The 144,179-nt window shown below is 38.6% G+C and overlaps 1 protein-coding gene across 1 annotated transcript; it reads left to right on the top strand.

Annotated features, from left to right (window-relative positions):
* The first annotated feature begins 39,695 nt into the window (after positions 1-39,695).
* On the top strand, positions 39,696-125,260 carry ELL2 (elongation factor for RNA polymerase II 2). Its single transcript, XM_036280484.1, has 12 exons — positions 39,696-39,942; positions 60,122-60,169; positions 90,853-90,974; positions 95,866-96,029; positions 102,456-102,715; positions 104,159-104,283; positions 104,448-104,535; positions 111,833-112,403; positions 115,405-115,471; positions 118,920-119,091; positions 121,276-121,320; positions 121,417-125,260. The coding sequence occupies exons 1-12, from the start codon at positions 39,796-39,798 to the stop codon at positions 121,531-121,533; spliced, it is 1,926 nt and encodes a 641-aa protein (XP_036136377.1). The 5' UTR covers positions 39,696-39,795; the 3' UTR covers positions 121,534-125,260.
* Positions 125,261-144,179: the final 18,919 nt, after the last annotated feature.

Genomic DNA, 144,179 nt, shown 5'->3' with positions numbered 1-144,179 from the left:
TCTATCTCTCTCTCCCTTTCTTTTCCTCTCTCTCTAAAATCAATTAAAAAAAATTTTTTTTTAATTATTCTTATCTTTGACCTAGTAATTCCACTTCTGAGACTCTATCCAATGAAAATAATGCTAAATAGGGTCTGAGAAAAGAGTGACCCTTATACACAAATATGTTCACTAAAGTATTATTTATAATATTAAAAAGTGATGCTATTTAAATATCTAATAGAAAAAGAAATGTTTATATTCACACAGCCATTTAAAAATGCTGTTTATGAGAAGCATTTAATGTTACAGTATTACAACTCTAATATTTTTTTTAATGTAGAAGAAAAAACTAGAAGTTAATGTACCAAAATCTTAGTGGTGGCTAGTGGGACTGTAGATTTTTTTTGTCTTCTTCCTACTTGCTATTTTTCAATAGTGAGCAGAGAAAATAAGATTTTTTTAAATCTTATAAAATTTTACCTTATTATTGAATTTCTGAGCAAGAAAAAAAATTTTTTTTTTTTTTATTTATCTTCAGACAGAAGGAGAGGGAGGAAGCGAGAGAGAGAAACATCAATGTGACACACACATTGACTGGTTGCCACCCACACGATCCCAACCAGGGCCAGGAACAAACTGCAACCAAAATACGTGCCCTTAGTGGGAACTGAACCCAGGACTCTCTGGTCCACGGGCCAATGCTTTAACTGCTGAGTCAAACCAACCAGGGCAGCAAAAAACTTTTGAAAGCTATTTTACTCCCTGTACTTTATTGATAAGAAATTAATAGGAAGTACAGCCCTGGCTGGTTTGGCTCAGCATTTAGAGTGTTGGCCTGCGGTCCAGAGAGACCCAGGTTCGGTTCCCACTAAGGGCACGTACCTCGGTTGCAGTTTGTCCCCAGCCCTGGTTGGGTCGTGCGGGAGGCAGCCACTCAATGTGTCCCTTTCATGTCGATGTTTCTCTCTCTCTGTCTCTTCCTCTCTTTCCGTCCCACTCTATCTGAACAAAATATGGAAAAATGTCCTCAGGTGAGGATAAAAAAAAGGGGGGGGAGGTACAAAGAGTTAAAAATATTTGTATAAGTCCACAAAGTGAGTTGGTAGCACTCTAAAACTGGTATCTTTGGACATTACCACATTTTGGTTATTTTTGCTATGTTCCAGCCTCTATTTCCAGGGTTAAGGGAATGGTCATGGTTCACATGAGCAATGTTTAATTAAAACAATTTAAAATGTATTAAATAATACACATCAAACAAACTTAATTTTAATATGAATACTCTAGAACCTAGAATAGAGAAAAAATTTTACTTATGTTTCCTATGGACATTTCAAATGCTGAAAAAAATGAAGTTTTATTCTAGAATACTTTCCAGTTTTGAGATTTAAGATGCTTAATAAAGAATCTATATAACACTTTATTTATTAAAAGCGCACTGTCTACTTTTTAGAGTTACTACTGTTTGTTTGAAGTTGCCCAAACAGAAATGACAGCATACAATGTGATCTTATAAATCAAGACTTTCTGACCCCAGTAAATTTTTTAAAAAAAAGAAAGACTTTCTGTTATGAACTTTACTGTTCAGTTCCAATGAGCTACTGATATAGTACTAGCTTTGCCGATAACTACTAAATCATACATTGGCCATAATTACCTTTAACTTGGTTTCGAATATCTCAAACAATTTTTTCTGAAGTCTAAATAGAAAAAAAATTCTTTTAGTGTAACATTTCATACCACCAAAAAATAATCCAAAGAGAATGTTTAAGGTTAGTACAGTGTTTATCTTATCACAAGTGGTTTGGTTTCTTTGGGTTACTGTTTGGATTCCAGTTAATCAGACCTATTTACCAGTTTAAAAACTTTCAGCAATTAACAGTGTTCAAACAGCACCAATCTGCTATGTTATTTCAGCTGGAAAAGCAGCTATATGAACCAATACAGCCTCCCACTAAAAATAAATGAGAGCAGTTTTCACTCACTGGGGAGCTAGTTTTTAGGTAGGTCACACTGTCACACGGAATAACAAAACAAAAGAGTGTGAAAAATCTAAATAATAATAATAAAAAAAAGAAACATGCCATGTTTTTGAATTAAAAAAAATAATAAAGTAACTTTGCCAATAAAAACATCATTGCAGGAAGACAAAACAAATAAAAGTGAATTTAAGAGGTAGGTTGCGGTCCCTTTTCCATCAAGAATGCTCCTTGTTTTTAAGACTATTTGGTTATATTGCAATTTTTAGCACATGGTAGCTCAAATCAACAATACATTTGCTCTTCAGACTTTGACACTTCCCCAGCTGCTAGGCTTGTACTTAACTAAACAAGTACAGTAGTGCTAGTGGAACATTTATGTAACATGGAAACTGTAAACCTTTTCTAAGAAACAAAGAGGCCTTCTCATTCTAGAAGATATAACAAAAGGATAAGAGCATCACACTTTAAAACATTTAAAACTTCTGTGGGAAATTTGTTTACTAACAAAATACCCTTTCTTTTCTCTAAATAATTTTTAAAAATTCTTTGAGCATCTATCTAGTGTTAGACACTATATAAAGAACTTTACATGTATTCTCTCATTTAATCCTTGCAACAATCCTATGAGGCATAGCTACTAGCATTTATCTTCATTTTGTAGATGAAGAAACTGAGACCTTAAAAGGTTAACAATCTGTCCAAGGTCACTCCACTAGTAAATACTGAAGCATGGTTTGAACTCAGAAGGCCTGACTTCAGAGCCTGTGCTCTTACCTGCTCTTGGCTGATCAAAAAGACACTAAAGAATTTTTAGACTAGAAGAGATATCAAAACACCTGAAATAAACATTACCGATAATAAAATCATAACACATATCTTATCTATGGCCTTTCTTTTCCCACTGACTTCCCTTCCCAGTGTTTGCTCTTGCTTCCCCTTTCGGCCCTTCCTCTTCCACTTTCCAGCACACACACACACACATACACACACCCCAACAGCTGCACTGATAGTGCATATGGTGCTAAAAAAAATAGGGTAGGAAAAAGTTAATGTTTTACTTCAAAAATGGACTAAATAGTGACTGTGGCCTCAGAACTTGTGGGGTGAGGAGGGGAGGAGAGATCATTATTTGAACAATTGATTGGATGTTCCCACTTGTTTGTTTACTACTAGGTAAAGTCATTTACAGGTATATAGTAACAAGGGGAGAAAATCTCCATTGAAGAGCTGGTTACTGAATTTCCTTCAGTTCTCTGCTCAAGCCAAAAGGCCTGCTGCTATTTACCTGACAAAAATAAATGCAGTGAGTTTTCCAGAACAGAGTTAAAAATGCATTTTCCCTGAATACACTTAGCTCTTAGTGAAGCAGATCTATAGACTAGTATTTTCCAGTCTATGGAACTTTCTGTGATGAAAGAAATGGTTAACATCTCCAATATGCAATATGGTAGCTACTAGCCACATGTGGCTACTGAGCACTTGAAATGTGGCTAGGTGGTATTTAGAACAAACTTCTTAACTTCATCTCATTTTAATTTAAACAGTCACATATGGCTAATGGCTATCATTTGGACAGAACAGTCATAGACTCATCTCAATAACTACTATCCACTAAGTATCTATTGCATGCTACATAGCTACCTTTGAGAAAGTACGGATTTGTCCCCATTTTATAGATGAGCAACTGAGGCTCAAAGATTAAGTGACTTCCTCATGGATTTCTAACTAATAAGTGGTAAATTCTGGATTTTACACCACGTCTGTCTCTTTCAAGGTCTAATGTTTTTAACTACAAGTGGTTTACAACACTGGCTGCATATTAGGTGGTGTGCTTTCCAAAAACACATGCCCCCAGGTCCCACTCCTCAGAAATTTGTATTTAATTAGTCTGGGGCAGGGCCCAGGCATATGCATATCTCTGAAACCTCTACTGTGCAACACCACCAGTGTGACCTAGGCCCCCTAGTAGTGAATAACCATTTGCAAAGGGAGCAGTGATAAAATCCCACATCTGCTTTTTTTCTTAGGCATGGTTAACAGTTTAATGCTAAAAAAAAAAGTCCCACTCCTTCCTTTTGCAGATGCGAGTAAATGACCAAAGAGCAGCTACTCCGAGCAAGGGTGAGGTCACATAGCTAGCTGGTGTCTTGATACAGCCAAGACCAGTGTTATATGTAAATGCTTCCATTTCTGGAGTTGTAGGGACAGCAAAGGAGCAAAGGCCAGGAAAGCTCAGGGATTTAAAGCCCTATGAAGCAACTCAAAAGCCTGAGGGGGTTGCCCAGCTGGTGTGACTCAGTGGTTGAGCATTGACCCATGCACCAGGCGGTCACCAGCTGGATTCCTAGTCAGGGCACATGCCCAGGTTATGGGCCAGATCCCCAATGTGGGACATGCAGAAGGCGGCCAATCGATGTTTCCATCTCTCTCCCTCTCCCTCTCTCTCTCTCTAAAACAAACAAACAAAAAAATTTGTTTAAAGCCTGAAGGTAGACAAAGGCTGAGAGTATATAGTATTTGACTATTTCTAGAAATGGAAATGTTCAGCTCTCCCAGGCTTGTCAGCTTCATCCTCTCCATCCATTCTTTCTGCCTTTGGAGTAGTTGAAGAGCTTCTGTGTTACATTTTTCACTCTGCCAAGATCTCTTCTTTTTTTTAATTGAGACATAATTGCCATATAACATTATTATTAATTTCAGGTATACAACATAATGATTCAATATTTGTATATATTGCAAAATGATCACCAAAACAAAATAAGTGTAGTTAGCATCCATCACCATACATGGTTAATTTTTTTTCTTGTGACGAGTTGCCAAGATTACCTATAATGGATGTAACTCTATCCTTGCATATAGTCACAATTTAGTATTATTACTGTGAAATGAATAAAAGCAGATTTTGGAATCAAGAGACTGAGGTTACTCAACTTCTAAATAGAGTCAGACATCTGAATATGCATTTGGTAAATAACTCTTAAAAATCAAATTAAAATTCCCTTTAGAAGCTTTGCACTTGCCTCACAAAAGTAGAGAAGGTGGTATCAGTCTCCAGGACTGGATTATTTTTTGTTTGTTTCAGGGATTGAAAGTGATAAAATAAGAAAAAATGAAAATATCGACAGAAATTTAAACAGAAGAAATTATACCATACCTATACAACTCCAAGTGTTCTGTTAAGCAGTTAATAACCTGCAGTTATTGTTGTCTTGGGTCAGGAGACCATTTCTGGAAATGAGAAAATCAACAACACAAGGGCTTTAAGAAAACTGCCACAAAAAATAGAAAATGCTGCTATAAACCTTAGCCCTCAGACTAGCCAAGTATGTCTTTCTCTCCTACAATAAATGAGTGAAAATAAAAATAATTTATGTTTTAGATTATCCTCAGGAATGGTGTGTGTCTATAAAATGCACTGTGGAAATCATCTCTTCATTCAGGAACTTAGCACAGCTGCTCCAGTAAGGAGGATGTGTACATTCTTAAGCAAAATGAACTTATGTTCTAAGAAGTAACAGCTCTCAAAGTCATGAGCAAAAAATCTCAAGGATGATTGTAGCAATAGCTTCAAATAGAAACATCTAGTCTGTTGGCAAGCAGGACTTGAATTCTCTTTAAACAAAATTCCCAATCGTTCTTACACCCTGCTACTTACAAAAGTAGGAAAAACACACAAGTTTTTTGAGCTACAGCTACAGATTCAAAAATTAGTTTGTAGCAGTAGATTTTTCTTTACTAATATAAAAATTTAAGCACCCCAAAGAGAGCACAAAGAATTAACTATGAGTGTTCAGAGATGTGAAAGAAGATAATGGTAGAAAAAGCCATTTCAAATATCTCCAGACTTGAATTTCAAGCCATGATTTATTTTGAACCTTACCTGGCTGCTTTTCATCCCCACCCTGCCCCAGAAACAACCCTCCCTCCCTCCCTCCCTCCCTCTCTCCCCTTCCTTCCTCCTTCCTTCCTTCCTTCCTTCCTTCCTTCCTTCCTTCCTTCCTTCCTTCCTTCCTTCCTTCCTTCCTTCCTTCGTAGTAATACATGCCCAAGGTTTAAAATGTAAAATAGAACCTTAAAGTCTTATAACCCCTGTCTACTGTCACTTCTATTCCAAATCCCAGAAATTTCTTTTTAAAATCATTGTCTAGTACTTAAAATGTTAAAGAAACGGTGTCTGATGTATAAATGTGCTAAGGAAGTCTTATCTCTGGCCTTGAATTTTCCATTAGGGGCCAGTTGTGTAAGCTAGAAAATAGAAAACAAAAAATCAAAGGATAGAAGCTGTGCTCCCATTTCCTCCCAATCATGTTTGTGCCTTTGAGCAAAGCACTTCCCTCCCTGGAAATCTTTTCCCTGTAAGAAAGAAAGATAACGCTCATTCTTGGTTCACTTCAAATTCAAGCCTTCTATATAGCAGCATTGTCTAACAGAATCATAAGTTAACTATAAATGTGAGCCACAGCCCTGACCAGTTTGGCTCAGCTGTTAGAGCACCAACCCGTGGACCAGAGAGACCTGGGTTCGGTTCCCGCTAAGCACACATACCTAGGTTGCAGTTTGGCCCCGGCCCCAGTTGAGGTCATGTGGGTGGCAGTCAGTTGGTATGTCTCTCTCACATCGATGTTTCTCTCTCTCTCTTCCTCCCTCTCTCCCTTCTACTCTATCTGAAGATAAATGCAAAAATGTCCTCGGATGAGAAAATAAATAAATAAATAAATAAATACATAAATACATAAATACATAAATAAATAAATAAATAAATAAATAAATAAATGTGAGCCACATTTGTAATTTAAAAATTGTTAATAACCACACAAAACACAGGTGAAATTAATTTTAATAATTTTTTTTTTTTTGGTATGTGCCCCTAGTGAGAACTGAACCGAGGACTCTCTGGTCCGCAGGCCAATGCTCCAACCGCTGAGCCAAACCGGCCAGGGCATAATTTTAATAATTTTTTCAACCCAAGATAATCCACAATATTACCACTTTAACATATAATCAATATTAAACATCATTAATATTTTAGTACTATTATGAACAGTTTAGATTTCATTTTTTAAACTACATCTTCAAAATCTAGTGTGTATTTGGCACAAGATATCTCAATTCAGATTAGCCACAGTTTAGTGCTCAGTAGCCTCATGTAGATAGATAATTGCTACTGTTTTCAGCAACACAGTTTTATACCAGTGCTGGACATTATTCCTAAAAAGCTCTATTTCTGTGAGTACCTCCCTTCTCCATCTCTATACAACAAAACATTATTACTGATTATAATTTGTTGGCAATATCTAATTATCAGCAACAAAACATTGGATCTACCTAGATTACTCATAGAGTTTCCGTATCAGAGCTTTGATTAAACCAGTACTGTTTCCTTATAATACATTTAGTCTCCAAGTGAATTTTTCTTGTCTGCTCAGTCATTCCTATTGAATTTTAGGTAATTTACTCTAACCTTCCTAGAACAACTAGAATATAGTATCCCTGTTCATTAACAATTTGAAAAAATATCCTATGCTTTTAAAAAGCTGCCTAAATCACCCACTTGCATCCTATCAATCATGTTCTGCACCTCTCAACCTTCTAATAAAACACCTAACATATTGCAAAGCATAAAGCTTTGACAAGACATGAAAGTTTAGTATGTGAAATATCATTTAAACACTGTGTGTTTCCAATAAACTCAACAAGTAATTCATGAACTCCTTCCACAGACCAGGACCTGTGCTTGGTTTTAATGATACCTGCCTTGGTGGTTTAATTTCAAAGATTTCAGCCCAGCTGGTGTGGCTCAGTGGTTGAGCATCAACCCATGTACCAAATGGTCACTGGTTCATTCCCAATTAGGGCACATGCCCATGTTGTGGGCCAAAACCCCAGTGGGGGGCATGCAGGAGGTGGCCAATTGATGTTTTCTCTCATTGATGTTTCTATCTCTCTCTCCCTCTCCCTTCCTCTCTTTCTAAAAATCAATAAAGAAAAGTTATTTAAAAAACTAAAGATTCCATCACAGTAGCCCATTTTCAGAGGCTCAGGCATGTGTGGGTTGGGGCAGGGGTAGTAGGTTTGTATTCAAGGGCTTATTTTCCTATAGACGAGCCTTCCCCACAACTCAGACTCATTTTAAATAGACCCCTTCCTCTCCCTCCAAGTTTATTCAGCCTGTAAAACTAGTTATGTTGAAAAATACTATATAGCACTTTTAGAGAGTACTATAAATTTAAAAGTAGTAAAAAACAAAACAAACAAAAAAAACGGAGATGGCAGCAGAGTGAATGGAAGCTACACAGACCATTTCCTAGTACCGAACTGGAATTACAACTAAAATAAAGACAAAACATCAGGAAAAAACAACTGAAGAGCAGCTCGAAGAGAGCCAATACAACCAGGGACAGAGAGATGACACCAAATCGAGCCTGGCAGGAGCTATGAAGGTGTATAAGGGCAGGCTGGGAGCCCAAGGACAGCAACAAGGGCTGTATTAGTGGTGTACCCTTCTAGCTAAGAAAGCGGGGGTTTTAAAAAGCACCAAATCATCTGTAGGCACTCACCTTGAGCTCCAGCAGAGGGAGGGCAGACTGGACTAGAACTCTGTGGAGAGAATCCAGGGCCCCTGGCTCAAGAGTGAGCTGAGACCTGGATGGGAGGACACCAGGACTCTTGTACTGAATCACCCCTCACAGGACAGTAGCCATCTTATTCAAAGAGCCCCTTCCCAGAGCCCCAGGGAGAAGCAACAGCTGCTCCCTCAGGAATTCAACACCAGGCCAGGCCAAAGAAATGCATACTGAAGCCCATTAACATCTAAAGTCTGATAGAAAGCAAGTGACCCATCCACTGGAAATCCTCTTACAGCTGAGGGATTTTTAATTCAGCTGCAGGCTACAAATCAAGTAACTGAGACTAATAGCCTCCAGACAATAAGCTAGAGGATAACTGAACCATTCCTTGGCTTGAAAATATACCAAGGAAAGTAAGAGTTGACAGTGGTGTTTAATATGAGTCTTCCCACTCTCATCCAAACCCAGTAAAGGGAGCCACAACCAGCGGAACACCAACACCCACAGGAAAAATTTGGCAGACTCCAAATCCCACCGAGACAACAAAAATGGTGAAACAAAGAAACAAATCTCAAATGAAAGTACACAATAATTCTTCAGGGAAAGAAATAAATGACATAGATTTAAGCAAGAGGGAGAGTTCAGAGTAATAATCATGAGGAAGCTCAACAGCATGAGTAAGGATAAAGAAACACTGAAAACCAATCAATTGGAAATAAAGAATAACATAGCAGAAATAAAGACCACATTGGAAGGAATAATCAGCAGAGTAGAGGAAGCTGAAGATTGGATCACTGAATTAGAAGACAGGATAAAAAAAATAAAATAAAAATCACCCAATCAGAAAATCAAAAAGAAAAAAACAATTAAAAAACAGGAAGACAGCCTAAGAGAACTGTGGGAAAACATAAAACATAACAACATCTCCAACATAGGTGTGCCAGAAGAAGAAGAAAATGAGTAAGGATTAGAGAACTTATTTGAAGAACTAGTGACAGAAAACTTCCCTAGCTTGGTGAAGGAAAAAGGCATAGAAGTCCAAGAAGCAAAGAGGGCCCCAAGTAAGAAGAAACCAAAGAGGCCTGCACCAAGATACATGATAATTAAAATGCCAAAAATTAAAGGCAAAGAGAATCCTAATGGCAGCAAGGGATAAGCAACAGGTTACCTACAATGAACCCCCATAAGGCTATTAGATGGTTTATCAACAGAAACACTACAGGCCTGAAGGGAATGGCATGAAGTAATCAATAGAATGAAAAATAAGGATCTGAACCCAAAACTACTCTACCCAGCAAGGCTATCATTCCAAACAGAAGGTGAAATAAAGAGCCTCCCAGATTTAAAAAAAAAAAAAAAAGGCAAAGGGAATATATTAGCACCAAACCAGCACTGCGAGAAATGTTAAAGGGACTGCTGTAATAAGCAGAAGAAATAGGAAGATAAACATAATCATAATAAACAAAAATGACAATAAATAAGTTCATACCAATAACAACATTAAATGTAAATGGATTAAACACTCCAATCAAAAGACAAAGAGCACCTGAATAGATAAGAAAACATTACTCATATACATATTGTTTACAAGAGACCCACCTCACAAAAAAAGACTCACATAGGTTGAAAGTGAAGGAATGAAAAAAATTTTCCAAGTAAACAGAAAGAAAAAAAAGCTGGGGTAGCAATATTCATATCCAATAAAATCGACTTCAAAATGAAGGCTATAACTAGAGACAAAGAAGGCCATAACATAATATTAAAAGGATCTATCCAACCGGAGGATATAACCTTGGTAAACATATATGCACTGAAAATAGGAGCATAAAAATACATTTAAAAACTTCAGGAGGCCCTGGCCAGTTTGGCTCAGCAGTTAGAATGTTGGCCTGCGGTCCAGAGAGACTCAGGTTTGGTTCCTGCTAAGGGCATGTACCTTTGTTGCAGTTTGTCCCCAGCCCTGGTTGGGTTGTGTGGGTGGCAGCCACTCGATGTGTCCCTTTCATGTCAATGTCTCTCTCTCTCTCTCTCTCTCTCTCTCTCTCTCCCCCTCTCACTCCCTCCCGCCTTGTCTGAACAAAAAAATGGAAAAATGTCCTCAGGTGAGGATTAAAAAAAATTTTTCAAAAAAATAAATAAAACTTCTGGAGGACTTCAAAGGAGAAATCAACAGCAATACAATCATAACAGGGGATTTCAACACCCCACTAACATCACTGGATAGATTCTCTATGTAAAAAATTAACAAGGAAACACAGACTCCAAATGATGCACTAGATCAAATGAATTGAATAGATAGCTACAGAGAATTAAACATCAAAATTGCAGAATTCATATTCTTCTCTAGTGTATATGGGACATTCTCAAAGACAGACCACATGTTAGGATGCAAACTAAGTCTCTACAAGTTCAAGAAGACTGAAATCATATCAAACATCTCAGATCACAATGGCATGAAACTAGAAATCAATTACAACAAAAACATTTAAACACATAGAGGCTAAATAGCATGTTATTAAACAATCAAGGAGTTACCAAGGAGATCAATGAAGAAATTTTAAAATTCCTGGAAACCAATGAAAATGAACACACAACAACACAAAATCTATGGGAAAGCAGTCCTGAGAGGAAAGTTCATAGCACTACTGGCCTACCTCAAGACATAAGAAATATTTTTAATTGATTTTCTAACCCTACAACTTAAAGATCTAGAAAATACACAAAAAGAAAAACCCAGAGTTAGTAGAAGGAAAAAAATAGTAAAGATCAGAGCAGAAATAAATGACATAGAAACTAAAAAAAAGAAAACAATTCAAAAGATCAATGAAACAAAGAGCTGATTCTTTGAAAAGATAAACAAGATTGATCAACTCTTAGCCAGACTCACCAAGAAACAAAAAGAGAGGACCCGCATAAACAAAATCAAAAACAAAAGAGGAGAAGTAACAATTGACACCACAGAAATTCAAAGGATTGTTAAAAAAATACTATGAATAATTATACGCCAACATATTGGACAATCTAGGTGAAATGGACAAACTTCTAGAAACACACACTCTCCCAAAACTGAACCAGGAAGAGATAGAAAACTTGAACAGACCAATAACAACTAAGGAAATTGAAGATATAATCAAGAAACCCAGCAAACAAAAGCCCAGGCCCCAGAGGCTTCATGGGGTAGTTTTACCAAATATTCCAAGAAGATCTAACACCCATTCTCCTCAAACTATTCCAAAAAAAAAAAAAAAAAAAAAAAAACAAGCAGAAGGAAGACTTCCAAACTCATTTTATGTGGCCAGCTTAAATCTAATTCCAAAACCAGATAAAGAAAACAACATGCCAATAACCCTGATGAACAAATATGCCAAAATCCTTAACAAAATACTAGCAAATCGAATCCAGCAATACATCAAAAAATTATTCACCATGACCAAGTGGGATTCATCCCAGGGATGCAAGGCTAGTACAATATCTGCAAATCAATAAATGTGATACATGATACACCTTATAAACAAAATGAAAGATGAAAAACCATATGATCATATCAATAGATGCTAAAAAAGCATTCAACAAAATCCAGCACCCATTTCTGATAAAAACACTCAGCAATGTGGTAATAGAAGGATCATATCTCGACATAATAAAAACCATATAGGAAAAAACTACAGCCAACATCATACTCAATGGGCATAAACTAAAAACATTTCCCTTAAGAACAGGAACAAGACAGGGAAGCCCACTTTCACCACTCTTATTTAACACAGTAATGGAAGTCTTAGCCACAGCAATTAGACAAGACAGAAAAATAAAAGGGATCCAAATTGGAAAGGAAGAAGTGAAACTCATTATTTGCAGATGACATGATATTGTACATAGAAAACCCTAAAGACTCCATCAAAAATCTACTAGATTTAATAAATGAATTTGGCAAAGTAGCAGGATACAAAATTAACGTCAAGAAATAGCATTTTTATACACCAACAATGAACTCACAGAAAGAGAAACTAAAAAAACAATCCCATATACCATTGTGGCAAAAAAATTAAGATACCTAGGAATAAACTTAACTAAAGAAGTAAAGGGCCTATTTGCAGAAAACTACAGGACATTACAAAAAGAAATAGAGGAAGATATAAAGAAGTGGAAGCACATACCTTGTTCATGGATTGGGAGAACTAACATTATTTAAAATGTCCATATTACCCAAAGCAATATATAGATTCAATGCAATCCCCATTAAAATACTAACATAATATTTCACAGAACTAGAACAAATACTTCAAAAGTTTATATGGAACCAAAAAAAGACCCCAAATAGCCACAGCAATCTTGAAAATGAAGAACAAAGTAGGAGAGATCACAACTGGATATCAGGTTATACTACAAAGCCACTGTAATCAAAACAGCCTGGTACTGTATAGTCATCCCTTGCCACTTCGCACTTGGACTTTCGCGGCTTCAATCTATCGCAGTTTTTTCAAATATATTCATTAAAATGTTGATTAAGACAGTGAAAATAATACAGTGTACGCTTGGTTGTCTGAGTCAATTATACATCCCTGTATTACAATTAAAATGAAAATTGCTGTATGTATAGACTGTCGGCCTATGTATTCGAGCACCCCAGGAATCCTTCACCACCAGGTGCAACTGCTACAGTCTGGAACGAATGAACCACGATAAACGAGAGACAACTGTACTGGCATAAGAACAGGCATATAGACCAATGAGAGAGAACAGAGAACCCGAAAATAGACCCAAGATGATATGCTCAATTAATATTTGACAAAGGTGGCAAGATCATACAGTGGAGTAAAGACAGGCTATTTAATAAATGGTGTTGGAAAAATTGGACAGCTACATGCAAAAAAAAAAAAGAAGCTAGACCACCAACTTACACTATACACAAGAATAGACTCAAAATGGACAAAAGACTTAAAAATGACTCGTGAATCCATAACAATCCTAGAAGAAAATGTAAGCAACAAAATTCTAGACATCACAGGCAGCAAAATTTTCATTGATACAACACCTAAGGCAACAGAAACAAAGGAAAAAAGAAATACATGGTACTACATCAAACTAAAAGTTCTGCACAGCAAAATAAACAAGCATCAAAATGGAAAGGGAACTCACTATATGGGAGAGTATAATTGCCAAGGATATATCAGATAAGGGGCTAACTTCCAAAATAGAAAACTCATACAACTCAACAAAAGGAAGACAAAGAAGCCAATTAAAAAAATGGGCAGAGCCCTGGCCAGTTTGGCTCAGCGGTTAGAGCGTCGGCCTGCCGTCTGGAGAGACCCGGGTTTGGTTCCCGCTAAGGGCACGTACTTCGGTTGCAGTTTGTCCCCAGCCCTGGTTGGTCGTGCGGGTGGCAGCCACTCGATGTGTCCCTTTAACGTCGATGTTTCTCTCTCTCTCTCTCTTCCTCTCTCTCCCTCCCACTCTATCTGTACAAAAGATGGAAAAATGTCCTCGGGTGAGGATTAAAAAAAAAAAAAAGGGGCAGAGCTGGCCAGTTTGGCTCAGCAGTTAGAGCATTAGCCTCCGGTCTGGAGAAACCTAGGTTCGGTTCCGCTAAGGGCATGTATGTACCGTGGTTGCAGTTTGTCTCTGGCCCTGGTTGGGTCGTGTGGGTGGCAACCAATCGATGTTTCCCTTTCACATCGATGTTTCTCTCTCTCTCTCTCTCTCCCTCTCTCTCTCTACCTCCCACTCTATCTGAACAAAATATCAAAAAATAAAAAAATATAAAATGGGCAGAGGACCTAAATAGACACCTCTCCAAAAACGATATACAAATGGTCAAGAGACATAGGAAAAAAATGCTCAGCATCACTAATCATCGGAGAGGTGCAAAATAAAACAACTATGAGGTATCACTTCACACCTGCCTGAATGGCTGCTATCAACAAATCATCAAATAAGTGCTGGTGAGGGTGTGGAGAAAGGGGAACTCTAGTACACTGCTGGTGGGAATGCTGCAGCCACTTTGGAAAACAATATGGTGTTTCCTCAAAAAATTAAAAATTGATCTGCCATTTGAGCCAGTGATCGCACTTCTAGGAATATATCCTAAGAAGCCTGAAATGCCAATCAGAAAGAATATATGTACCCCTATGTTCACAGCAGCACTATTTACAATTTCTAAAATCTGGAAACAGCCCAAGTGTCCATCAGTAGATGAGCGGATAAAAAAGCTGTGGGGTACATATATACAATGGAATACTATGCAGCTATAAGAAAGAAAGATCTCTTATCCTTTGAGACAACTTGGAGGGTCCTAGAGAGTATTATGCTAAGTGAAATAAGCCAATCAGAGAAAGACAAATAGCATATAATCTCACTTATTTGTGGAATATAATGAACAACTGTGGTGTCAGAAAAATAAAATATATTGTTTCTTACAAAAGAAAAAAAAGAATGTAATGAACAATACAAGCTGATGAACAAAATAGACCCAGACACATAAAAGTAGGGTACAGACTGACAAACCTCAGAAGACAGGGACAGGGATGGGGGTGGAGGGAAGAGATAAACCACAGCACTTATATACCAATGGACATAGACAACAATGCTGGGGGAGGGGCACGGGATTGGGCGGAGCCTTTCAATGGGGGGGAGAACATCTGTAACAAAAATAAATTAATAAAAATTGCAAAACAAAAATAAAAGTAGTGCATGCTTACTGTAAAAGAAAATATTCAAACAAACCAGAAATATATAAAGTAAAAAGTGAAAGTTTGGCCCTCTCTTAATGCATTATCCCTCTAGTGCACTCCTTAGAGGTGACCACTGTTAAAGGTGTGAAAATTAATACAGAGAAATCTCATTTAAAATGGAGTGAGTAGGCTAGAAGAGAGAACTGTCATGCAAGTGTCATTCAAGGCAAACTACTGACTCCAAAATGAAGAGAGGGATCTTGCATCTCTGATGGGAAATGATACTACTATATTCTCTCAGCAGGAGGAAGAAAAGATTCCTCCTTACCCAGTAACAGCTCAGCCAATGGAAAGTTAATATACTTTGAACTTTCTGTTCCTCCAATGGACTCTATGTTTACAACAACCCCTCCCAAGTTCATAAAAAAGTTCTTTGGCTTTTGTTTCTCTGGACTTGCAAGTGGTTCACCATTATATTGCATGTCCTGAATTGCAATTCCCTGTTGTTCCTAAAAAAAAAAACCCATTTTGCTGGAGAATTATCTGGCTGTATATTTGTCTAAACTCAACAAAAGTTTTATGGGTATCATCCCAGAATTCTCCAAGCATATGTAAATATGTATACATAATTATCACATATGTATACCATGTATGCATATGCAAATTTTGAAAAAGTATTTTAAAGGTAACACATGATTATGAAGATAATTAAAATAATACAGAAGCATGTAAAAATGGAATGATCTATATTCACATACAATCTTTGAAGGGGGTATTTGAACATAAAGTAACACATCATTATAGAGAAAATATATATTTTGGTAAAATACAAATTGCAAAATGTAAAGTGAAATCTTCCGTACCCCTCATTCCCACCGTGTAAAGGTGATAACAAATGCCCAAAGATCTGTGTGTGTGTGTGTGTGTGTGTCCTTTGCAAAACTGTCAATGAATACACACATATATATGAATACGTAGAGATTATATATACGCTTAATGTAGTTATAAAATAATTTTTATTTTGAAATCTAATATAAACATAGATAAGTGTCCAAAACAACAAAGTGAACTCCCTTGCAATCACCAGACTGAAAAGTAAAACTGTGAGTCCCTTAGAAGCCTTCCAGTGATTCTTCCTAATCACTATCCCCACCCACCCCACCTTTTAAGGCTTTTCACCATCCTGACTTTTAATCAGTTCCTTGTTTGTTTTTTAATTTTACTGCCCAAGCATACTTCATTAAGCACTATAACTTTTCCTGTTTTTAAGTTTTTCAATAAATGGAGTCATATCATATGTATTTTTCTGTGTCTGGCTTCTTTAATTTGCAATATTTTTTGTTTATTTTTAGCTTAATATATCTTGGGCATCTTACTCAATATAAATGGAATTACTTCATTGTTTTGATTCCATGGTATAAAACTAAAAAAAGACCTGATAAATAACAATTATTTTCACTCCTTTTGGTCATCATGAATAATGTTGTAAAGAACATCTTAGGCATTCATCTTTATAAGTCAATTTTTTTATCTTAAAAAGTAATCCTAAGGCTAAGGTAAAATGAAGTGGCATGTTAATTATTTCAGAAGTTTTGAGCAAATTTCAGTTTTAATACAATAAAATGTTTTTCATCTTGTTTTGTTTTTTTATTTTATTTTTTATTATTAATTTTTTCCTTTATTGATTTTAGAGAGAGAGGAAGGGAGAGGGAGAGAGAGATAGAAACATCGATGAGAGAGAACATCAATTGGCCGCCTCCTGCATGCCCCCACTGGGGATCAAGACCACAACCTGGGCATGTGTCCTGACCAGGAATCGAACCAGTGACCTCTTGGTGCATGGGTTGACACTCAATCACTGAGCCACACCAGCCTCAATATAATAAGATTTTAATAAGGGATGTTCCTATCTTCCAAATTCTAGACCACTTTTCAAAATTTTTATTTTGCTTAGAGGCAAGGAGACAACTTCAGAGTACATTAATTGTGTCACTTTAGGGGCTGAAGGGTACATGGGAGTCTATATACTATTTTTACAGCTTCTTATAAGTCTATATAATGATTTCCAAATAAAATGGTTTTTTTTTGAGGGGGGAGAAGGAGCAGGGATATGAAAAGGTGATTCCCAGACCACTTTTGGCATCAGCTGGGAGCTTGATAGAAATGTAGAATCTCAGCCCTGGCCGGTTTGGCTCAGTGATTGGAGCATTAGCCTGCAGTCCAGGGAGACCCGGGTTCGGTTCCCGCTAGGGGCTAGGGGCACGTGCCTCGGTTGCAGTTTGTCCCTGGCCCTGGTTGTCGTCAAAGTGGCAGCCACTCAATGTGTCCCTTTCATGTCGATGTTTCTATCTCTCTGTGTTCCTCTCTCTCCCTCCCACTCTACCTGAACAAAAAAAAAAAAAGGAAAAATGTCCTGGGGTGAGGATAAAAAAAAAAAAAAGAAAAAAAGAAAGAAACGTAGAATCTCGGATTCCCATCCAGATCAAAATTAGAATATGCATTTTAACAAGAAACTCAGATGATTCATATGCACATTAAAGTTTAGAAGCATTGCTATACAAGAAGTCAAAGTGATATTCAAGTACTTCTTATTCTTTCAAAAAACAGTTTCTTCATTTTCATATCAGAGAGTTTATTCCAGAGGCCCAGGGCCTAATTCATTAGTATGCATCCAGTTCAGCCACACTGGGTACTGGCCCAAAAGACTCCCCCCGCCCCCACCCACCATGAGCTTTAATAGTCTGTCTCAAAATTCTTAATTTTATCTTTGCCTTTGTGTTTTGTAAGCAAAGTCCAATGAGACCACAGAGCATGCACTAGGAGCTTAGAGCCTCAGCTTACCTAACAGCCCACTCCCCTGCCTGATTGGGATGGGGTCCTCAGTTACCCCAGCACTTTGGGACCCCTTGGCCTTCACTCTCCTGGTCTTCATCTGGCGATTGCTGCTGACCTCCAGCTCCAGCATGTCTGTGCATAGACAGAAGTGTTGCTCCTGCTCCCTGAGACATCTCAGGGCAAGGACGTGACAGCAGCCATCCTCATACCAGACTAGAAGCACTACGGGGTGTTCACGTGTGACTGGTGGGTGAAGGAGAGCTTCTTACCCACCTCCTATCCAAGTACCTAGGACATTCTGGCATGGAGGTTGCACTACCCTCAGAGGTCCCCCTTCCACTGTGGGTTCCCTGGGCACTGGGCTCAGGGAAAGGAGAGATGCCTGGCATGACTTCTCCATCTCCTGCCAGGACATGGGTTTGTCTAGAGGCTGGTGGAAGTAGAATGAAGCAGCTGGTGGGTGGCATGTGTGCTTAGTCACAGGATGGGGCCCTGTGATAATCTGCATTTGCCAGGCAAGTGTCCCCATGCCTGAGGACACAAAACATTAAATAGCTAATGAAAACATCATTACAGAATGAGAGAAAGACTGTGGAAGAAAAGAAACATTTACACTTTATATTTTCATTTTCTTGTTCTTTGAATAAGGAGCACTACATTTTCATTTTGTGCTTGGCCTAGCAAATTATGTAGTCAGTGTTGCAGAGGCCACTGGGAATCAAAAGATGAACTTCTAACACCTACATGGCTATTACATGGGCCCAATGGTGAACTCAAAGGGTACCTAAAGCAGCCTTCATTACAAGACAGCTGCAGAAATCCTTCAGCAACATAAGGTTTGCTTATCCCTCGCTTTAAAGAGGACTTTTCCCCATGGAAAATATAAGCCTGCACCAAGCATTATAAGCACAAATCTCCCAGTTCTGTGTGTTTATACCTAGTACTCAGTTACACTTCCATATTTTCTAAAATTTATAAAAGATATAATCAGCAATAACTCTTCTTCCACTTTTAAAACTTAAAATTCCTGAGTTGCTGAACATAAAAAAAAAAAAGTTGAACTTTGGAATAAGTCTGGGAAAAAAGAAAGAGAAAAGATTTAAAGTTTTAGGGACTATATATCCTATATATTTAGTTCTTCCTTAATCCATTACTAAAATAATTCTTCATTGAGCCACTCCCTAAAAAATCACGAGTAAACTTTACCATTTTCTCAGAAGCAATTTTGAGATCCCACACTTTTTCCATAAATAATTTTATATTCCTGCCGTTTTCAATGTTTTCCCATAAATAATTATTGAATAAAAAAGTGATATTCAAAAATAACACAGATCATTTATTCTTCATTGCCTTGTTTCTCTACCCTAGGTAGTGTCAATTATCCTTTTACTTACATCCTTTATCTTGAACTTATTAATATTTAGCATACTGCATATATAACTGAGGAGAAAGCAAAGGTTAAAAGTTATTTTGTCTTGCAAGGTGAGCTCAGTGAGTTTGCTTAATGGGATAAATGCAAAGTTTTATCTGTACAATGACTCCATTTCCATCTCATTAATATATATGATATGGCGAGGAGGAGCTGATTACATAAAGTTCTTAGTAATGGTTGTCTTAGGGAATGGGATTATAGGTGATTTTAGTTTTCTTCCATTTCTCTGTACTTTCCCAGTTTGTCTGCAAGTGCGTATTACAGGGACATTAGCAACATTACATAATAGAGCCTTAATGCCTCTTATATTCGTTATTCTTTAATATGAACAAGGATTTTTTTCAGAAATGTTACTTGACTTTTTGGATATTGCCATTAGTTCATTGACAGGACTGATGAAGCTAGGTGTGAACCTCCCACATTTAAGGGGTGCTAATTCATTCAATAGCCCAATTAAGTCATCACCTGATAACCCAATTCATTACAACATATCAGACTCCAAACACACAATTAATTTACTCTTCTGCTCTACATAAGCATACATATCCTGTTTTTGTTAGCTGAATCATGAAGTTTGCTTTATAAAAAAACAGTTATTTTCCATATTATGTTGTAGGACAGTGAACTGAAGAAGCCTAAAAACTGCTATTATATTTTCAATTGAAAAATTGCTTGATTTAGAATCAGAGAGAATCTACCATAATAAAGTATATCCAGCATGTACATATTAAATAATTGTAACTGTTAACTTTTCATACTTTCAACAGTTTTCAAATAACTTCTATCTTCCCAGAGTATTTTCTAGACAGAACTTAAATTATAAAAGGACAGAAGCAGAAGCATGTAAGCCTGCACCAATACTAATTTAGGCTAGATTTTGAGAATCATCTAGTCCAGCAATTTTCACCCTTTTTCATCTCACGGCACATATAAACTAATCACTAAAATTCTACAGCACACCAAAATATATATATTTTTGCTGATCTGACAAAAAATATAGGTGTCATTTTGATTCATTTTCACTGGGCAACTATTGTTGTGTTGACTGTTGTCATTTTTTTTATTTGACAATCTAAGGAAAAAAGTCACTATTCCTGACTAAATAGTCAAGTATTGTATGTTTTAAAAATTCTTGTGGCATGCTGGTTGAAAATTGCTAATCTAATCTAGCGGTTTTCAATCCTTACTGCACATGAGAATTGCCTAAAGAGTTTCTGTTTGTTTTTTTTCAAGTTACAAGAGAAAGTTTATTTAGAAAGTTACAGAGGTAGTAGAAATGAGCTAGCTGGGGCTGCATAAGCTCAGGAAACAAGTTACAGAAGTAAAAGAAGGGCCCTTGGAGCTTAGGAAAGGCAAAGGTAAGGAGCCTGAGGGGCAGAAGAGGGGGAGGGAAAGGTAAGGGCGTGCTCTGAAGAGGGAAGGCAGCTAGAGGTTTTTTAAATATACAGAAACTTGAGCCCCACCCCAGATTAATTTAATCAGAATGTTAGAGTGGGGCTTAGGTATGGTATCTACTGTATGTACTAGTCACCACTCTGAGTGCTTTTACGTATGTTAAATCATTTAATATTACATTTCATGACACAGGTACTATTATTATCTCCGTTTCACCTGTAAGGAATGGAAGCTTATTGAAGAAAACTGAAGCATGTGGCAGATCTAGGATCACTCTAGGCTGCATCACAGCCTGTGTCATGCTATACAATGTCACAACCATTTAAACCATCATTCCAGAGCCTGGAGCACTGCCATACAAGTCTTCGTACTACAGAATTCAACTGGACAAGACATAGCCAGAAATAAATGAATGCAGAAGTTGCAGGATGATTTTAGGGAGAGCGAAAGGCACCAATGTAAATAGAAGAGATGACAGAAATCTCGTAAAGGCACCCTGAAATGATTAAAATTAAGATAGCATGGTCAGGCTGGTGGTGATCAGGATCATGCTATCATTTGTTGAGTGCCATTTTATAGAAAAAAAACGTTAAGGCACAGAGAGGTTAAGTAACTTGCCCAGGACCACACAACTAGTAAGTGACAGGGCCAAGATCCAAATGAAGGACATGTGAGAGCCAAACCCATGAAACTGGAAAATAGGAAATGAGAAAAGACATCTGCCAACTTGTCAATCAAATTCACCAATCTTTATTAAGGTCATGTCTATGTAAGAAATGGCCAAACCTGTAGAGAATTTTTATTAGTTTATTTGAGCCAAACTGATGATATATGGACAAAAACAGTTTTGCAGTTCCTTTTATGCATTTGAAATTAGGAAGGAACGTAAGGAAGATTACATGAGGGTAGGAGAAATATAGGGGGGGATTGGATTACAGGATAGTTAAGGTTATGGGCTCTATTGCACTTATTTGGTCATTCTTTGAAAGGAGGGTCTGAAAGAGGGCATTTCAAAAGTGTGTAACCCAGAAACAATAGACAGGGCTTGCTTAAGGCAAAGATAAACCTTTTATAATAAGTTATATGCCTGAGGCATGACTACCCACCATAACCTGTCCAGTTAGGAATTTATGATCAAATTACTATGTGAGTTTACCTTCATAGGACCCCTTTTGTTGTCCACAATGAATTGTACAAAATGAAGCCTTCTTCCTAAAAAAGCTGAACTTGATTATTAGTACAATCTCATGGTAATTAAAAATATATATTAGTAAAATAGAAATAGCTGACAATTAAGTGAGAGAGTTAAAGTAGAAGCAAGATGAGATTTAAAAATTAGATAAATGGCCCTGGCCGGGTGGCTCAGTTGGTTGGAGCATCGTTCCATACACAAAAAGTTGTGGGTTCAATTCCTGGCCAGGGCACATACAATTATCAAACAATGCATAAGTAAGTGGAACAACAAATCTATGTCTCTCTCTCTCTCTCTCCCCCTCTTCCTCTCTCTCTAAAATCAATAAACATATCCTCAGGTGAGAATAAGAAAAAAATTGGATAAGTGATGGGATTAGATGTTCTTTAAAGTACCTTCCAATTTTGGAGATTCTATGAATGTCTTTGCCTTGTCGAAGTTTTGCCTTTAAAATTTAGAAAAGTTTCATAAGGTATATACATGAACCACAAGCACAAGGCTTCCAAGGAAGGAAAAATAACCTGTCTTGGGTATTCTAATTCTGCAAGCTGCAGAACTTTGTCTGAATTTGAACACCAGGTCACTTACTCTGATTTCCCTTGTTACATACAGGAAAAGCCATTTATATCCTATCATATTCATCTGTGCAGCTGCTTCTGAGTCCAGAAACTAGAAATGCTCCATCTTACCTAAATATCAACAAAAGAGAGGGGAATACTCTGTTCAAAATATATTTAAACTACTGGTATGGGCAGATGGAAATATGCAATGCTAGGTCTCTGGTAGAGAATGTGGGTTTGATTATTTGCATTAGGTAGGATTTTCAAATTACTTTTAAAAGTAGGTCATAAGTCCCTGCCTGAATTAGAGGAGGACCCTCTAGGAATTTCTGCTGTGTTTTAAGAAATCTTTGGAGCACAGATGTCTTGCCCTCAAAAAGGAAAATGCCTTTTGAAGATTACAGGCAACAATTTCTATCTTGTCTTCACTATGATCAGAATGGGGTGGAGCCACAGGATTAGACACCCCCTGGCTATTGTCAAGGGACCAATTACAGCTAACTTAATGGAATCCTGAGTAAGATCATTAAGGGCACAGCAGGCTATAAATGATTATAAAGAACCTCGTGAAATTCCCCAGGTATCTATGCCTGGTCTACCTCCCTTATCTAATACAATCTGCAGATGCATAGATGTCCTGGAAATGGAAACTGCATAACTAATAACTTCTAATTGAAAGAAATCTAACTTAAGTCTCTGCATACTGTTCATTGAATATGTATCTTAGTTCACACCTTGGGAATCTAAACTATTTATTGCTAACCTCTTAGAACTCTAAAGCTCAATCATCATTAGGTTTCATAACACGTACTTGTGCTAAATGAAATAGTATTTTAAAAGTTCAGTTGAGAGACAACATTTTTTGTTTAGAGAATTCTACAACTTCTTAAGAGATGACTCAGGGTATCAAGCCAAGTGAGGTTCTGTTAAAATGCAGATTCTTGGCCACTCAATAAACCTACTACATCCAAACCTTTGAGAGATGAAGCCCAGGGGCCTAAATTTTAAAGAGGATTCTTATGTACTTTAGAATTTGAGAACTTTTGCCCTAGGACATCACAAACTCAAACCTAAAAATTACTTGTTACTATAAAGTGTTATAATGTTGAACATCTAACACAACCTTAACTGGCTATAGGAAATAAGCACTTCTCAGTATTAGAAAAATTCCAGCCACAACTTGACTTTCTCACACTCGGGGATGTGATTCAGCATGTAGCAAAAATGCTATACAGCATCATTACAGAAATCTGGCCCATCCTGTACAGGCTGCTGGTAACAGTCACCCTTCCTCCCACCATGCATACAACTAGTACCATGATTAATACATCTGGAACTTAATCACTGTCTTTCTCCTTCATCATTGTGCTCTCTTGTCTTCTCTAAAGTAAGGATGATATTAATTTGGGGTAACTCAAAAACCAGTACACTTTTCCTTTACCAATATTTTAAAAAATTTTGTTTTCTTGCCCTAGCAGGTGTGACTCAGTTGGTTTGGCATCTTCCCGTATTTGCTGGTTCTAGTCCCAGTCAGAGCACATGCCTGGGTTGCAGGCTCTATCCCCAGAAGGGGGCATGTAGAAGGCAGCCAATCCATGCTCCTCCCTCACATTGATGTTTTCTCTCTCTCTTCCTCTCTCCCTTCTTCTTTGCCTTAAAAAAAAAAAAATCAATAGAAATATAATTTTAATTTATTTTTTCTTTGTTGATTTTTAGAGAGAGAGGAAGGGAGAGGGGAGAGATAGAGACATCAATGAGAGAGAACATTGATTGGCTGCCTCCTGCACACCCCCTACTGGGAACCAGGTCCACAAACTGGGCATGTGCCCCAACTGAAAATTGAACTGGCAACCTCCTGGGGCATGGGCTGACATCCAACCACTAAGCCACACTGGCTGGGCAATAGAAATTTTTTTTTTAAGTTCTTTCCAGTGTATTTATTGACTGATTGAAACAAAAACTTGTCTTGATGGTTGCAAACTTCTTCCACCTCCTAACAAATATTCTGCTTTTAAATAATGTTCATAGGTCTATCAGAACTAACAAAATTACCAAAAAAAGGTGTGTGTGTGTGTGTGTGTGTGTGTGTTTTGTGCTGGGATGTTTATAACCCCATAATTAATGATTGGTAAATTATTGTGCTGCTCCATAATTGATGATTAGAAAAGTCACTGTATGCCCTCTAGCTGAACGTGTATAGTCAAAATAACCTCAGTAAACTGGAACACTCCCTGAACCAAGAATTGTTGGGAGCTGGCTATGTGTCTGACAGAGTCCACAGAGCCTGAAGGTCTTGAGTCAGAGACTCTCGACCTTCCCCACAATCTCAAGGAATCAGGCTTGCATTGTGTTTGTGCAGCTCGGGGCTAAGTGTGACCCAACGTACCTTGAAATACCTGAAATACCTGGGTATTCCTGGGTGCACCTGGGTGTTTATGGGTGTGCCTGGGTGTTCCTGTTATCCGTAAGGCAAACTAATTCTATACAGCATTGCTGTGGCCCCGGGCATTATTTCAAGAAGATCCTATTTTCTGTGAGGTATAAAAGGCATGTAATAAAGCATATCGGGGCTGATTCTGAAGACTCTGTCACAGGGGTGGTCGGAATCAGACACCGCCTGGCTAATAAACGGCTCTTATTTGGACTTCAATTCTCTAGTGGCCTTTCTTTGACTCTGTCGCTCCACAACATTTGGAGGCCCTAGGGCTGGTCTCTGAGAACTCAGGATCAGTAACCAGCTGGCTTTGCTCTCCATTTGGCTTTAATTTGGCTCTGGTGGTCTCTTGGTTCTCTCGCGCCACAACAGTGTGTGTGTGTGTGTGTGTGTGTGTGTGTGTGTGAAATTGGCTTCAACAGCCCAAGAGAAAGGCCATGTCCTCCAGGTGTGTGAGGTGAGGCCCTCTCCTCAGGCTCTCAGGCGCTGGAGAATGCTTCACTAAATCCAAAATGTAACAAGTCTTATTTTGGGCAGAGAATATTTTAGACTTCTGATCAGATTTTCCCCTTAGGAGAATATTAAAAGTCTGAAAGCTTACAAAACTATTAAAGAATTGGTAATACAAGAACATATTTTTAGAAGTTTCCATGCTTGTTTGTTTTCCAGAAAGAAATAACAGTCAGTGCAAATATTTGATGAAAACAACATTTATCTATCTGAGCTCACACAGACACTGGAAATTGGAACATACCTGTTAAAAATGAAAAGTCCAATTGCTGAAGCACTAAAAATTTTTCATACAGGAAATTCTCCCAATCAGACACCACTCAGCCTGGCACTGTTAGCATCACTTCTCAAAAGGCAGAAATCTTAAGTGGGAGGAATCATAACAGCTGGTTCCCACCATCTGACACTCCACCATCCAGGAAGCTGGTTGTTACTAGATTGGTAGGGTGTCACAACTGTCCAGGCATTTCAGGTTGAGAGGTGGTGGGGCTTGTAAGAGAAGCTGGAAAGTCCCTCAAGGGAACTTCTATAGATAAGATAGTAGCTTAGTAAATGGTGTCTTTTGCGGATTTTTGCATTTTGACTATTATGCTGAGAAAACTCTAGTTAAATGCCATAGTTCAGAGGGATCCTTTTCTATCCAGGGAAAGGATATATGAAGACGGACTGTGGCCCATTTTAAGTTTATAATCAATATATAAACTGAATAAAGATAGAAGACATTAAAATTGTTGAGAATAATACATTTGTTTGGATTAGGAGATTGAAAAGGAAATTGACTAGACTGCTACAGAGAACTAATTTCTTTCTACCAGAGATGTTTTAAGTTAATTCTACTATAAAGCTACAATAATCATGACAATGTGTGGTACTGGTGAAAGGACAGACACATAGATCAAATAAAGAACAGAGAGCTCAGAAACAGACCCACATAAATGCTGTAGCAATTGAATTCTGACACAGGTGCAAAGGAAATTCAATGGAGAAAAGAAAATCTTTTTAAAATAGTAAAAATCTATATATAAAACAATAAACCTAGACACTTTACATAAAAATTAACTCAAAATGGGCCACAGACATAAATGTAAATGTAAATCGCAAAACATTTAGACAAAACATAAGGGGAAATTTTTGTGACTGGCAAAGAATTCTTAGATATAACACCAAACATACTATCCATTAAAAAATTGATAAATTAGACTTCATCAAAATTAAAAACTTCTTTTGCTCTATAAAAAGCCATCTTTTTCTCTGCAAAGGACACTATAAGAGAATTTAAAAGACAAGCCACAGACTGGTGAAAAATACACAAATCACACATCTGAAAAAAACACTTGTATACAGATTATATAAAGAATATTGAAACTTTAACAATATGAAAACAAACAACCCAACTGAAAATAGACAAAAGACCTGAAAGAACACTTCCACAAAGAAAATATAAGGATGGCAAATAAACACATTAAAAGATACGCCACATTATTAGTTATTAGGGAAGTTCAAATTAAAACCACAATGAGATACTAATATATACTCTCTAGAATGACTAAACTCAAAACAAACAAACAAAAAATTGGCAATACAAACTGCTGGTAGGTACACAAAGAAATCAAAATTCTCAAATGCAAAATGGTGCAGCCACTTTGGAAAATAGTTTGACAGTTTATTATAATACTAACTATACACTTACTATAATATAGTTACTCTCACTTTTAGGTAATTGCCCAAGAGTGATAAGACATGTGTTTCTATAAAAACAATTTGTGAATGTTTACAGCAAATTTATTCAGAATCACCAAAAATTGAATAAATAGATATGTCCTTCAACTGGTGACTAAACAAATTGTGGAATGTTCATACAATGAAATACTATTCAGCAATAAAAAAGAAATAGACTACAGATATATTCAACAACATGGATGAGACTTAGATTCATTATGCTAAGGGGAAGAAACCAGACTGAAAGGCTACATATTGTATGATTCCATTTAGAGATATTCTGGAATAGAAACACTGTAAGGGCAGAGAACAGATTCAGTGTTTCCCAAAAGTGAAGAGTGGAGAGAGGAAGGTCTGACAAAGGAACAGCATAAGGGGTTATTTTTTGGGGTCACAGTGCTACAACTGTTCTTTTTATCAAATGTATAAAACAAAAAGTAATTTTTAGTGTATATAAATTAAAGATAAAAATTTTAAAGATTTTTTATTGATTTTTGGAGAGAGAGGAAGGGAGAGGGAAAGAGAGAGAAGCATCAATGTGAGAGAGAAACAACAATCAGCTGCCTCCTGCATGCCCCCTACCAGGGATCGAGCCTACAACCTACACATGTACCCTGTCTGGGAATTGAACAGGCAACCTTTGGGTGCACAGCACAATACTAGACCAACTGAGCCATAAATAAATTTTTAAAGAGTTTATTTTGTGCTAACATTTGGATATTTAACAATATACTTTCTGGAATAATCATCATTGCAAAACAAAAAAAAATCTTTTCAAATTTTTTACTTTTAAAGTAAATTTTTAATGCCATGTTTCTATTTTGGAAAATATTTAAAAATAACATTCAGTTGACCTGTTCAAATCTATATGCTTAGAGTGAGTGTGCAAAAAAAATTGTTAATTTTAAAACTACAAAATAATTTTTTTTTTTTTTTTTTAATCCTTACCAGAGGACATTTTTGCATGTATCTTCAGATAGAGTGGAAGGAAGAGAGGGAGGAAGAGAGAGAGAGAAACATCAATGTGAGAGAGACACTTCAAATGGTTGCCACCCACACGACCCCAACTGGGGCCCGAGACAAACTGCATCCGAGGTACGTGCCCTTAGTGGGAACCGAACCCAGGACTCTGGTCCGTGGGCCGATGCTCTAACAGCTGAGCAAAACTGGCCAGGGCCAAGATAATTTTTTTTTTTGTAATTTCGGGAAACTGAAAGTGAAGCAAAGATACTGACCAACTCAAGATCTACATAGGTTGGCCTTCTTCTTCCATGCAAAATACAAGACTTCTCAATATTCAACAAAGCAAAAGCATGCTGCCTGACTTTCTATACTATTGAAGTTTAATACAATTGACTGACTCCAGTACCATTTTTTCACCAGCGGTTAGAGTCATATTAAATCATTAACACTGTAGACTGCTCTTATTTTTTTTTTAAATGTGAATATCTGTCCTGGCCAGTTTGGCTCAGCAGTTAGAGCATCAGCCAGTGGACTGAAGGGTCTCAGGTTTAATTCCTGGTCAAGGGCGTGTGCCCACATTGCAGGTTCATTCCCTGACCCTGTTTGGGGTCATGCAGGGGACAACCAATTGATATGTCTCTCTCGCACTAATGTCTCCCTCTCTCTCTCTCCGTCCCTCCCTTCTACTTTATCTAAAAATCAATAGAAAAATATTCTCAGGTTAGGATCAAAAATAAAATTAAACAAAAATGTGAATATAAATTAAACAAAAATGTGAATATCCCTGTTAGAGGATAATACCAGGTTTTAAAAATTGAGATATAATTGACATATAACATTGTATAAATTTAAGGAGTACAACATATTGATTTGATACATTCATACTGCAATATGAGGCTAATAATACTCTTTTGCAGGTAAATCAAATCATATGTTATATTTTTTATAATTTTTATGTTGGCTCTGTTGAAGAATATTGAAGAGAAATACCACAATTCAAATAACCAGAGTATTAAATCACCGAAAATCACTTTACACATAAGAGAGTGATTTATTCAAAAGAAGAATTAGAGGGATAAAATCAGAAACACACAGCAGTCCTCAGTTAATGGTCCTGCTTTCAAGATCAGATTCCAGATTATCAAACACGTTGTTAATTAATCACTGTTAAAATTAATTTCCTATAACAATTTGAAGAGGACATTACCACTTTAAGTACTATTCAATAATATCAGCCCCTGGAGATAAATGTATTCCTTTCCTTTCCCAGTTATATAATATTCCTTGGGATTGAACTGAAATTTTAATCTATTTAGGATGGACAATATTCAATGTACACCTAGCAAACTTTATGCAGTATGTGACTACTATCAGTAGCAATGATCTCTTACTCTTAAATGCTTTTTCAAGTAATCACTTATGCATCACACTGTTCATGATTTCCACAGATAGTATCCTACTTCAAACTCCCAAAAGATACTAGTTTTCTTTGCTCATTGGTCTCCCTGCTTACTCTCCCCCCAATAATCTCTTGTTACCTGTACATTTCAGATCAAAGTGTCTTCAGGCTCCCCTTCTACTGCCTATGAAACCTACTTTCTGTCATAACAATGAATGAGGTGTGCAATACATTTCCATGGGTATACACTGAGAGTGAGTGCACTGCTGTTTATTTATCCCCTTTCCTCACACTACAAAACACAGGTGACTTAGCGTGATGTTTCTGTTGGAAAAATCTTGGTAATATATAAAGGGACACACACACACCTCAGACATAAGATACTTCTGTCAGTAGTGTGGCCCACCATAGCCATCATTGTAAATGGGAAACAGGAGTACGTACAGCCCTATGGTGGGCATGGTTTGGGAATTCTCCCCAGTTTTTTTCCCTTCTCCTCCTCTTCCCTCACAACCTCCCTCAGAAAACTTGTTCAATTCCATGATTCCCACTATTATCTCAATGGGATTGACTGAGGCCTAAGGCCATTTTCAAATGCCTGCTAAACATTTTCAGTCATATATTCTACCTCTATCTCTAACCTAAACCAGCTCCTTCCCCTGATTTCCTCATTTCTTTACATGTCAGTGCTATCACTTAGTAAATCAAACTTAAAGCTAGTAATTTTGGGTTATCCATGCTCACTTACTTCTCATATCCAAATAAAGCTGCCAAATCAGTCAACTGTACCTTTGCAGAGCCTTTCATATCTTCCACCTCCTCCATTCCCATTATCAACACCCTAGCATAAACCTTATTCCTTTTGTTTTGTTTTGTTTTTTATCCTCACCTGAGGACATTCTTGCATCTATCTTCAGGTAGAGCAGGAGGGAGAGAAGGAGGGAGAGAGCAAGAGAAACATTGATGTGAGAGAGACACATGGAGTGGCTGCCACCCACACAACCCCAACCGGGCTGGGGAAAACCGCAACGGAGGTACGCAATCCCAGCAGGAACCGAACCCAGGACTCTCCAGTCCGCAGGCCGACATCCCAATCACTGAGCCAAACCGGCCAGGGCCAAACCTTATTACTTTTTGCCTTCTAATTTAGCTTCCTTTTCCCAGTATCCCCCCACTCCATTTCATTACTCATTCTGCTATCACTTGGATAGTCCTAACTTGTGGATTAGAATATGCCACTTCCTGGTCGGAAGCCTCTAAAGGCTCCCCACTGCTCACAAGTAAAAGTCCATACCCCTTAACCCAATATTGAAAACTCTCTTCACAATCTGTCCCCAACCAATTTTTCTGGCTCCATCAGTCACAATCACCTTCATGTGCCCTAAATGCCATTTAAACCAGATTACTGTCTTTCTCCCAAAACATCTTGTGATAGACAACAAACCACTACTTGTAAGATCACTAAACTTAGAATGTTTCAATTCTCTCATTATTACAGCTACAAACCTTTGATGTTTCAGTGCTAACTATTCCATGAAACTTTTCCCAAAGCTCAAAGCTGAATATTTTCTAGCAACCCAGAACTCCTACATCTCTGATTAGTGCCTGTATGCTACTTCTCATCTAATATCCTCTTATCATATACCCCTTATTAGATTATACTTTCATGTTTAGAATTATGTAAATATTCTAACCTATAAGGGTCATGTTGGTTCTTAAATATCCAAAATCCAAAGCAACCCAAATAGTAGGCTATAACATATCAAAAGATCAAAGATATAATACTTGAATAAATGGCTGATTGAAAACAAAATGAAATAAGGGTGACTACAATTTTAATTCTCTAAGTAGAAACAGAAAAGTCTTCTGTGTTCATATGTGTGATATATTTATTCTCTACTTTTTGTCATATTATATTCTAGAAACCATGTTATTTTTTTGTCCCATGGGAACAGGTGGTATTATTGGGGATTGTGCTTTTAACCAAAGGCTCTTTATCAAATAAATCACAAATATAAACAACACCCAATAAAAGCAAAGCTACAACAACTGTAAACTCTTATAATTTAAAATTATATGAATGTTTTCAAATAGGTACCTATGACTGTGTATACTTGTTATATCAAGGGTTCTAATATACTGTATCACAAATTGTCTATGCCAGCCATAAAAATAGAATTAACTTTCATAAATCTCACTAAAGTAAATATGCTAGCTATAATAAACCAATGCCGAATAGATCCTTTTATTTGCCTTCTTATTATTTAATTGTATATCTGATGTTTGTGTAGAGGGAGTGATTCAAATGACTTTAGTCTTGCTTTCAACACCAACAATAAAACCAACTCCCAAGCTGCCCAATAAAGTAGAACCAACCATTTCCTCTTTATTAAGTTTACTGTGACAACCTGACATGTTCAGTATAATTCCTCAGAACTTAGAGACCTGTTCAAAGATACAAGTGTTATATGGGGAAAAGGAAATCTTAGGGTCTGAGTAGGCTCTGTCATTTACCAATTGGGTGATATACAGCCTCTTTGAGCCTCATTTACCTCAAAGGTAAAGTGAGTATAAAGCAATGGCGACCTCACAGAGAGAAGATTTAACGAGATAATGTAATATAATTGCTTTTAAACTTCAAAGCCCCATTAAGAATAAGCTATTATTAATTATCAATATTGTTTTTGATATGATAGCATTTGACCCTCTATTAGCATATTTAAAAGTGAAAAGCTGAAAAGACATTTTGCCCCCTCCAGTCTTGCTACTTCCTCAGTTTATTCAGAAACACATGCTCCTTTTCAGTATAAAATCGCATGGAAACAATAAAAATTGTGAGGTCACTCTTTACCATTCTTCTCAGAATTTATTTGACACTTTTTAAGGCACTTTGCACTATGCTGAAAAGCCATACAAACAAATTATCATATGGGAGAAAGGGACAATTTGGTCATTATATTGTGTAATTCTGTGGGCAGGACATTTTTCAATCAGTACAGAAGGAGGGAATTTTCTTGGTGTTTAGGAGAACTGAGCCTGAGTCTTTTGCTTTCAAAGGACATAAACTTCCTAAAGACCGTGCTTCAAATGGGGAAAGGCAAGAAATAAAAAGGGAAACAAGCTCAGAGAGGTGTTAGTAAAATATGAGTATCTCTGTCTTAGGAACCAGAGTTGTGTTTTCTATACATCTGAAAGAATGAGAGATAGCTCTGCCCACCTAGTCTTCCACTTAGCAAAACAAAAAGTAAAAAAGGAATCTGATCTATGAGTTTGTTTCTATTTTGTTTCCTCATTTATTTATTTTTATTCCACATATAAGTGAAATCATATAATATTTGTCTTTCTCTGTCTGACTTATTTCAATTAACATAATACCCTCTTGATCCATCCATGTTGTCACAAATGGTTGCATTGCATTCTTTTTTATGGCTGACCAATATTCCATTGACTATATGTATCACATCTTCTTTATCCATTGTTCTATTGATGGACACTTAGGTTGCTTCCATATCTTGGCCATCATAAATAATGTTGCAATAAGCATTGGGGTACGTATAACCTTTCAAATTATTGTGTTGGACTCATAGATACAGAGAATAAATTGAGGGTTTCCAGATGGGAGGGAAGTTGGGAGGTTGGGAGGATGGGTGAAAAGGGTGAAAAGGCCCTGGCCGGTTTGGCTCAGCGGTTAGAGTGTCGGCCTGTGGTCCAGAGAGACCTGGGTTCGGTTCCCGCTAGGGGCACATACCTCCGTTGCAGTTTGTCCCCGGCCCTGGTTGGGTCGTGTGGGTGGCAACCACTTGATGTATCCCTTTCACATTGATGTTTCTCTTTCTCTCCCTCCCTCCCACTCTATCTGAACAAAATATCAAAAAATGTCCTCAGGTGAGGATATAAAAAAAAAGGAGTGAAAAGGATAAAAAAATACAGATGACCAATTATAAAAATAGTCACGGGGATGTAAAGTACAGCATAGGGAATATAATCAATAATATAATAATAATCATGTACGATGTCAGATGGGTACTAGACTTACTGGAATGATCACTTCATAAGGCATATATATGTCTAACCACTATGCTATACACTTGAAACTAATGTAATATTGCATGTCAACTGTAATTGAAAAATACATTAAAAAAAAAAAAAAAAAAAAAAGAAGAGATTTGGCCCGGCCAGTGTGGCTCAGTGATTGAGCATTGACCCATGCACCAAGAGGTCACCAGTTTGATTCCTGGTCAGGGCACATGCCCAGGTTGTGGGCCCAATCCCCAGTGGGGGGCATTGAGGAGGCAGCCAATCAATGTTTTCTCTCATCGATATTTCCATCTCTCTCTCCCTTTCTCTTTTCCTCTCTCTTTAAAATCAATTAAAAAAAAAAAGTGATTTAAACTAGAGGTGAGGGAATGTCAAGAGGATGGAGTGTACTTTACTTATTTCCAGATAACAATTTTTGAGATGGACTAGACTGTTCTAGGAGAAGGAAAGAACTTTGGAAAATAAGAGAGTATAGAGGTGGACATTCAAGGGTGGGATAGATTTCTCCAAGACTAGGAAGGGACAGAGTCTACCAATCCCAGGAAGGGTACAGCCCAAGTCCATTGTCCTTTCAGCTCCCCAGGAAAGTACACATCTGAAGATGTTGATTGGACCTGGTACCCCAATGCTGCCAGTCTCAGCAAAATTCTCAGGAAATCATGTAGACCATCGTCATAAATGTTTTGGTGCCAATAGTGGCTAGGGAGAGTTTTAACCTCTCTTCTCATAATCTCTATCAGTGCCACCCTCAATCCCACCACCAAATGAATACACAATCTAAGTAAAACTGATATATTTGCTATATAAACCCAGTCTCAATTCAGATCTAATTTATTCCATCTAGATTGCACCCAATCCTAAACCATTCCTAAAGAGAAATTCTTGAGCTTCTAATGGATTATACCAGCAGTGATGGACATAGACCAGAGAGGCCTCCCCATATATTCAGACCTTTGTGAAACCTCTGGATTTATTGTTTCCAGAGGGGGATGGGTACTCAGAGCCAAATTTATCAATGGTGATCATGATAATGATGATAAATAAAGCAATGTGATATTTCTTACACTTAAATGGAGTGGAGTAAAAAATAATCATACATGACAATAATAGCCCTGCTTAAAATATGTGTTCAGGCAAAAAATATTTATGTCCTTCCTGTAGGTATTTCACTTTTACTCTCTATAAACATTTAGTGAATTTCTTTTAAAACCATCAAGCTCCTACTTCATTTGTGTCCAAGAAAAGGAGGAGATTTTTGCATAGGACTGAGCAAAGTCTTGACAGGAGAGTAGTGTAATGATGCAGAATGAAACACAACAGGGCAGGAGGCATCAGGGAGAATTCCAAGGGAAAACTATTTCCACCTGAAAATTCTTCTTCCAGAGAGCTTCTCTGCTATAACTCTAAGACTCTGTGTTCTCTTATCATAACAGAAGCCATTACCTTGTATTAAGATATTAGTACAAACTTTTTTATATGTTTTTTAAGAAATAACTCACAAAACTATTAAGACAGGTATAAGACTGAATGGCCTTTGCCCGGCCAGTGTGGCTCAGTGGTTGAGTGTTGACCTATGCACCAGGAGGTCCCCAGTTTGATTCCCAGTCAGGGCACATGCCCAGGTTGTGGGCCCGATCCCCAGTGGGGACATGCAGGAGGCAGCCAATTGATGTTCTCTCTCATTGATGCTTCTATCTCTCTTTCCCTCTTGCTTCCTCTCTCTCTAAAATCAATAAAGAGCCCTGGTTGGTTTGGCTCAGCGGTTAGAGCATTGGCCTGGGGTCTGGAGAGACCCGGGTTCAGTTCCCACTAAGGGCACGTACCTCGGTGGCAGTTTGCCCCCGGCCCTGGTTGGGTTGTGTGGGTGGTGACCACTCGATGTGTCCATTTCACGTTGATGTTTCTCTCTCTCTCTCTCCCTCCCACTCTATCTGAACAAAATATCAACAAATGTCCTCGGGTGAGGAAGGAAGGAAGGAAGGAAGGAAGGAAGGAAGGAAGGAAGGAAGGAAGGAAGGAAGGAAGGAAGGGAGGGAGGGAGGGAGGAGGGGGGGAGGGGGGGAGAGGGAGGGAGGGAGGGTTGGAAGGAAGGCTTAAAAAATAAAGTAAAAAAAAAAAAGACAGAATGGCCTTTCATATTGGAAATCACTAAAGCAGAGGTTGAAAACTAGAAAGCTGTGGGCTAATTAGGCCCAAAGACTTTTAATGACCACAGAAAGTTTATTGAAACTTTTAGTTAGCCAACAAATTAAAATAAAATAAATCTGCAATTCCCAGCTTTTCTTGACAAATGAGAAGCTCTGACAACACTGGACCCCCGCATCTTCACCTGGCAACAATCAGCTACACCTGAAATCCAATGAGCCCTTTAAACACCCACAACTTACCACTGTCCAACACCTCCAATTCTTGTGGCATTGTGTCTGGCCTGCTTCACTCATTTTGAGTACCTAATGGTCCCTGAAGGCATCTTAATTGGTGACCTCAGCTCCAAAGGATAAGTGAGAAATGGTCAGTGAGTATGTAGCAACTGGGAATGAGAGGTGGCCTAGCACTGGGAGGCCAGCAAAGGCCTTGATATTCACACGTTCTCCTTCCTGCATTGTATACTAGACATCAGAGATGGAACAGGCTCTGCATGAGGTGACTCGCTTTTTGTCTTTTTCTTGCATTGAGTTACTATGTAAGACATATATATATATGTATATTTTATTTTATTTTTTGTGGTACGTGCCTCTAGCAGGAACCGAACCCGGGACTTTCTGGCCCGGCCGTTGCTCACCCGCTAAGCCAAACTGGCCAGGGCAGACATATTTTTTTCTCAATTATTAAATCCAAATAATAGGCACTCAGTGTATCTAGTTACTAGAAGGACACTTACAGAGCGGATTCAAGTCCTGTCTCTCCTGGTTGTAATAAGTTAGTAGTGTGGAAATGAATGAAAGAAACATTCAAATTGGAGTCAGAAAACTATGAAGGGGGCTCTCATGCATTACCACTCATGGAAGCTTACATAGCAAGCAAGGAGGAAGATTTTTTTCTCTGCTTGCCTTAGCACCAGCAACTGCTCTCCACTTGCTGCCAATAAGAAACTGCCACAACCTTGAACTCTCCTTTTCCATCAATAGGCTCCTGTTCAAAACAACTCTCCCCAATTTCCCTCTAAAACCCAATAAAAGCTGACCTCCCTTGTCTTCATACTTGCCTATGGTTCAACAAATTGCAATTCCTCTGCTATTCTCAAATAAATTCATTTGCTGCTTGAATAACCTTCGCTGTTTAAATTTTGTTTGACAGCTAGTTGCTTTTAAATTAATGGTGTCTCAATTTCCTTATTCATAAAATGAATGGGTTCACTTAGAATGATCATTAAGATCATTTTTAGTTGGCCTTTCCCCATCTATACAACCTCCACTTATCTAGAATCTACTCAGCCCTTGAAAGACATTTAAGTTTTACCACCTCCAAAAACCTCTCCAGACTTTTCCTTTCTTTGAATTTTTGACCTTATCATCATCACCACCCATATTAGCATTTAATAATTCTCTAATTGCTTTGATTTAGTATGTTAGTTCATTTGCCATATCCAACAGAAAATTCCTTTAAATAAAATACCATATCATTTCATTTTTAAAACCCTCTACATCATTTTACACTTAATTGGCATTCACCAATTATTTGTTAATTATTTAAAATGAATAATAATATAGAAAATATCTATAAAATGGCAAGCTTCCCAAAGAGCAACTTTCATCAGCCCTCTTAAAAGGAATCACCCTTGTCAGTATCAAAACTTGCCCATAATATGTACTATGCAATGCTACTAGATTACTATATTACTTTGCATATGGTTGTTTCCTTCCACAGTGGAAAAGCTCAAAAGAGGAAAACTACAAACAATAGCTCACTACAATAATTTATTACCCATTGGAAGATTGTTACCCACTAAATGAGGGCATGGTATAAGAACATTTTTCAACTACAATTAATAAAATCAATTACTAGAAAGTGGCTGCACGTAAGACATTTGAAAACTACAGTGAAAACCACCCTTGATCCTCCCCCACACCGGATGTCATCAGAGGTTCTGAGAAAGAGAAGGCCATAATAAGATACCATGTGGGAGGGGATTTACCCACCTTCACAGGAAAAGCAATGGGATACAGGTTCTACTTGTTCTGGTCAAACTCTTCCCCCTGACAAATAATTAAGGCTTTAGATATGTCAGAGTAAATACTTCCCTATCAAAGTAAACAGACAAGAAAAAAAAATTCAAGTATAAAATTATTTTTTGAATTTTTTGTGTCTGCCTTAATTTCTCTATTCAATTAATTTAAGATCATTAACACCCTAGTAAACTAAATTAACAAGTGTTAATAATGTCTTAACAGCTAGCCAATCCTAGTGGTTTGAAATTAAGTCAATTTTTAAAATGCTCTCCTGTGACGTAACCAACACTTAATACAGGTGCTTCCACTTAACCCATACTCTCTATAAAAGAAGTAGTTCAGTAATTCATATTGTACACAAATAATGCTTGAGAGTCTGCGGACTGAGGAATAGATTTATTCAGGTATGTGAGGGGCGAGGCGGGGAGGAGGGTGTAAATCATGAAAAATTCCCACTTGGACCTTTTTGGAAATTCTAATCTTATCCAATTTAAAAGGACAGGAAATACTGCCTATAAATTTTCCTGGGGAATCCCTGTAAAACGCAACAAGGTTTTACAATCTGAGGGAAACAACAAAAGTTCCAATATTTTTTTAGAAGTAACTTTAAAAAACCGCCTTTCAACATTCTCAAGCACCTTCAGTGGTTTGTTTTTATCTGGTGTCTCTGATCACGCAGTTAATTCACCCTCGGACGGGAAGCCTGTCAGTGTATCCACACACAGCCTCCAGAGGGCTCCTGCTGAGGTCCCTCCTCTAGCCACGCCCCCGCACAGAGCCTCGCGCGGAATGGAAAATATGCCCGGCCTCCGCACGCCCTCACACCCCCATCTTCCCTCGTCAACGTCTGCAGCGTCAACCCCGGCTAGGTTTCCCCACATCTCTGTAAAATAAAATGGACACAATTCAAACAAAACCAGAGAATGAGATTTGTCGATGTTTCTTTTACTTTAGGTGGAGGCTAGTTCTACTCTTCCCGGATCTTTTCAAAGGAGATACCACCCCAGCCAAGAACGCCCCTCCAAGAAAAGGCACACGCAACCCTGACCCCATGGCGAGCTCCAGAGGGAAGGAATACGTTCCTATGGCGTGAGAAAGACCTTGAAGTTCAATTTTCTGTAGCACGATACCCACCACACCAAAGGCATTTAAGCCTTGGGCATGGTATTGTACTTAAGATGTTCCACACACTCTAACACAAACCCAAAGTCTAGGGTAGACTCGCGAATTACAAGTTTAGGGTTAAAAGACTATGAAGGGCGTCCTCCCCAATTCCATCCGCTCAACAGGACTATACTGAGTTTTAAGGAGTAGCTCTCCAGTGACTCCATCTACAGCACCCTCCCTCACACGCACACATCACTCTCCCCGTGACCGTCGGGGGACGACGTCCTTACTCGAACACACATTTGGGGTGAGGGTCCTCCTCTCTCAGGGCCACCAGCTCAGCAAGAGATTCTCCCCTATCTGCCACTACTATCCCGCAAGGGGCAGGGCTCGGACCAGGCTACCTGGACACCCAGTTAGCAGGGGATCCCCCAAGCCCGCCTGGCCAAGCGTGGCGTGTGAGCTAGGACCACCAGACGTGACGTAAGATGTGATTAAGTTAGCGCGTCACTTCGACGTAAACCTCTCTCACCTCATGGACGTCCCGTCCGGAGAGCAAAACTCCGGGGACTTTGGGCTCCGCCCCCGTGAGGGTGGCGGCCAATGAGGGCGTTTCTGCAGGGAACAGGGCCAGTGAGACGAGCTCAGGGCGGGGCCTGGGGCAGGAGGGTGGGGCGGGTGGCGGCGGTGGCTGCCCGAGGTCTGGCTGCGCGCAGTATATGACAGTACGTCAGCAGCGGGATGGCCGTAGCTGTGGCGGCGGCTGCAGAAGCCCGAGCAGCCGCGGCCGCAGTGGAGACTAGAGCCGGAGCGGCGTCGGCGGCGGCACCCCAGGGAGTTTAAGATGGCGGCAGGGGGGGCGGCGGGCCTTCGAGAAGAGCAGCGCTATGGGCTGTCGTGCGGACGGCTGGGGCAGGACAACATCACCGTACTGCATGTGAAGCTCACCGAGACGGCGATCCGGGCGCTCGAGACCTACCAGAGCCACAAGGTGAGCTGGCTGGGCTGGGGGAGGGAGAGGGCGCCCCTCGCTGCCTGGCCGCGCCTGCCCTGCCCCAGGCACCCGTCGCGGGGCTGGCGGGGCCGTGGCTCGCCGCCGCTGCCGTCAGCGCCCGCGGAGGCTGGGCGAGTCAGGGCTGGGCAGGGTCGCAGAAGACGCCGTCCTGGGCCAGCCGGCGCTGGGGCGTTGAGAGGCAGGCGGGCGGGCGGCCCCTGGCGGCGGGGCCGAGGCAACCGCGGCTCTACCTTGGCTGCGCCTCCGCTGCGGGACTTTCCGACGGCGCCTGCGGGTTTCCTGGCTTTTTCTGTCCCAGTGGGGGAGAGAGGTACCAGGGAGACAAGTGAGATAACCACGCTGCTTATGGCTGGGGGTAGGGTGGGGATGGGGGTGGGGGTGGGGGGTGGGCGCAATGTTCCGGTAATGAACCTCTATGGATCCGCCGGCACAAGCCGTCCGCGTTTTGGGGATAACTCATAGGCACAGTGGACTTGCAGAGACCGGGACACAGGCGGTCCGCTTATGGAGGTGGGACACACTTTCTACTCGCAGGGACATAGAGACATAGGCGCTTCGTGTGTGGCAGGGCACACCGTGTACTCACAGAGATGGGGACACAGGCACTTCCCATACGTGGGGGACGCACACCGTGTACTAGCAAAAGCTGGGACACAGGCACTCCGCATACAAGTGGGGAGGGGGGCACACTCGGCCGCTGCGCTCCTAGAGACTTGGGGACACAGGCGATTTGTGTTCCTGAGACCTACCAACACCGCGATCCAGGAAGCTACACACACCCAGATTCGTGGAGGCTTCTCGTACCCGAAAGATGCCCCGCGTCTCGGTACAACCCACAGACATAGACACCTGGAACGAGGGTGAGGGTGGGGGTAGGATATACTGCATCCGGTGTCTCACCCCGCACCGTGTTCGGGAACCAGACCCAGGAATGTACAACTCTAGTACAGAGAAGGCTCATGTAGACAGACGCACATACTCTGCAATTGGAGTACAAACCCAGGAATGGATTATCACGTTAAAACAAAAAAGTGAGGGATAGAGAGCCACAGAAGAGAGACACTGCAACCAGGGCGCGTGGGGAAGCCCTTTATGGACATGTGTGGATGAGGGAGGCTCGAATGGATACATTGCATAAGGGGAGGTATGTACCATATGGGGAGGGGTAACATTTACTCCCAAGAGGAGAGACATATAGAACTCACAGCATCCTGACAAACAGCCCAGTCTATACCAAGGAAACATGCTCTAATTAACTGATCTCATAAAACAGGCACAGAGGGACACTCAGATGCAGACTCGGTTATTCAGATAAAAGTGGAGATTTAACATCTGTTGAGCTCCCACTAGTGCCAGGCACTTTAAATGCATAGAAGGAAGACAAGCAGAGCCACAGAACAGTTGTGAATCCTGGTTCACTGGGAGCATGTGAACCTCTGCCAAGGAAGAGTCAGTCACTGTTCAGAGAGGCCCCCTACATAAACATGCACACATGGGGAGATATTTAGTGGTACACAGCTTGCGAAGAACATGAACTCACACGATAGTGTAGGTGTCAACATCAGGAGAGATAGAGGTGAGCAAGCTCACAGGAGGGCACTCACAGAATTGAGTGGACACATGGATATACACTTCAGGGCACATATGTTACCCTCCAGAGAGGCATATAATGAGACACTCTCAGACTTGGGAGGGGAGGGAAGAGTGCATGCAGAGGGAGAAAGTTACTTTCCTACACACCATGAAATCGCAGGGAAAATGTCTCATGTATGGCTGGGAAGTCATTGTACATCCAGCAGTAGGAATGCAGTGATATATAAGAAATACAATATTGCATGTGTTAGTAGCTACTCCCAGACAGGTGCACCTGCAGGGAAGAGACCAGCACTAGCATAGAACATGGAGGCCCATATGGGGGAAGCCAGATAGGCAGGCTGAGGGACAGAGGCAGACACTAAGAGAAACTCAGCCCTGCAAGATGGAGATAAGATTGCCTGTTCCAAGGAGAGGACATGGGAAGGAATGACAGTGGGAAGAAGGTAGGTCAGGGGATGTAAAGAGAAAAACAGGCTGGAGAGGAAGAAGCCAGCAGGGAGAGGCCAACCTCCAGTCAGAAACAGTCCCAGGGAGCAAAGAAAGACTGACACAGGCATCTCTGGGAACAGTAGATCAACTTTGGGAGAACAACAGGTAAACTGTACAGTTGATTACAGCAAAATTGACAGACACTGTACTCTTGGCAGGGATGAGGTGTTTGAGGAGGCCCATGGGGGAGGGATGGTACCCAGGGAGAGTGAGGTGACAGAGAGGCCCTCGGTGCTCACTGATGTGTATGACCCCTGGGGCCTAGGAAAGGAGTGAGAATGTTAATTCCAGATAGTTAAAAAGTAGGAAGAGACTGGAGAAAAAGAAATGAGAGACTCTTCAGGTGACTGTACATCCTGTTGGTACTACTGCAGGATCCTCTGGCATATTTAGATAAACCTTCCACCAGTGTTTCCTCAGTGCCCTTCCTGGCTCTGGCCAGACCAGGGCTCCTCCATTGGCTTAGTTAACAGTTGCCAGCAGTAGGCTTCATGCTGAGCTTTTATTGTTCAGTAGAAGGATACTTATTTGGTATTTTACACCTTTAACCCTTATCAGAAGTAGGGCTCTTGACTTTAAATTGTAGCTGCTGTTTAGAAATATGTTGCATGTGGTAGGTAGTTGGGAAGAAGTTAGTGGTGGTCAAGCCTATTCTGTCTGGGGGGAAAATGACTCTAATTTCTGACAAAACTGTCCCCATTATTCCTGTGCTAAGATAAGAAAGTACATAATGCTTTACAAGTGGTCTCTAAAGACCACTTTACAAGTGGCCTATGCAAGGTTATGGTTATTACTCCTCCTTTTCTAATGACTTTCGAAGAGCCAGAAATTTCAACAGTTCAATTTCCTAAATCAAGCATCAGAGAGTTATTTTTATCCAGATTATTTTGTCCATTGGATTTTGTATTCTGAAATTATCCACTTGACCTAAAGCTTCAGGGAGGTAAATTCAGGAATTTTAGGAAATTATGATTTAGACAAAACACAAAAGGTCTTTAAGTATAATTGATTAAGTATATGAAATTCTTAGGGTTCATGAAAACAGAATCTTTAATTGGAGACAAGACAAAAAAAACCCTAATTGACCTTCATTATTCAAGTTTTCTATTTTTAGAGAAGAAAAGAATGCTAACTTGGGAACATTTTTAAACAGTGACAAGCCCTGGCCGGTTTGGCTCAGCGGTTAGAGTGTCAGCCTGTGGTCCAGAGAGACCTGGGTTCGGTTCCCGCTAAGGGCATGTACCTCGGTTGCAGTTTGTCCCCGGCCCTGGTTGGATCATGCCATGGCAGCTACTCGATGTGTACCTTTCACATTGATGTTTCTCTTTCTCTCTCTTCCTCCCACTCTATCTGAACAAAAAATGAAAAAATGTCCTCGGGTGAGGATAAAAAGAAAATAAATTTAAAAAATAAACAAACAGTGACGAGTGGGGGAGAGAGACATTGTGAGTGCAGGAATGATAGTTATAGTTGGAATAATTATCTCCTGAAAGTTGTTTTCCAATCAGTTTGAGTACAGAAATAGTTTCAAATTGATTTTATATAAAAAATGTTAACTGGAACATTATTTTTTATAGTTTGCAGAATAAATTTAGACATACTGATATTGATGTTGAGGATATATTGCAAAACTACTTTTTTTAACTATAGATAGATTATTTTGGATGAGGGAACAAATTGCTATAAATAAATAAATAAAATCACAAATTACAACTTGATAGTCATCCTAAATTGATGTCTGTGATTGTGTGGTCTATATAACTTCTACATATTTTAAATGAGCACATATTACTATAATTACATATTTCTCACAAATGTATCCTAAAACTATATTTAAAATTAAAACCTAAAATTCTAACATATATGCTAGCTAAATTTTTCCAATAATGCTGGCTTTATTTTAACATTTGTGTAACTTATTAGTAGTAACAAAAATCTTATCAAAATATTCTGAGGAGATTCTATTCATTGCTGAGCCTGTCAATTTATTTATTTATTTATTTATTTATTTATTTATTTATTTATTTATTTATTTTTGGTACATGCCCCTAGTGGGAACTGAACCTGGAACTCTCTGGTCTGCAACCGCTGAGCCAAACCGGCCAGGGCCTGTCAATTTATTTAAAAAAATGTTTACCTAAAGCTTCAAATGTGGTGGCTCAAATAATATCATGTTTATCTAATTATTACATAAAAAGTTGTGCACAGATGCATTTAGGGTAGGGGCTTGGTTATTCATTCTCTATCTGAAGATCAGAAAGCAGACACCTTTCAGAAGGATTCTGTTAATACATTCTCTTGTCAACTTAAATTATTGGCTTACTTTTCCTGCCTTGATTAGCGTCTTCTAGGAAAATAATAGTGTTTTGAAAGTTTGTACAAATATACTTATATTTAATTTTGCATGAGGAACTCAGTGTCTCTCAGTATTGCTTGATACTGTTATTTTCAATCAAAGCATAAAGTCTTATTTAAACCTCCAATGTAATGTTTTTCATAGTAGCTCACTTTAATGTGTTGGTTGATCTTTTTATTTTATTTTTTTTATTCTCACCCAAGGACATTCTTCCATATTTTGTTAAGATAGAGTGGGAGGGAGGGAGAGAGAGAGAGAGAAACATCGACATGAAAGGGACATATCGAGTGGTTGCCACCAGCACAACCCAGCCAGGGCCGAGGACAAACTGCAACCGAGGTACATGCCCTTAGCGGGAACCGAACCCAGGTCTCTCTGGACCACAGGCCGAAGCTCTAACCGCTGAGCCAAACTGGCCAGGGCATGTTACTTGACCTTTTAAAATCACTGATCTCACAGGTCATGGGGTGATTTCTTTTCCTTAGCCTTTTATTCTGCCAGGAGAACTTTGCATCATTTGATTAATTGTGGTTTAAGGCAGAGAAAAGACTCATACTTTACTTTTTCCTTATCTCTTCCCTTTTTTTGCTGTCCTCAATTGTGTGTGTGTGTGTATGTGTGTGTGTGTGTGTGTTAAATAATCTACCTTATAAATACTACAAAGACCCTGTTCTCCTGAAGGTACCATTCTAGCATCCAGACCTGCCACTGTCATCTGAACATGTTAAGTAAAACAATGAGGTTTGCATTAGCACATTCCTTTTGTTGCACTTTTAAAATATAGCCAGGTTTAATTTAAATAAGTTAATCTTACTGACTTTTAACTAAGACATATATTCTGGACGAACTCTGTCTTAAAATGCTCTTTAATCAAGTAAAGTCAAGTTTGTGCCCATATTGCAGTATGATTGAAAAGTTAATTCAGATGATCAGGTGTTCAGTGCAAAGGTGGGTGCTCCTCCCAGTGAAAAGCAGTAGCCAGACTGACTTAAAAGATAGACAGGGAATCTTGGCACCAGAATTCGAAGGAGAAAGAAAGAATATATGTGAAGGATTAGAACATGTTCAAGAAAAGAATTTTAAAGTAAAGGGGTACAAAATTCCTGGAATGATTTACAGGAAAGCTTACTGAAGGACAAGCACCAGATTTAAGCCTTTCCATTTGTGCTATGGAACTTGTGCTCAAAGCACTTATTAGGTAATTTGTGATAAAGCCAGCAGGGGGAGGAAAATGAGAATTTCAGCTAAACCAATGCTGGGTCATTTTAACAATTCACAGTGACAACAGCAAGGCTCAGGCCTGGCACCAGAGTTTATCACACTTATTTGCCATTTTGAGCCAAACGTATTTGCAGTATTTGAGATGTCCCTAAAATATGACATTTGGGGCATTTCTGCATTTAAGATGAGCTAAGTTAGTTTTAGAGTAAAGAAAACAGCATGTATATAACTCTACATTTGACTCTCCTGCACACCTCTAGCTCCATATGACATTTCCTATGACTTAAACAAAAATCTAGGAAAGCAGGTCTGAAATAGAATACAATAATTTAATGGCCATGTCTCCACAGCCAAATTGAAGCTAAGGAGCACGGCATAACTCAGGTCAAATTTACTAGGAAGAATGGCTCTGCCTTTCTTTTCATTTGCTCTCTCCCTCCCTTCCACTTTATTTACCTATCTATAATTTCTGTTGTGGGATTATGGCTCTTGAGAGCCAGTGTTAAATCTTTAGGAAGAACTGGTTTAAGGTCCACTATTAATACTTTGCCAGCAAAGGCCAAATCTAGCATTTCCTGGCTAGCAGTATAATATAAGATATAAGAGAATCTCATTAATTAGGCTGTATGCTCCTTAAAGATTCATAAATCAAATTAGCACCTTGGACTCTACAGTCAGAGTTTCATAGAGCTAGAGCTAGAGTTTCATAGAGCTTGATTGGTAAACAAATGCCATAGTTTGTTTTCTTTTGGGGGATCCTATGTTATTGGTCTAAAGATCATACTGGGGTCTTAACAGATTTTAGCAAGATTTTAGCAGGCAGAGACTAGATGGAGACCACATTTCCAACAGAGGGAGTGGCACAGGCAAGGAAAGGACAGCAGTAGAAAAGCTAGAGCAGGCTCTGAGAATTGTGTGGTTGACCCTGTTCCTCTTTATCTGGAGGGAAGGAGAAAAATGTAGTTGGATTTAGAGAGGAAAGGCAGATTGGAGCAGGTTGGATATTATTTTGTCAACACTGGGAAGACACTGAGTAGAAATTTAAGGTGATTTGAGCTATGTTTTGGATTATTCTGACCTCAGTGTGCATGATGAATATAAGTTAAATCTGGAAGGATATAGACAAGTTACAAAGAAGTATGTGGTTCAGGCCAGAGATGATTTTGGTCTAAAGTAGATGCTTGTGGGAGGCATTAGAGATGAATAGAATCTATAGAATTTAACAACAGGTTTTAAAGGAATAGGGTTAAATTGAGATTTCTAGCCATCAGCTCTAGGAGGGGTAGGTACCCTTAGTAGTAAAAGGGAAATCAGATGCAGTAGGGAGACTGGGGTGGGGGTGGGGGTGTTCATTTTAATGAACAATCATCTCCTTTGTTTGGTGATTAAGATACTTAGGTTTGATTAGATGTTTTGTATTTGAGAAGTATATTTTGGGTTTAAGGCTAGACTAGAACAATATTATATTGTTTACATGTCTCATATAAACTTATATTTGGATGGAAATATAGGGGATTGGTGATATTTTGGGGGAAATTGGAATTATTATATAGAAGACATTTTGGTTTTGAGCAGGGATTTAAAAAATTTTGTTTGTATATTTATAGACTTCCTTCATTCAATAACCTTCTTTATAAATTGCACTTAAAACCATCATGGAGCACAGATAATATGAAAAGCAAATTTGATTTTAACATGAAGATGAGACCTATGGTTTCTGTCCCTGATGATTATTGAAACGTTAAGTAACTATAATGTACCTGGATGTATTTCAAGCATCATTTTTAAATTATTTCTAAAGGCTTTGAAAGGATCAATGTTTTCACTTTTTCTGTATTACCTGCATTTGTTTTAGCGTGTTTTTTTGTTTTTGTTTTTGTTTTCTTTATTGTTGAATGTATTACAGATGTCCCCCCCTTTTTTCCCCATTGACTCCCTCCTCCCCAATCTCACCCCCCTCCTGCCTTCCCCACACTGTAGTCTGTATCCATTGGTTATGCATACATTCATTGAAGTTCTTTGGTTTATCTCATCCCACCCTCCCACCCCCCTTTCCTTTAAGGTTCATCAGTCTAACAACCAATTTGTACTTCTTAATTCCTTCATCTTTTTCACCCATCTCTTCCAGCTCCTTCCCATCTAGCAAGCAACAAAAAGTTCTCTGTATGAGTCTGTTCCTGTTCTGCTTGCTCATTTGTTTGTAGATTCAGTTGTTGATTGATATGTATTGATTGCCATGTCATTGTTCATATTTTTGTTCTTTTTCAAGAAGACCTTTCAACATTTTATATAATACTGGTTTGGTGGTGATGAACTCCTTTAGCTTTTTCTTGTTTAGGGAACTATATGTCCATCGATTCTAAATGATAGCTTTGCAGGGTAGAGTAATCTTGGTTGTAGGTTGTTACTTTTCATCACCTTAAATATCTCTTGCCATTCCTTTCTGGCCTGCAGAGTTTCTTTAAACAAATCAGTTAACAGTCTTATGGGAGCTCCTTTGTATGTAACGAACTGCTTTTCTCTTGCTGCTTTTAAGATTCTCTCTTTGTCTTTAAACTTTGGCATTTTGATGATGATATGTCTTGGTGTGGACTTCATTGGGTTCATCTTGTTTGGGACTCTCTGTGCTTCCTGGACTTGTATGTCAGTTTCCTTCACCAAGTTAGGGAAGTTTTCTGTCATTATTGTTTCAAATAGGTTTTGAATTTCTTGCTCTCTCTTTTCTTCCGGCACTCCCATGATGCAAATGTTGGCATGCTTGAAGTTGTCCCAGAGGCTCCTTACACTGTCCTCATTTTTTGGATTCTTTTTCTTTTTTGCTGTTCTGATTGGGTGTTTTTTGCTTTCATATATTCTAAATCAATGGTTTGCTTCTTGGCTTTACCTGCTCTACTACTGATTCTCTGTAAGTTATTCTTTATTTCAATTAGTGCATCCTTCATTTCTGACTAGTCCTTTTTTATGTTGATGTTGTCACTAAGTTCCTCGGAGTTCTCTTTAAGTTCCTTGAAGTTCTCACTAAGTTCCTTGAAGTTCTCACTAAGTTCCTTTAGCATCCTTATAACCAGCGTTTGAACTCTGCATCTAATTGATTGCATACCTTCATTTTATTTAGTTCTTTTCCTAGAATTTTGTTCTTTTCTTTCATTTGGTTCATGTTTCTTTGTCCCCTCATTTTGGCTACTTCCCTGTGATTGTTTCTACATATTAGGTGGAGTTGCTATGTCTCCTAGGCTTTGTAGGATCGCCTGTTGTTGTAGGTGTCCTGTAGGAACCAGTGGCACAGCTTTTCTGACCACCCAGCTGGGCCCTCGAGGTGTACCCTTCATGTAGACTATATACCCTTCTATTATAATTGAGTCTTGATTGCTCTTGGCATGTTAATGGGAGGGATATACTCAGGCTGATCAGCTTCAAGGACTGGCTGTGCCCACTGACCGCTGATCTCTGCCTCCCTTGGAGGATCAACTGTGTAGGGGCCCACCACACAGAGCAAGACTTAACTTCAGGAGTGCTCTGGTACCCATTGAGTCGACTCATTGAGTGTGTCACTTATGGAGGTGGTTGGGTGGTAGTGCTTCAATGTGGTCTGAAGCTGTCCACTGGGTGTGCTGGCTCTGGGGCAAGGTCAGCCACTGCCTGTGTTCTACCCGGGGCCTCCTAGCATGGGCTACAAAGTGATCTGCCAGTGGCTGCTTCTTGTGCTGGATTTGGAGGTGCCCAGGAAAAGCCAAGTTGTGAACCAAGGCTGGCTGCTTCTAGTGCCAGGCCTAAGGCCACTTAACAAGAGGTAATGGGCTCACTAAGCCCAGATACTGCTTGTTTGAGAGATTTTAGGAAAATCTGAAATAGGTTCCAAGACAGGCCAATCCTATGGTAAAGCCATTGGAAACAGCTTGGGTGGGCCCAAAGGTTGGGTGGGGCAGGGCCTCAGGGAATCACCAGGGCAAGGCAAACAGTGTGAGCCAGGTTGCTGGAGTCACAGATATGGCAGCTGTTTTCTTCCCCAGGAAAGGGCTCACCAAAGGGTCAAAGGCCTCTGACAGCAAGTCTGTCCTGGATAAAGCTGCCTCTCTAGCTCTGCCCAGATGCCAAACAACTCAGTTCTTCACTGTATGTCTCTGGTGTCTTTCAAACTGCCTCCCCAAGCTGGAGCCTGGAGGGTGCAAGTCTGAGTAAGTCTTTGCTCAGGTCCTTTAAGAGGTACTGCCTGGGGCTCTTGAAGCCTCAGCCTCCCTCAATCTCAATTCCCGCTGGTTTTTACAGCCAGAAGTGATGAGGATTTCTCTTCCTGGCACTGAAACCCTGAGCTGGGTCCCTGGTATGGGACAGGGACCCCTCAGTCCTCAGAGAGGACCTTCCCAGTTGAGGTATCCTCCTGATTTTTATCTGCCACAGGTGGGTGTGGGACCAGCCCCTCCGCCCCTCCTACCAGTCTCCATGTGGCTGCTGCTTTAATTTCGTCATTGTAGGACTTCCATTCAGCTCGATGTCAGGTGGTTCTGAATGATAGTTGTTCTTTAGTTCAGTTTTAATTTTGATATGGTTGTGGGAGGAGGCGAGTACCACATTTACTTATGCTGCCATCTTGACCAGAAGTCCTGTTTTAGTGTTTTTGTTCTTTCTTTTTTGTTTGACAGTTTCATTGTGAAAAATAAAACAAAAGATTATCATGAGTACATAATGCTTTTGTCATACATACACATTGTCATGGACTAGCTATGAATGTGTGGTTCATGGTCCTTGAGATAACCTTAGCTAGAAGACTTCTTCACAGCCATGCTTGAAATTTTTAATAAGATTCACCAAGATACTTTAGGATCTAAATATGTTAGCATATTTTAAAATAACATTTACTTAGTATCATTGCTTTTGGTTTTAATTATTGGAAACCCTGATGCCTCAGAGAACCAGAAAACATATCCTTGTAATAAAAACCCAGGTATCATATCTTGAGGTTTTTTTAAATAAAAGATGAAGTCAGAATCATAACTACCAAATATTCATTTAGCAAATGTTTATTAATCTTCTGACATGTGCCAAATATAGAAATAGACACTGGACATACAAAGATTAATAAGTTATTGATAGTCCCTGCCATCAAGAAAGTGCAGACGTATGGGGGAAAAAGTGCAATAAAGTCTTTTTTCAAGGGGGACATCTAAAAAGAAAATGATTGTGTTTGAGGATGTGCCTGAGAAGCAGTGTCTACTTTTTCACTTCTCATCCTCTGCTCAGCCCACTCCAGTTGGGCTGTCTCTACCACTCTCCTGAGACTGCCTAAAACACTTGTTACCAAGTCCAGGTGTCATCTTTCTGTACCTGTCTTACCTGACCTCAGCAGCATTCCATCCTGTTGACCACTCCTTCCTTTTAGAAATACTATCCTGATTGTCCTCCTGCCTCCCTGCCTATTCACCAGTCTGTTCTGCTGACTAGTCTCTGAATGCTAGAGGTTCCAGGTCCCTTCTCTTTATTCACTCTCCTCAGGTGAGCTTATTTAGTCATATGGATTTAAATGCCACCATTTGTTAATGATTTCCAAATATTATGTCCAACTCTGACCTTCCTCCATCTCCAGGCATTTAACTTCCAACACCTCATCTCCTTATCAAAGTTTAATAGGTATCCCTGATTTAGCAGATCCAAAAACAATTCTTGATTTCACGATTCAAACTTATATTTTTCTGAATGTTTCTCATTTTATTAAGTGGGATTAACTAGTAATCCTTGATTTGTCTCCTCTTTTTTTTTTTTTTTTTTTCTTCACTTCTTTGGTCCATCCAAAAGTCCTATCATTCTTTAATTATCTAATATCTAACTCCATCATCCCCATCACCTAGTAAATGAAGACAAGCTTCTTAGCATAATATATAATCCCTTATATTCAGGCTTCTGCCTTCCTCTCAGACTTTTCTCTCATTAAGTTCCTCATAGCATGTTGTACTCCAATTATAACAATGTTGTTTTGTGTTTCTGCCCATTTTCAATGTGCTGTACACCAGAAATATCTTCCCCCAAACAAGCCTACACAGACATCTGACCCTTGTCTGCTTGACAAATTCCTACTCATCTTTCAAGTCTCACTCACTTCCTCTATAGGGCTGTTCTGATCCTACCTACAGAGATTGGACTGTATCTTTCTTCTCTCATGACACCATATCACTTCATTGTAATTGTTTACATGTGTGTTTCTTCCTTACCCAATTAAATTTTAATTTTTAATTTCACACCATCTGACATTTTGCCTGGCACATAGTATAAGTTCAATAAATGTTTGTAGAATAAAAAATAAAAATAAATATAAAATAAAATCAGACTCCATCAATCATCACCACTCTAGTCCTAGGCATCATTGTCTCTCTTGAGGACCACTGCCATGGACTTCCAGCTGGCCTCCAAGTTCCCACTCTTTCCCCCACAATATATTCTCCATACAGCAACCAGAATGATCTGTTTAAACCAGTCTGATCATGTAGTGTCCTGATTTCAAGCTTTCTGATAGCTCCCTTGTAAAAGTCTTTTTGATGCTTCATTTTAGCAATTTCTAGTATTTTAAAAATAATCTCCATCTTTGAATCCAAGCTTATTTTACTGCTTTCCTTACACTTCTGCTCTAGAGATTATGATCACAGGGAATAAATCTTCATTTATGTTTATAGTCAGATTTGGCATGTAAGCTTGTTTTACAATTATAAAGCCCACATTTTGGAAAGAAATGAGAGGATATTATGATTCAAGTATTGTTGGTTTAAAGGCTTATTCACAGTAACTAACTTTTTAGCTAGTTGTTCAGTTTAGATTTTGGCCTTCTGTGTTCCTTTAAGAGTTATTTGAAATAAAAAGATTTAAGACAACAATAATGTTTTTTAAAATGTGGCCTGCATGAGCTACAGTTTGCCAGAAGCAATCTTTCAAAACAAAGATTGTGTTAAATAGATTGGGTTTGTGACCTCTTCTCATTGGATAGTGTTAAATACATTAAGTTTTTTACCTCTTCTCATTACTGTTTTGGTAATCCCTTTTATATTTTACTCTTTGCTATAATGACCAGAAAGAAATTATTCTTTATTCCATATGCTATTTAATCTGATTCTTCTAAATCTTGAGAAAAGGAGTTTCTCCTACAGGTAAGGTTGGATTGACTCACAAAGCAAAATACTAGATTTTGTGAAGCTTAATGACTTAGGGGGGCATCTAATAAAAGATTGAGTGCACAGAAAGAGACACCTTTTATTAAGACAGCTTTGGATTATCTCTAAATTTTACATTCATGCTGTCATTCTAGCATATTACCAGTTTATGACAAGAGCTGAGTATATTTGATTTCTTCATGATCAACAGCCTGATTGCCTGTGCTGTTTCCTACATTAGCTCTAATTTTCTTTCTTCCTCTTCTCATCTCCTGCCTATATAATTTTTTATTACAATGGTTAAAATATAATGTTTAAATAGTCTGGTTTTTCTATCAGATGTTTTAAAGAACAGAACAAAATGACTTTTTAAATTAAAAAGTCAAAACCACAAGTTATAAAATAGTACCTCTTTTAGGAAAGAAATATAGTCTATCTTATACAAATTGTTTCCCAAATTGTATAAATACTTTTTGCTATTTACTTGCGCAAATTAAAACAAATCCAAGTATCTGATATTTTCCTTAAGCTATAGTGCAAAATCAAAACAAGTGATTTCCCCAAAAGCTCTCAATTCTTATCAGGTTTTAATCTCTAGCTTTCAGATGTTTCACATATAACTATGTTAAGGAGAGGCAAGAGTTCTTAACCCACCCCTTAGCTGTATAAAGGGCGGTTAAGAACACATTCTTCAAGTGAAACAGGCTAGGTAGGATTTGAGTCCCAGGTAACTTGTTAGATATGTAACCTTAGGTAATTCATAGGATGTACCTGAGAAGTGGAAATAATAGTGTCTACCCCACAAGGATGTTCTGAGAATTCTCAGAAGTGATAGTAAAAATGATTATAGTGCCTGACACATTTTAAGCACTTAATAAATAGTGACTAGGTAGCTATAATTGTTTCTTAAAATAATCCCATGTAAAGCAATCACCTTTTGTAGAGAGTCTTCTGGTTTGGGCAAAGTTTCAATATTGTATTTGACTTTGGAATTTGTTTAGAACTGTCTTTATCAAAATTGATAAGGCAGCTTATGTATTCAGATAAATATCAAGTATTTAATAAATACTGGTTGATCGATTTTAAATAATTCAAGAATTCTTAAATTAAGTAATTCAAGAATAATTCAAGAGTCAACTTTGAGTTAAGTCAGAGTTCCACAGTGGGTTCAGAAGGGAATCAGAAGGTGTTTCAAATATATCTCTACCCTTAAGGAATAAAGTTAGAAAAATCTCTATAATGTGTTTCATAGAGAAATCACTTTTTTGGGGGGCCAAAAATGCTATTTCTTATGCTTGTATATTCACAAAAACAATGGTGATTGATAGAGAAAAAATAACCATAGATTTAATTTGTCTGCATGCATAAGTAATATGTAAACAATCAAAAGATGGTTATAACAACTTCTATAGGATGACTTTCTTTTATTTAACTCCAAAGAAACCTGAGCTTTGCTCCTTATCTCTCACTCTACAAGAATTATGTCAGAAATTAGTATTAGTAAATTTAGATTACTTAGTAAATTACATATTACTTTTATAGTCCTGATATATTGCAAGGAATAGTCCCCAAAAATAAATGCACATAGGACAAATTTGTTGTAGTAGAATTGGCTTGTAATGGCGGATGTTAAGAGTATAATCAAACTTTTGAGCATTTTGGTATTGTCTATACTTTTATTTTTGCTTAAGGATGCCCTGTGTTTTCTAAGAGATATAGGAGGTTAATTCTGGGAGCTCTGAAAGCCGTGGAAGGACTTAGATTTTAACAGACCTTTTGAGTGTAAAACATCACCTTTATCAGGTTGTTGAAGCATTTATCCAAAGGAGTTTTCTAGCCAGTTCTAGTCTGCATTGTTTCTTGGCTGGATGAATATGCTAGATCACAATCTTATTTAGATTATAGCTTGACTACTATTCAGTTAAACCCTAGTGTTACTTGATTTTTAAAAGAGCTACTTGAGCCCGGCCAGTGTGGCTCAGTGGTTAAGTGTCTACCCATGCACCAAGAGGTCACTAGTTCAGTTCAGGGCACATGCCCAGGTTGTGGACCAAATCCCCAGTGGGGGGCATGCAGGAGGCAGCCAGTCGATAGTCTCTCTCATCGATGTTTCTCTCTCCCTCTCTCCCCCCCTCCTTTCTTTCTAAAATTAATAGAAAAAAAAATTTTAATAAAAATAATAATAAAAGAGCTACCTGATGTCAATATCTAATTAAAACTGAAAATCAAAAGTTGAAGTCCTATTGAAACTCATCTGTAATAGGAATGTACTTAGTGAGTTAAACATTTTCATAGCATGACATAGCATATTAGGCCACCTGTATTTACATAATCTTTTATTTATTTATTTATTGTTTTAAATGGGATTTTATTGATTTGGGGGGGAGGGGCATCCATTAGCTTCCTCCTGCATGCCCCCTACAGGGGATCAAGCCCACAACCCAGCATGTGCCCTGACTAGGAATCTAACAAATGACCTCTTGATGCATGACACTTAACCTACTCAGCCACACCAGCCAACTGTATTTAAAAAATATACACTAAGTTCAAATTTGTGCAGTTAAACTTAGACTTAAAAACATTTAGATATCCCTGGCCGGTTTGGCTCAGCAGTTAGAGCGTCGGCCTGCAGTCCAGAGAGGCCCGGGTTCGGTTCCTGCTAAGGGCGCGTACCTCGGTTGCAATTTGTCCCTGGCCCTGGTTGGTCGTGCGGGTGGCAGCCACTTGATGTGTCCCTTTCATGTCAATGTTTCTCTCTCTCTCTCTCTCTGTCTCTCTCCTTCTCCCTCTCCCTCCCTCCCACTCTATCTGAACAAAGGGTGGAGGAATGTCCTCGGATGAGGATTAAAAAAAAAAAAAATTAAAAAGAAAACTCATTTAGATAGCAAACTAACATGCTTGAATCATTTGCTTATTTTGACTTTTAGAACTTATTTATAGTAGCTCTCCCATTAACACAGTGGTCAGATGCATGTAAGTGGTATAGAGTTCTAGCTGCCTTTTGCATTTTTAAAAAACATTCAAGAACTATAGCCTAGTTACATCTTATCTAAAATTGGGATTAAGAGCAATAAAGCATTTTAGGTTCTTATATGTATTTTTCTCTTCTAGGTTGTCAGATCTTTTTTTTTTCCCTAGTGCGAACTGAACCCAGGACTCTCTTGTCTGCAGGCCGATGCTCCAACCGCTGAGCCAAAGCGTCCAAGGCTCTTTTTTTTTTCTTTTTAAACTTATCTTTATTGTTGAATAAATTACAGATGTCCCCCCTTGACCCCCCCCACTCCTGTCCCCCTCCTGCCTTCCCCACAGTATTGTCTGTGTCTATTGGTTATGCATATAAGTTCTTTGGTTTTTCTCTTCCCACCCCACCTTCCTCCTTCCCTTTGAGGTTCATCAGTGTTTGTCAGATATCTTAAAGTATTTTTTTAGTAACAGTGATCTTAGTTTGTCCAGTTTGGTTAAGCACCCAAAAACTATTCCATAGATAAGGGTTTTATTATTATTTTCTAAATTTGTTTTATACAATTTTATTTTTAAAAATCTTGTTAATGTACAGGCATTGGTACATTTAAACACAAACTAGGGTTTTATTATTTGTTAATGAAAAATGCTAGCACAAATATTTATATGTGTTCCTTATTATGCATAGTCCTTATATCAGAAAACAAAACCTATTATTTTTTCACCAGGAACTGAACTTTGGAAATTGTAATGATTTTATGAAATTCATTTTCTTTGGAAACAGAATGCCAAAAGAACTGAATGAGCATTTATGAGCTTTGAAATGTTCAGCACTAGGAGGTAACCTTCTAGAGAAGCAAGAAAGTGAAGGGGTTCTGTATTTGAGATTCAGGTGAATTTGTGGTCCAGCTCTGCTAATCACTAGTTTGATGATCCTGAGCAACACACTTTACCTACTGTAGACTCATTTATCTCCTCTTCTGAAATGGGGAATAATGATGTTTTCTTATCACCCAGGGCTGGTTTTAGAAGGCTCATTTAAGACAATGGGTAGAAACATGCTCTGTGCATTACAAAACTATGTGAACAAACATTACCATTTTTGTTGAGGAATCAAGCAGTACAAATAAGACAATAAGCAAATCAGGAGGTTAGGTTCTAAATTCAGTGATAAGGCAAAACGTGGATAAAGTAAAAATTATTCTTAATAGTTCCTAAATTGATATAAAGTATAGTTGTACGGTTTTATCTGTACAACCCTGAATAGTAATCTGTAAGGATATAATATGTATAGTGTGTACCATGTATATAAAGAGAACATAGCCACAAAATTTTATATATGTATATATATTTTAGCTGAGCATAATGTAGATAGATACTTGTAAGTTAAATATGTGCTAGGCTTCTCTTTATCAAAACAGCTAGGAGTAAAACAGCCTGTGAAAAAATACACCCCCAGTATATTAGAATTGTAGACACAGGCTTCTGGAAAAATAGCTAATAGGAGTTAACTCAAAGTGGGCATAGGACAGAATTAGCGAAGTGGTGGCAGCAGTGTTTTGTTTGGCTGAGAAAGATTTAACTTTTAAAAATTTGAATCCTTTCTAGGTTGGGCATTTATTCTTAAGGTGTTCACTATTCCTTGTTGCTCTCACATTTACCTGCCATGTGTTATTAAACATTGAGTTTTTCATTCCTGATATATCCAGAGGAAAGTCTAGCTGACTAAATTAATCTTAAACTTGAAATGTTAAGTGAGTGTAGCATGGATTGGCAAAATGTGTTTGGGAAGGTATGCCAGGTGGAAGAAACAGGAAGGAGGTAGAATAATAGAGAAGAAAACATTCACAGAGCAAACAGACAAAAAGGTTAACATGGCTAAGCCACAGTTTGGAGGAAGTAGAAGATGAAATTGGTTGGTTCTGTACATGGCAGGTCTGTTTTCTATGTGGAAGAGTTTGCTTTCTTTGATGGAACCCACTGCAGGCTGTGTAACATGCTGAGGGTTGTCTGAGAGAGCTTCTGCCAGCTATTTGAATGATGAGCCAGGATTTGGAAGGAGTTGAAGGAAGGAAGGAAGGAAGGCCTTTATCTAGTGGTTGGTGATAGGGGCCTGAAATAGGCAGAGATTGTCAAAGTAGAGACTAAGAGCTTAGTCTGAGGTTTGGGGCTGACTGGGCCATAGATGAAGATGGGGGAGCCCTGCAGCCACCTTTGCCTCATTTTTCTTTGGTGCCTGGTATTCAGACTTTCATCCCGTTTTATCATTCTTTCTTGGGAATGTCAGTCCATTCCACAAACTCGTGTTTGCTACAGATGAAGTCATACTAATTTAGGCCCTTATCACCCGAGTATTTCTAAAGAAAGTATCCCCTGGAGCTGATCTCTGATCTGTCCATCTCCATCTTTCTTACACATGACTGAAAGCTACTTACCCTGAAACACTTCTTTCAGCAACTTGTTCCAAAAATTAGAAGAGCACCCAATTGCTTATCAGGTCAAAGGCCCTGCCTGAGGGGGTAATGGTGGGGATTAGGGTAGGGTTATTTCACAGGGTGATGAGCCTTTTGAAATCCCAGAGGTCTGAAATTGAAATTACTGTTCATCCTATTTACTCTGTAGTGGATAGAAGCTAAAACTGAAGACACATTTTGAGCCCAAGGAAAGATTAGACAGGGATTTCCAGGTCCAATTCTTATCCTTTGTGTAGTGTTTCAAGTATGAAAGAACTCTGTACACACATAGACAATTGCCCTCTGCCCACATTGTACCCATTCCTGTCTCCTTGCTTTTCTGTCCAGGCAGGGCACTTCTCCCTGGATTTTGTCTTTTCTAAATTGCTACCCAAGATCCACCTTTTCACAAGACCTTTGGCTTTCCTAGTATCTCTTCTAACCCATATTCTTCTCTCCTTTTTTGAGAGTTCTTACTATACCTCCTGGTAGTACTTAGCCTAGTATTTAATCATTCTCTAATGATTAAAATGTAGGGTGACCTAACTTCTACAGGAAGAGGGGCTCCCCTGGGCTTTAGCAGACACAATGCCATTAGTTCAGGAAGAAGTTTAGCTATGGAAGGTAGGTTTGGGTATCGTTTTCTGTCTCTAAGGAAATCCTAGCATTAATCTATATGTTATATTTTCATAAAAGACCATGAATTACAATGAATCACTACTAAAAATTATTTTAAAATTTTAATAATTAGCTTTTATTTTCCTTTTTTTAAAAAACCCACTTCTCACACACCGAGAAATGAATTTGTTACAAGCGGTACTTAGAGTCTGCTGATAAGTTCAGAGTTAAATGATCATTTTACGGTGGTAAAATAATGATAACAGTATCTATTAATGTTTTTTCCAAGATGTTTATCCATTTATATAAATAATAATACAACTGTTAATGTTACCATGTGCTTTTATATTCAGATGACCTATACTCATCCTTTCCTTTTTTCTCTTCAGTTAATTGTAATCCTTATTAAAAATTTTTTAAATCTGCAGAGAAGTTTTGGAAAGTAACAGAGTAGTAGGTAATGTGCAGTGGCTGAAGGGAGGGGCACTTGGATGCCTGTCTCTGTATTTTTACTGGAGATCAAGTTGAGACCAGAAACAACTGTTCCTGTTTTTGTGCATTGGCTTTGGATATACGAGTATGAAGAATAGTTTACAGGCTGATGTGTTATTATTAAATGTTACCCATGTCTGATTTCTTTGTGAATTCTGTTAACAATTTGGAAAAGCATTCCCGTAGGAAAACATACTGGTGACTTAAGATACGGGAAATTATGTCTGAGACTATGGAAGATTTTACAATTACAGCTTTCTTAAAATATTAAAACTATCATAATAAAACAAAATATTGTTCTAGAAATTATAATATTCTCCTAGTGAGATTCTTGTGAGAAAATTGGTAACCTGTTTGACCCTTAACTAAGAACTAATCTCTGGTAAAATGTGAGAAAATAGAAACCGTAGTTCAATCTCAAATACTTTAATTTTATATTTCTAGTATCCTATTAGGGTTTTGCAAAGTTCTTCCAGTTATCACTTTACTGTCTCCACCCCTGTTAAAAACATGAAGAAACTAAGCAAGAGTATGTTTTTTTCCCATGTAAAATTGGATTAGTATACTAATCATATTTTTGCCAAATCATTTGGTCATTTTCAAAAACATGATCAGCTGTACTGCCAAAAGATACATGTGTTATTCAGAGAAATGTCAACAGTGCTACTGTTCATCAAGGCATCTTAATAAAATGACATGTAAACCTAAGTATATAATGGAAAGGTATTTTCACAAACTATAGCACTGAGCAAATGCATGATTTAAAGTTTAAAAATTTAATTCTGTGTCACAGTAATCAAGTTTGACCTGTTTATTTCTTATGTTTCTTTTAACAGAATGTAATTCCTTTTCGACCTTCAATTCAGTTCCAAGGGCTCCAAGGGGTGAGTACACATTGATTTAGCAAGAAAATCTATTCTCACGTACTATACTTAACTCTTATAATTGTTTTCACCTGTGCCTGTTAATGTAATTCACTCATATTTTGTGAACTTTGTGACTAAATGTAAATTTCTGACACCTTTAAGACACTTGCATTATCTTCTTTTCTTGATTTATTTAAAAAATAATTCAGATATTCTTATTGACAGTACTTTTTTCCAAATCATGTGTAACTGCATTTTTTAAACCATTTTATTGAAGTATAACATACATCAAAGTATTATGAGAATGTTTTGTTTACCACAATTAAGTCATAAGGAATTATTAATTTCAGGCAAGTTCTGATTATATGATTGTTTTTATGAACAACTATTCTATTTCTTTGATTGTACATATTAGGAAATGAAATGTATAAATAGAAAATTGAATTTTTCCTGTATACAGAATAAACAAAGGATTCTATTTTATTGCTGCATTTAAAAACATAATAAATGATAACTCCTAATAAAATGCACCTATGAATTTTGTATTTATAATAGATGATAAACTTTACAGTAGAGTCAGTATTATTTAATTATTACTATTAATATTTAATAATAAATAGGCTCAGTCATTCCTTCACCTAAATTAATATGCATTTCTGAATTTGTCTTTATATACTGGCTGCAATATGGACATTTGGAATATCTATAAATGATTTTAGTCCTGTAGAGAAAAAGCAAGTTAAAGGGAAGGGGTTATATTTCTGATTACTATAAATCTACATACTTGTGACTTTTTATTATGTTACAAAATGCAAAAATTCAATGTAAGTCAGTCTTTCTAAACTTTATAACTTGAAAACATTTCAAGAGTCAAGAGATTAATTATATTATTCAGCACCAACTCAAAGTACTTTTAAATCTTGGGCAATGCTAACTTGAAAGAGATGTTTGCGTGTGAATGTCAATGCTTTTCTACATGATATCTTTACAAGGACGTCCTTCTTTTTTCTCCCTCAGTTACTGAGTGTTCATGAATGAGATCCTAATTGGAACAAGGTTCTCCTGAATTTTGTTTTATAGCTTTTTAGGTAGTCTTTAGCATGTGCTGATTCTATTTTATTTTTGAGGTGCTCTTTTTGGTTGTTTACTTAAGGCTTTTTGAGTTTTCTAGAAATTTTTAATGGTGTAAATAACATCTGAAGGGATGTTCCAGAGGCAGGCCTGAGTCCATGCACCTTGGAGGGCTCCATAGATTCAGTAAAGGGTTATGTCGACCTAAGAAATGCCCAACCTAAAAGAATTTTTATAAATTTATGTGAGCCAAATTGACGACAATTGCTGAGAAGCAAAATCTCAGTGGGTTGAGAAAATGCTTTAGAAGATGGCAGTTTTTTAATATTTTTAGTTTTGCGTGTATGTTTATTAAAGCTAAAGACAGTGAAACAAGGAAGGGTTTAGGATAGAAGAAGCAACTGTGGAGAGCCTAGGAGGGCTACTTCGGTTCACTGGGAAGTCAGAGAAAAGACAGATCCAGGGGGTTAGCCCTGGATGAGCTGCCACTGCCCATTGTTCCACTGGTTGCTTATTTCCTGGGGACTCTTAGAGTTTTGGAGATGCATGCCTGACAGAGAAGACATGGACATGCTCCTGGGTGAGAGAAAGTGCCTAGTTTTACCACTTATTGTATACATCAGAATTAAAGGGTAGTGTAGGGGGATTACATGAAATCTATTGGTGATAGGTTAGGGAGGCGGAAGAAAGCAAAGAAGGAAATCTCTGGGACTGGATAAAAAGTAAAAGGAATAAACATACTTTTTTTTACATAGGTGGGTATAAGAGTGTTAACAGTTAATAATTAACATGATAACAATAACAATGAGTGGCCTGTGATCTCCTGCTCTGGTGAGAGATTGTGCCCTGAGGGGTCTTGAAAAAGGAAATTAACCCTGATATCCAAAGGTACCTTATCCTAGATGCAAAAAGACAATAGACAGGCTCAGTTAAGGTAGAGATTGACCTTTTCCAAGATACCGGCCTAGGACATGACTACTCTCCATGACTTGCTTTTAGATGGAAAGTTTTTTATTTCAGACCATCCTATGTGGTTACTTTAGGTCTCAGAGTTCATAAGGCCCACCATGCAGGCCTCTCCTGAGCTTGTCAGGTTGAGTATGTGGCCCTTTTTGCCTCCACAATTATCAGGGAGGAGAGGGCAAGACCTAGGAGAGGTCTTGAGCTGCTTTTCCCTCACTACCAGCTGTCACTTTGGGGTCTGCTTCTTCCCTTAATTCTTTCTCCCAGTTGGAACATGAAGGCCAGGGCAATGCAAGTGAAGAACATTTTCTTAGGGAACACCAGGTTAGACTGAATAATGAGGAACCAACATGTGCATGCTTTCAAACTCTTGATTCATGCAGACACTTGCAGTTTCTATCAGTCTTAAGGAATATGGTTTTCTCTGGTATATCAGTTGCCCCCAGGCTGTAGGCACCATTGCAAACAGGCAGTTTATAGTTGAAACCTTGGACATTCTTTTCTGAACTCTCCTACCTACTTACCCCAAGCTCTTCTGTCTCCTGTGTCTCACCTTCCCCTGTTTATTTTTGCAGGCTCCATTCTCTCTTCCTACTCCGTTTTCACCTGAGTATAGTTCACTGATAAAAATAATTTGGATATAAATGATGATAGGTTTAAATCTTAATGGGTGTTTGAAATTTATTGGATTTCATAGAGTATAAAGTGGAGGGATGGGTAAATGGGAGCTGCAGGCTGACGACTGTGGGATACATGGCCCTACCTTGCCTATTCTGGGCTCTGTCTCCTTGACCCCTCCATCCCCACTGATGTCCACTTCTTATTATTCTAACTGGGAACAAAATATATGGACTCAGCATTGTTTCAGAGCCTGCAGCTGCATTCCATCCACCCTTCCCCCCTTCTCTTTGCCTAGCTCTCTTTGGGACTTAGTAAAAACAAAGAGTCATTACAGGAGAGAGAGTGGGTTGGCACAGCCCACAGGGAATACACAGGGCCACAAATGTGAGGGTCTTCTTTACAGTGCGCCTCTGTCTAGAGAAGCATGATAATTTAACATTGCCTGTGCTGATTGCTTTAGAAGCTCTTAACATGTACACGTACAGTTTTCCTCTGTTGAAAATGTTTAGGACTTTAAAATGGAAGGTTTAAATTTAGATTCTCCACAAAAGACACTTTTTCTTAACGTGAAATTTTAGTCATCTTTTAATATAGTGTTTCAGAAACTATGAAAGTTTTTCTAGAAAGGATTTGGCAAATCTAGCTAATTTGCAGTTTTTACATCAAACATGATTGAATATATACAACTATCACGATAATGTCATATGTAAGCATATTTGAGGCATAACTGAAGTATTGTTAAAATATCATTTTTAAAGTGAACATTTAATGTTAAAAATATATCCTATTTTCTTGATGCTGAGCACTGTACAGTTATGCTGTTCCTTTTTACTAATTATAGCAATTTTCCCCCCTCAATAGTGTCTTTCAGAAGGTCAGAATTTGGGTTTTGGCAGGTTAGCTTCTAAGCAAATTTACTTTTGTGCCTGAACATGTTCTCTTAGGTTGAAATTTTCTTCCAAATAAATGCAGACAGAAACATTAAAGTATAGCAGTATACTGTTAAAGAGTAAAAATCCTGAGAATCATTGATTACCTGGATTTTTATCATTACAGTTGGTCAACAGCTTTTATAGCACAAAAATGTAAATTGTGTCTTTCACAGTTCATTTTACCCCTTTCCTAGTTTAGAGGAAGAGGGTGCTCAGGAAATTGAATGGTCATTGAAGGCATTTTATGGATTCAGAAAAGGAGGAAATATCTGTAAGAGCAGTTGATTGTGATTTCTAAACTTGTGAATATCAGGCATTACATGAATCAGCCAAAAATGCCTTTTTGACTTTTTAAAGAGTATAGGTCAACTAATTATTCTCCCAGTTTTAATCTATACTTATGATGCTCACTAACTAAAGGTTTCCTAGAATTATACATTTAGACCATTTTAAAACAGAAAAGGTATCTGGTAAGATTCACGTGGGCTGCAGTATTAAGGTGTTCAAGTTACGACATTCAGAGGGGTATATTGGTATAATGCACCTAGTTTCCAAATACTACATCTTTATTGTCAGGTAAGCTTTGTGCATATCACAATAGTTCTGTCTCTTATATTTTAACTGAAATATACTGAAAATGTGGCAGGTGAAAAATTTCCTAAAAAGTGTGTCCCAGTGTAGTTTTAAAAACTAAAGCCTGTATTTTTATGTTTGTTGAAGGTTTCTTATTTAAAGACACAGATTATGGAGGCAGAGCTGCAGCTACTCTCTAGGACTCTACACTGCCAGCGGTTAAGTTCTTCCCACTATTACTGCACAGGTTTTTTAAAAGGAAAGGCCTGGAAGCAAGTTAACCCAGTTTTTTAAAGTAATGGCAGTTGTAACCGATGAAGTTATTTACAAACATAATTATTTTTCACAATAAGCTGTAATCAATCGATGTGCTAATAGTTTTATTGCTCTGCTTGTTTTTTTATTTAAATGCACATTATTTTAGCTCTTAGCAGTGCCAAGTACTTTACTAGGTTGTTAGTGTGCAAAGATACAGGGATGGTAAGACATGGGCTCTGCCATCAGGGCACTCAGTCTGACAAACAAACAAACATACAGACTAATACTCAGAAAAGAATTAGTAATGAAGAGCTTGTCCAGAACCCTCTACTGGGAACTTCTATAGAAACAGGACTGTCAGGAACATGGCTTGTGTGTATATTTCTGATTGGTATATGAATCAGCATTTTAAAAAAAGTTTTAGTAGATGCAAAATACTATATTCTGGCAGTAGGTATGTATAATTCCAGAAGGCCTATTAAAATCCATATACTCACATACACTAAAAGGTGTATCTGTGGTATGTTTATAATTCAGACAAAATCTGAAATGGCAAGGATTTTTTTAATAGAAAATAAGGGCCATATCTGCTGGTGTGTGGCAGCCTTGCAGAGTGGACTTGCCTGCAGCCACAAGGGACTTGTACGGGGACTGATAGCCCAGGGCCATGAGTAGTGCTGACTTTGTCACAATAAATAGGATTCCAGACCCATGTATTAACTCAGTATTTGTTATGAGGATGTTTTTCCAAAATTCTTTCTAACTTAATTGCTTACTTCAGACTCTGCAATCCCAGAAGTTTTAGAAAACAGAAGTTACTTTTTCATACATAATTTAGAAATTATTTTTAAGAAAAGGACTGAAAATAGAAATATTTTCTATAAGTACCATGTAATGTCTCCTATAAAATGCTGAGTCACACACACTTTTCCAAGAATAAACAAGGAATAGCCAGCCAAACAAGTTTTAAATGTATGTCTTCCTAAAAGGCGCAGTGACCTAAAGATTTAATCGGCATTTAACTGCTAACTTTAGAGGCTTGAATAGTGCTATAAAACTCTTGCAGTAGAGTCATTAACCCTAAAGAACAGAGGTTGGACTTTTCTTCTCTTCCTTTATTTTAACTTCCAAGCTTAGCAAAGTGTTTCAAATTTCTTAAATTGTTTATTTTCCTTTGGCAGGCTGGGGAGAAGATTGGGTCTGAAAAAAACTAAATTATACAGTATTTGAAATTAGTAGGCAATTTCAGACCACCTGCAAATGCTTCCTGCAGACTACCCTTCTCTAACCTACTTGATACCTGGGAAGCAAAGATTACTTTCGGCTTGAAACAGCAGCAGGGATAAAAATAAATCCCCAACGCTGCCTTTCGTTCCTAGCTGATCACCTGCACTCTGACTGCTTTCCTTGCTGTTTTTGGTTGGGCTAGCCCACTGGTTTGGCCAACAGTTCTGTTTAGTGAGTCTGCTCAAAGGTTGCTGACTAAGAGCTACCTTTATACACCCTGCTCTGAATGTAATTAATACTAGAAGGAGGTCAAAATTATATCTTTTGTAATGGTAGTTCTGTTCTAATTTTTTTTTCATACTACAGTGGCTGATGTGTAAATAACATTTTAATGTTTACATTGAACTATAACTCTTTAACCACATGTTAATTCACTAAGGTATTAATACAATAGAAAATTATCTAATTGGAAAGAAATAGTCAACTTTGGTATATATCAAAGATTATATTATAATTATGTATAATATGTAATGTAGAACATGTATATATAAAATCTCATATTTGGCCAGGGGAATGGTCTGACGTTCTAGAAACTCCTATTATCTCAAACAATAATTGAATCATAGTTTAAAGCTACTGTAAATTGACCAACTTCTCTATTTTATGTTGCCACACTCTTCTGTCCTTTTCTTCTGAATAAGAACTCGCCTAGGGGTTTCTCAAGGAGAGCAATGAGCTAAACTCACCATTCATGTCTCTATATCTCAGCCAGGTACCACTGTATAGGTGCCAGTGACATTAAGAACCCAGCCCACTCCCTGCCCTGGAAGAGTGCAGAATGGTGAAAGGTCGGAGGGTGACTTTGTATGTTTGTCGTACCTGGGGAAACGATTTCAAAGTCCTCATTGACCACAGCTTCACACAGACTCCAGTGGGGGGTACAGCAGATCAAGCTTCCCAAATCATGATCAGAAAGAGGAGTTGAAGGTGAAACCATCCTGCTCTGCCCTTCACCAAACTGCAGTCACTTGGGAAAGCAACAATTGGAACTATTATTGAAATCTGAAGCTGCTACACATACCATAAATTGCATTATTAGCAGCGAGTTAAGCTTACTGTCTTCATTCAGTAAGCATTTATGAATACTCATTGTGTACCACCTCAGTAGATAATGTATAGACAAGAGGTAGATAAGACCTTGAAATAATAGCTCTTGTTTCTAACTGACATCATCTATTTGTCAAAATCTACCACTGATGGCTTTGCTTTTTTGTTTCCCACCTAAAACTGAAACTTCTGAAGTTATGTCATCTACGTTACAGATATTGTCACTTTTATATCACTAATTTAAGCTTGGAAAATAATCTTTTTATCATCCTATAACACCAGGTTCTTATTGTTAAACCTTGAACCATGAGTATTATTCAAATATCTTTTGACCTCTTACTGTGTGTAAGGTCCTACCCTAGACACATACGATGAGCTTAAAAGAACTTTCTTAAGAAGTCAAAATTTAAAGCAGGGAAAACAATTGAACAATTATGTTCAAGCCTAAGATCTTATTTCAAACAATATTAACACACACACAAAATGCTATATGCTCTTGATTCCAAGGTGTTTTATTTTTAACATTGAATGTCTTTGGAATTAGAATGTATCTCATTATCAGTGACATCTTAGTATTCTGTCATAGTTTGTCAACATTTTATATTACGCAGTAGTACATAAAATCATGCTTAGGTTTACAATTGCTGGCCCCTTAGATTTAAAGAGCTACAGCAATGCAGTGGAAGTAGAGAGATCCTATGTTCCGCAGTAAGATTTTGTCTAAACAGAATCTCTTCAACAGTTTTATTTCCTCACCCCCACCCCCACCCCTGCCCCCCTTGACGAGCCTGCTGCTTAGCTCAGTATGTTAATCTGGATAATTTATAGGGAAGGTTTATTTTTATAACCATTTTTGAATTGTGATTTAAACTGGAAGGAATAAAACTATGGAATAAAATGTTCTCAAATTTGTTTTTTGGCCAAAAACCTTAACTTATAAAAGTAACTTATTTTGAAAACAAATTTAGAAGAAAAAAGTTACTGATTTAAAGATTTGAAAAGCCCATAGTCTTTCTTTGAGACTAATGAATTAGCCTTTATTAGGCTAAGGATTTCAAATCTCTCTAACTAGTCTTCTAATTAGTATTATATTTAGCATAAATATACAATGATCTATTATTTTGTATATAGATTCCAATTATTTTCCAATAATTACAGCAAAATGTATTAAATATTATATACTAAGAACCCTTTACTAAGCACTTTACATGTATTATTATTTAATCCTCACAGGAATGCTACAAAACAGATAGTCCCATTTTGCTGATGTGTAAACTGTGGCTCTCAAGTTAAATTATTTGTTGCAGCTCACACAATTAGTGAGTGAAGGAGCCCACACTCAAATCTAGGCAGCTGGTTCCAGAGTGTGTTCTCATTCACTTGCCTATAATAAGTGCTCAATGAGCATTTTATTCATTCTTGTACTCACATAAACATTTATTGAGTACCTCCTCACCTAGCAAGAGGAAGAGGGAAGGTCATGTCTCAGAGAAGAGGTAACTATTGAGCCTAGGTTTGAAGGATTATGAGGGGTTGGCAGATCAAAGGAGGAGGAAAATGCTTTTCGGGCTTATAGTTCAGCATGAGCAAAGGTGGTAAATAGGTGTGGCAAATATTCCCACCTTCTTAAGAAATTTGTAGTACACCTTAGAGATCAGTGATCTCATCTATAAAATCTCCCTGAAGGTCTATGATGAGGTCTGGAAATTTGGACTTCAAAATTTTTCCACTAGGTTTTGTTATGATAGCTAGGTTCACTGATAAAGAGTAGAACAAGACGGTTATATGTATAGGCATTATTTGTACATTCTCTTCTCAGAAGGTTCATAACTTCCATCATTTTCTTTTTCTTTTTTTTTTTTTTTTGGTGGTATGTGCCCCTAGCAGGAACCGAACCCAGGACTCTCTGGTCCACAGGCTGATGCTCAACCGCTGAGCCAAACTGGCCAGGGCACATCATTTTCTGATAGAGAACATCTGACCTCCCCAGTAGAAGAAAACTACTTGCCTTTAAACACATTAAGAAATAATTCACACCCTGGCTGGTTCGATTCAGCAGTTAGAGCGTCAGCCCGCCAGTGAACCAGAGAGTCCGGGTTCGGTTCCCACAAAGGGCACGTACCTCATTTGCAGTTTGTCCCCGGCCCCAGTTGGGGTTGTGTGGGTGGCAACCACTTAATGCATATCTCTCACATTGATGTTTCTCTCTCTCCCTCCCTCCCTCCCTCCCTTCCGCTCTATCTGAAGATAAATACAAAAATGTCCTCAGGTGAGGATTTAAAAAAAAAATCACAACAGGAAAAAGAACATTTTACATTATGACCCTTCACACATATAGGTATACACATTCACATAGCTAAAACAGGAATTTCACAGCACAAAATTTATCCCCCAGCAACGTACTCTAATATTTTCTATTCTATTTCATTTTAAAAGAATCCTGGTTATAGTCCACTAAGTTAGTGTCATGACCTTCCAGCTTCCTTCAGAAGCTATAATTTAAAAACACTTCAAGAGATTATCATTTATTTTTGAAAATTTAGCCAATCAGTCATGTGGTCAGATTTACAGTTTAACATACTTGTCCAGTAGCTACCTTGACTTAGTTATTATTATTATTTTTTTATCCTCACCCTAGGACAGTTTTTGCATTTATTTTCAGATATAGTGAGAGGGAGAGAGGGGGGAAGAGAGAGAGAGAGAAACATTGATGTGAGAGAGACACATCAACTGGTTGCCACCCACACGACCCCAACCAGGGCCAGGGACAAACTGCAACCGAGGTACGTGCCCTTAGTGGGAACCGAACCCAGGACTCTCTGGTCCGCAAACCAACACTAACCGCTGAGCCAAACCAGCCAGAGCTTGACTTAGTTATTCTTTGTATATGGGAAAGAAGGAAAGGGAGGAGTGAAGAATGGCTCCATATTTGTGACGAGCATTTGTTTGGATAGTGAGGCCATTTTTGAAGATCTGAAATAGATGAAAGTACAGACTGAGGCAAGAGACATGTGGTGTGTTTGGTTTGGAACATGCTGTACAGGTGTTCAGATAATTTGCTGCACCTCAGTCTATCAAGATGGAGCTGTCCAGAAGCCATGGGGATTTGGAAGAAAAGGTTTTCAAGAAATAACTTCAAAGGACATTTAATAGGATTTAATTATACTTGGAAGTTCAGTATACTTAGGGAGTTTGCAGGTCCTGTTGCCAAATTTTGTTCACACTAATTAAGAGCAATGGCGGGCTAATAGAGATAAATTGTGGCATATTGATGCAGCGGAAAAGTACACAAGGGTAAAAGACAGTGATTTAGAGCTCTGTGCAAAGTGGCTGTGAAAGCTCTAAGTGGGCAGAAGACTACATATGGTATAACGCCATTTTTATAAAGTTTGATAAAAGGCAAAAATCAAACAATATGTTGTATAGCTATATACACACGGGATAAAATTATTAAAAACAAAGGATGATAATTACAAAAGTTAGAAAAGTTTTTACTTCTGGTAGAGAAAGGCAGGCAGAAGGGCTAGGAGAGGAGCAGATTGGTAGATATATTATTGCTAATGTTCTATTTCTTTAGTTGGCTGATGAGTTCACAGATGCTCATTATGTCATCAAGCTTCATAACTATTAAGCTGTATTTATTTTATAGAAACAAACATTACGTAAATTAAAATTTGTTTTTATTATGATTAACTTTAAGTATAATTTGTCATCTTCATGGATTAAATAAGAAAAAAACAGAAAATATTTTGATACCAAAAAGTCATTTGATAAAAATTCAGTATTAAATCTGGATTAAAATTCTAGGTAAGTAAGTAATAGAAAGAAGAATTCTTCTTTAACACAATAAAAAATATCTTTGTCAAACTAATAACCAGTTACCATACTTAGTGATAAGACAATAAAAATATTCTTATTAATGTTAGCAATAAAATATACATGCCCACTATCATCTCTATAGTTTAACATTGTTCTGAGAATGCTCAGTAATGTCATGGACAGGAAATGAAATAAAAGCTATAGATAATAGATACTTGGGAGCAAATTTGTCAGTATCTGCAGATAATCTAAGTAATCAGGTTAAAAACTATAAAAACTCATAAGATTTTCTTCAGTAATGTGGTCAGTTCAGACATAACTGTTTAAAAATCACTGGCAGCCTAATAGTGGGAAGGTAGAGTAAAGAGAAGTTTTTTATTAAATGGGAGAAATATCAGAATGTTTGTAAACTGATGGGAATGATTTTATAAATATATATATATTCATCCCACATAAAAGAGAGATGCATTTGCCTTTCTCTGACTTATTTTACTCACCATAATGCCCTCGAAGTCTATTCATGATATGTGTATACACACATACACACATGCACCACAATTCTTTTACTTATTCATAGGGGTACAGATTCTTTTCAAATTAGTCTTTTCATTTTCTTGGGTAAATACCGAGATGTTAAATTGCTTAATCATATGATAGTTCTACTTTTAATTTTTTGAGGAACTACCATTCTATTTTTTATAGTGGTTACACCAGCTTACTTTCTCACCAAGGGTTCCCTTTTCTCTACATCCTCACCAAAACATGTTATTTCTTGTCTTTTTGATAATAGCCATTTATTTAACAAGTGTGAATGATATATCATTGTGATTTTGATTTTAATTTCCCTGATTATTAATAATGTAGAGCACCTTTTCATGTACCTGTTGGCCATCTGTATGTCATAGGGAAGATGTCTATTTGGATTCTGTGGCCATTTTTAAATTGTTTTTTGTTTTTTTGTTTTTTGCTATAGCATTGTATGAGTTCTTTATATATTTTGGATATTAGCCCCTTATCAGATATATGATTTGCAAATGTATTCTCACATTCAGTATGTTGCCTTTTAATTTTGATGATGGTTTCTTTTTCTGTGCAGAAGATTTTTAGTTTGATGTAGTCCCACTTGCTTTTGTTGCTTTTTTTAATGGTATCAGATTAAAAAAATTACCAAGACCTATGTCAAGGAGCTTACCACCTATATTTTCTTCTGGGAGTTTTATGGTTTTAGTTTTCACATTCAAGTCTTTATTCCATTGAGTTCGTTTTTGTGTATGGTATAAGATAGTGGTCCAGTTCCATTCTTTTGTGTGTAACTCTCCAATCTTCCCATCATTTATTGAAGAGACTATCCTTTCCTCTTTGTATATTCTTGGCTTCTTTGTCATAAATTAATTGACCATATGTTCATGGGTTTGTTTCTGTGCGCTCTATTCTATTCCTTTGATCTATGTGTCTGTTTTTATGCCAGTACCAAGCTGTTTTAGTTCTTATAGCTTTGTAATGTAGTTCGAAATCAGAGAGCATGATGCCTCCAGCTTTGTTTTTTTCTTTCAGATTACTTTAGCTATTTGAGTTTTTTTTTAATGTTCCAAACAAATTTTAATATTGTTTGTTTAATTTCTGCAAAAAATTCCATTGGAATTTTGATAGGGATTGTAGTGAATCTGTATTGCTTTTGGTAGTATGCCCACTTTGACAATATTAATTATTCTAATCCATGAGCATGGAATATCTTTTTATATATTGTGTCTTCCTCAATTTCTTTTCTTAATTTCCTTAAAACAATTTTTTTTCTTTTATTGATTTTTTTTTAGAGAGAAAGGAAGAGAGAGAGAGAGAAACATTGATGAGAGAGAACATCGATTGGCCGCCTCCTACATGCCCCCCACGGGGGATTTGGCCAACAACCTGGGCATGCGCCCTAACCGGGAACCAAACTGGTGACCTCTTGGATGCATGGGTCAATGCTCAACTTCTGAGCCACACTGGCTGGACTTCCTTTTTCTTAATGTATTCTTCAATCAAAAGACATAGAGTGGCTGAATGGATTAAAAAATAAGACTCAGCCTGGCTGGTGTGGCTCAATGGTTGAGCATTGACCCATGCACCAGGAGGTTGCTGGTTCAGTTGCCAGTCAAGTTGTGGGCCAAATCCCCAGTGGGGGGCATATAGGAGGCCGCCAACTAATGTTTTCTCTCATTGATGTTTCTCTCTCTCGCTCCCTCTCCCTTCCTCTCTCTCTCTAAAATCAATAAAGAAAAAAAAAAAAAATATGTTAAAAAAAATGACTCATATATATGCTGCCTACAATATATAACATTTGTAAATATTTACCCAACATTGAAGCACTTAAATATTAATATATATGAGAGAAATAGACAGCAATACAATAATAGTAAGGGGACTTTAATATCTCACTTACATCAATGGATAGATCATCCAGACAGAAAATCAATTAAGAAACATCATCCTTAAAGAACACATTAGACCATGTGTACTTAATAGTTACAAACATTCTATCTCAAAGCAACAGAATACACATTTTTTTCAAGTGCACATGGAACATTTTCCAAAGTAGATCACATGTTAGGCCACGTACAAATCTTAATAAATGTAAGAAGATTGAAATCATGCTAACCATCCTTTCCAACCACAGTGTTATGAAAGTAAAAATTAATTACATGAATAAAAATAGAAAATTCACTAATATGTGAAGGTAAAACAACATGCTACTGAAAAACCAATTGGTCAAAGGAGAAATAAAAAATACCTTAAGACTAATGAAAATATAAATACAACATACTAAAATGTATGGGATGCAGCAGTTCTAAGAGGGAAGTTAGTAGCAATAAATGCCTACCTCAAGAAACAAATAAACAAAATGTCTCTATTAAACAAGCTAAGTTAACCCCTGAAGGAACTAGAAACAGAGTAAATTAGTGGAAGAAAATAACAAAGATTAGAGCAGAAATAAATGAAATAGAGACTAAAAAGACAAAAGAAAAGATCAGTGAAACCAAGAGCTGGTATTTGAAATGATAAAATTGACAAACCATTAGCTAGGCTCACCAAGAAAAAAGAGAGAAGACTCAAATTAAATTAGAAATGAAAGACATTACAACCAGTATCACAGAAATACACAGGTCATAAGAGACTGTGAACAATTGTATGTTAACAAATTGGACAAGCTAGAAGAAATGGAATTCCTAGAAACATAAAACCTACCAAGATTAAATCAATGATCAAAAACCTCCCAACAAACAAAAGTTCATAGTCAGATGGCTTCACTGGTGAATTCTATCAAACATCCGGTGAAGAATTAATACCAGTCCTTATACTCTACCAAAAAATACAAGAGACAGGAACTCTTCTAAACTCATTTTATGAGGCTAGCATTACCCTGATACTAAAACTTAGACAAGCATGCCACAAGAAAAGAAAATTATAGGCCAATGACCCTAATAAATATAGATGCAAAAGTCTTCAACAAAATACCAATAAACTGAATTCAACAATACAGTAGAAGGGTCATATATCATGATCAAGTGGGATTTATTGCAGAGATGAAAGATGGTTTTTAACAACTACAAATTAGTCAGTGTGATACACCACATTAACAAAATGAAGGTGAAAATCATATGATTATCTCAATAAATGCAGAAAAGCTACTTGACAAAATCCAACATTTATTTGTGATAAAAAAACAAAACAACTCTCAACAATGCATAGAAGGCATGTTCCTCAACATAATAAAGGCCATGTATATGACAATCCATAGCTAACACCTCACTTAACAGTGAAAAGCTGAAAGCCTTTTCTCCAAGATCAGGAACAAGACTAGGATGCCCATTCTCACCACTTTTATTCAACATAGTTTTGGAAGTCCTAGCCAGAGCAATTAGGCAAGAAAAAGAAATAAAGGCATCTAAATTGGAAAGGAAGAATTAAAACTGTCAGTGTTTGAAGATGACATGATATATATAGAAAACCCTAAAGACCATAAAAACAACCAAACAGAAAATGTTAGAACTAATAAATGAATTCAGTAAAGTTGCAGGATACAAGGTCAATATAAAAGAATCTGTTGTATTTCTATACAGTAATAATGAACTATCAGAAAGAGAAATTAAAAAACAATTTCATTTACGATTGTATCGAAAAGAATAAAATACCTAGGAAATAAATTTAACCAAGGAGGCCGAAGACCTGTATATCAAATGCTGTATTCAAAATGTCATAGATTGTGATTTACTAATGTTATATATTTATTTATTGTACATATATCTATATTTACTATATATCTATATATTTTCTAATTGTCCTAATTACATAGTAGGAATTTTTTGAGATGCCAAGTTTAAATATGTCAAGAATCCAGAAGAAAGGCTGAATATTCAAGGTTTAAAAAACAGGTTGATAAGGAAAATGGAAAAGGCAGGTCTTGAGAAGTTATCTATAGCTAGACACCAGCTAAATATTTTGCTAGTCAACTACCTGATAGAGTTGCTTTGTCATCTATCAGTGGAAAAAGAAAATGTTCTCCCCATCTGTGATCTTCCTCCCAAGTAGAAGGAAGAAGGAAGGTACAGGCAAAAGTGTTGGTATTATCAGTGACTTGGGAGAAGAGACCACTTTCCTTTCTGAGTTAACAGTTGATATTTTGGAGCCAGGAATGTTGTGAATTCCCCTGGGGATGGGTCAGGTCTAGAAAGGTCAGATTGTAGGAATGAAAAGTAGTAGTCAGTAGTCAGTTGAATTTTAAAAAAATAAGAGTCTTAGGGAACTTCAGGTAATAAAACTCAGAATACAGTAGAGAAATGATTAAGGAGAACTAAGTTGGGCCCACAGTATTAGTGGATTGGTAATGAAGCAGCCATAGTATTTATGATACTTAGAGTGTTTAATAGTCACTCAGTTATGTTGGGGATATCTTATTTTAGAGTGAGAATATAAGGCATAGCCATATTGATGAGTATATTAATACTCTACTAATCAATACTAAAAAATTTTTCTAATGACTAATCTGAATGCATTTTAGTTTTCTCCTAATCTAATTGTGTTGGTGATTCATTAAAGTCAGTCTTTACAGATTAGGAGGGAGGAAAGGTACTCAAGGGTGTTCCATTTCCACTAAACAGTAAAGATGATGCTGACATATTTTCACAGCTGTTTGAGAGTTTTGTATTTGACTAAAGAAAAACCTTGTACTAGATGTTTGGTGTTTTGCTTTTTGTTTTGTTTTTTAAGGAAGACAGTGTTCTGTTCCTTCCCCAGAGAACTCAAATAAGAGAATTATGAGTTAGGATTAATTTTGGATATCTTATAGTATTTCACAATTTCTGAGTCTGTAAAAAAATACATTTTTTTCAAAAACATTTAAGGTGATTAAGTCATGAAGAGCAAATGTCGTAGTGAAAACTTAAATTCTAAGTATTTTTTAAAGCAGAATTTATTGTTTTTCTCAGAGAAAAACAAATTAATTCACATTTGAAAATTATAAAAGCACACACAAGGATAAAGATGAATAATAAATGTCCCTAACATCAAAAACCAGTTAGTGTTGAATTTCTTCTAGTCTTTTTTTTTTATATTCACAAATACCTTTTAAAAAATTGCATTCACAGTGTATTTACTGCTTTTTTATATCCTGATTTTTCTATTTAACATATAATCACAAGAATTTTCCCGTCGTTTAGTAGTAAAAGTTACTTTTAAATAGCTACCTAACATTTCATTTTATAGATGCACTAGCATTTCTTTAGCCTTTACCTATTACTTACATAGTTTCTATATAACAGTAATGATATGATGAACATTCTTTTTTATTTTAGCATTTTAAAAAAATTTGCTTTTCCATTACAGTTGACACAATATTAGTTTCAGGTGTACAACATAGTGATCAGACATTTATGTAACTTACAAAGTGATCAACCTCATATGTCTAGTACCTATCTGACACCATACAATTACTACAATATTATGGATAATATTTCCCATGCTGTACTTTATATCCACACAAATATTTTTATAACTGCCAATTTGTACTTCTTAATTCCTTTACCTTTTTCATCCATTTCCCCAACCCCCCTTCCCATCTGATGACCACCAGTTTGTTCTCTGAGTTTGTTTTTGTTTTGTTTATTTTGTTTTTTAGATTCCATGTACAAGTGAAATCATATGGTATTTGTCTTTCTCTATCTGATTTATTCACTTAGCATAATACTTAAGGGTACACATGTGTCAAAACTTACTGAACTGGCCCTGGCCAGTTTGGCTCAGCAGTTAGAACATCAGCCCATGGACCAGAGAGTCCCAGATTCAGTTCCTGCTAAGGGCACGTACCTAGGTTGCAGTTCATCCCTGGCCAGTCGATGTGTCTTTATCACGTCGATGTTTCTCTCTCTCTCTCTTTATCCCTTTCTCCCTCTCACTCTATCTGAAAATAAATGCAAAAATGTCCTCGGGTGACGATAAAAAAAAATAATAATAATAAAAACTTACTGAACTGTAAACTTCAAATAGGTTCTTTCATTTTATGTAAATTTTACCTTAGAAAGGTTGATTTGAAAAACATACAGGATGCCATTTTAAAGTCATTGTTTTATGGGCAGATATTGCCACCCAGATGAACTAAACAAAAATCATGGCAAAGAAGGCTAAAGCTTGCTCATCACTGTTTTAGTAATTTAATATAATAATAGAAAATCCAGTTGGAGTAGTTCATGTTAATGCAGTGGAATGGCAGACAACTGGAAGGCAGGCAGGGTGGTGTGTGGGGAAGGGGAAGTTGGGGGAACAAAGCAAGGCTAGAAGGAAACGAAAGCACCAAGCAAGCTGGTGCAGAAAAGGCTTGGTGAACATAGGCACAAAGTGGCTGGGCCCTTCTCACAGTGTCCATTTTAACATCACTGATGACAAGACCACGGTCCATGGGTTCCCAATTCCTGGGACACATGTCTAGATGGTGAGGCCCTAACTCAAGCTGCATCAGTCACACCTTAAATCTCTTGATCTACCAGTCAGCACAGAGAGAAAATGCCCTTTGGAGCAGTTTATCTGGGCACCCTTCCCTCCTCCACCTGTCCTGGTAGATGGAGTTTCAGGACACTGTCTCCTCCAGATTAAAATGCACAAAAAGAACAAGCCAAACCCAATACCCAGCAGATGCACAACAGTTCTTATGGTTAGAAGTCCTAGATCAAGGCACAAAATAATTCAATTCCTGGTGAGTACTCTCTTCCCGGCTTGAAGACAGCCACTTATTTAATGATCCCTCACATGGTCTTCCTTCTGTAGCACAGTCTCCATGTGGCTTCTTTAATTTCGTAGTTGTAGGACTTCCAGTCAGCTCAATTTCAGGCGGTTCTGAATGCTGGTTGTTCTGTAGGTTAGTTATAATTTTGATGTGGTTGTGGGAGGAGGTGAGTACCACGTTTACCCTACGTCGCCATCTTGACCAGAAATTCTATGATGAACATTCTTGTGTGTAAATATTTATTTCCATTTCTAATTATTTCTTCAGGCTAGATTCCTAGATGCAGCATTAGTAGGTCAGAAGGTATGAATGCTTCAAAAGTTATTGGTAGCTGTCACCCAGTTGCCCAACCCACCCCCATCCCACCCCCATAAAGCTGCTGCTGCTATTTTCACAGCTGTTTTTAAGTGCCTATCAGGATGTGTTTCCCCTGGCCAAAATTGAATATATGTTTTTTAAATTTCAAAATTAATTATTTGATAGTGTTTAAAAACTGACATTATGATTTGCTTGATAATATCTGGCATGGGTAAAATACCACAATATGAAGTATCACCAAATGTTTTGCTGTCTCCCTCTGATATTGTTAGGAATGGTTTTGAGTTTTTAATTTCTTTATTTGTTTCTCCCAATATAGTGGAAGGAAGTTCTTATTTTAGTAATTCATGGACTTTCTTTGAAATAATTACTCTATTTCTCTAACTTTTTATATATTTTGTCATTCTATTTCTCTTGATCATTGTTTATTGTCCGAATACTTTAGTGCTTTTGAATTTCTACCCTTATAAATTTAAAAAAATTTCTTTCTTTAAAAAGAAAATTTTTTAAATTTATTGCTTAATTTTAGAGAGGAAAGGAAGGAAGGAGGGAGGGAGGGAGAGAGAGAGAAATGTCAATTTGTTGTTCTACTTATTTATGCATTCACTGGTTAATTCTTGTATGTGCCCTGACCAGGGATCGAACCCCGTAACCTTGGCATATCAGGATGACACTCTAACCAACTGAAACTGTTCAGCAAGGGCTGCCTGTCTTTTTTAAAAGAATATTACAAACTTTCAATGAAGCCTGGTGGCAGGGATATATATATATATATATATATATAAAAATGGGACAATGAAGTGAGTTCTTAATAAGGGGATAAAATGGTTTGCTGCCTCATATAGTTTCATTGTTTGAGGACTCCTAGAGTGCATGAATCTGCCTTCTAACAGATTTAAGTAACTATCTAAAAGATAATCAAGCCAATGCTTTACAATATGAATTATCCAAATACAGTAATTACCTTAGCTGTCTAAATGTAAACCATTGCCCTTTCTTTGTCAACATATTTCTTTTTCTATGTGAAGACATAGGTTTGATGACTTTACCAATAACTCAAGCATACTATCCTTAAAAATTAGTCGTTAGCCCTTGCCACTTTGGCTTAGCAGTTAGAGCATTGGCCCTTGGACTGAAGGGTCTCGACTTTGATTCCCAGGCAAGGGAGGCAACCAGTCAGTGTTTCTCTGATGAGGATTAACAACAAAAAATGAATATTTTTAGTTCTGTATTTATTAAATCAGAAATAGTTTTACTTCTTTTATAGTCTTGAAGGAAATTAGCAAGCAAAAACTGGATAGAAATAAATTTTATGAAATGGACCTTACCTAAGGAACATATTTTTAGGATAAATGTTTCAAAAGAGATTTATAAAAATTAAAAAACTGTAGGTTTTGACCCAAGAAAAGAAACACAAACCTTAAAATATTGTTTGCATTTATGAATATTGAATGCTTTAGTCATAAAGTTGTGTTTCCCGTGAGAACCCTTAATTCTATTTCCTTTGTTTTCTTGTTGTGCTGTAGCTAGTATCTGTGCTCTCTGGGGCTCTGAAGTGGCATTTCCTTTGAGGCTAGGGCACAGGGAAGCAGTGTTTGCTACTCTTCTAGAGCACAGCAGGCATTTTGTAATTTTTCAGCCTTCCATAAACATCTGTGGTGACTTATTCATTCTTGTGTCTTTTCTCTCTGAGTTTGAAACAATAAGAAATATTGCTATGGTTGTTTGCCTTCCCAGGTAGCTTGCCTTCCCAGGTAGCTTCTTCTGGCTTCTGTTTAAGCAAACTTAAGTTTTGACCTTGAAAGTTTACAGCCCCTTACTTTTTGTAAATACCAAGGATTCAGAATAAGTATTGTCAAGTTTTGAATATCCATAGGGCACTTATTACCAGTCCTTTACCATTTGAAAATTACTTTAAAAACCAAACACATTATGTCAAGGAAGTCATCTGTGTACTTGAATCAAACAGGCCAGAATCAGAGTGTGAGCTCCCTAATATTGTCTTTACATCACTAAAGCAAACATCTTTGGACACATACTGTGTGACAGATATTTTGCCAAGTATCTTAGATGAGTTATCTTTTTAAAAATCTATTCTTCTATTTTTGAGCTATAATTGACATATATCATTATCTTAGCTTCAGGCATACAACATAATGATTTGATATTTGTAAACTCTAGTTGACATCCATTACCGTACAGGATTAGTTCTGATTGAATCAGAGAATGATGGTGAGATGGCTTATCTTTTTAAGCTTCACAATAACCATATGAGGTAATATCATGAACCACATTGTATTGATGAGGAAGCAGGATTAAAGAGGTAAGTTACAGGTAGCACAGATAATAGACTCTGAAGAGAGACTTAGAAACTGGGCTTGCTCCACAGCTCATGGTCTAGTACACTAGATATAGCCTACTTGCTCTGCTCCCTTTTCATCTGTGTGTAAAAGCGTTCTTACTTTTTCTTCTCAAAACACTGAGGGTGACCCAACTTTGAACTGGAAATACAGAGGGATCCAATAATAAAGGAAACATTTTAAAAAGCAAAGAGAACAAGGCAGCAGGACACCATTTCCTATCTTTGGTATCCAAGTATTTGGCACTAACGAATGTAAGAAAGGCACAAAAGAGTTTGTATTTTATAAATAATCTTTCATGTTTGTCATTTAAGATGTGAGTAAAGTTTAATTAAAACAATTATATCCTCTGGCTATGGTACATCTTGTTGCTATTTCTTTTTCCTTAGTGTAGAGCTGTGGTTTTGTGTCTTTGGTCCCCTGAGCCTGGGGTTTGTGATGTTACCATAGCGGCTGCCTTCGCAGTCCCAGTCGCTTGCTATCCCTTTCTTCAACCAGAGCAGCTCTGACTCTATTTATAATACATAGTAGTTTTCCCCATAAGATTTTTTTAATATTCTGTAGCTTTAAAAAAAAAGCTTGAATATTATCGATGTTGAAAAATGGAGAATTAAGAGTTAAATATACATCCAAATCTGTATAGAAATAGTCTTCAGACTTAAATGTTATTTATGTACTGAAGTTACAAGTTTTCATCGTAACATTGATTGGGGTGGGGTGAAATTCATGTGTATCGCAAAATCCTGGGTCACTTTCAGGAACTTAATCTTGACTATTCACTTCTGTTAAGTACCAGTCTCTCCCCCAGATGTGCACAACTACAGCTGATTCCCATGTGCCCATTTTTTAAAATATTTATTTATTTATTTTTAATCCTCGCCCAAGGACATTTTTTCATTCCTTGTTCAGATAGAGTAGAAGGGAGAAAGAGGAAGAGAGAGAGAAACATCGACGTGAAAGGGACACATCGAGTGGCTGCCTCCTGCATGACCCAACTGCAACCACGGTACATGCCCTTAGTGGGAATCGAACCCGGGTCTCTCTGGACCGCAGGCCAATGCTCTAACCACTGAACAAGACCAGCCAGGGCCCATGTGTCCATTTTAAATCCACCCATGCTTCTCCAGCAGTTCATTCTGTACAACAGAAAAAGAGCTTTCCTCAGGACTTCAAGAGAGCAAGAAAAAGAGAAGATTGGCAATAAATTTGGAAATTGACATATATATTTAAGATTTTTGTTTTCTTATAGAATTCAGGTTTGGAAACAAATTATTTTTAAAACATAATTCTGCTTCCTACTTGACCGGGAGAATTACTAAGTTGAGAATTATTTAGTGTGGTCTCCCTCAATCCTTTAAAATATAAAGTGGCTTTAAAGACGCTGGATCTTATGTTCAAATGGAATTTGGTGAGGCCAGAGCATTCTGTGAGTGTTTAATAAAGATACTTTAAAAAATAAAACACAAATTTAATTCCCACAAACCCAAGAAGCCACTTTGCCTAGGTTTTTGGGCTAAACATAGCACAGGAGAGGTCAGAAACATTCTCATCTTGATATTTGTACCACACAGCAGGCAACTGTGAGATTTTTTTTTTTTTTTTTTTTTGCCTGCTCTGAGAGTTCTGGTTTTCCACAGATTCTTAAGTGATCTGTTCAGTTACATCTCCAAATTTTTAGTATCCTTATCATAAGGCTGCTTCTGAGTGAACTTAATCTAGTCCCAAGTTTCTTCAGATGAATCCAATAAATTTTTAGTAGGTATTTACTGTGTTTCAAATCCATGTGGAAGTAGGACCATGTCCCTCATTCCCAAAGAGCTCAAAGTCTGGTGGAAAGGATGACACATAAACAAGTACTCCGTATGCAGTGCAGTGAAGGCAGCAGTAGAGAGGGACCAAGGGGCTATGGGGACCCTGACACGGGCTTCTAAACCCATCTCCCTGGGGAAGGAAAGGCTCCCTGAGGGAAGGGCTTATGAGATGAGTCTGAAATAAAGGATAAGTTAGCACAAGCCAAGATAAGAAGTGGAGACATCAAGTACAAGTGAAGCATAAGGCACAGGCCCTTCTCTTGAGAAGGAACCTCATATGTCCTATTAAAGAGGTTAGACTATATATGTGGCAGATATATAGTAGGGAGCCGTGAAGAAATAAATTATTCTTAGGACTGACATGATCAGACTGGCATTTTATGAGACTAGTTTTGGCAGCTGAGTGATTAGAGGTTGGGACCAAGAACAGGCAAAAGTAGAGATTGAAAGACACATTGTCTAAGCAAAATGTGTTATTGAGCCAAAGCAGAGGAAGAAGATGAGAACATACATTTGAGAGAGAATTTAGGAAGTAAAAGCTGTAGGGCTATGGTTATCTGGATGTTGAAGAGTGTTCAGTGGCGTGAGAGAAGAGTCCAGGTTGACTCCCCAGGATGCCACCAACCTCAGTAACTAGATGAATAGCAGTTTATTAATTGGGAGATAGATGATGTGGGAGGGTGGAGAGGGTGGGCAGATTTAGGGATAAGATGATAATTATTTTCTATATAAGCACTGAGTGTAAGGAATATACGTAGATTGTAGAAGAGACTGGTTAAAATGAAAATGAAAAGCAGTTTTATGATAGTTACAAAACTAAATGAGTGGTTTTTATTTTTGCTATCAAAGAAAAACTTGTGGATTAGCTCAGTCATAAAGTTTGAACAAACTTCTTAGATTTTCTCAATTGCTCTCTCACTTTTCTTCTAAAAGCTACTTTGGCATTTAAATCAGTTTTGCAGTAATTTTCAAATACAGATTTTCTATTCTCTCATGCTTCATAGCCCATATACCTTTTCCCTGATACAATATCTCTGGTATTTGCCATTTGCATCTTTCCCCTGCCAATAACTGTCACCCCCCGCCACACACACACACACACACACACACATTTTTTTTTTCTGGAAATACCCAGTTACCAACCAAAAGACCCAGCCACCTGGTCTTTTCTAAATAATTTTTAGCCATGACACTACAAAATGAGTCATAACAGAACTCACTTTGAAGCCCCCTTTTAGCTGGTGAAACCAGCATTGGTCATTTGTATTTTAGTGCACTTAGCTGGTGTGGATTCAGTTATATTAAGATACTCATTATGATATTCAAAATACTGTATACCCTTATATAAACACATATATGTATATATGTACATACACACACAACTCCAGTCTTTTAAGAAAAACCACATTAGTGTCATCCTTGATTTTTCTCTTTCTTTCACTCCTCACATTTAATATGTCTTGGAATCTTGCTGCCTCTACCTGCAAAATGTATCACAAATCCATCCACTTTTCTCCATTTCTTGGTCCAGGTCACCATCCTCTTACCTCTGGATTTCTATACATATGTGCCACTATGGCAGGAACCTTTGTTAGTTTTATGTATTAATGTATCACAGAAACTAGAACGGTGCCTCACACAGTAGGCACTCAGTTAATATTTATGGAATAAATGAATTAAATGAACAAATCCATCAATCAACGTCATCTTATTAGATACATTTAGAAGGCTGATTTTATATTAGTTTTGAAATGTTGCCATTTATGGTTTTTCCAAAATGGCCATAACTTTTAAAGAATACATTAGGGATGAAAATGCAATTCTCAAGAAATGATTTTTCTAATAAGACCATATCCCACAGAAGTAACCGAATGAAGAAATCTCAGTATTGGCTTACTGTATCCTTTCATCAAGAACTTTGTAAGAAATTCTAATAACAGGATCTAAAGAAGTTATGTGAAGAATAATAGGGAAAGATAATTCTACTTTACTTTTTTCCTTTATATACATTTTGCTAAAGAGGAAGAATGTAAGCAAACAAATGGGGTTAATTTTTTCTGAATTACACATATTAATTGATACATGGCCTGAATGTTTTTGATAATTGCCAGTATTTCTCTTTGTGCTAGATTTTGCATTTTGCACTAATAGCCTCAGTCAAGTATCATGTGGAAATTTCAGATGTTTCTAGTGCGTATGGGACCTTGTCTACCCTGGCCATTTCCTGCAGTGGGAATATTTAGTTCTTATTGATTTCTCTAGTACTACTTAACTTTTTGTATTGCCAAAGAAAGATAAACCTCCCTTTCCTACTCTCCTGCACCCACCATGACATTGGTTTCCACAGCTGGACTGATCTGAGAGGTTTTTTTTTTTTTCCTTCCCTAAACCCATAATGTTAGGCCTTAAGTCATAACTGCTGCTCTAGTTTGAAAAACAGGACTTGTGGCTTTCAGGTTGAGGTTTCTATTTTCTGTTCTGATTCTAGATTTTTTATGCTGCCCCTAAACTCTGAAACCTGAACAGTACATGCAAATGCTGAACTGAGTTTTCTAGATTGTTAGGAAATGACAGAATCATTAAGAGCCTGGAAAGGATTAGGGAATTATAATGTTTAAATGTTTGTAGCTGTCTTTATCTATATCCAAACTAAGATATATAGTTTATATATAGTAAAATAATAGATATAGTTGTCAAATAACACTAAGGGCCAGGTAAGCCCTGGCTGGTTTGGCTCAGCAATTAGAGCGTCGGCCTGCGGTCTGGAGAGACCCGGGTTCGGTTCCCACTAAGGGCACGTACCTCGGTTGCAGTTTGTCCCCGGCCCTGGTTGGGTCGTGTGGATGGCAGCCACTCAATGTGTCCCTTTCACGTCAATCTTTCTCTCTTTCTCTCTCCCTCTCACTCTATCTGAACAAAATATCAAAAAGTGTCCTCAGGTGAGGATTAAAAAAATAAAATACTAAGAGCCAGGTTGGCCTCCTGAGATACCAGAGGAGGTGGGTTCTGATGTCATACAAATTGGGAAACTACTATTTAATTTTTTTACTTTAATTTTTTTTGGTATGTGTCCCTAGCGGGAACCGAACCCCGGTCTCTCTGGTCCACAGGCCGACGCTCCAACCGTTGAACCAAACCAGCAAGGGCATGGGAAACTACTATTTAATATAAAAAGGATCTACAGCAAGAAGAGTTGTTTTGTTTAACCAGGCATTTTCCAAATTTATATGAAGATAGAACCCCTTTTTTATATAAGGAAACTTTTCAACATGCTTTGGAAACATTGGTGGAAAAAAGAAGGCACTCCGATTGTTCTAGTGCTGGCTCAGGCATTAATCAACATCTTCATTCATTCAACAAACATGTGGAGTGACTACTTTGGGCTACACATTGTTTGAGATGCTGGTGATATCTACAGGGAACAAACCAGACAAAAGCCTCCATCTTTCCAAGGATTATGTTATAGTCAGGGGAGAAAGACAATAAAAATAATCTGTAAATAGTACAGGTATTAAGTGTTTAGACAAACATGGAGGCCCTAGGGTTAGGGGTATAGGAGTTGCAGTGTTAAATAGAGTCATAACCTTGAGCAAGTCACTTTTCTATAAAATAAAGAAATTCAACTAGATGATCTCAAAGAACCTATCAGCACTATGAGTCTGCTTTAAAGACCAAGCAGCCATGGCCAGCTCAGCAATTAGAGCATCGGCCCATGGACCAAAGTGTCACAGGTTTGATTCCCAGTCAAGGGCACATACCTGGATTGCAGATTCGATCCTCAGCCCTGGTTGGGGTCATTCAGGAGGCAACCAGTCGATGTCTCTCTCTCACATGGATGTTTCTCTCTCTCTCCCTCCCTCCCTTCCACTCCATCTAAAAAAAAAAAAAAAAGGTAAAAAAATAGTAATAAAAATAAAGACCAAGCATTATCATATCAAGCTGTGGTACTGCTGGGTCAGCATCTCATTGGGTGTTTACAGTCACCGTAGCAGAAAAGATTGGATATTAAAACTCATAGAATTACTGTGTAAGAAAAGCTTCTGTGAGTTTAAATTATTTGTAATACCCACAAAATAATAAAGCATTTATGTTAAATGTTAAAGAAAAACCTAATGGTCTTATTTTTAATCTAATGTGTTACCTCAATCCAATATCAAGTAGAAAGTATTTGATTTAAGGGTAAAAAAAACCTCTGTATAAAGGTACCAATGACTTTTAAGCAGGTGTTAGTGCACCTGTGTGAGAAATTTGCAGCAATGTGCACATTGCATTTCTGCCCTGCATCCTGTGTAAATAGAGACCCGTGACTTGATGTTGAAATGACCTTTCAGACAGTATTTCATTGCCACATGCCTGAGCTTGTATCTGAGAATAATTACAAGCCTGACTTACAAATCTTGATATACAGTGTTTATGTTAATTATAAATGTCTGAAAGTTGCCTGAAACTTTTTCTTCATAGCTTTTTATCAAAGACAGACTGGAGTTTGGGAGGAGGGTTGTGGCTTGTGGTCCTAAATCTTTGATTTCCAATCTTTAATTTTTGGAATGAAATTTAAAATCTGCTTTTCCATTTGCACAAACTTGGTGCTATATTTTTATGTTCTTTATTTCAAATAAGAAGCTGTTTGGAATCATAGTCTTTGATATCTTAAAAATATTTAATTCTTAAAGCCTTGAGCTAAAAATTTCAAGCTGACCACAGATCCTTAATATAAAGATATTCCCACTGACCTCGAGAAAAAGCTTAAAATACTATAATTAAAATTGAGAAGTTCCTATCACAAAAAGGGATACTCTTCCAAGATTGTTTCTAAATCAGATCTCAGAATTTTTTTTTCCATGATGGCTAGCCCAGTCCTCAGAAGCTAACCCTAGGCCTGCCAATAACATACATTTAATTTTCATCTCTAAATTCAAAGGCCAATATAAGAAAATGCTTTGTGTCCATTCTTGAAGAAAAGACTGATCCCTATTTTACTGTCTAGACAAGCTGTGGAATAGGCTCCTGTATGTCAGAGAGATGAGTGATGAGTATTCACAAGTTTCTCTCATGTCTGATCTCTGAAATGTCTCATTTATTACCCTTGATTAGATAAGGTCTCAAGTCCCACCTTAACTGTGGCCTTCAACAGTTCCACCAGGCTCTGGCTCACTCTGAGGTCCCCTTGGTTTAATTCTGAAGCCTCCCTTCCCTCCACCCCGCCTACCCTAATTGTCATGCACCATCTGCTCTTTCTTGCTAAGTCAGTCTCCTGCTTTACTGCCCAGGGCCAAACTGTTATGCAGATTTACCACCAATGAATAAAAGTGCTCCTTTGTACATCCATTTTATTCTTAAGAGTATATTTAGACATTGATACAAATAAAATTTTATCTAATTTGTACCGTCTTCAGGAAATTAGATACACTATACATATAGACCATGTAATGTAAGCTTTTGACATTTTAAAGATATAAAAATCGTTTGGTAACATTTTACTCAGATCTTTTTCAGGAAAAGTCTGAGATTAGGTCAGTCTGTACCGTCTGCATTGCTACTACTCTAAAAACCACTGAGGAAAAGTGATGTAGAAACTCAGAACACCATGTTCCCTCATCATTCCTTAACCTTCAACACTCACCCCACCTCCACAGCTGGAAAAAATACTGTGATATGCAACCAGATTCACCCTTGGGTGTCGAAATGAATATAATTTTGCCCTGATGCCTTCCCCTAGCTCCATCCACAAGCTCACACACATATGCCCACAAAATGGGACAGTGGGTAGGAGAGATTGTGGAGAAGTCCTGCTGTCATTCTCCCCCATATTACCTTTCTGCCACAGAACTGAGGACAAAGATTGCTTGTCACTGGTAGTTAGCAGCCTGAGAACTTTTGATATGTGTAGTATATGTAAGAATAAAGAGGAATGGCAGGGATCACAGGCACTCTCCAGATAAGTGTTAACTTTGTTGTGTGTGTTTTTAAGTTGAAAAACTATCCTAGTTTTTTAAGATATTACTATTGCCATTGAGGTTTTTGGAACTTACTAAGGAAATAGAATTCTCAGAGACTGTCACTACAAAGATTCACTTTCTTTATCCTGAAGTGATCCTTTCTCATTTTGAGACTAAATATAACTGTAAATGTGGCTCATGTGCACTTACTTACTTTTCAGTGTCTTGTAATTGGAACTTATAAAACTGGAATAAAGTTTTTGTTTTTGTTTTTTTGGAATAAGTGTTTTAAATAGGTTGAAATGGCTCCTTTTGTTTGAAATAAAATGGGTACCTTTATTTCTTTAATTATATTATTTTTCCCTCCACTTCTTTATTAATGTTCAGAAGTCAGTGAAATCAGAATTCTCTGACTTCTCTTTTAAGGGACTGACCTATTTCTATTTCTAATCCATAGTTTCTCAACCCTGGCCCTACTGACATTTTAGACTAGGTGATTCTTTTTTGTGCGGCTGTCCTGATGTATATATAGTTAGAGACAGAATAAATTAAGACTTACTCACAAAGGTCCAGATTTTTAGAAATAGGAGAAATTTGGGGAAACGAGTAATTTTAGGGCCCAAACATGATATAATTTATAGAGTAGATAATAAATGTAGAGGTTTATTATGCTAGGAATGGGAACTAATTTGAAATAGAAAGTCAAAGATAGTTTAAATTCATGGATGGTGGAGGCTCTGTGGAGTATTACCTAATATTCAACATCTTTGGTGAAATTTGGTCTTCCAGGCTCTACATGATTCTTCTGAAACTCCTTTGAAAAGATGTTTTTCTTTGACTTCTTATTTTTTATCCTTGTTCCTTTTTTAAACAAACATTTATTGCATGTCTACTATGTGCCATACACTGCAAATTGTCTCCCTTCTTACCTTTCTTTACTTTTTTAGAGATGGGGTGTGAATTGGAATTGTGGCTCCAAATACTTTTCTGTAAGTCAAAAGTTAGGAGTCTTTTAGAGTGAGTAAGTCAGAGTTGCAGGGTGTTTTGGAGGGCCAAGCAGAAGTCACACATACTTACACTTGCTTACTAGCATATTTATGAGTGTGTGCTCACACACACACACACACACACACACACACGGCATCTTCCAATCATAGAAAGAACAGGTTTGGGCGGAAGAATGAGAATTATAAAACACTTTTCCCTCCAACTGGCTACTAAATTACTAAGACTATGTATTTGGGGGCTGGAGAGCAGGATGTCATATTTAACACTGATGCCAATGAATCTTTTTTGTAATTATCACCAATGGTGGCCCCTGAAGACCCAAAAGAATAAGGTCTCAGGAGCTAGAAAGGGTGGAGCAGTTGAAACACAGTGAGAATGTTCCAGTTAATTTGTTCATAGATGTTTATTGAGATTCTACTTTATGCCAGGAATATGAGCCCAGTGCAGTGGCTCAGTCACCTAGAACAACCCTGTCCCTTCCCTCATCTAGTGGAGAAACCAGACTTTGAGCAAGAGCATAGGAAACATACTCCTGTTTCACAGTGTTGCCTGAGGCTCAGCCTTGGACTGCCCTGCAAAATCAATCTCAGTAGGCTGCTAACCCTGTTCTATAAGCATAAGGATGAATAAGGGTTGCATTTTGATGTGAATGTAACTAGAGCATTCACCTTATACTGCTAATTAGTCTTCAAAAATATTAATCAAAGTAGCAAGATTTAAATTAAATGTGTATATAATAAGAGAACAAAAGATTAGGATATGGACTCTATTTTAGAGAGTATTTAAATATGTAGAAGCTATTCAGCAGGGGGGTCATGTTAGCCAGAGAGAACCTGTGTGGGTCAAAAGAGGACTAACTTTTTGGCCATTTCACTAATAATTCTTTTTTTTTTTTTTTATCCTCACCCGAGGATATTTTTCCATTTTTTGTACAGATAGAGTGGGAGGGAGAGAGAGGAAGGGAGAGAGAGACAGAAACATCGATGTGAAGGGACACATCGAGTGGCTGCCACCCGCACGACCAACCAGGGCTGGGGACAAACTGCAACCGAAGTACATGCCCTTAGCGGGAACCGAACCCGGGTCTCTCCGGACCGCAGGCCGACGCTCTAACCGCTGAGCCAAACCGGCCAGGGCCACTAATAATTCTTTCATGTGGACTGTAATCATTTGTTTATCTGCAATGAAGACAGTTCCTCTCAAACTAATTACTGAGAAGTGATTACTGGCACTTTAGGGTAAAAAGTAGACATGAGAATGTAATGAGTTATAGACATGCTTGCCAGATCCCTTGGATGATTTGCTAATTTAAATGCTGTAAATAAACGCACAATAGGGTTTGGGTATAAAATGAACATTACTTGAAAGAAAAAAAGTGAGCTGTCAGATCATAGAAAATTTATAATTTGAGGTGTTTTTCTCTTTTTCCCTCCTTTTAGCTTGTCAAAATTCCCAGAAATGATCCTGTCAACGAAGTGCATACATTTAACTTCTATTTGTCAAATGTGGGTAAAGACAACCCTCAGGGCAGCTTTGACTGTATTCAGCAAAGGTTCTCCAGGTAAGTTCATTTCAAGGTATACTAAAGGGAAAATCATTTTTCTTTGAGGGTTTTTCAATTGAACAATAAAATACACAGTAGTCATTTATACATATTTACTTAACTAAATGGCAAAACTCATTTATTTATTTGAGAAATATTGAGCACCTACTCTGTGCTAGAAATTATATTTGTCACTGTGGGATACAATAACAAAAATTTTAACATTCTTGCTCTCAAGGGATTTTTAAAGTACAGATTTTTTTTTTTTTTTTTTTTTTTTTACATATAGAACATGGTTTATTTGATAAGTTTATTTGACAAGACAAGTTTGGGGATTTAAAAAAAGGTTTTATTCACTGTATTTAAATAAGAGTGCCTTCTACAGTACACTCAAGGCTTGCATTCAAGATTAAAGGAGGGGAAAAAAATCCTATATATCTTGTATATTCCCTTCTTATTCCCTGTGCAAGCCTTGTTTTAAGGTAGATTTTTAAAATTCTTTATTCCGCAGCAGAATGGAAACAAGAAATTAACCCCACTAATAGCAGTCATTCCTGATTTTTTTAAAAATGAAGACAAGAATACACACCCACATCCCAGGGTACCAGGGAACTCTTATCTACTTAGATTCTCTGTCAACAATGAGCTACTTGTTTCACTCTTTGCTGTGGTTGTTTCTGATTAAAGAATGGGCCCCTTGAGTAGGGGGAGTTCGTTCTGCCTGTGGATAAAGACAAGGCCTTAGAGCCCCCAACCTCCCAGGAGACACTGATATTGCCCAAAGTGCCCTAGGCCATCCATCCCTCTCTCTCCTCTGTGCTACACTTGAAACTATCTGAGTGCTTGCTGTGCTCGGGAGAAAGACGAAAGGCAAGTTGTGTTTCAAGTGAGCACAGTAGGCAGAGATAAAATAAGACACATCACTGAGAGTTCTAAATTTCTCCTCTCATTTAACTTTTAATCTACCTTTTTCCCCTGAATATATGTTAGTTCTGCTTTCTAAAAATTACCCACCTCCAAACATATTATTATAGATTGCATATGTTATACATTGTATAGACCTTTCTGCACTTATTCACTGTGATGGCTACTGGTCACATGTGGCTATTTACATCTTGATTGATAAAAATGAAATGATATTAAAAATTCAATTCTTCACATTATAGGCTCAATAGCCAGGTGTCTAATTGCTATCATAGTGGAAAGCACAGATACTAATCATTTTTACCATTGCAGAAAGTTCTATGGGACAGTATTACACTCTATAATAGAATCACCAAGTATAAGGGTCCTTGGTAATTGTGTAGTTCAACCCCATCTTTTCACAGGTGACTTACCCACAGTTACAGAGCTGGTTAGTTTAGTGACTGGGCTGAATGAAAACTGGGTTCTCCCAACTTCCAGTCCTGTGTTCATAATGTACAACAGGGCACACCAATTTATTTCTTTTTTGTTGTTATTGTTAATCCTCACTTGAGGATATTTTTTCCATTGATTTTTAGAGAGAAGGAGGAAGTGGGTGGAGAGAGAGAGAGAGAAACATCGATATGAGAGAGACACACTGATTGGTCGCCTCCTGCATGCACCCAACCAGGGCCAGTGATTGAACTTGCAACCCAGGTAGGTACCCTTGATCAGGAATCAAACCTAAGACCCTTCAGTGTGTGGACTGATGCTCTAACCACTGATCCACACTGGCCAGGGCGGGCACACCAATTTCTAATTATGGTACATTCACCTAGAATGCTTGTCTTTAGATAATTATTTTATTATAATGATATCATTTTGACATCAAATTGAACTATGTCCCATAGGAATTTTATTAAGGAACTTAATTCCCTCTTCAAAACTAGTCATGTCATCATAGGTAATATGGTTTCTCCCTTACATCACAAATACTCTGTGTTTATTTCTACCTTGCTTGTTTGGAGAAGGATTTAAGGTTACTTAAAACTATATATGATGCAGTAAGAGAAAAGAAATAATTATTGTGAGAAAATTAGGACAAATGCAGTAGTATGATCCAAGTGTGCTTTATAAAAAGTATGATCCAAAGTATGGTTCAAAGTGCTTTATAAAATGATGTGATATGGGTATAAATTGAAATTTGCCACTAAAAAAACAAAAGCACTCAAACTTGCAGTTCTCAACCTGGCAATCAAACCTTTTCATAGTCTGTATTCACCTATTCTATTTGATTGAATTTTTATTTTTCCCACGAATCCTGTCTTTCATGCAATTGTGTAAGTTCTTCAAAGGCAGGGACTTTCTTATGCCCTTTTTTATTCTTACAATACTGGTGGAGCTAAAATTAAATATTCAATAAATAGATGTCCAAAAATTACATATTAATTAGTCTCCTATTTTTTTTTTTTTTTCATAAATCTCCTTAAGCCACCCTTTTACGTAAAGTGGAAGAAATCCCAGGTGGAAATTACCTTTAGAAAATTCCTTAAATCTGCCCATTCACAGACTTACTGAAAAGATTTAGTTTGGGACATACAGCCCTGTACAGTAATGTGCACTCAAGTGTGGGAAACAGTGAACTAGGATAGAGAAAGATTACTGTGTAGGAATGTTTTTACACATATGTCAAGGTATTTGAACTTTTAACATAACTCAGTTGAAAAGGGATGAGTGGAGAATTCTATAATACTTTCTTGCCTACAGGGTTTAGCTGTTTAGTTTTCATGGAAAGATGTGTTTCTTGATCTTGAATGTGTAAACTAAAACTTCATCATGATTGGCAATAGGTTCAGCTTATTCAGCTTATTCTCACTACGTAAATTACTTAACTGCTGCCAGACCTTCCATACTGCAGCCTTTCTGTGCTCAGCCACAATCTTCTATTACCACCTTTTCTTCTCCATCCCAATTCCCCTGAGGTTAAACCTCTACCCTCCCTTTCTCCTTCCTCTCCTTTTATTGTTTTTTTCAGCATTCATACGTGCTCAGGTGAGTCTCATTAAAAAAAAGAAAATAAAGACAACCTCCTTTGCAGTCACTTCTGGAGCCAAACCCTGGCTTTAGTAGCCACCATTCCACTGAAACTGCTCCCCTGTGGCATCCTTAACTGCCTTGCCCTAAATCCAGTGAATGTTTATTAGTTTTTTTTCATTCTAGGCTTGTTGCCAGCATTTCACACTGTTGACCACTGAGTCTTGAAGCATTCTATTCCAGTGTCTTCCATGGCATACTGCTTTTCTGATTTCCTTCTACATCTTTGGCTATGCCCTTCCAGTCTCCTGTGGTATTCTTTCCATCTTCTTATTGCCTATTTTAAATATTAGTATTCTTCACAGTTGGTTCCCTCCTGAGATGTCTCCTCATTTTTTTTAAAGCCACGATATCTAACATTGAACTTATTTTCTTTCTTCCAACCCTACCCCAGTGTCTCAATAAATGGCAGCTCCACACACCTCATAACCTTGGCATGATCTTTAATTTCTGTTTCCCACACTCTCCCTCTATGGCTGATGACTGACCAAATCCTATCAATTCTGCCTCCTCACTATCTCTGGAATCTGTTTACTACTCTGCATTACTACCCTGCCCTACACTGGTTCAAGTCATCCCTTCTTGCCTATAATTATTCAGTAGCCTCCTAACTGCTCTCCTGTCTTCTTCCTCCCAATCTGTTCTTTATCTAGATTGATCTTTCTACAGTACAAATGAGATATTTTCTCTCCCCTATTTTCAGCTTCTGTTATTCTTGGGATAAAGTCCAAAATCCATACCATGACCTCCAAAGCCCTGTGTATTGTACTTCTAATGCCCTCTTCAGCCTCATTTCTAATATTCTTTATAACTCTCTCACGTAACCGAAAAGCTCTTCCTTGCTCCCCCTGAGTCTGCACAGGTTGGTTATCTTCTTAGAACACTTCTGTCCTTCTTCTCCCTTGTTTTGTCATCCCTCTAGGTCGCTCTGACATCACTTCCTCTGGGCAGCCTTTCCCACAAGTCCAGGTGAAGGACTTTCCTGAGGGTTCCCTGCCCCTGGAATTAATCACATTTCTGTCATAATTTCCAGTTTGCTCATCCTTGTCACAGCCTGTGTACCTCACACACTGCCCAATAAATATTTATGAGATGACTGAACTGATATCTTGAAAAAATAGTATTTGTGCAGTTATTAGCAATTTACAAAAATTTTATCAACCCTTATTTTTAGCATCATAACAAAGCTATTTTCAAATAAGTTTGGAAACTGGGTATCAGAGCTACAGTGGCATTTTTATTACTTTCATATTCCAATCTGTTTTAAGGCCATAGTAATTATTTCTGCCAAAATATCTTGTCCAGCATTTTTTTAAATATTTGCTATATAAATAGATTATCTTTTATAGAGGTTTAACAAAGTAGTAAATATAAATGCTACAAATGTTTAGAATCTTTGGGCTAGTGATAATTAAGTTTTAATTTTTGGCAGTATTTTAGCTTTAAAATTAATATCTTACTAAGAATAAAAAGAATTATAGTATATCTATTTATCTGGTCAGTTCTAAACTATGAATATTATGGTTCCACTAAAAGTAAATTTTGAACAATTCTCATTTCAGTGGTAGCTAATTTTTTAGAAATTGTTGACTTTTAAATGAAAAACTTATAGTTCCTATCAAGATTCTGGTATTTACTCCAAATGCTGATTTTTTTCAAAATTTCATGGATTTGGTCTCTGATAGCTCACTTCAACCATTCTCTTCACAATATGGAAAAGAAAGTGACATGAAATGAAGAGAAACTCAAATATTTTAAATGATATTTACATTTAAAAATTACTAATATTAGTTATTTTAGGATTTCAGAGTTATTATTCAGGCTGCTGATTTTAGAATTGTACAGTTCTTGCTTGTACTTTATTGTGCAAAAAAAGGGGCATTTCTAATAAAGCCATCATCTTACTTGATAGCTCTGGAGCCTCCCAGCTCAACTGTCTGGGATTTATACAAGATAAAATTACAGTGTGTGCAACAAACGACTCCTATCAGGTGACACGAGAAAGAATGACCCAGGCAGAGGAGGAATCCCGCAACCGAAGCACAAAAGTTATCAAACCCGGTGGACCATATGTAGGTTTGTACAGATATCCTTCTTCTTCTCGCTGATTGAGTGGAATAATTCAAGATCATTGTAGGTAAATACCGGTAATACTAATTTCACAAAAACACAAAAATTAGTTTTAAGAATATTTTTGATAACATGGTCAGAAGTCATTTGTTCTCTTCATACTCAACAGAAAAACAGATTTAAAGCTTTTATTTCTTTTATAAATCTGAATTTTGTGTTGGCTATTTGTTATTTTACAATATTGGGGTCTTATCAAGTTATTTTACTATGTGAGGTTGTAAGAATGGTATCATTGTATTTTCTTTGTCATTGGAGGATGTAATTTCAAAGGCAGAAGTTATGGTTTTTGTTTTGTACTTTTATACGGTTATTTTTACTATATATGTGTGTGTGTGTGTGTGTGTGTATATATATATATATATATTCATAGTATTTGTGAGTTGGTAACCTTATTTTTACAGCTTTTGCTTAAATTTTTCAGAGAATCTTTGTGCAATGTCAGATTTTTATAACCAAAGTATAAGATATGCTTATAGCAAGCATGTGGTGCCTCCTTGGTACCTCAATTGTGATGTCATTTATGGATCCACATCCTCATCCATTAATTAAGAGCCTGCCCCACTTCCATTATGTTTATCATCAGCTCACTCAAATATTCATCAGATTGAAGGGAAGGAAGACCAGATCAGCAAGACAAGTCTCTCCTTTATGAACAGTGACCCTAACAATTTTAAAGAGTCCATTCATAGTAACTATTAACAGTAATAAAGGGAATTATCAAGAATAAGAATGAGCTCTTTGAGAGCTTGGTCAGTTTAGTAATACAAGTCACTGGATAGTAAATGAAGAAAGGATATTAATTTGGAAACATAAATACTCACAAAACCAGTCTCTTGAAGAACCAAATCCCTTAATATCTTTCCATAGTTTGGTAAAATTCTGCTTTTGTATTTTCCCATTACTGACCTAGCTACAATACAATCAGCTTTGAGAAGCTCCACCAGTGTTTTTAATTATTATTTCTTTGGAACAAAGCCAGTGCTCCTGGGACTTGGTGCTTAGCTTAGATACATTTAGTTTGGTTTAACAACAATTCATATCTTTACCCATGAGGCCCAATTCCCATGCCAGAAAGTTACCAGCAATGAGATTTTTTCACCTTCCCTTTCCTGCTGGGTGAGGTAGCAACTTCCAACCTCTTTTCTTCCTCCTTTATCCTTACAAGTAACTTAATTAACTTTCTGTGCTAATTGGCTAAATCTCAAATTATTTTTAAAATACATGCGATCTGCAGTACTTATATTTCAGTACAAACTATGAATTTGCTATCCCTGTTGCTTTAAAGGTTTTTTTATTTTACTCTATCCAATACTACCATTTCAGAAATAGTGAGATAAATTGGTGTGTTTGAAAAAGGAATGGAAGACTCAAGCCATCTAAATGACTTTTTTCCTCCCAGTATAAGTAGCTGAAAACCCTTATCTTGATTTATTCCAAAGCTTGAAAATCAGTAATCATTACTGTACTTTTCCATTGAATGATCCTGGGTATCCCCTATGTCCATGTGTTTTTGTTTGTTTTGATAGGGTTAGGTACAGTTCATTTGCAGCTTACACAACAGACTTCACCACCCAGAGTCCCATAAACCATACCCTTGCTAATGGTATGGGAATTTTAGAATTTGCAGGGTTTCTTATAGGCACTACAAATAATTTATATAAATTTTTGGGAGTGACCCACATAAAATTTGAGGTTATCTAAGTTTTAATCTGAACCAAATTACATCTACACCATTCTAAAAAGAGCTGGCCACCCTGTTTGCACACACATGTTCCCACATCGGAGCCCTGCAGTGGCCTCTGCCAGCCCAAGTGCTCTGTTTCTCCTCCTCTGTGCTGTGTCCTCAGTGCCCCAGCCACTCACCATCACAGCACAGTGTTTTTTTCTGGTCTTAAATCTTGTCATTAACCTCCTCAGCCTTTTATTCTCTAGGTCAAATAACCCCAGCTCCTTTTAACTTTTCTTAATATGGCCTATATCCCAACCCTTTAATTATTTTTATTGCTCTCCTCTGTACTGCCTCCAGTTCTTCACCTCAAAGTTCAAAACTGGACAAGCCACTCTTAAGAAAAGTCTCATCAATTCTGAACTGAGGGGAGCAAAAGTCTAGTATCCACATTGGTTTTTCAGTTGTTTTTTATTTTTTATTGTTCCTTGTTATGGCATGTTTTGTTTTGTTTTGTTTTTTCTTTTAACTTTATCCACTTTCAGCCCTTTACCATGTTTCTTCCTTGTAGGTAGTTTAGTGTATATCCCTGCTTTTTTTCAGTATTACAAAACTGTCTGAGTTGTTTGGTTCTTTAAAATGCAGTCAGTCACCCTTCAATACTAATATTACCCAGTACTTATTGAGTGTTTGTGATACACAGGTACTGGTTACCATTTTACATGTCACAATCACCCTATGAAGAAGCTTATGATTACCTCTTTTTACATATCAAGTTGTTGATATCAGCAAATAGCAAATGATATGGGTTTTGCCTCAATAACAAGTTGTTATTTTCTTAAGACAATAGCAAATACCTCTGTAATTTATAATTGAATATATCATATAAAATGATACCAAAAGCTCACCTATGCCAACTTAGAGGTACCTGCAGAATAAGGTTTCTGTCAAGAGTGTCAGCCTAGGTACAGGACAAATGGGAATAATGCTGGCCACACTGTAGGGTTATGGTGGCATAATGCCAGGCCAGGTCTCTAACAGTTGAATTAGGATGCAGACCAAGTTTAAGAGGATGAAGACTGTGCTCCTAGGAGTCACCTGGCCTAGTTACCCAAGAATATGAGCTTCTGAAAGCCTCTTGTGGGCTGAAAAAAACCAAAACCTATTTCACCTGGAGAGTGCAGGAGGAAACATTATTTGCTCAGTAATGTTTCCAATTCGAACCATGGCATTTGTATCAGTGGTAAGCACTGTTGTGTTATAATACTTCTGTTTGTTAAAAAGAAAAAAAATCACTAATTATCATTGCTTCAGGTTTACTAGGATCTTAAGTCTGCTCACTGACTCCTACCTAAATTCTGGAATTTTATTGAATTACAAATTTTTATAATACTAATATTTACGTATAGAAACAAAAACAACCAATCTAATTTCTCAGATTCTGTTCCTGATTTTCCTAACTTCTGCCCCCATCCTCCTTATTTCTGATGAGTTAGTGCATGTTTGAGTGACTTTGGACAAATCATTTCACATCTATGGACCTTAATTTTTTTCAAATATTAAATAAGGGGTATTTGAACTAGATAACATCTAAGGTTCTTTGTAGTTCTAACATTTTGTGTTTGTTGCATATATATATATATATATAAAAGTGACCATAAATGCCATATGGTGGAGATGGATTCCACTGTTATGGATTATGTATTTAACCTTGACAGTCACATATCATCAAAGTCGTGCCAGCATTTTTAAAGCCTTGGGTCAGTGTTATCAGGGCTTCTGGTCAGGTTCCACAGGACAGAAAACAACTGCAGGAGATGGCTACCATCCCTGCTCTCTGATATACTGTTTTAAAATTTACTGAGAGCCATTAGATGAAGGGATAGATGCTTCTACCATCTCAGTAAATGGAGGGACTAGAGTGGGCCCTTTGCTTGAAACAGTGGTTTAGATGTGGTCCCAGATTACCTAACCCTGCCAGACCCACTGCTGCTGTTTATATAAGGAGCCCAGGGAATTGATTAGCAGTTGGGTCTGGGAAGAGAATTAAGTTCTCCCATAGGCTTTATTAAAAGGCCTTTTCTGAGGCAAATGTAAAAAGTAAAAATAAAGCATTTCTTCTGCCCACTTTAAACCAAACATTTTCCTGCTTTACTTTTTTCTTTTTCTTTATCATCTAAATTCTTTAACTACTTATAGCACTGATGTTTTCTTCATTTATAGGCTCTCTAACCTTAACTAGAGGCTCATTCATGGTTGAATAGGCACAAATTGATGGAAAGTCAGTGAGCAAGTAATTTTTGCGTAAAACTCATTGGCCCAGTGTGGCCAGATTGTTCTTTCAACATTTGAAAGAAAAGAGTTACTCCACCACTGCTTGTTTAAAAGAAAAATGAGGTAAAGTTTAAGTGAGTATATGGTGGGTAAGAGATTCATGGACTCAAGGATGACAGTCTAGCATTAGGCTCCTAACATTTTGTGTCTGTTGTATATATATTTTTTGATAGTAAACCTTTTGACTCGAGGTGACTCTAACACTGTCATAGTCCTGACCAGATTCTAATTCCTATTCAGACATCATACTTACACACATCATAAGGGCAAAGTGAGCCTCCCTTATTTGTCTGCCCTATGTCTACTTCAGGGACGAGGTGGGGTTAAACTCAGGAGACCTTGGGGCTTTCCTGAGACTGGGGATCAGATGTGGGTCAGACATACTGGAGAGGTAGGGCAGCCCAGAACACAGTGGTAGTACTGTCACTTTGTGTTTTTATTTTTATTTGCCTTCCTTGCTGGCTTGAATTCATTTGAAATGACTAGTCATGGTGTGTTGAGCTTAGCTAAATATTCTGTTCATCTTCCTCCCTAGAGAGTTGACGTGGGGGGTGCCCCATAGTAACCTTGTTTAGGGAAGAGTAAGTTAAGAGTAAATTAAACAGGTTTTAAGGGGAAGGGAGTGTGGAATTTATAACATTCCCTAAACTTTTGTGACCTCAATTCTTTCTTTTTTTTCTTTCGTTTCTTCACAAATCTCTATGAAAAATTCAGGGAATAATACTGTTTGTTAACTCTATTGTAACTGAGAAATGGTGGATTGGGAGGTTTGCATTTGCCATTTTAGAAATTTCAATGTCTCCCAATTCTGGCAGTTTGGCAATATGGGAATACACACTGTTTTGATTCCAGTTCCTCTAATGTCTAATTACTCTCTTGCTGTCATTCACTGTAATTTCACTTTGCTAGTCATCAAATTCTGAGTCAAAGTCTGCTAAGGGACAAGCAGCCACACCCCTGCCTGCATGGAGCTTGCAGCCTAACATGAAGCAACAGTGGACATTAGGCATTTGTTCATGAAACCTTTTCCACAAAGAAATACAAGTAGAAAAACTTGGGTATTTATCATAGGAGCTCCAAATGCTAAGAAAGCACTTTACCATTTGAGTTTATCCCATTGAAAGCAGTGACCTCGCCCTGGCCGGTTTGGCTCAGCGGTTAGAGCGTCAGCCTGCGGTCCACAGAGACCCGGGTTCAGTTCCCGCTAAGGGCATGTACCTTGGCTGCAGTTTGTCCCCGGCCCTGGTTGGGTCGTGTGGGTGGCGGCCGCTCGATGTGTCCCTTTCACATCGATGTTTCTCTCTCTTCCTCTCTCTTCTTCCCGCTCTATCTAAGTAAAAAATGGAAAATTGTCCTCGGGTGAGGATAAAAAAAAAAAAAAAAGAAAGCAGTGACCTCCCCAACACATAATTGGTACATGATAACCAATTAGTTCCCTGCCCATCTGACATTGATCTAGGTGTCTCTAAATTAAGAAAAATTCAGAAACCAGATCTAAATCTATCTCCAAAACTCTAATTGTACCTTAATTTGACAGCTTTTCTTGTTGTTGTGCAATGTCCCTTTAATGTTGAGTTCTGGTATTTATAGTTAGTTGGGTCCAGATAGTAAAGAACTATAAGAGCCCGTGAGATTATGCATCCTTTCTCCTTTACCTTAGGTAGGATGGTGTCAAACAAATAGCCCCTCTGGCCAGGCCTAGGGAGCCTAGCATGGACAGAATTATTCAGTAAATCTCCTGCCCCATTAAGCCAGCCATTTTCACTCTAGACCATAGCACTTCAGTGACTGCTTTTGCTTCTCCATTGTTTCTAGTTGCTAGACTTGTACCTAATGTAGTTGCCCCCCATTGTAGGCCATTATCAGTTCTTCCATCTCTAACCAGAGTGCAGTTAGTGGCTTAGAATATACCAAGTGAGATAGAAGATTACACCTCAGAAATTATAAAATGAGGGTCTTACACAGTTTCATTTTATCTTCTGTTTCTAGGTATAATTCTAGAAATAATATATAAATGTTTGTTTAAGTTCTATAAATTTTCATTTAACATCAAATACCTACATCCTTAAAATTTCCAGTTTGTTGCTATGTGTGTCACTAATTATTATCTATGTGTAGCTAAGTGATCAAAACACTTTCATAATATATATTTTAGTAAATAATTCCATCCAAAAATCCCTAATTTACTTTTTAGGCCATATATTCAGAATGCTTTCTGTTTGCATCTCTTTACAGTAAAATTTGAAGTAAAGTAGTGGTCTTTAGCCCCTCCAGGAATAAACAGGTACCTAACTCAGAGTTGTGGAAACTGAGATGCTCATTATATTATTGCCCACAAATGTATAACAAATGTCATTTCCACTGGACTTTAGGGAAAAGAGTACAAATTCGGAAAGCACCTCAAGCTGTTTCAGATGCAGTGCCTGAGAGGAAAAGGTCAACCCCCATGAACCCTGCCAATACGATTCGAAAGACATATGGCGGCAGCAGTGTTTCTCAGCGGCCATATAGGGACAGAGTGATTCACTTGCTGGCACTGAAGGCCTATAAGAAACCCGAGCTGCTGGCTCGACTGCAGAAAGATGGTGTCAATCAAAAAGACAAGAACTCTCTCGGAGCAATTCTGCAACAGGTAAGGACAGCAGGAGAGAGTTCCTTTCACCTACCTTCTTGTTGAGAAGTTCATTTAAGAAGGCTTGTTCTTGTTGTAACCATTATTATGTGTAAAGTATTAGTTCTGATCAGTTACCTTATAATCACAAGCTTAAGTATAAAAGTAGGTCATTAATTTAGTTAAAGTCAGTGGTTTGTAACTTCCTGTATTTTTCATACTGACTTAGTATCATAAATGTTGATTACCATTCAAATCCACCATAAAGGGTAGTCTTTTTTCCAAAGCAGTAACATTTCCAAAGTTCTTAAATTTCATCATAAAAAGAACCTTGCAGGTTTTCATCTATTATTCAAAGTATAATACTTTTAAGTCAATTTTTATCTACTCTCTCTTACATTCATGACATTATACTAAATGTTACAAGCGAATAAAACCATAATCTGTAGTTCTGGGGTGTTGTTAGTATGTATAGTGCCCCGGATAATAGGAAATCTAAGGATTGTTATATTTATTTCACTTTGAGAAATCTGATTATATCTCATGTTAATTTATTTGCAAATTTGAATTTTAAAATAAGCCTACCCTTTCTACTTTATAATAACATTAACATATTAGTATTCAGCTAAGATGTGAGAAAAGCATATACTATCCTAATATATTTGATAGTACTTACACAGAAAGAAATCAAGTTATTTAAAAAGACCTTTCCAGTAGGAACTGACAGGAGGAATACTTTTCTGCCATCCTTAAAAAAATGACTCTTGGTTTGGCTTCTCGATCCATACATTTGTGTTGTTAATAGAATTTGGGCCTGGATACTCTAGGAATTGTAGTTAGGGGATAAGAAAAGATTACACTTGGGAATAAACTGGCAGACTAATAACAGTAATTTGAGGGTTATTTTGGTTTGCTTTCATTTACTGGTTTTCAGAATTTCAAGGACTTTGAATAAGTGGTTCTTATTATCCAAGAAAATGACAGACAAAGTTGTTAGAATTGATACTATTTATGGAGATAATTTCTGTTGATTATTGAAGGGAAAGTTTGTAACCTAACATTTAGGCACTATTTGATTTCTACTTAATACGAGTGACCAAGGATTTTTACTGTGAATCAAAAGTAGGTAATAATGATAACAATGATGTCGATAATGTAACTATTTTTGGATTCCTTTGACTAGAAAAAAATGATTTTAAAAAATCTCCCTCTACTTTTTGCCTAATATGGGCTTACTATTTGATTAGAAATATGACAAGTGCAGTGGCCATTCAGAGGAAAAACTTTAGCTATCTACATAGTTTTAATTACCCAAATGAAGTTGAGCAGCATTTATTGAAATCTAGTATATGCAAACCTAGCAGTCCCTCTGTGACAGTTTTCAATATAAATCCTAAAAGTTACCTGTTTTAGGTTAGGAAAGAGCAAAAAGATCTAATGTTCTGTTTTCACACCATGTACCAGGTAGCCAATCTGAATTCTAAGGACCTCTCATATACCTTAAAGGATTATGTTTTTAAAGAGCTTCAGAGAGATTGGCCTGGATATAATGAAACTGACAGACGGTCATTAGAGTCAGTGCTCTCAAGGTAACTTCTTTTTTTTTAATGTTTTTCTTTAAACATGATGCAAATAAGATTATTTTAGTCATTGTTATTTTAGTGTTGAGCTGGGAAAAGAGAAGCAAGGTAAACTTTCTATCATGAAAATGTAAAAATTCCCTCTATAACTGGAACATGTGTGTTCTTTACAGAAAATTAAATGCATCTCAGAATGCTGCCAGCACCAGCCGTTCAGAATCTCCTCTATGCTCTAGTAGAGACACTGCATCTTCTCCTCAGGTATTCTATAAATTATGTAATCATAGGCCTGAAATGGACCTAGGGGCCATCTAGTTCGGTTCTTCTGTTTATATGTGAGAGAAGTTGGGCCACAGAAGATGCACAGCTTGTCTGCGCAAAGTCACATAGCTAGTTTATGGCAGAACTCGGTCTTCAACTCAGGTAGCAGCTCTCACCCAGAACTCTTCTCCATGGTACTATAGAGCTTGCCCAAATACTAATGTCTACCTTGCTTTTTCTTTTTTTTTTTAATTTATTTTTGTTTCAGATGTTTCTCTTTTTTTCCCCATTGACACCCTCCTTTCCATCCCCCCACCCTGTCCCCAGCTTTGTTGTCCATCAGTTATGTGTACATGCATATAAGTTTTGTGGTTTATCTCTCGCCACCGCCCCAGCCCCTCTTCTGAGGGTTGTCAGTCTTACCCAACTTCCATGTCTGTGAGTCTACCCTGTTCCTCAAACTGTTATTTTCGTTATATTCCACAAATAAGTGAGATCATGTGATATTTGTCTTTCTCTGCTTGGCTTGTTTCACTTAGGATAATACTCTCCAGGTCCCTCCATGTTGTCTCAAAGGATAAGAGCTCTTTCTTTCTTACAGCTGCATAATACTCCATTGTGTATATGTACCACAGCGTTTTTTATCCATTGGTCTACTGATGGATATTTGGCGTGTTACTAGATCTTAGCTGTTGTAAATAATGCTGCTATGAACATAGGGGTACATATATTATTTCTTAATGGTATTTCAGGCTTCTTAGTGTATATTCCTAGAAGTGGGATCACCGGGTCAGATGGCAATTCAATTTTTAATTTTTTGAGGTAACACCATAGTGTTTTCCATAGTGGCTGCACCAGTCTGCATTCCCACCAACAGTGTACTAGAGTACCCTTTTCCCCACACCCTCACCAACACTTGTTGTTTGATGCTTTGTTGATGGCGACCATTCTGATGGGTGTGAGGTGATATCTCATTGTTGTTTTAATTTGCATCTCTCTGATGATTAGTGATGTTGAGCATGTCTTCATATATCTCTTGGCCATTTGTATGCCCTGTTTGGAGAGGTGTCTATTTAGCTCCTCAGCCCATTTTTTAATTGGGTTCTTTGTCTTCCTTTTGTTGAGTTGTACGATCACTCTATGTATTTTGGAAATTAACCCCTTATCTGATGTATCCTTGGCAGTTATGCTCTCCCATACAGTGGGTTCCCTTTCCATTTTGATGGTTGTTTCTTTTGCTGTGCAGAAGCTTTTGAGTTTGATGTAGTCGCATGTGTTCATATTTTCCTTTGTTTCTGTTGCCTTAGGTGATGTATCAGTGAAAATTCTGCTGTGTGTGATATCTGAAATTTTGTTGCCTACATTTTCTTCTAGGATTTTTATGGATTCACTAGTTCTGTGAAATACTATATTAGTATTTTAATGGGGATTGCATTGAATCTATATATTGCTTTAGGTAATATGGACATTTTAATAATGATAGTTCTCCCAATCCATGAACAAGGTATATGCTTCCACTTTTTTATATCTTCCTCTATTTCTTTTTGTTATGTCCTGTAGTTTTCTGAAAATAGGCCCTTTACTTCTTTGGTTAAGTTTATTCCTAGGTATCTTAATTTTTTTGCCACAATGGTAAATGGAATTGTGTGGGGTTTTTTTTGTTTGTTTCCCTTTCTGTGAGTTCATCATTGGTGTATGAGAATGCCATCGATTTCTTGACATTAATTTTGTATCCTGCTACTTTGCCAAATTCATTCATTAATGACAGTTTAACTTTCTCCTTTCTTATTTGGATTCCTTTTATTTTTTCCTCATGTCTGATTGCTGTGGCAAGGACGTTTAGTACTATGTTAAATAAGAGTGGCGAACGTGGGCATCCTTTTCTTGTTTCTGTTCTTATATTTTTAGTTTTTGCCCATTGAGTATAACGTTGACTGTAGGTCTTTCATATATGGCCTTTATTATGTCAAGATATGATCCCTCTATTCCCACATTGTTGAGAGTTTTTATTAGAAATGGGTGCTGGATTTTGTCGAATGCTTTTTCACCATCTATTGATATGATCATGTGATTTTTATTCTTCATTTTGTTTATGTGGAGTATCACATGTATTGATTTGCAAATATTGTACCAGTCTTGCATCCCTGGGATGAATCCCACTTGGTCATGGTGAATAATTTTTTTGATATATTGCTGGATCCCATTTGTTAGTATTTTTGTGAAGGATTTCAGCATCTTTGTTCATCAGTGATATTGGTCTGTAGTTTTCTTTGTAGTGTCTTTTTCTGGTTTTGGAATTAGAATTATGCTTGCCTCATAAAATGAATATGGAAGTCTTCCTTCTTCTTGAATTTTTTGAAATAGTTTGAGGAGAATGGGTGTTAGTTCTTCTTTGAATGTTCGCTGAAATTTTCTCATAAAGCCATCCAGGCCTGGGCTTTTGTTTGCTGAGAGAGTCTTCATTACATGTTCAATTTCCTTAGTTGTTATTGGTCTGTTCAGTTTTCTATCTCTTCCTGGTCCAGTTTTGGGAGACTATGTGTTTCTTGAAATCTGTCCATTTCGCTTAGATTGTCAAATTTGCTGCCATATAATTGTTCATCGTATTTGTTAACAATCTTTTGTATTTCTGTGATGTCAGTTGTAACTTCTCCTCTTTCATTTCTGACTTTGTGTATTTGGGTTCTCTCTTTTGTTTCTTGGTGAGTCTAGCTAAGGGTCCATCAATCTTGTTTATCTTTTTGAAAAACCAGCTCTTTGTTTCATTGATCCTTTGAACTGTTTTGTTTGTTTGTTTGTTTGTTTGTTTGATTGATTGTTTGGTTTTTTTGTCTCTGTCATGTACTTCTCTAATCTTTACAATTTCCTTCTTTCTACTAGCTCTGGGGTTTTCTTTTTGTTTGCTTTCTAATTCTTTAAGTTGTGAGGTTAGATAGTCTATTAGACATTTTTCTTGTTTCTTAAGGTAGGCGTGTAGTGCTATGAACTTCCCTCTTAGAACTGCTTTCACTGCATCCCATAGATTTTGTGTTGTGTGTTCATTTTCATTGGTTTCCACGAAGTTTTTAATGTCTTCCTTGATTGCCTTGGTAACCCATTCATTGTTTAATAACATGCTATTTAGCCTCCGTGTTCAAATGTCTTTGCATGTTTTTGTTGCAGTTGATTTCTAGTTTCATGCCATTGTGATCTGAGAAGATGCTTGATATGATTTGAATCTTCTTGAACTTGTAGAGACTTAGTTTGTGTCCTAACATGTGGTCTATCTTTGAGAATGTCCCATGTGCACTAGAGAAGAATGTGAATTCTGCAGTTTTGGGGTGTAATTCTCTGTAGATATCTATTTAATCCATTTGGTCTAGTGCTTCATTTAGAGTCTCTGTTTCCTTGTTAATTTTTTGTCTAGAGGATCTATCCAGTGATGTCAGTGGGGTGTTGAAGTCCCCTACTATGATTGTATTGCTGTTGATTTCTCCTTTGAAGTCCTTCAGAAGATTTTTAATATATTTTGGTGCTCCTATATTGGGTGCATATATGTTTACCAAGGTTATATCTTCCTGTTGGACAGATCCTTTCAATATTATGTAGTGACCTTCTTTGTCTCTAGTTATGGCCTTCATTTTGAAATCTATTTTATCAGATATGAGTATTGCTACCCCAGCTTTTTTCCCCTTTCTGTTTGCTAGGAAGATTTTTTTCCATCCCTTCACTTTCAACCTATGTGAGTCTTTTGTTGTGAGGTGGGTCTCTTGTAAACAACAAATATGAGTCGTGCTTTGTTATCCAGTCAGCTACTCTGTGTCTTTTTTGGAGCATTCAATCCATTTACACTTACGGTGATTATTGATATATACTTATTTATTGCCATTTTTCTTTAGTGTGGTTGTATTTTTCTTCCTATTTCTTCTAATTACAGCAGTTCTTTTAACATTTCTTGCAGTGCTGGTTTGGTGTTAATGTATTCCCTTAGCCTTTTTTTGTCTGGAAAGCTCTTTATTTGACCTTCTATTTTGAATGATAGCCTTGCTGGATAGAGTAGTCTTGGATTCAGATCCTTGTTTTTCATGACCTTGATTACTTCATGCCATTCCCTTCCAGCCTGTAGTGTTTCTGTTGAGAAGTCAGCTGAGAGCCTTGTGGGGGTTCCTTTGTAGGTAACCTGTTGCTTATCTCTTGCTGCCTTTAGGATTCTCTCTGTCTTTAATTTTTGGCATTTTAATTAGTATGTGTCTTGGTGTGGGCCTGTTTGGGTTCTTCTTACTTGGGGCTCTCTGTGCTTCTTGAACTTGAATGCCTTCTTCCGTCACCAAAGTAGGGAAATTTTCTTTTACTATTTTTTCAAATATATTCTCTAAGCCTTGCTCATTTTCTTCTTTGGGAACTCCTATGATGTGAATATTATTGTTTTCAGTTTTCCCACAGTTCTCTTAAACTGTCTTCCTGTTTTTTAATTGTTTTTTTCTTTTGGTTATCTGATTGGTTGATTTCTTTCTACTCGGTTTCTAATACGTTGATCCAGTCCTCAGCTCCCTCTACTCCCTTGTTTAGTTTATCCAGTGTGTTCTTTATTCCTGCTATGTCATTCTTCATTTACACTTTGTTGGTTTTCAATGCTTGTGTATCTTGACGCATGGTGTTGAGGTCCTTACTTATGCTGTTGAGCTTCCTCAAGATCATGGCTCTGAACTCTACCTCTGATAACTTGCTTAACTGCATATCATTTATCTCATCTTCGGTAGAGGTTTCTTATTGTTTCATTTGGGACTTGTTTTTTTGTTTCACCATTTTGGCTATCTCAGTGGGTTTTGGAGCCTGCCAAATTTTCTCTGTGGGTATTGGTGTTGTGCTGTTTGTTGCTTCCTCTACTGGGTTTGGATGAGCATGGGAGGACCCACGATAAACACCACTGTCAAGTCTTACTTTCCTGGGAAGATTTGCAAGCCCAGGAACATTCAGTTATCGTCTAGCTTTTTGCCTGGAGGCTGTTAGTCTAGGTTACTTGAAGAGCCTTGGGTTCTCAGTTGAATGAAAAACTCCCTCAGGTGTTCAGTGAAAGACGATTTCCCAAGGGTGAGGCAGATGCTGGTTGTTAATGAGCCTGAATTTGCATTTCTTTGGCCCACCTGGGTGGGGTTGAATCTAGGAAGGAGTGGCCACTGCCTCTCCCCAGAGCCCTGGGAAGGAGTAAGATGGCCACTGTCCTGCGTGGCCACAACTCAGCAAAAGCTCTGAGCGCCCTCCAAATCCCAAGTATCCCCATACAGTTCCAGTCCAGTCCTCCCTCCCTCTTCCAGAGCCCAAGGTGAGTGGCTGCAGCTAATTTAGCGCCCTGTCCCCTCCCTCTGCACTGTGGAGCTGGTTTGGGATTTTAAACCCGAGGGCACTACTCACAGCTAAGGCCACTGCTGTCTGTGGGCTCCCAGCCCCTCTCTGGTCCTCCGCCGTCCTACCAGGATCAATTCAGTGTCCCTGGTTATATGGTCCTCCCAAGCTGCTTCTCCATTGTTTTTTCCCGGCGATTTGTCTTTATTTTAGTTGTAATTCCGATTTGGTCCTGGGAATGGTCTGTGTAGCTTCCATTCACCCTGCTGCCATTTTGGAATCTCCTGCTTTTCCATTTTTAAAGGTTACCTTTTTTTTTTTTTTTTTTTTTTTAAGATTATCTACTTTTCTATTTGGTCACTAACTAGAAGACCTATCCAATCCCATATATATTCTCAGATTATATAGAATATTGAAGATGTTTAATTTTATCTGAAATATGTTCCAGAAAAATATTCTTGGGGAAAAATATTTTTTAAATAAGCAAACAAAAAATTCTGCCATTTCATACATATGTTCTTAAATCACTTTCAATTAGATCTCAATCAGAATACTGCAATTACACTTTAATCCAGCTTAGTTTCAATTCAGTTTATCCTGGAAAAGGGTGGGAAGATCCTGGATGGTGTTAGAGTTCAAACCCGCTTGGATTTCGGAGGACCCAGCCAGCCTTGAACTCTCAGTTTCCCAGGGCTTTGGAACTTAGAGTGGGACAGGCCTCTTTACCCCAGTACTGCTGGTAGTGTTTCTCTCTCTGGACCCTTCTCCTAAGGATTAGGGAGACAGGACAGATGGTTGGCGAGCAGTAAGAATGCCCTGGGCAAAGGCTATTCATGTGTCAGAAAATGTTAACAACCTGTTGTGAGGAACAGGAGGAACAAAATAAAAGCAATTCTGACGTTGTGTGTACACTATCTATAGAAGCCTCAATTTAATGCCACTTACCATGGAGCTGCTTATAGTTCTGATCTGATTATATACTGGGTGCCAAATCAATGGTGCTAAATTGAAAACAGATTAAATTAATGGAATGATTAACTTATTTTCTCTCAAGCTTAAGTTTAAGTCACAGTATTTCATTGGATATATGATTTATACTTTTCAACGATCTGAATCATCTTTTTAATTTAAATGCTATTGTTGCTGGATTGGGTTAATATTAGCATGATTTTTTAAATGATTGAAACAGTAATTCCATATGATTTTTATGGGCCAATTATTAAGATTTATTTTCCAATCCATTGAAGGGGAAAAAAAATCAGTAGTGTTTCAACAATGATAGAGATACATAGAGAAGTTACTCTGAAGGTGTTGGATGTTTTCATCCTCAGACAGGTGAAATAATAAATGACAGCTAAAATATTCATAACTGAAGCATCTTCGTACATTAGAGATTATAAGTGTAGGCTTCTTGTCTTTTACCTACCTCTATTGTTTTGACAGTGTGGAAATGGTAGAAACTGCATCCTCCTCCCACTTATAACTAAATCAGCAGAGGAAGGAGGCCACCTCTATTGAATACTCTCCTGACTGGTATAATTCACATAAATTGGCATAGTCTCTCAAAGAACTGAGGGTGGGGTTGTATGATCAGAAAGCTAAGTACTCCAAGAAATGTATACAGGGGTGGTTAAAAATAGGTTTACAGTTGTTTGTATGGAAAAAGACATGAAAGTTATGGTTATTACAGTGGCTTTATTAACTCAAAGGAAAGTCACAGTGGCACAGTAGACCTACTTTTACCCACCCCTGTATTTGCCAAATTCTCCTTTTTCACATTAGAAATGAGAATTTGTCACTTTTTTTTCTTTTGTGGCTCATTTGTTTTTGCTTAAGCTTGGAGAAAGGTTTAACATAACACCAGTGATAAATTAAGGATGAATAAAATTACTTAGTTGTTCTTATGGTAACAGCAATGCATATATTGTATTTTAGTGCAAACTGGTTCATCTTTTTTCCTGTTCCCCCCACCCAGAAACGGCTTTTAGATTCAGATTTCATCGATCCTTTAATGAATAAAAAAGCTCGAATATCTCACCTGACAAATAGAGTGCCACCAACATTAAATGGTCATTTGAATTCTACCAGTGAAAAATCTGCTGCAGGGCTCCCGCCACCCCCTGCAGCCGCTGCCATCCCCACCGCTCCACCACTGCCTTCCACCCACCTGCCCGTCTCCAGTCCTCCTCAGGCTGCAGATTCTAACTCCAATTCCCCTAGCACTCCAGAAGGCCGGGGGACTCAAGACCTACCTGTTGACAGTTTTAGTCAGAACAGTAGTATCTGTGAGGACCAGCAAGACAAATATACCTCTAGGACTTCTCTGGAAACCTTACCCTCTGATTCAGTTCTACTAAAGTGTCCAAAGCCTACGGAAGAAAACCATTCAACGTCTCACAAAAAGTCCAAAAAGAAGTCTAAAAAACACAAGGAAAAGGACCAAATAAAGAAACATGATATTGAGCTGAATGAGGAAAAGGAAGAGGACCTTAAAAGAGATGAGGAAATTGCCAAGCTGAACAACTCCAGTCCGGATTCCAATGAAGGTATTTTATACTTGTAAAAACCAACTACACACATAAATGAATAAGAAGAGGCGACTTCGTGAGTGTGAGGTTATGCTGTTCATAATTAGTAATGCCTTTTCATCAAATGAGGTTTCATTTAGTTACTAATCTTAGTATTGTGTTTTTTGAGCAGGTTGTGTTTTTTGTTTTGCATTTTACTGCAGTCATTTTTAATCTCTCTTTAGCCACTTATTAACTGTGTTTCTATATTTGTTAATAAGGTGGTGAGTGACATTTGAAAATGACCCTGTCATCCTCCAGAGACCCCTTTAAAGAAGGTGGGCTTTGTTGCCCTTTTCTATACTATGATGGTATTATGAAACCTCAACATGACCTGTTATATGCCATTCTTGAAGTGATTTAAAATGAAGCAATAAAAATATTTCTTTCTTTCTTTGCCAAAGAAACAGGGTCACTCATGCCTTAATTAATATTAGTACAGGGGAAATGTCAAATTCTTTATAAAACAGACAAAGTAAAATTACATTTACAGATTCATAATATCATCTTCATTCAGAGTAAAGGCAGTTTGTCTTAGTAAACATCAGTTGTTATTAGTAAAATTAATCATTTAAAGCTTTTGGATGCTTTAAAAGCCAAATATCTAGAAACCTAAAGAAGCTTAGAATAATGCTTTATCTCTAAAGAAAAAGCTAACCAGTAGCAGGATTGCTTACCTGGGGTATAGTGATTTTTAAAACCCAATGACAAAATTGTTCATTCTTGGTTTTTTTTTTGTTTTGTTTTTTTTGTTTTTTGTTTTGGTTTTGAGTTGTCTTCTAAAACTTAATGTCTTACATGCTAGCACATAGAACATCCTGGCCCATTGTTTAGTATTTATGCCCATTTTAAACCCAGCATAAAAACTAAGAAAAAAATTCCCCAGGAAAATACAACTTTAGAAAAGTTACCTTAATGAAGAGAGTTTCAGGAGTATTATCTTTCTGTAATTTTTCCACAATACTGAAAATATGTAGTGCTTAGATTTAATTGACTATTTTTACCATATGAGAGAAGCTTTGATATAGAATAGTATGATACAGTACCATTATTGACCTGGATTAAATATATTGCATGTCAAAGTATATCTGTTGAAATATTTAGATCAGTGTGATACTATATAGTGGCCCAAGAGAAAGGTGTAAGCTTTTTTCCTCAAACACTATTGTGCTTGAATTTGCCAGGTCAGGAAAGGCAAGAGGTAATAAAACCTCGTGTAGAGTTAGTACACCAGGTCTCTGGGTATGCCCACACTCCACACTTCCCACTCTCATTGGTGATCCTAAGTCAGAGGTTAGTGCCGGAAGGATTGTATCCCAGTATGTTTAGATCTTCTTAGAGTTTGAGGCCTGGATAAGCAGACCTAGTTTCTTTGAACCTTCAGTGAGGATGTGGTGTCTTTCAAAGACAATTGAGATAATCACAAACTGAAGACAAATCAGACCCACATTCCCTGTATCTATTTGTTGCAACTTCACTGGTGTTTGTGTCAAAGGAGAAGCCAGGAGACATATACTTGATGCCTTTTCCTTTAAGACTCAGGCTGTTGTAAAAACAAACTTCTACCCAAGCATGAATCAAATAGACAGTAGTCCCCCCCTTATCTACAGTTCTGCTTTCTGTGGTTTCAGTTACCCACTGTCAACTGTGGTCCAAGTATATTAAATGCAAAATTACAGAAATAAACAGTTCATAAGTTTTAAATTGCATGCCATTCTGAGGAGCGTGATAAAATCTCACTGCCTTTCTCTCTGTACCGCCCAGGACATGAATCACCCCTTTGTCCAATGTCTCCACCCTGTATACACTACCTGTCTGACAGTCACTTAGTACTGGCTGGGTTATCAGATCAACTGTCTAGGTATCACAGGGCTTGTGTTCAAGTCACCCTTATTTTACTTAATAATGGTCCCACAGCACAGGAGTACATAGTGATGTTGGCAATTCAGAGATGCCAGAGTGAAGCTGTCAAGTGTACCTATGTAGAGGAAAAAACAGTATATATGGGACTTGGTACTATAAGTGGTTTTAGGTATCCATTAGGGGTCTTAGAACATATCACCTTCTGGATAATGGGAAACTACTGTATGTACTGTATATGTACAATCCATGAACATGAATAAAAAGTCCATAGAATTTGCATAATTTGTTTAATATGCTTGTTATTTAAAGTATTAAACCAAGATATCAAATATTCAATTTTGTTTTGCCAGCAGGCAGGGTTAGAGTTTGAGTTATTACTTTAATTCTACTTTGAATGATAAAAATTACCCTAGTAAAATATCTAATCATACCCCGTGCAAATGGCACGTTCAAACAAATGAAATACTTCGGGATTTATACACTTTCACAGCATGGTCCTGAATGATCAGCACTTTATCTTTTTGGCCTTTTAAAAACAAATCTATGTTATTATGAAGGTTAGAGATTAGAGGATTATAAATCAGTGTTTAGTAATAACTTATTTTAAATTACTTTAAACCGACAGGAAAACTTCCTACCCAGTTCCACTGTCTGCATACAAAAAGGGCAGCAGTAAAAATACAGTGACTGAAACAGTCTGCTACCTGACTTCACTGTCTCATCTGCCTTGTTTGAATCCTATGAAAAGTAGATGTTGATGTAAAAGTTTATCTCCCATTGTCTGGCTGCATCTGCCATCACAATCTTTGAATTGCTGGGCAGATGCCACAACTGTTGTTGAAAGAATAGAAGATTGACCTTGGGTTAAGATGGAATTCCTTTATTGTGCAGACACTGCAGTAGCCAGGGTGCTTTCAATGCCTGGCATCGGTTCTGCTGGCGCTGGTCATAGGGCCTCTATTGTTCATGTTCAATTGTATTCCTTGCTCACTGTTGCTTATTGAGATGGAAGAATAGAATTTGAGGAAAAGTGCTCCAGATGTTTCTGATCTATTTTAGAATTATAGGCATTTTATAACCATACTGTTGGTGAACACTTGAATTTTTTTCTTCGTAGGAGTTAAAGAGGGTTGCACTGCCTCCACGGAGCCTTCTTCAACAATTGAACTCCCAGATTATTTGATGTAAGTTCAGATGTCTGCCAATGAGAGAGAACTGTTTAATTTTAGAAAGTTTGCAAATTCTTTTCCCATAATTTGCAAATCAGAAAAGTAAGACGTTCCAGAAATAGTGTCCTAAAGCCACCCCTGCAATTGAAAGGCTGCCATTAAGCCTGCTCGTCCCAAATCTACCCTTGTCTGCTTCAGTCGGTTGTGCCTCCCCTTGCTCTGAGCTTTGCGCAGTGGCCTTTAAGTATAGAGAAGCCGGTCCTTTGTTCCGGGGCCAGGCCAAGCATTTGATTATAGGAGATTTCAGGGATCTGACTCCTCAAAGCTGACAGTTTATCAATGCACAGTCCTTCCCTGCATGTGTTACTGGTAACATGCTTAAACCTCTGCAGTTAATACAAAGTAGAGAGTGATTGATTTTGTTTAAATAAAGCTCTGCCATCAAATTAATTTTAAAAGCAGATAATAGTAAAATTTGATCACCTCACTTTAGTACAGGTTATAATGGTTTTCTTGTTATGACAACAAGTTGCTAAATGCTGAGCTGGGGACATTTTTGTAACTGGCTATCACAGAAATTATAACCTGGACACATAATTCTAGCTTTTTTACAGACTCAGAGGCTTCTATAAGAAGAAAATAATTAAGTTGTAAGAGCCTGGAAAAAATGGAGAGTGAAAGAGCAAGTGGGCCTGACTGTCGATAGCTTAAAGAATGAACAAATGTGCAAGATAGCCTGAATGTAGAATAGAAAATGAAATCTGGGCTGTATGAACATGTTTTTCTCTATTTAGTACCATCTCATGGTGGACAAAGTCAAACTATGCTATTTAGTCCTCCATATCCTATGAAATGCTCATTTCCAGAGTAGAGAACATTTTACACTTAAAATGTGTTATTTTTGCTTAACAGTAGTGTGTGTGAAAGCAGTATTTATTGGGGAATGATATAGCAGGAAACCATAATGCTGGTTATCATCTCTTAACTAAAAGGAACCCAAGAAACCATGCTGAGTAGTGTATGGTTTTGGAGTTCTGTGTGGGGGCTTTGAAAAGCAGCCACCACTGAGTTGGCCCAGGAAGGGTTCGTTGGGGGATAGCACCTGTCTCCACTGATGATGAGGTTCATCTGTCCGACTGTATACCCATTTCTCCTTAAAAGTGCTGTCAAAGTTGCTGCCCCCTCAAATAACAACGGCAGTGCTGTGCTCTCATTCTCTCACAATGGATTCTAAATTCCTCTTTTTTGCCCTAGTGATGTATACTTGTTATGTTTGACAGATCATGTAAGGAGACTGCAAAATAATTCTGACCTTTCCCCTGTGGATTCAGGCTATGTTTTGTCAACTATCAGTTAATTCTAATTAAAACTTTTTTAACTTAGTGATTTAAGGATGGTTACTGCATCTGCCTCTGCATTTCTGTACATTTGTCTTGTTTTTAGCTCTTTAATAATTACAAATATATATAACCTGTGCAATTGTTTGCTTACATTATTTAAGTAAAAGCAATTTGTTTTAACCAAAAATTAAGTCTTGTATAAATACAGAAATTTTTCTAAAAATGGTGAGAAAGCATGAATTTTCAGAAAAATCTCCAGAAGTATAAAACTTAAGTTTTTTTTATGAGAAACCAAAAGACTATACTATCAAACCTTAATGATCAGCTTCTGAATAATTCATACTTAACTACAGTATTTTGATTTTTTTTTTTTTCCTCACCCGAGGACATTTTTCATTTTTTGTTCAGGTAGAGTGGGAGGGAGAGAGAGAGAGAAACATCGATGTGAAAGGAACACATCGAGTGGCTGCCACCCGCACAACTGACCAGGGCCGGGGACAAACTGCAACCGAGGTACGCGCCCTTAGCGGGAACCAAACCCGGGTCTCTCAGGACCGCAGGTGGACGCTCTAACCGCTGAGCCAAACAGGCCAGGGAAGTATTTTGATTTTTATATAATAGGAATACTTCTCCTTCTGGTTGTGAATTGTCCAGACTGTTTAAAATTTTATTCCATTGCTGCATTACAAGCCACCTGTAGAACTCAGACTTTTTGGTAAAAATAGCGAAATGCTTTTCCTTAAAATGCCAGTATAATCAAATAATCTTCTATAATAGCAACACACCTGTTGGTCAGTTTGTTATTTTTCTAAGGATATTAAGTGAAATATGGAGGGTGTGGTTTGAGAAAGCAGGATAAGTATTTTGTATAACAAATTGAACCTGAGTTTCACAATCTGTTTGACCATTTTCCTCACATACGCTGTCCCCAGGAATTGCTTCTCCTGAGTGGGCCCCTCTGCTGTGCAGTGAGGACGGCCCGTCTGGAGAGGACACTTCCCCCTGCTGCCTTGCTTGGCTGGCGCTGCCTTTCACAGCAAAGACACCGCAGGACAGCTTTCAGGCTGCACACCACACGTCTCCATTACACCTAGAAAATTACACTGCTGCACTGGCTAACTCGGCATGGATAGATATTAATGAGGACATTAAGGTTGCTCACTGCACCACTTCTCACATCTCCAACTAGCTATCTGTGCTGTCCCATTTTAAATAAAAGTGACAAGATTATCTGAAACTGTTTCGGAGAGGACTGAACTCCACGGTTTTCCCACAATGAAGAATATTATGTATACTCTGGGGCTCCCTGCTTAAAATTGCTTTGAAATCTTCATTTTTATCTCAATAAAGTCAAGGGACTTTTGCATTCCATGACAGAAGCACAGAGTGCAGAGGCCAGACCAGGCCCTGAGGTGATCCCAGTCCCCAGGTCCACGAACAAATAATAATTCTGTTTTAATATGAAAATGCTGGTTTCATGTATTAACCACTAAATGAACTGACACTCTGGGAAAACGGCCTTCATTCCTCAGGTTCTTAGAAGTATTCATACCCCAAAATAAAACAGGTTTATGGCATTTTTATTAAGAAAGTAAATTAGACTAGTAGCACAACACTGCCTTTCTGTTACACATGCTATACTATGTCACTTTTTAAAGTGATAAACAATTTCCCTTTTGTATTTTATATATTTGCCTAATCAGAAATGGGAGGAAAGGGAGAGAGGGAACTAATCCCAAGGCACCTTGGTGGCAGCAGGTGTGAAAGACCTAAAGACAGCTTCCCTCATAAAGCAGCAAGTCGAGAGAGAGATTGACTTTCGCACTTGGTGACTGTGTGGCATTTTCCCGGTTCTGCGCTATCCCTCTGTCTCCATGTGACTGGTAATAGATGTTGGCCTCTGCTGCTAGTATGTAGTGAATTATTTTGGGTAGATAAAGGTTTAGGAAGCTATATCTATATGAGTGTTGTTTTCTTTTTACATAGTTGTACTTTAATTCCATTGCCACCATGCCTTTTTTCATTGGGCTTCTAAGCTCTTCGGTAGCATAATTTCACCTGGAAGGTCTTTGAAGGAGTGACATGGCTATCTTTTATCCTGTTTGGTTTTTTTTTATTATTAGAAAATATATTGCTATTGTCTCTTACGAGCAACGCCAGAATTACAAGGATGACTTCAATGCGGAGTATGATGAGTACAGGGCCTTGCACGCCAGAATGGAGACTGTAGCAAGAAGATTTATCAAACTGGATGCGCAACGAAAGCGCCTTTCTCCAGGCTCAAAAGAATATCAGGTAAATGCATTTGTTCCTATATGGACTGGCTTTCATATTTGTTTCTTTCTCTGTCCGGCCCAACCCCCAGGCATCCTGTTAGCTTCCAGAGTGAGTCTTCTCACTGATCACCTTCTCTGCAGCTCTGGGCTCTCATTTAAAATGAGCTAGGAAACTAAATATTTGAAATAGTTATTGAAAATAAGTAAACACAATGAACTTGTATTTCCATCAGTGGAAAAAAAATAACCTTTTTATTTAACATAATATGTGTAAAATATGTAATATATTCTTATACATTTACTATAATATATAGTGTATTGGGGAAAATACCAAACACAACTAAATAGGGAAAAAAAATTTGATTCATGATTCTTCAAAGTATTTTATTGCATTGCCAACTCAACTCAGGCTACAGCTCCTAGATCTGGTGCTGTTACCCAAAATTGCAATTTCAAGTAAATACTTTAATTAATTTAAAAAAATTTTTTTTTCTTAATTGATTTTTAGAGAGAGGAAGGAAGAGGGAGCAAGAAATAGAAACACCGATGAGAGAGAACATCGATTGGCCACCTCCTGCATGCCCCCTACTGGGGATTGGGCCCGAAACCTGGGCATCTGCCCTGACCGGGAATCGAACCGGTGACCTCTTGGCGTATGGGTCGATGCTCAATCACTGAGCCACACCAGCCAGGCTTAATTTTTTATATAACCTCAGTCAGGCATAAAATAGGAAAGATATAGACACAGAATATAACAGGGGCTTCATACCACAGAAGTTTGGGGTTAAATGAAAAAAAGCATGGTGCTTCCAGCTACTCCAGAGACAGACGTTGGTTAACAGGTATTAATCAGTTTTCACTTCCCTACAGCTAACAAAGAGCAGTAGAAGCCTGACCCGATTGTTCTCATAGTTCTTAGCGAAAGGACTAATGTAAATGAGTGGTTCCTTCCTTGGGCTGGCCAGATAACTTTGTCGTACTTCACAAGCATAGACCCCGGGCCACTACCATTATTCTGACAGGAACCAAGTGGGAGAATGGATGAGTTTTCCCACAATGGAAGCGCCTGTGCTCTAGAGATTCAGTATGTCTTCTATTAGTGGGCCTTAATCTCTTAAACAAGCCGCCCAGAATTATAGAAGATTTTGTCAGAGGAGTTGGTGTTTGAGGGTGCAGAAGGTCAATGATATGGTTATGTCAGGTTGGTTTTTTTTCCTATATAGTTATTCCAGTGTACCATGATTATATTTAAAGTGTAATTCCAAGGATTGCTTAGTGGTTAGGAGCAGGTTCCAGAGTCAGAATGCCTGGGTTTGATTCCCAGTTCCTACCATTTAATACTTGTGTGACCTTGGGCAAGTTATTTAACTTGTCTCAAAATACCCATCTGTAAAATGAGGTGATTATATACTCGTGCAGAATAAATGTAAGCGTTTGGAACCTGCTTAGATCCATTGTACATCAGGTTATATGATACATAAGGCTTAGCCATTTTCCCCAACCACTCAACTTTCCTCCCTGGAGGCAATCAGTAGTACTGGTTTCCAATGTATTCTTTCAGAGATGTGTGTGTGTGTGTGTAAGATGTATATACACAAGCAAATTCACATTTTTACCATATGTAATTAAATCTAAGATATCTAATTATAGGATGCACCATTGTCTTATGTTCCAGTAAGTTAAACTCTGATACAATGTTATTTATCTGATTTCATTAAAATGAGAAGAAATATGCATCTTAGAAGTAATGAAATTCTTAGAATATATTGTTTCCTTCTTTTAAACATATGATATCAAACTGTATAATTGTTCTGCACTTTGCTTTTTTCACTGAATATAATGCATCTTAGAGAATTTTTTATATAAACACTTCCCCCCTTTTTAATGGTCTCCTTAGTGTTCCCTTTTGGATTAATAGACACTTAGATTTTGTTTAATGTTTTGTGCTTTACAAACAGTGCTGCAGCAGTTACCCTTCTGCACATGTCATTTCACTGAGCACAGGTGAATCTGGCAGACAGGTAGAAGTGCCGAGTTACTTCTGCATTCATTGTACTGAGAGCAGTTGCCGAATTGCCTTCCTTAAAGATTGTGCCGACTTCTATTCCCATCGTCATATTTCCCACACCCTGGCATATGAGTTAATCTTTATATTGCAAGCAAAAAAGTTCTCTTCTGATTTCTAATTTTTTTAATTTTGTAGAATGTTCATGAAGAAGTCTTACAAGAATATCAGAAGATCAAGCAGGTAGGTAGTAGGATCACTGTTGGTTCGCTGACATAAAGTTGGGAATTATAAATTCTGTAACCTGATTCCTCATTGTTGTTTTTTTTTCACCCACAGTCTAGTCCCAATTACCATGAAGAAAAATACAGATGCGAGTATCTTCATAACAAGCTGGCTCACATCAAAAGACTCATAGGTGAATTTGACCAACAGCAAGCAGAGTCATGGCACTAGAGCTCTGCTTGGACCAGAAGATGTGAATAAACTTAAGCTTATTTATTTAAAATTCCAAATGAGTTGCTCTAAGATTCTAAAAAAAAAAAGTGAAACTTTGCCTGTTGGAAGTTTCAGTATGTGTAAACTTGAGTTACCTTTTTTTTGCTGCCCCTCTCCCGCCTCCCCAATCCCCACCCTTTTCTTTGCTTCCCTGCATTTTTGAAGCTGCTTTTTCTGGTCCTTGTTTTCTCCCTCAAGACTTGTGTTTGTCAATAGAAGTGATTTTTTTGTTTTAGATATTGGGGATCCAGTATCTATACTTCAAATCAGTTTTTTTTCTTAAAAACTTGTTTGTAATTAGAAATGATTTTTTTTTTAGATATTGGGAATCTAGTGTCCACACTTCAAAGTTATGTGTGTTAAAAAAACAAAACAACCAGTAATGTGCAAGGTGAAATGCTTTTGGATAAACATAAGCCTATTTTCTGACCTTTCTTAATGCGAACTCTTTGCCTTAAATGGTAGCATATTTAGAAATTTGCACAAAATACAAAAAAATTAAAACATTGTTTTGGAGGGTTAATACATAGAAAGGTCTATGTGTATGTATACGTGTGTAGCTAGCTACACACGTGCATATATATATATAGGCTGACTCGAAATAGAACAGTAAATTGCTCTGCCAGTTAACCCCCCATTGCAATGGTTGCCTTAAGGTGTTTGCTAGTTGTGTACATAGTGTGGTTAATCATTAGCTACACTGCTTCCCACTTGATTGGAGCAGTGGGAAGCACACTGTGGCCTACCAGCGTCTGAAAGAGTGTCCGCGACCTGTGTGTGTGTGCAGAGGTGGTGTGGATGTGAGCGTGCATGAAGGGAACAAGCTGCTGCTCTCAGTAGGCCGAACGCTCAGGTTAAACAACTGACGAGTGTTACTGTAGGTTTTTTTTGTTTTTGTTTTCTGTCAAATAGCTACTTCTATTGTGAAAGACAAAAGCATTTCCATTTCAACCGTTCGTCAGCTTTGTTGTTGGGCAAAATTGATATATTCTGAAAATGAAACAAATCTATAGTTTTGGGGCAAAATTATAAAATTAAATATGTAGGTAACCTATTTATATACTGGTATAAAGTATTTTTTTGAAGAGAGATGTGCAAAGAAGTTATTACCTACATGAAATGTATATTTAAAGATTTTTTTCTTCATCCTGGGTGCCAGGAATATGAAAAACAGAGGATATATTTAACCATAGCATACTGTGATTCATCAAACAGCACAAACTTTCATTTCATGGAGTTTATCTGTTGACGTTGATTTAAACTATCACTTGTTTTATCATGTGGGAACATAAGTTATGTCAAAAATGTAAGGACTTTGAACTAATGTTGATTCAAGTTGTGTCGTCTTACCGTGTTGTCTTTTCAAAGTGTTGCCAGTTAAAAAGGGAAGCATTATGTTTACAAATCTGTTCTGAAATGTTTGCCAAAATTTGGTAGTATCTTTAATAAAGATGTTTGTCTCCAGCATCCAAAAAAATAAATAAATAACTTTGTTGTGTATCGCTGTAAACCAGAAAATGTTAGTTTCTAGATAACCTGAGAGAGCACGTAGATGAACTCTCTCTTTGGAGTTCTTCTAAAATCTTAACTGGAAAGAGTAGATAATATAGTGAAAGTACACAAACTATTCAAAGACTGAAGCAAGACCCTCCACACCATAACTCTATAACATTACTGCAGAAATTTAATTTCTATGTAGCATGGACCTCTTGGGAATTCTATTTCTTTTAGCATTGAGATCCCTGGTGCTCTTCCTTTTACCTCAGAATTGGTACAATCATTATTAAATGTTCATTGATTTCAGACTTTCAGTTGAAAAGAAGATAGGAAAGGAAACATACTTAATTGGGGGTCAATTTGATCCTCATATTATTATGGTGAAGTCTGCTGAGGGATTTGTCTATAGGTAACAACCTCCTCATTGATGTCATTTCTTAAACATCTTGGCCTTTTAATCAAAGATTGTGTGCTGCTATTTGCTATGAGTGGTGTTTCTCAAAAACAAGGTGCTTGGACCACTTACATCACCCAAATTAGAATCTCTGGGTATAGGGCCCAGGTATCCACCCATACTTTCATAGTAAGTATCCTCCAGGTGACTTTTGCAAGTTAAAGTGTAAGAAACATTGGTTTGGATGTAGAAACCTTAGGTCTCTCAATCTCAAAATCTTGAACTGAAGTTCAGCTATTGGTTTGTTGTTGTTGTTTTAAGCCCATCTCTATCAGCAGGCACATCACTTTCCCCTCGACAGCATGTGAGGCACCCTCTCCAACGTTTCACTGCCAACTTTTATTCCGGAACTTGTTTACAGACAAGTCTTCTAGTTGGTTTATTGTTCGCCCTTGGAGCTCCTACCCACCTACATCAGCACATCTTCTGGTTTACAAATAGGGTCATAATAGAAGCTGGAGATGCTTCAGAAAAATCCAGCGTTGCACACCCATAGACTTGACCACCAACCTATAAAAGCCTTAATTTAGATGTTTGTTGTGTACAATGGACAGATCCTTATAAAATGTGTCTATCAGTTGTAAATCTCTGACTCTGCTGTTACCTGAGGCTGCATCTCTTAAAGATGGGCATAAGCCTATTAAAATATTTATAATCATCATTCATGTCCTACTGCTAGATTTTTAGATACTTTCGAATAATTGCTGAGGTATGGGTGGGCTTAGCATCAGTTACTTTGGTCGTAGAATTTAGTTTTTTTTTTTTTAAAGAAACATTAAGTGTAAAACAGCATTATCAAGATGAGAGAATGAGTTCTGTTTTCATCACATTTCATCTAAAATAATTTGAAGATTTTTACCAACACTCATAAATTAATTCTAGATTGAATGAGCAGCTGATTTAATACAAACCAAAAAGAACATTAACTAGATGTGGTATTGTTTTTTTATGTGGGGATTTCATTTCCTATCTTGTTGGGTTTCATTTCTTGTGGAGTCATTTAGAGGGTTAACTTTCAACTCTAAGTAGTGGTGATGTTCAGGACTACTGGCTCCCTCAAAAGTCATTGGTGTGGTCAGTTTCTGTTATTACTCCGTGCATTGATTATAAAAATTCAGTATTAATTTTTTTCATCTCTGATTGATCTTTTAACTCGTAGAGGAGTGAGTTTTCTTTTCCCTTAAAGTATTTCACTTTATTATGTAAAACAAATGCATACTTGCATGTTGGAAGCAAGATGTTGAAATGAAGTTTAGCCACAAATGATCCATTAGTTCCAACACTGCTCGGTTGCCTTTATTCTTTGCTTCTGGTACTTGCCTGTTCATTGTCTTTCTGGCAGTGTGAGTGTTGTCACGTATGCTTGGTATATGCCTTTGCTACTTATGAAGTTCTCACAGTTTATTACTTGCCCAAGTGTTACTAAATCTTTTCTTACGTGTACCAGCTGGGGGGGGATTTATAACCAGCACTTTGAGAGGAACATTTTGGGAAGGGATATTTAACTGACACTACAAAGTGAAGGCAACAGAAGATGTTATCAATGTTCTTTGTAACCTGAAAACTGAACAAGGCTGTGAGGCTCATTTCAAAATATTTTGAAGTGTTAAAAACTATATATCTATGCTGTTTCTCAGTTGTTTCAAACAAACCATGTTAGGACTCTCGAAGGTAAAATGTCGCAGGGACTTTTCAGTTGTTACTGAGCTCAGCAGCTGTGGTGGCCCTGTTGTTCGACACCCATTTCAGTTCAATAAAAATGTTAACATTGCAATTCTGGTACTTGTTTTTCCTTTGTCTCATTTCAAGCCCTTAACTTTATCTTAAAAAAAAACCCCACCCCACACCAAAGTGTTCCCTGATGCCCTGATATAAGTGATCTTCCTGGGGCAGATAATAGTTTTTGGTGACTCTAGAAAGTGGGAGCAGGGTATCTGCTCCAGGACTCTGCCTGTTTTATAAGTGCAGGACATACCTTCCCCAGGCAACATCTCCGAGGGGGACAGTTATCATAGTTAGCATTTACTGAGGGATTCTTTTGCATGCATTGTTCCATTTCGTCTCACCACAACCCTGTTATGCCCATTTTATTGGCGAGTAAACTGAGGCCTAGAGAAATTAAGCAACTCATCCATTGCCCAGCTGATAAACAGTGGAGCCTACAAGCCTGCGCCCCACGTATGTGTTCTTAACCACTTCTCCATGATACCCCTCTTCCATTGGTACCTTTTAGAGTTAGAATAATCTTCACAAAGTGATTATTCTAAAAACATCAGACAGGCTAGACAAACTTTTGGTTCAAAGGAGACTAGAATGTGGAGTTTGGGGGTGATGTCTAGTGGATTCTCAGTAGGTTGATTTTATCAGAATTGATAAATTTGAAGGAAGGCCAATACTTTTTATAAAAAGGTATGTTTTAGTTATGAATGTGTTTAGTCTCAACAATGGGCTGTCTGAAGGAGATTAGGGCAGTGGAGGTAGAGAGGAGGCAGGAGCGCCGTCTTGGAATCACACCATGTTCTCTCTGTATTGAAAAGTCGTCTCCAGCCCCGGCCAGTTTGGCTCAGCGGTTGGAGCATCAGCCTGCGGACCAGTGAGTCCTGGGTTCGGTTTCCGCTAGGGGCACGTATCAAAAAAAAAAGGCTGTCTCCATAACAACAGACTAGCTCTAGGGTCCTGTCTGAATTAGACATAAAGACATTCTCCTGTCCAGGTCCTTAGCCTCCAGCTTCTATACCTTTTCTGAAAGGATAATGGTGGAGGGCAGGAAGACAGACTCAGTTAAGCATTGGCATTAGAAACCTGGAATGTTTCGTGCCAGCACTGACTCCGGTTAGGTTCACAAGGAGCCTCCCCCATAACATGACATTCCTAGTGTAATTGTGGTGGCAGCTCTCCCCCACCAGACACTTAACATGGTACTTGTTTTTTTCTTTTTATCCTCACCTGAGGACGTTTTTGCATTTATCTTGAGATAGAGCAGGAGGGAGAGAGGGTGGAAGAGAGAGAGAGAAACAGCGACATGGAAGAGACACATCGAGTGAACACCACCCACACGACCCCAACCGGAGTTGGGGACAAACTGCAACCGAGGTACGTGCCCTAAGCGGGAACCGAACCCAGGCCTCTCTGTTCCGCGGGCCCACGCTCTAACCGCTGAGCCAAACCGGCCAGGGCAACACGGTACTTGTCTTTTAACTCCTTTCCTCAGCTGTAACGTGAAAAGACACCTTCTTACTGGGTATGAAAGAATCTTAATTGTTGTTTACAAAGCACTTGGGTGTTCCGTGAAAAACAGCTATCTAAATTACATGCTGTCTGCTGAATGCACAGGGAGACTTTGTTTGGAGCATATTTTCCAGGTGACAATGGGCCCATTTTGACGGATTGCAAAAGGGACAAAGGCAGACAGAGGCCTGAGGTTTCCAGGTGGAGCGCCTGAGGTTTGTTTTATTGACTGCTAGGTTTTCACATACCTGCTCCACTGGTTTTGCCTTTCTGAGACTGGGACAAGAGGCTAGCAGTGGCAGTCGATGGCTCTGATATTTTATGATTGCATGATTGTCAAGTTGGGGTCAGATGATCCTGCGGTGTGTGACAGTGGAGATGTGTCGTTTACCACTGCTGCCTGCATAATTCACCCGGCCAGCCTGGCTGGTTTGTCTTCCTGTGATTAGACACTTGGTACACTGTGGGCATTTGTAGACCGATGATAAAAATTCCATATCTGTGTCTATGAAATGTAGGAGAGGGCCTCCTAAAGATGAGCTCACAGAATTAGCCACCGAGTTTGAGTTCCAAGGCTGGGACTTCCAGGGGAATGGCCCGCTGCCTTTCTACGCTCCGTGGGCTCCAGTGGCCTATAGAATTCCAGACGGGCAGCCCGGTCTGGCTTGCCAGGCTCACCTCCTGCTACACTCTGCACACGTCCCACAGGCCTGCGTGCAGGGCCTCCAGCACCCCTGCTCCTCCTATCCCAGGGCCTTCCTTAGTGCTCTGTCCCTTCTGCACCACCAGCTCTCCCCTCCAGGCCTTCCTCACTTGGCCAGTCCTCCTTACCTTAGATCTCTGAACACCCCTTCTCTCCAGGAAACCCTCCCTGAGCCCTCAGGCTAGTTCAGGTCACCCTGGTAGATGCTCTCTTTCATCCTCTCCTTTATGTCATTTATTACAGTTGTAACTAAGTGCCAATTGTATTATTACTAATTAAATAAGTTTCATGGGAGTAGATTCAGTCTTGCTCACTAGGGTGTCCCCAGCTCCAGGCCTAGTGCCTCGCATATAGAAGGTGCTCGGTAATAATTTACTGACGGAATGAATGAAGCAGGCTATTCATATATGTCGTATTTAAGATTAATGTGGCCACAGGGTTTGGATTACTAGAGTTTGCGGTGTCATTCATTGTGCCTTGCCACTTTCTCTTCCCGAAGTCATGATTTAGGAGTGGCACACTGACCAGGCTGTGGGGATCCCTCTGCCATGGTGAGCTCACTGGACGCCTTCGAAGGGACCGTCTCTTCCCAGCATGCATTCACCCTCTGGTCACCTCTGGAAAACCGGAATCTGTATTAGTCTACCATGGTTTGGAATATAAAATGGAATGGTTTAAAAAGTTATTTTTATTATAACATTCTGATTTCATTTACTAATTATTTTTCTCACTTCTCAATGGTATGGGAGAAGGCAGCAGTCTAAAGATACCGTTTTCCTATCTTCATTAAGGCATCTTCAGCCTGACCTTTTTTAAAAATTCAACATTGCTTCTATTGACATTTATTTTATGCCTAGCACTTCTGTAATCTCCCAAGCAGTATACATATAGAGGATAATCAAAGCAAATATATCAAAAGACTTCTGAATTTCTATAATGATAGAGCTAACGGAGCTTGTCAACAGTGTTAGAACAACGGCCTTCATTTCACAGATGATGAGATGAAGGTGTTTGAATGACAGCCCCCAGCAGAGCCAGAGGGACCCAAGGAGCTTACACACTCTTCCTAGAGAGGTACTGAGAATAGAACAGAGGGATTGCTCAAGTGCCAAACTAGATGTGCCACTCACGAGCAGTTCGGAGCACAGCCAATCAGAAGCCTGGCTTCGAGTCCAGGGTCTGCACCCCAAGCTACAGACTGTGGGCAAGTTTATAAAGCTCTCCAGCCTCAGTTTCCCACCCACGAATGGGACAGTGCCCATCTCGGGGTTGTGACAACATATATGTAGAGCGGTACATGGCACCTCGTAAGTTTTCTATATGTATTTTTATGGTTTATTTTATAATTATTTTTTTTCCATCTTTTATTTCTATTTGGACAGTGTTTAGCAATATATCTGATAAACAAGCAGCCAGCCAGAACTGAAAACTCTATTGGGTTAACTTAGATTTTGGTGTAATGGTGATGGAGCCATTGTATTAGACAAACACATCCTAGAATGTTTAAGAATCTCTGCTCCCAATTGCTCTACAAAATGAGCTTTCTCTGTGAATCTTTCCAAGTCCCACTTGAACAGCCCTGAACGGCACGGCTACCAGTAACTTGGTTATACAGTGCTGATGCATTCTGTCTAAACTTGAGCATGGTCTCTACTAATTCTTTTTTCCAGTTGTCTTCCTAGGGGAGTGTTTATACAAGAGGCTTGTTTTCTGAACGCTTACGTGCGTCTTGCCCCTAGTTACTAGAGGGGGTTGACACAGTTCATTCAGGTAAGACATTTTGGGGGAAAAGTCTGCCATGAACATGACTCTGCCTTGCGCCTGTAAGCTTTCCCCTCTCCTCTCAAGGATAGAGTTCATTTAAGTCAGCTCTGCCAAAGGAGTGCCAAGAGTTCTCCAGGGGTGTCATGGCCACTTGAGCTACAGAATTCTGCAGCTGGCACCAGCTCTAAAGGGACACTGGGGACTGCTGGCAGAGCCCCTGCCTGTCTATCCTTCCCCTCCCTGCCTCTTTCTCTGCCCCAGCTGACACGTTTTTATTGCTGTGGCAGCCAATTACCACCACCCCACCTGCTCCTCCTCACTGTCCTCGCCTGACTGAACTACTACGGCTCCTCCCTTCTGTTAAAGTGCACATCTCACCAATGTTCCTGTCTTTGGTTAAAGATGACTTGGCCCATAGATAGTGAGGAGGCCGGCTCAGAACCAGGGACCTACAAGCAAGACGTGACAAGTTTGGGAAGTAAAGTTGAAAATGCTTTGCAATCGAGAGGGCACAGAAGGGCACATGCAGTCCTACACCTGGGGCTCAGTCCCAGTTCTGAGACTTACCAACCCTTGACCCAGGGCAGTGTGTCTAAACCCCTGAATCTTTCTTCCACTATCTCCTATAAACTAGAACAATACCTGTATGCCATGGTTACGTGAAGATTAGAGGTGGTCGTATTCAACGAGAGGGACTGGGTGGGGCACTCACAAAGCAACACTGTATTCTCACACATGTCCCCACAAACCCACGTTGGTGGTTGTTTCTCTACCCTCAGCAATAAAATCTAGGCCAGGTCATACATTCATCCAGGACAACTGTAAGATGGTAAGTCCTGTGGTCAGTTTTAGCATAGGGCTCGTTTCAATAATGAAGACCCAAACTCTGAAATGCTGGTTGGTGGGGGATACATTGAACAGGATGAATGTGAAAGTTGCTCCACTCTACACTTCGGCCTGTTTTGGGCTGAAAGCTAAGGGCTTCTCGCCACCCTCCCACCACTCAGTGTCCCTAGGGCTGAAGGAGCAGAAGGTAGGGTGGAGAGATAAGGGACAAGAGAGATCTTATTTGACAGCACCTCTGTCTGGCCTTGGCTTCCTCCGGACTTTGTCAGAGCCTGTCCTGGATGCCTTGGTATCTTGGGTGCCTTGGACAATGCCCCGCTGAGCTGCTCCAGCCTTCCAGGGTGTTGCAGGGCCTCTCCTTTGGCCGGCCCTCCAATATCGTACCCCCTTCCTCTTCACGCAGGAAGCTAGTTGCTTAGGGCTCTTTCCTAAAGGACCCTGGCCAACATGCCAACTAGAGATGCTCTATCTGGTCTCTCATCTACCCTCCAATCCCTGCCATAAACTAATTTAAGCACTTTCGGTCTGCTACCCGTAAGAGTGTAGTGACTTTCTAAATGCACACTTGACCCTGCTATAGAGTTGCTGTTTCTTCAAGTCTGAATTAGATACCAGCCCCCTGTGTCCTCCAAGCTTGAGGAGTCACACATCAGCTTTTCTTTTTTTTTAAACCACTTCATTGAAGTATGATTGACAGGTAAAAAGCTGTACAAATTTAATGTATACAACTCAATGAGTTTGAGACTAGGAGTATACCTATGAAACCATCACCACCAACAAGGCCATAAATATATTCATCACCTCCCAAAGTTTCCTCTCATCTCTTTTTTTATTATTATTATTGTGTGTGTGTTTGTGTGTGTGTGTGAGATAAGAATACCTAACATATGATCTACCCTCTTAACTAATTTTAAGTCGGCTACGGGCACTATGCTATAGAGTGGATCTCTAGAACTTCTCTTGCATAACTGAAGCTTGGACCCTTCAACCATCACTTCCCAATGCTCCCCCCAAACTCCAGCCCCTGCTGACCACCCTTGTACTCTGCTTCTATGAGTTTAACTATTTTATATTTCATACATGAGAAAATAGAATATTTGTTTTTCCATGGCTCATTTTATTTAGTATAACGTTCTCCAGGTTCATGTATGTTGTTGCAAATGGTAGGATTTTTTTTTAGGCTGCATATTAGTCCAGTGTGTGTGTGTGTGATATTTTCTTTATACATCCATCAGTGGACAGTTAGGTTGTTTCAATATTTTGACAATTGTGAATAGTATTGCAATAAATATGGGAGTGCAAGTATCTCTTTGAGGACTTAATTTCAATCACTTTGAATAAATATTCAGAAGTGGAATTGATAGAACATAGGGTAGCCCTATTTTTAATTTTTTAAGGAACTTCCATACTGTTTTCCATAGTGACTGCACCAATCTACCTTCCCACCAGCAGGGCACAAGAGTTCCCTTTTCCCCACACCCTCGCCACAACTAAGTGTTCTCCGTAAAGCCGCTCTCATTGTCTGTCGTAAGGGAAGCACACCCCCAGCTCTATAGAAACCCTGTGATTTCCCCCATCAGTAACTTCTCAAACTTCATCACTTATGCCTGTGAGGAGCGAAGGGGAGCAAAACCGGGCGTTTTGACAACCCCCAATGCAAGCCCTGCAGATGGGGTCCAGCACCTTGCTTTCTGTTGTGGGGGTAGGTGACATCTATTGTCTGTGACCTCAACCAGAGCTGTCAGAGTCCTGTGTCAAACTTGCTGTGTACATTGTGAATGTTCAGTCATAGCATTTGTGCATTCATCCAACAACTATTTATGTGTGTCCTAGGCATTGTGCTAGTCGATGGGAATACATCGTTGAACAAGACAAATGTGAATTGCACATAATTTTATTCCAATTGTGGTAAATGCTGCAAAATAAAAGGGTCGCCCTGAGAATGCGTGATCGCAGGACGAAGGACAGTGAGGACATGGGGCAAGGCCTCCCTGGGGAAATGGCACAGACTCCAATGCTTGAGCGATGACTAGGAGTTGGGTGAGAGGAGAGTGTCCCAGGAGGAGAGAAGGAACGTGGCGGGAAGGCCTTGAGAAGAAGGCCTTCAGCACTCACTGAACACATTTATTCGAATCGCTTCTCATGAACAAAAGCCATTTAGGGTCTTGCTTTGTGTTGTTGAACCTGCTCCCTCCGGTGCCGCTCTCCCTGTCCGAGTTTGTGGAGGCCTGCTGCCCAGACGCGGCCTCCTCCCGAGAGCCCGGCCCGCGGGGTCCTGCTCATCACACAACTTGCTACTGGGGCTCTTATCCGGTGGCCTCCTCATGTTGCTAGTAAGTTCTGAGGAAAGTTTCCAAAATAGAGGGATATCAATTTAGTGGCCAGTTGATCTCCAACCATTTTGTGAGCTTCCACATGGAAAGGCTGGGACTGAGGAGACACGGCGACTGCCTTTCCCAGGGACCGGACAGCCCGCAGTCTCCCCGCCGCAGGCGGGTGCAGCACGAGAGACAGTACACACAGCCCCGGCCGGCGGGGGGGCCCTCCCTCCACTGCCAGGGGGGGCCCTCCCTCCACTGCCGGAGGTTTCTAGGGTTGTAGGTAGGAATCTTGGCCTCATGAATAGAGCCCTATCAGCCAGACAGTGTCTCTGAGAAAAGAAAAATAACATCTGTGCTATTAAAAGGGCCAACTGGTTCTCTCTGTTGTCAGCAGCCAGGCAAACCTGTGTGGTGAGGCGCTAACCAGGTAATTGGTGGGCAGGTAGCAAAGCAAGACAAGACTGGTGAGAGATGCCAGAAGGTCCGAGAAGCTGAGAAAGAGCCCTGCTGTGCATGAAAAGGAGCAAGAGTAGGGGATGAGGTGGATACGTTCTTGCCTGCCACTTTACAGTGTACAATGCTGTGTGCTTTTCCCGAGTATTGTCACAGACGTTCTCCACCCATCTCCCTTTAATCCCTTTACAGCATGAGGTGGGACAGCTACCAAGAAGAAACAGGCCCAGAGAGGTCAACGGCATCTGCACAGGAACAAGAATACAAATCTTGTCACTCTGCTGCACCCAACTTCCTGCCACTGTGCCTCAGGAACTCACCATCTTAGACTTGATGCTGATCCCCAAGATTTACCTGGTGATTGAGGGGACCCAGCAAGGTCTCCTCATGGTCCACTCACACTGTGCTTCCATGAAATTTAGTTTCCCTTTAGAGCAGGAAAGTAAACTCCTATTCATAGGAGGTGAAATTTCCATTCCCCTACCCATGCTCTGGGCCAGGTATCCTCATTGCTCTGGGTTCAGCGACCAGCCTGAGTCCAGGCCATTCCACAGATGACTGACAGCCTTCACGGGCTCCCATCCACTCCCCCGACCATCCCCTCCTGCTGTACTCTGCCTGAAGGTGGAATGCGCCCCAACATGGCCAGACTGAGTTTCCCCCTGGCTGTGGGAACAGAATCTTAAAGGACACTCCTGAGCAAATCAGTTTCACCGGATTATCTTTCTGACTCACTAACCAGGGCTGTAGTGGTCATCCCATAAAAAAAAATTAACATTTGTCCTTTGTCTTTTTTCTTAACCTGTTGTATAAACAAAAGTCATTTCTGCTTTTTGCAAACATTTCTAAGAGTAAATAAAATGAAAAGCAGAAGCCCCCTGTTCTCACGGCCCTCCGGCTCTAAAGTCAGCACTGAGAGTACAGACCCATGTACAGCTTTCTCTTTCGTTCAAATGGGTTGTCAAGCTATACATCTGCAACCTGATTTCTTACTGAACAACACTACTTCAGCACCATGCCATGTTAGTCCTTGTTGACTTAGTTCATTCTTGTTACCCGCTGCATGGTACTTCATTGTTTATCTTTGTAATTTCTTAATTTAGTCACTCCTGATTGAGATTCAGAGTATTCCCAATACTGAAAAACTGAAACCATCACCCAAAATGGCCAGATACATTCTATTAACCCAGTGGTTTAACATTTTTGTCACTACCCCTGCTGACAGTCTCTACCTTCCCTTCCCTTCCTTATTCATCAAGTCCTCTTAAAGCACAAGGAAGCCATACAAATATGAAGACTGTTTAGAGGATGTTCAAAGTCATTTACAAATGCAAAAATTTTAAATACTGTACATCAATTTTTATAAGTTATCAAGTACATTTTATTTCTTGAATTCGGAACACTTTGATTGTAGCTATGTCTCCATGCTATGAATGAGGAGAAATGAGAAAAGCTGATTTCCTTACTGACAATTTTGAATTATTATACTATATGTTCATATTATTTTTTGTGTTTAGGATTTACATGCTACTCTTTAACTGCAATTTTTTATGCATGTGGTTTCCTTCTATAATTAAACAGGTTCAAGTCTCCACCTCAGTTCTGTGACACTAAGCCTTTCCCTTTCTTGAGACTTTATTTTGATTCATCTCTTAGTTAACTAGATTTTGTTGTCGACATTTTTCTCTAATTGAATTTCCCTGTTGAGAAATCTAAGGTCAGCCTGCTCTTTTCCCTCTCAGGAAATATGTTTTTTCTGCCCACATGCCCACGGGATTCTTCTATCATCCTTTAAGTTCAGTAACTTGATTTATGGTGTGTCCTCGTGTTGATTATTCTGCTAACAGGTTTCTTTCCCCTAGAATCTCTTTCGATCTGCAGGTCTCCTTTATTTCCATGGAGTTTCCTTTAATTTTATTTTTGATATTTTTTATTTCCCTCCTTGTTTGTTCTCTACTTTGGGGACATTATTATGCCATGTGCTGAGAGGCTGGCTTTAATAGTTGACATCTCCTCCCTACTTAATTCTTATTTATATTGGTCCTCCCCCCCACCCCCCGTAAATGCTATTTTATTCTCTTTAGTAAACTTCTGCATCATGACTATGTTTTCAACAATATCTGTTCTTAAGTGATTTTCATCTAGAATGGTTTTATCTTCAAAAAAAATTTTATTACTTTTGGCTTACTTTATCTTTGGCTTATTCTGGTTTGATTGCCTATATTTTATTTATAAATTATTTTATGAAAACATGTATTTTTAAAATTTCTTTGGAAGTGGAGATGAATTTGCATCTGAAATTCTTTGGTTTGAAGGAATTATTCTTCTTTTATTCTTTATCTGCCTTTGATTGTTGGATTTCTTTCCTCCTTTGTTTTTGTTTTCAGTTTTATTTGCTTTTGGTGTTACTAATATGTGTGTGTGTGTGAGAAAATACAGACTGTTCTGAAGGAAATGTGGTTCTCTCGTGGCGTGGAGAGGAGAGCGGTCGTGGAGCGGGAGCGGTCGTGGAGAGGAGAGCGGTCGTGGAGCGGAGAGCGGTCGTGGAGCGGAGAGCGGTCGTGGAGCGGGAGCGGGGAGCGGTCGTGGAGCGGGGAGCGGTCGTGGAGCGGGGAGCGGTCGTGGAGCGGGGAGCGGTCGTGGAGCGGGAGCGGTCGTGGAGAGGAGAGCGGTCGTGGAGCGGAGAGCGGTCGTGGAGCGGAGAGCGGTCGTGGAGAGGAGAGCGGTCGTGGAGCGGAGAGCGGTCGTGGAGCGGGAGCGGTCGTGGAGAGGAGAGCGGTCGTGGAGAGGAGAGCGGTCGTGGAGCGGGAGCGGTCGTGGAGAGGAGAGCGGTCGTGGAGAGGAGAGCGGTCGTGGAGCGGGGAGCGGTCGTGGAGAGGAGAGCGGTCGTGGAGCGGGGAGCGGTCGTGGAGCGGGGAGCGGTCGTGGAGCGGGGAGCGGTCGTGGAGCGGAGAGCGGTCGTGGAGCGGGGAGCGGTCGTGGAGAGGAGAGTGGTCGTGGAGCGGAGAGTGGTGGTGGAGCGGTCGTGGTCGTGGAGAGGAGAGCGGTCGTGGAGCGGAGAGCGGTCGTGGAGCGGGAGTGGTCGTGGAGAGGAGAGCGGTCGTGGAGCGGGAGCGGTCGTGGAGCGGGAGCGGTCGTGGAGCGGGAGCGGTCGTGGAGCGGGAGCGGTCGTGGAGCGGAGAGCGGTCGTGGAGCGGGAGCGGTCGTGGAGCGGAGAGCGGTCGTGGAGCGGGAGCGGTCGTGGAGCGGGAGCGGTCGTGGAGCGGGAGCGGTCGTGGAGCGGAGAGCGGTCGTGGAGCGGGAGCGGTCGTGGAGCGGAGAGCGGTCGTGGAGCGGGAGCGGTCGTGGAGAGGAGAGTGGTCGTGGAGCGGGAGCGGTCGTGGAGCGGGAGCGGTCGTGGAGCGGGAGCGGTCGTGGAGCGGGAGCGGTCGTGGAGCGGAGAGCGGTCGTGGAGCGGGAGCGGTCGTGGAGAGGAGAGTGGTCGTGGAGCGGGAGCGGTCGTGGAGCGGGAGCGGTCGTGGAGCGGAGAGTGGTCGTGGAGCGGGAGCGGTCGTGGAGCGGGAGCGGTCGTGGAGCGGGAGCGGTCGTGGAGCGGAGAGCGGTCGTGGAGCGGGAGCGGTCGTGGAGCGGAGAGCGGTCGTGGAGCGGGAGCGGTCGTGGAGCGGAGAGTGGTCGTGGAGCGGGAGCGGTCGTGGAGAGGAGAGTGGTCGTGGAGCGGGAGCGGTCGTGGAGCGGAGAGTGGTCGTGGAGCGGGAGCGGTCGTGGAGCGGGAGCGGTCGTGGAGCGGGAGCGGTCGTGGAGAGGAGAGTGGTCGTGGAGCGGGAGCGGTCGTGGAGCGGAGAGTGGTCGTGGAGCGGGAGCGGTCGTGGAGCGGGAGCGGTCTTGGAGCGGAGAGTGGTCGTGGAGCGGGAGCGGTCGTGGAGCGGAGAGTGGTCGTGGAGCGGAGAGTGGTCGTGGAGCGGAGAGTGGTCGTGGAGCGGGAGCGGTCGTGGAGCGGGAGCGGTCGTGGAGCGGGGAGTGGTCGTGGAGCGGGGAGTGGTCGTGGAGCGGGGAGTGGTCGTGGAGCGGGAGTGGTCGTGGAGAGGAGAGTGGTTGTGGAGAGGAGGCGGGGGAAGCGGGACAGCTGCGGGCTTCAGATGGGTTCCGATTGCTCACAGTAGCTTCATCCACATTTGCCGTAGTCTCTGACCTCTCGAGAGGGTGGAGCACCCAAGCAAGAGGTCAGTAAGGATCATGGTGGAGACGCCCAGCTCTCAAGTCTTGTGTGTGATTTTTCGTGTTTATTTGTAACTGCTTATTTGAATCTGATCAACCACAGTGAAACTGGCTGTCATTGCTTTTTCTCCTTCTCCCTGCCTCGCCTCCTAAATAGGAATTCTATTTTGAGGGAAATAAAACATGTCTTGCCCAGTAACCTCCTTCCATCTGTTTGACAATCCTCTCTTCTCTGCAATGTAGAACAAACCCCCAGAGGGATGTTCTTCTGCCTTTCACGTGTCCCTTCCACCCCTTCCGTCCTTGCTCTAAGGAAAGGGTCATCCCCAGGCCCCTTATAGCACTTACTTTCAGAGCAGAGTCCTCACTGGAACTCAGAAAGGAAACCCAGCTCTCTATAGCCTCCCTTGAGTCAGCCCAGAATCACCATATTTGACAGATAATGTGATTTGAGCTATTTCCTAGTTTCATTGCAGATGGACTTTATCAAAATTTCATCCTTTTTAGATTTTATCCATTTTGTAGGTTTCATGGAAGAAGGTAAAGAAAACATGACTTTACACCACCATCTTTCAGCTAGAACTTTTTTTCCCCAAACTCTCTAGTTAATAGGCTCCCTTTATTTGCTTTATTAGTTTCGTTCAAAAATTTTATTGAGATGTTAGATGCAGGACAGTATGTAAATACTGCTTAAGATATAAAAATGAATAAGACTCAACCCTGGCTGATTTGGCTCAGTGATTAGAGCATCGGCCCACAGACCAAAGAGTTGTAGGTTCGATTTTGTTCAAGAGCATGTACCTCAGTTGCGGTTCATCCCTGGCCCTGGTCAGGATCGGGGGGGGGGGTCAACAAATCAGTGTGTCTCTCCTCACATCGATATTTCTCTCTCTCTCTCTTACTCTCCCTCTCTCCCTCCTACTCTATCTGAAGATAAATAAAAGAATAAACTCAGGTGAGGATTAAAAAAAATGAGTAAGACTCAAGACCTACTTTCAAGGAACATATGGTATAACATGGGTAAGAGGAGAAATGTAAAAGTAATAGTAATAAGATGCATTGAGTGGGGATGAAAGGAGCTATGGAGAGTGGAAGGAATGATGAATGGAAAAAGAAGAAATGACAGGCAATAATCATCCTAAGTAAGGTGAGGTAGGGTGGTTTGATGGCAGACAATGGGCTTTGGAGTTATACGGACATAGGCTTCCCTCTCAGACCATATAATCACTGTGTGTGTGCCCTCCATAAAACTACTCTCTGACCATCAGTTTTATCTTTGGTAAAATACCTAGTACTACCAACCTGTTGTAAGGATCCAGTGGGGAACGCGTGTCAAAATCCCTGCATAGTGCCTGGCTCATAGTAGGTGTTTCATAAACGTTTATTTTCTCTCTGAATTAACTCTACTTCTTTATCATACTTCATAGCTGTTGTATTAACTAACACACAGAAAGTTTTATGTTTAAAGATGAGTGTTCTTACCCCCTTGTTAATTATATCTGTTATATAATTGGATAACTCAACTATATCATTGCGCTAGTAAACCTTATCTCTAAAAATAGCCAATGAGACCATGATGAAAGTGCTCTTTAAGCTGTCGGTGATCGCTGGTGCGGGGAAGTGGAACTGTCATAATGTATGCCTTATCTTATGTTCTGTCCTTTGGAAAAAAATCTCAGCCCCTCCGCTGAATGGAAGACCTTCGACAGACTTTAACTGGGTTTTTAATTGTATTTAGACAATTTCTCTACTGACCTAAGACTATTTATCTGCGAATATTTAGAGTCCACGTGAGGCTGGCTCGCGACCTTGCCAGTGTTTTCCAAAGAGGTGCAACATTATACACAAAGAAAGAAAACAGGTCAGCGTCTCGTGCGGTGTGCCGCCTGGCTCCCCAGCCCAAGGTTGTTCTCAATCCTCCCACAGGCCCCAGAGCGCGTTGTGTTTCCAACGTTGCAGGAAGGAAATGTGTCTATAAAGAAAAACGAGGAACACATTTTCCTTGGGAACAAGGCACCCAAAATGTTTCGCAGTTCTATTTAAAACACTGCAAAGAAGAATTCTAGGGAAACTTCATGGTGGGATTTTTCCTATAGTTAAATTGTGAAGCCACATCCCTGGATAGAACCACGGCTGGGACAGGAGATGAAGAAATGGGAGGATTCCACGGGCCGGTGTCAGCACACACGCGTGCAGAGGACCGTGTTCACATGGCTACAGAGTTCCCACTGAACCCAGCAACCACTGAGCTGGACCAAAGGGGGACTAAATGCTTCTCAGAAACATCAGAGTCAACACATAGCAAAAGAAACTGCAAATTCCATGGAGCCCACTCAGGCTGCTGGGGAAACACGGCATTGGACCAAGTACACAGACGGCAACTAGACTAACCTGGAAAGCTGCCTCCTTGCTCCTCAGCATCCCCACCTCTGTGAGCAGCAGCAGCGTCTCCCACACTTGGCCTTACTTCCCAGAGATACTGGCAGATCCCCCGTCTCCCTAAGTATTGTCCACCCGCTAGATGATATGTTATTGATCATTTCAGAAAAGCACTTATTTTAAAAGTAAATGTGTTGTTCTCTGTGTATGATCTTATTTCCACATTTCCTAAAACTACCACATAATTTGAATCCCCCTGTTTCTATTCATAGCCGTTTCCTTGTCCAGTGTGTACTCAACCTTTATCGAAGCATGTGTCACTGCCTCCGACATTCGTCTGGAAATGCTGTATGTGTGACTCAGGGACAAATGAGCGAGTCTTCCCTTTGCTTTGCTGCCCTTTATTTTCTAAAAGTGATGCTCTACCAGGTACTAGCCAATGGCACATACAAAAACAAAACTATGCAGACAATACAGATACACATGTATACATACATACATATATATAATGCACATTTTATAAATATGTACGTATATAAAATGTGGCTAATGCCCATATAACGTACTGCAGAAGTTGTACACATTAAAAGAAAAACAGTATAGCAACATCTCCATTAAAAATGCCAAAATTATCAACAGTATGGTGATTGCCAGGGGAAAGGGGGTGGAGGAAGGTAGGAGAAGGTAAAGGGGGGTCAGTGGTGAAGGAAGAGACTTGAGTTGGAGTGGTAAACACAATACAATATACAGATGATGCCTTGTAGAACTGTGCATCTGAAACTTGCATAATTTTCTTAACCAATGTCACCCCAAGAAATTCAATAAAAAATATAAAAAAATAAAAACATAACTAATAAAAATTAAAAATGTCTAAATTAAAAACTATGTCACTGAAAGGTTAAAACTTAGTATTTCTGAAGATCTAGTAAATCCCCTTGCTTTCTTGAGCACACATTTTATACAGATATTGCTTAGTTGTGTACATCAGCACATTCTGTGCCTCCTTTTAGCCCCTAAAGTAAATCCAGTTCCCCCAAACCAAAAAATAGTAGGTTTTGTTTTTAGTTCTACTCATATGGTATCTTAGTTCATGCTGGGGAAGGGATTGCAAATGTGTTCACTGTGAAATTGGTAAAAAACAAAACAAAAACAAACAAAAAAACCCGCCTTGTTTGGCCCACATTCTGTGGCTGTTCCAGGCGTGGGGCCGGGGACGAAGTTGTATAGAAATTCTGCCCAGCCTGGGCTCCTTTCGACGCTTGAGCCCAAACATTTCTTGTCTCTTCCTGCTCCCATTTTCATTTCATATCTTAATGTGGACCTTAGCTCACCTTTTTGTCTTTTTGCTGTTAGTCCACCTTTGTACGAGCCTTCTTGGCTTCCCTAAGGTGTCCTGGAAGCCCTCAATTAGTCAAGAGGACTTTAAAATTTACAAGTACTCTAAACTTAGACTACCTGTTGTAAGGATATCTGGTCACCAAATAAATATACATTGACTAGTTCTCAAATAAATTTTACCTTCACTTCTTGTCATTAAGCAAAAGTATGCCATTTGGATGAGCTGTGAAAGTTGGGTTTTGTAAGTAGATACACTGAAAAATACAAGTAATGCTATTCTTCTTAGTCTGTGTGGCAGGGGTGCTTACCCAGGGTTCCACAGACACCCAGGAAGTTCCCTGATATAATTCCAAATTTGGATGTGGAAAGACTCTCTTGTTTATTTTTACTAACTTGTCACTAATATTTAGCCTTTCTTTCAATTACAAAAATAGGTAACGAACAATAGTTACCTGTGGCTTTGTCACCAATAGTTGTTGCCAATACTCTGAAATATCATTAACATTCATCAATACTTTAACAGTATAATACATACTAAACCCACCAGTAGATCTTATTTAATGTATTAAAAAACAAGCATCTATATTACTATATTACACATTTTTAAAAATGTGTTTGATATCTATTATTCAATATAATGTATTCTCTTAGTATCCTATATATTTTGTTTTGTACCTTTAAGAACATCATTCTGAGAAACAGTCTTTAGGCTCTACAAGAATTCCAGTGGGGCTGTGGCTTAAAATAAAAAATTGAGACTCTGCACTAGTGTGTCACAGGTGAACTTAATTTGATTGTGTATAAATACATCAATCACAATAGAAACATGGCAGATGATAATGACAAATGCTTAAGGAATATGATTTAAGCATCTGTTTCTAACAGGTGTTCAACCCTACTGGGTCGAGAAACTTCAACAAAAGGGTGGAGGAAGAGAAACCGCTGTCAGCAAGCTCGCAGAACTGCAAGGCAAGCCATTGCACAACTACAGGCTTGATTCACTGGTTGGCCTCCTTTAGTCAGCTTGCTGAGACTATGATATTCTTGTCTTCAAGGATGATTATTGGTTACTGGGCCTGCAGGTTTAAAATGGCCCAGTGCAGCTATTTGTAAATTCTTCTGACTCTCCATTCATTGTCTACTGAGTTCCCTGGTTCTTCGCCCTAAAATTTCTAGCTTTTTACTTGGACTGGGGGTTTCATTTACAGCTTTACAAAGAAAGAAGGTTCTTTGTCTTCAACAGAAGTTGATTCCATAGAGTCAGGTCCTACTGGACTTGAGATGATTCTTCCCTTAATTTCGGCTGATTCATATTCTCAATGACTGACTCAGAGTCATGACTCAGTAATGACATTATTTTAAACTTATGAAATTTGAAGAGAACCATGGACAGAAATAGAAGGTGGAAATTTAAAATGAGTGATAGGAATAACAGAAATACCAGAGTAATAAGTACCATGTTCCTTTGTCTTAGAATAAAATGGAAGTTTTACTATTAATAACATATCACTTAAATTTGAGCAATGCTTTCATCATCATTATTTTGTTCGATGTCCCAAACAACTCTGTAAGCAGTCAAGAAAGCTATTCCAGAGAACCTAAAGGACCGGCCATAGGCCCAAGACTAGAAAGTGGGTCACCAGCCAGAATAAGGGGTAGCCTTCCTGACCTCGGGAATGGGCTTCTTCTCACAACAAACCTGAAGATCCCAGAGCTCCTGTGGGTGCTGCTTGAGAAAAACTAACAAACAAAACAAACAAGTGAACAAGAACTATGTGCTGATTAAAAACTAAATGAGATTCAGGAGCCAAATAGTAAACATAGGCACAATTTCTGCATTTTCTGAGAGAGACAATTCATAATGTTTATAATGCTCACTGGAGAAAGAAAAGAATAGAGAAGCATTATTAGCCAGTCTAAGAAAAAGAAAGAAATGATAATATACACAGAAGATTGAATCCAGCAAAAGAAACTGGAGGTCAAAAACAATTGAGAATCTACTTTAAATTTTATTTCCAGTTTTTAGCAAAGTTATTGTTGACCTACTCAGAGTATGTATGTATATATGTATATGTCCTACTAGGCAGCTAGTGGTTTTAAAGATATGTGATCTATAACACTTATAATAATGTCTTTTAAATATATTTCCTATACAGTTTCCTGAATAGTAATGTCTAACAAAACATAATCATGTAACATTCTGATTTTATTAAAAAATAAGTAACTTCAGCTTTTGGTTATTTTTGTTTTGTCTGTTTTTAAATGATCTCTTTCCCAACTATAAGGAAACCTTAGTGCTCATAAAAAAAGAGGGCAAGAAGGACAGAAAGAGGGTAGAGGGCCCTGGCTAGTTTCTAGGCATTGTGCTTACAAGCGGTTGCTACACAAGCTTCCAGATCCGGAATTGAATCTCAGGGGCCAGAGCTGCGTGTGTTCCACAAAAGGCCCTTTGAAACTCCTTTCCCTTCCTGGACTGACAAAGCCTGAGATGGCTGACCTTGAGGGATACACACGCTGGTTTGACTTGGCCTCTGATCTCCCATGAAGGACTGTGAGCCATGTTCATCTGTCTGAGTCCGCTGCCTACTTCCTCCATTCTATTTAGCTCTTTGGTTCCTTTCCTAATGAGCTGTTTGTTTGCTTCCAGCCTCCCAGCCAGAAAATGAATGTGTGCAAATAATCAACTAAGTGCTCAGTGCTCGGGACCTACAAGAGTTGTTTTATACATCTGAAACCACCCACTCTCGAACTCCTGCTGGGCCTGCCTCTTCACCCCTCTTGCGTGGCCGTACAGGTTGCTCCTCTAGCTAGCGCCCTCTATGGCCTTGGACCTGCATTCTCTCACATGTTCACCTCTGTAGCTGCCCTCCCCCACCTCGCTGGGTTTGCTAAGGCGGCTAACAGGCAAACTGAGCATGTTCTAACAGCAGCAGCAATTCAGAGAGAAAGGAAAAATTAAAAATATTTTGATTAACCAGGTAGTTACCATGGGAGAATTTTTTACCTTTATACAGTGGATTTGAGTTGTGTTTATTTTGAATTATGTATGGTGGTGTGGGGGAGAATGAATGTCAATATTTTTGACTCATGGGGACTCTAATATCATCATCAGGTCCTGCTTTCTAGTGTCCTACAGATTGGTTTTGCCATTCCCTGCCCCCCAGTGAAACTTCTACCCAAAGTGGATGTGACTCGGAGAGGCCAATTCTGCTGGAATCTGGACCATGTTCAGCCTCCATCTGCATTAATATGAACCTTTTAACTCCTATTGTTCAACCTTTGCATGGCCCCAATTACTTAGGGAAATTGTTCAAAAGCCAGTATTTTCAGTCTTTAAAGCCAAGTGATAAAACCAAATGATAATTTGATGCTGGCTTGGAATCTTTCTTTTCATAGAGTTAATAAA

The sequence above is a fragment of the Molossus molossus genome, unplaced genomic scaffold (genome assembly GCF_014108415.1).
Source record: "Molossus molossus isolate mMolMol1 unplaced genomic scaffold, mMolMol1.p scaffold_m16_p_3, whole genome shotgun sequence".
Taxonomy (NCBI): domain Eukaryota; kingdom Metazoa; phylum Chordata; class Mammalia; order Chiroptera; family Molossidae; genus Molossus; species Molossus molossus.
The sequence above is the reverse complement of the archived record's forward strand: the minus strand, read 5'-3'. Positions and strand labels throughout refer to the sequence as shown.

Bases quoted from the DNA above. Each gene is read 5' to 3' on its own strand.
- ELL2 (XM_036280484.1), top strand. From the start codon at position 39,796: ATGGCGGCAGGGGGGGCGGCGGGCCTTCGAGAAGAGCAGCGCTATGGG. The intron at 102,716-104,158 runs GTAAGGACAGCA...ACCATGTACCAG, and splicing joins TCGGAGCAATTCTGCAACAG to GTAGCCAATCTGAATTCTAA. The intron at 121,321-121,416 runs GTAGGTAGTAGG...TTTCACCCACAG, and splicing joins AATATCAGAAGATCAAGCAG to TCTAGTCCCAATTACCATGA.